Source organism: Medicago truncatula, chromosome 7 (assembly GCF_003473485.1).
Source record: "Medicago truncatula cultivar Jemalong A17 chromosome 7, MtrunA17r5.0-ANR, whole genome shotgun sequence".
In the NCBI taxonomy this organism is placed as follows: domain Eukaryota; kingdom Viridiplantae; phylum Streptophyta; class Magnoliopsida; order Fabales; family Fabaceae; genus Medicago; species Medicago truncatula.
In genome coordinates this window covers 13,499,600-13,643,778 of record NC_053048.1, presented here as the reverse complement: position 1 = coordinate 13,643,778, position 144,179 = coordinate 13,499,600, and the positions used below count along the sequence as shown (strand labels likewise).

At 34.4% G+C, this 144,179-nt stretch overlaps 6 protein-coding genes, 2 non-coding genes and 2 pseudogenes across 8 annotated transcripts; 5 read left to right on the top strand and 5 right to left on the bottom strand.

Annotated features, from left to right (window-relative positions):
• Positions 1-18,849: 18,849 nt before the first annotated feature.
• LOC25498039 (glutaredoxin-C6) lies at positions 18,850-21,526 on the top strand. The gene is made up of 4 exons (XM_013592776.3): positions 18,850-19,038; positions 19,159-19,247; positions 20,883-20,981; positions 21,270-21,526. The coding sequence occupies exons 1-4, from the start codon at positions 18,983-18,985 to the stop codon at positions 21,347-21,349; spliced, it is 324 nt and encodes a 107-aa protein (XP_013448230.1). The 5' UTR covers positions 18,850-18,982; the 3' UTR covers positions 21,350-21,526.
• A 6,809-nt stretch (positions 21,527-28,335) lies between these two features.
• On the bottom strand, positions 28,336-28,442 carry LOC112416918 (small nucleolar RNA R71). The gene has a single exon (XR_003007429.2). It is a non-coding gene; the product is annotated as a small nucleolar RNA R71 (small nucleolar RNA).
• Positions 28,443-31,851: 3,409 nt separating this feature from the next.
• LOC120577272 (small nucleolar RNA R71) lies at positions 31,852-31,958 on the bottom strand. Its single transcript, XR_005643342.1, has one exon. It is a non-coding gene; the product is annotated as a small nucleolar RNA R71 (small nucleolar RNA).
• A 24,108-nt stretch (positions 31,959-56,066) lies between these two features.
• On the bottom strand, positions 56,067-58,599 carry LOC25498036 (heat shock cognate 70 kDa protein-like; annotated as a pseudogene).
• A 1,266-nt stretch (positions 58,600-59,865) lies between these two features.
• On the top strand, positions 59,866-61,318 carry LOC112416588 (protein ANTAGONIST OF LIKE HETEROCHROMATIN PROTEIN 1-like). The gene is made up of 2 exons (XM_024770837.2): positions 59,866-60,785; positions 60,867-61,318. The coding sequence occupies exons 1-2, from the start codon at positions 60,032-60,034 to the stop codon at positions 61,316-61,318; spliced, it is 1,206 nt and encodes a 401-aa protein (XP_024626605.2). The 5' UTR covers positions 59,866-60,031.
• Positions 61,319-61,527: 209 nt separating this feature from the next.
• On the top strand, positions 61,528-62,608 carry LOC112416587 (uncharacterized). The gene is made up of 2 exons (XM_024770836.2): positions 61,528-61,878; positions 61,973-62,608. The coding sequence occupies exons 1-2, from the start codon at positions 61,528-61,530 to the stop codon at positions 62,606-62,608; spliced, it is 987 nt and encodes a 328-aa protein (XP_024626604.2).
• Positions 62,609-63,457: 849 nt separating this feature from the next.
• Positions 63,458-64,230, bottom strand: LOC120576969 (uncharacterized; annotated as a pseudogene).
• On the top strand, positions 64,215-64,965 carry LOC120577167 (GDSL esterase/lipase At5g33370). Its single transcript, XM_039828255.1, has 2 exons — positions 64,215-64,449; positions 64,574-64,965. The coding sequence occupies exons 1-2, from the start codon at positions 64,392-64,394 to the stop codon at positions 64,807-64,809; spliced, it is 294 nt and encodes a 97-aa protein (XP_039684189.1). The 5' UTR covers positions 64,215-64,391; the 3' UTR covers positions 64,810-64,965.
• Positions 64,966-78,746: 13,781 nt separating this feature from the next.
• LOC25498034 (uncharacterized) lies at positions 78,747-85,782 on the top strand. The gene is made up of 9 exons (XM_013592771.3): positions 78,747-78,807; positions 80,505-80,831; positions 81,353-81,386; positions 81,512-81,703; positions 82,327-82,416; positions 83,785-83,850; positions 83,933-84,024; positions 84,108-84,155; positions 84,686-85,782. The coding sequence occupies exons 2-9, from the start codon at positions 80,509-80,511 to the stop codon at positions 84,795-84,797; spliced, it is 957 nt and encodes a 318-aa protein (XP_013448225.1). The 5' UTR covers positions 78,747-78,807; positions 80,505-80,508; the 3' UTR covers positions 84,798-85,782.
• A 5,368-nt stretch (positions 85,783-91,150) lies between these two features.
• Positions 91,151-96,647, bottom strand: LOC25498033 (MYB-like transcription factor EOBII). Its single transcript, XM_013592770.3, has 3 exons — positions 96,450-96,647; positions 96,120-96,249; positions 91,151-91,702 (listed from the first exon to the last, which is right to left on the bottom strand). The coding sequence occupies exons 1-3, from the start codon at positions 96,586-96,588 to the stop codon at positions 91,345-91,347; spliced, it is 627 nt and encodes a 208-aa protein (XP_013448224.1). The 5' UTR covers positions 96,589-96,647; the 3' UTR covers positions 91,151-91,344.
• Positions 96,648-144,179: the final 47,532 nt, after the last annotated feature.

The following is a 144,179-nucleotide window of genomic DNA, read 5'->3' as shown; positions in this document are numbered from 1 at the left end:
ATATTATTTAATGTTTTTTCTTTTGAATCAAAAGGAGAGGGACAACAAAGACCTGCGCCCTCAAAAAAGTTGATTGAAGAAAAAGATATAAAATAAATAGGTTATGTTGGTAAAGAATAAATTAATATACTTGAAAATGTGCCATGAAAACACTCTTTATCATTTCTCTTAAAATAAAAGCTTGTTACCCTAATCATTGCACCCTGTCCAATCGGCATAACTATAAGCAGGGCTAGGTCCACTTTTCTCTAGGATTCCACGTGTCACTATCTATTTTCCTTTGTAAATTAGTGGTTGTCACAAAAATTGTCACTTAAATGGTTGTTCAAATAACACACCTCATTCAAATAAACTCCAAAATAAAAAAACTAGTGAATGAATGAAACACATCACACATAGCGGATATTTGTCAATGCATTTTGCTTCAATAGTCAAATAATATGCATCCTTAGAGGTACATCATACATGTACAAGGCTTTCAATGCTTGATTCGATCCGTTTGGATCAAGAGGTTAACCCAATCTTCAAGTTTTCTTTTTGGTTAGTTTTCTTCATGTTGGAGAAATAATTTGGTATTTTCTATGTCACTAGTTGGGCGACAAATAGGAAAATCACTCCATTAATATGTAGCAGTCTTGTTATATAGTCTATCCTTATCATAACTTTTTTTTTTTTTTCTTGTTAACCCTCTGATTTCTAGTGGAGGGGCCTTAATTAGTAATCCAGAGTTCAACTGGGAGGTAAGTAAATTCTGGCTAGGAATTTCTCTTTACCATATCTTCTGATAATTTATATAGTCCATGTTTAATGAAAATCTAGGTAGCAAACTGATTTTAAGAACGAGTTTAAGAAAACTAAATTGAAACCAAATAACATTCTATCTAGGGATATATATATTTTTTTAAACAAAAAATGAATTTATTAGAATAGCTCACTCGAAGTGAAAACAAGAGTTAATCGGGAAAGATACAACAACTCTGCATTACCAGATAACAACAAAACTGCCAAAAAAAGAAGCCAAAAGAAAACTAAAAGGAAACAAATCCAAACACAAAATAAATCTTCTTATTCCTAAACAAAGCTTTGTTGCCCTAATTTTAACCTAATATTTTAGCAACTTTTCCCTCCTTCAAAACCTAACCATATTTCCTAATTCCCCTCCTCCAAACCCTAACCATGATTTCCTAACTTCACTCCTCCTAAAACCTATCTAATTGATTTCCATAAACCATATCTCCTAACTCCCCTCCTCCAAACCCTCACCAATATATTTTAATCATTTCTCCTAAACTGAAATCTCTTTCTAAAACCATAACCATATCTTCATTCCACTCTGGTTTATACTAAATATATAGACTTTTGCTCTTATTCATCGATGTTGTAAAGTATAAATCATTCTTTCAATCCCTTTTAATCTTTTGTAGGTCTGTTGGTGAAAAACCATCTTTCCGATCTTGACAAAGCAATCAACAAGCTGAGACTGAAATACAGATCATATATCGCTGAATATGACATTGATGTTGTATGTGTTTTTTTCGAAATATACCTATTCTTAATTATTTGCATTCTATTTTATCAATGTTTGTGATGTTTTTGTTTGTTATTTTTTTAGGGTGCAGTATGCTTGCCAAACATGTTTGACGGTGATTTTGGAGATCAAATTGGGCGCTATGCAATATTGAATGATCCTAAGTCCAACAAGTTTGAAGTATTGGTCGACAGAGTAAACAGAGCATTTTTTCTCACAAAGGGATGGAAAGTGATTCGTGACTTTTACGGAATCGATCTTGGTGCCTGAATTACCTTGGTTTTTGTTGGTGACAGACAGTTTGATATATAGTTGACTGATAGGTTTCACAAGAGTATCCCTACCTGGTTTTTGATCCCCCTATGCATTTCCTTCTAGACAAGATGAATTTGCAAGCAACTTTCGATGACTATCTCCCCCCAATTACATCTCTTCTCGCTTATCGTCATAATATCACTGACATGGTTCTTGATTTCGAAAAAAAATTAACTGAGTATGATGTTACTAAAGGTTGCATAGTATGATACACTTTTCGTGTCCACCTTAACTTCTTTTATTCCTTTTCCGTTTAGTTGATATAAGTTACATGGATTTCTAATTTTGCAGATTCTACTTTACACCGGCAATGTTCCGCAGATGCTTGATACACTCAAGACAACTGTGAATATTATCGACGATTGCGGTAACTTATGGGTGTGTGAGCTAACTTTTGCAACTTTTCCTTATGAACACTTCAAGATTGGACGGCGTTGGAATAGGTTTATGGAAGCTCGCAGGCTCCGTGAAGGTGTGAAGATCAGAGGGGGTGCTCCGATGGTTGGGTCACATGATATCATCTACCTTGATGTTATTTACAATTAGTCCATGTTTAGATAAATTGTGCAACACCTTTCCACTTTGAATTTTAAGTTTTAGTTGCTTAGAGTTTTGGAAGCATCTATTTTTTTGTCTTTGAATTTAGCAAATGTCCCTTGAATTTCATAATTAATTTAGCCTTGCTTGCTTTGGTTTTTGATTTATATATTTGTGTTTGTGCTCCTCAAACTATATTTAGTAGCATTGCTGTGTTATTGAAGCATTTTAGTAGCATAGCTTTTAGTAACATTAGTAACAATTACTACCTTTTGGTGACACTTTTAGTAACATTATTACTAACAATTACTAATCCTAATCTCTAAAATATGTTTTGGGTGGAATCAAACTAAAATCCTAATCGTAATTTCTCTCATTCAAGTAACTAAGAAATTTTATCCACATCTCTAAAGTAACTTTTTGGTGGAAACAAACTAAAATCCTTATTTCTCTCATTCAAATAATTACGGGATTTCATCCACATCTCTAAAATATGTTTTGGGTGGAAACAAACTAAAAATCATAATTCCTCTCATTCAAGTAACTACTAAAGATTTCATCCACATCTCTAAAATATTTTTTAGGTGGAAAAAAACTTAAATCCTAATCCTAATTTCTCTCATTCAAGTAGCCAAGAGATTTCATCCACATCTCTAAAGTAACTTTTTGGTGGAAACAAACTAAAATCCTTATTTCTCTCATTCAAATAAGTACGAGATTTCATCCACATCTCTAAAATATGTTTTGGGTGGAAACAAACTAAAAATCCTAATTCCTCTCATTCAAGTAACTACTACATTTCACCCGAGTCAACTATCCTAATAATTTGTTCTGCGCCCCTAAACCCTATTTACAAGTCAATTCTTAAGTCAAACACACTGCCCCATCAAGAATATTAATTTCATATTATTTGTATTTATCTTTATTTTAAAATGTTGGGCATTTCCTAAATTTATTCCACTTCAAGTGCATCCATTTGTTCTGCGCCCTCCCTATTTACATGCCAATTCTTAAGTAAAAAAAAATATCTCATCAAAAATATTAATTTCATTTTATTCATATTAATCTTTATCCTAAAATGTTGGGCATTTCCTAATTTTGTTCCACTATTTTGTGCTTATCGTGATAAGTAATACTTTTTATTGCTCGACCATCATATCTTACTCACACGTATTGTTCGAGGGGTGGTTTAAAGATATTGATTAATGACGAGGACGGCGATTGTATCGATGTTGCATCAAATATGGTCTACAAAGAAGTTTTTCGTAATGTGTAGGACTTTTTTGTGTACTATTCATTTTCTTACTTATTGAAACTATTTGTATGTCAACGAACTTCAGTTTCCCTTTTAAAATTATATGTTATGTTAAAGTAACAGAAACTGCGTCTTAGAATTATGGAACAATAACAAAGTCTATCGTAATTGACATTATGCTTTGATTCACGACAATTTTTACATTCAAGCGAACTACATTGTTTTATTTTTACAGTGAATATTTACTTCTTAAAATGACTCGTGCGTTAGCATGGGTCAATGGTCTAGTGTTCATTAATTTAGGCTTGCTGAGATGAGAAATTTAGCACTGAACCCTAAACTGCAGCAGAGAAAAAAAACACAAAAAAACTAACAAACACCAACGCAAACTATATAAATAATTAGCAATAATTCTTGCTTCCCTAATCAACATGGATGTACTACTAGGTCTAAACAGAAGCAGAACAAGAATACTCAATATATATTAATTTGCAAAAATATCGTTATACTTCAATTCTTGATAAATAACCAAGCTCTAAATACGGTAATAGGATCACTCCTGCATACTATCAGCAACAAAATTTATATGTAAATGGAATTAATATAAGTTTGAAGAAATATGATATGTATTACTTTGCTCACTAAATAGTTAGTTCCCCGCTTTCAACTGCCATGTTAAGGACGATATTACGTTTAAGTTTTGTTTAAAATGTTGTCAAAAACCACCCCAATAAAGAGTATTCTAGATATAATGAATTTCTTTTTGCGAAAATTACCTAAGGAAAACTCATCTTCTAACTTATAACGAATACAAAAGCAAAACAAAACAGATTCAATAGTTGCTGGATTGTCAACCCGCTAACAATAACTAATACATAATCATTCAACAACACAATGTAATCAAAGTTATCATGAGTAAATTTCATGTTGAAGTGATGTTGTTGGTAATGTTCGTTGATGTGAGGGAGACGATGAAGTTTGGTTACAAGGAAGTGAAGGCGAACGGTTTTGCTAAGTTGAGAGAAGGAGAGAGAGTGATTAGGGGTTAGAGTGTGATGATTATGTTTAGTTGGGAGATGAGTGAGGTTTTGAAAAAAAAATTCCTGAATTAGCGTGCATCAATGAGAGGAGAGAAAAAAAAAGGTTCTTGCACGCCTATCATACATTAATTGCGGTAACCCCTCATTCTGAGAAATAACCAAATTGTCCCTTAACTTCTTAAGCTGCTTCATTTCTAAGATTTCTGTATTTTTGTTAGCCAAGAGATCTTCTGTAAACAAAATTTTCTCTTTAACAAGATCCCTCATAGAGTAATGTTGAACATTAATCTGATTATTTCTCAAGAAAGAGCATCTTCCAGAGACACTTCTCCGATGATTTATACCACCAGAATGTGGGAGTTCAAGAACATTAGAGATCCCCTGATGTTTCAACATTTTATGCAACATCCTAGATTGTTTTTCATTCTGACCTTCTTGTTGTGGAACCCATTTGTAACAATTATTTTTAGATCTAATTCCCTTCATTAACACTTCTCCTTTCTTATTAGTTACCGGATAATCAGATTTGTTGAAGTGTACTTCCATCCCTTGGTCACACAACTGACCTATGCTAATCAAATTTGAGACTAGCCCTTCAAAAAAAAAAAAAAAACATTTTGAAGCTTTGGTACCTCATCACTAGACCAAACAGCCAATACCCAGGATGTTTCCCTTAGCTCCATCGTAACACCCCGTTTTTCCAACAACATAAATATAAAAGTAAATCAGAGTTTAACACCTAACGGGCATGCTACACTGCTTTTCAAAAATCCATAAATAGAATAAAGTACTATTTATTAAAATCAACTTTGATAAAATATCAGTTCATTGCAGCGGAAAGTATTTTTCAACATTAAACAACTTCCAATAAAACCTTGGCACACGGCCTCAACAAAATATCTGTAAAGATTAAATTCAACATCAACAGTTTCTTAATGATGCATAAGGAATGAAAACACGACAACAATTTCCCATCCCGTTACGTATCAGAGCCCTAAGACATTTGAGCCACCACTTCTAATAAGCTTCAATACCTGCAAGTTACCCATACGAAGGGCAACAATTTCAAGCAGAAGGGGTGCGATTCACAAACAATAATAATAGTTATATAAAACATCAACTTAATTAAATAACATAATTAGCAGCATATATTCAACAATAATATTCATACTTCTTCATCTTTAAAAACACTTACTAAATCAACCAACGACGACAACAACAACTCAATCAACGACCACAACAATAACTCACTCAACGACAACAACAATTACAACAACGACAACAATACAATCAACGACAACGACGACAAATTCTCCATCAACAACGACGACAACAACAACATCGAGGTAACACCATTTCCATCGTGTTGAATGACTAAGCATTCCGGGGCATAAGCCCCCAACAATTTGAATGACAAGGCATTCCAGGGCATAAGCCCTCAACAATTGAATGACAAAGCATTCCAGGGCATAAGCCCTCCACGGTTGAATGACAAAGCATTCCGGGGCATAAGCCCCCAACATTTTGAATGACAAGGCATTCCAGGGCATGAGCCCTCAACAGTTTGAATGACAAAGCATTCCAGGGAATGAGCCCTCAACGGTTTCCTAATCATGAAAGGACTCAACTTGTGTATATCAACATACAACTCAACTACGACAACGACAACATAGGCAACGACAACGACTGTGCATAATAACTTATGACTCACTCCCCAACTTGGTCAACATCAACATCCTCTGACTCCGTTACTTAGAACAACAACTTGCAACCTTACAACCTGAACCAGCATCTTGTATAATCCAATTGAATGCATGTATGCATACACCAACAATCAGCAGCAAATCATATTCAATCAACAACAACATATAATAACAAGCAGCGAGACAACAATAATAATAACGATCATATAAAACAAGTAGGACTCATATCAACATCTTTCATATTATATAACTATCTCCTCATTTGTTCATCAACCTAAGTCGACGTCATTAAACATTATAAACATTCTCTCCGAATCTCTGTATAATCAAGAATAACTTCTCTTCTACCTCAAGGGTCTACTCATAACATGGGTTAAATACTCTTAGACACCTTAATTGAACTCATATTACTTCTAGTTTTGAGTCTTGGAATTATCCCATAAGTTTTGGATTAACTTAAAAAGGGTTATGCTGAATTTTCATAAGATTTTAGTAAGACCTCCTTGGTGTATTTTCATGATAACTCAAAAACCAAAAATCATTTTCACGTCAAACCAAAGTCATTGGAAAGCTAACAAAATTATCTACAACTTTCATGTTTACACCAAAACCCAGTTCAAAGCAGAAACACGTGAAACAGACGCAAGAACATAAAACAGGGAATGCTGTCACTGGGCAATTTCGCTAATGGCGAAAACTGAGCTAATAGCGAAATAGTTACAGGGAGTTTCGCTAATAGCGAACTCCTAGCGAGTTTTTCCCATGCTTTTACGATTTCTGCACAATTTTCATCTACCCAAACCCCAAATTTGATAGGAAACTTAACCTATGATTATTCTACCACCTGAACATCAATTCTTAACACAATTGCCATGGTTTCTACACTTTTCAATCCAATAATCATACTCCCAAAACCTAACCCCTAATTCCCAATTCACCAAATTTATTCATAACTTTTGCCAAACAGAATCAGAATTATATAACTAAAATCATTGCAAGTTAGCCTCACCCTTACCTTAGATAATCGAAGTCGCAGCCCTCTCTTGGTCTTCTCCCTTCTAAGGCTTTTTCTCCCTTTTCTCTGTTGTACGTGAAAAACTGTCTCCCTTCTATTTTCTATTTCTTAATAAATATAACCTCTCAATATTCCTTAACTCCTCTTAATTCTATTAAATTCTAATTTAATCCCCAAACTCCAAAATAAATCCTAATTCTCACTTATTCTATTAAATACTAAAAATAGCCATTTAATAAAATACACCACACCACAAATCAACATAAATGATTTAAAAATCATATAAAATACTTTAAATCAACTAAAAATAATTAAATAAAATAGGGGCGTTACATCCATCACCAAGGTAACATAGCTGTTATCACAGGATCTTACATCTTTAGATAACTATTCACTCCAGTCATGTGTCTGGAACAACCATTGTCAAGATATCAATCTTCACTATATGAGGTTCTGTGAGAGGTGTGGACCATTAGCCCTACATTGTTATATTTTGGTATCCACTCTTTCTTGACATTTCTCACTTCTGATTTAGATGACTTATTCTTAGATTGATTGGGATATCCATACAGTTTGAAGCAGAATGGTCTTATATGACCCTCTCTCCCACAATAATGACAAATCCAAGGTTGAGATATCTTCTTGTTCTTAGACTGATGTTCATTGGGTTGTTGCAACATTGATTTGTTCATAGTGAGATTTTGTTTTCCACCAACAACAACAAATTTTATATCTTGAACTACCTCTTTCTTCTTTACCTTACCAAAATCTTTCAAGGTAGAAATAAAATTCTTATTTTGTTTTTTCTCACTTTGACCTTTAGAATCAAAGCCTATACCATTTGGTTTTCCTTTGATTTGACTTTCTAAGATTTCTTCCAGTACATCAGTTCTCATGGTCATCATTTTTACTTGCTTCTTCAAATGCACAAGTTGAGAGTTCAGTTGAGTTACCTCATTATTGAGTTCAGATATTTTAATCAGATGATCACTTGTTTCAGTCTGCAATTGATTGATGACCTTCTTTTTCTTATCTAGTAACTTACAGACTTCTTCACTTTTACTATATAGGTCTTTGTATGAGAAAGCCAGCTCTTCATAAGTCAAACCTTCATCACACGATTCAGAATCATACATGTATCTTCCGGTCAAGGCAGTCATATCTTTAGCATATTCATTTTCCATTTCTCCTTTTGAATCTACATCAGACAATGAGACAGTCAAGCTTTGCTTCTGTTTCTTGAGATATGAAGCACACTCTGTTCTGATGTGTCCAAACCCTTCACCTTCATGGCACTGAACTCCCTTTGATTGAGTGTCCTTCTCATCAGTTCTTGTATTTTTCACATATCCATGTTGACTGTCAATGTTGTACCTGATGTTCTGAACATTCGTTCTAAGCCAATTCTCAACTTGTTTCAAGATCCTCATGAACTGTTCTGAACACAAATGGTGGCTAGGGTTTCACAACTTTTGTAAATTAGGTTAAGTGTTCACAAAAACTATGTAATGTTTCAGCACAAGGGTTCTATTTATAGAATCACTTGTGTGGTCAGCAAACCAAGCACTTAAGTACATCGTACCTTACGGTGCACCATATTTCACTTAAACACATTGTACCTTACGGTGGACCGCATTTCTCTATTTTTCGTAAATTAAATAATAAATTAATATTTAATTATTTAATTACTAATAAGTCTTACTTATATATTTCTCTCATCTATATGTCATTTGTGTGTGACCATATAGGTTCCCGTAACGTTGACAAAAATATTAAATCACATATTTAATATTATAAACAGTGAGTGGTATCTAGCAACACATCACTTCTACCCAAGTGACGAGAATGTCATGTGATCTGACGAAACCTTTTCTGTGATAATGTTTGTGTGTATAATTACCCTTTCGCCCTCATGTCTATATTGAACACAGGACATAACATGTCACCCTTGTCTAGTTCAATATTGGGCCCGTAGATATTTTTCATGTTATGTAGGAGGGGCAAATTCTATCTAGGTCACTCATGTCTCTCAGCATGATTCATGGAGTACCCATCAACCAATTTTATAGTCATCTTGTTACAAACAACGTTTGTATGGTGACAAAGCACCTGACTCCAACATCTATGGTACATAGTGATTTTAGGTCAAAGGGTGGAATACACCACTATCACTATGAGAATATCTTATGACACTTTTCATAAATTTTACTATGTAATATTCGCATGGTGGGTCAATCCAGTATAAATATTTCTCCTAATATTTATTCCTATGTGAAGACAGGATAACTCTTTATCTATGATCCGTGAGATGTGATCATCGATCTACCAATACAATAGTCTCTATGTTTTAATGTTATCCCTTTTCACAATAAAGTTTGACTATTGATACTTTAAGAATAATGTCCTTTCATTTAATGGGTCTCACGATTAAGTCACACTTAATGCTCCATTAAGCAGACTAATTGTTCTAGGAACTTTATTATTTTGAAACAAAACAAAGTCAACAAAGAAATGTCTTATTATTATATATATTCAAATATATATATATATATATATATATATATATATATATATATATCAATATGATGATACAAAGTCAAACACAATCAATATAGATTGGATATTAGGGCTTACTCCAACAATCACAAAAAAGTTAAAGACTATGTGCCAGTGAGATTTAAAATAGAATTGAGAAGTTCACAATGTAAATCTTCATACAATCAAATATTAATAATTCTTGACAATTTGCAAAACTAGACAATTTCCAATCGAAACCTATAAGAAATTATAACAAGCTATCAATCAAAAACACATTGTATATGCAATTGATGAATTGTAAAGGAATTGAAACTAATTGATCCAAGTACAATATAAAAAACCTAATTCAAATAATTAGATCAATTTTTATCAAAAATTACTTAGATCAATTATCAACTTTTTACACTATCAATTAACATATACAATTAACAGAAATTAAAGAGGATAAGTAAAAGAGAACGACACCGATATTTTTATAGTTGTTCACCCTTTCGTCCTCGCTTCCAGCTAGGGTTGGGAATAGGCCAGGCCGGCCTACAAGGGCCTATGGCCTGGCCTGGCCTGGACTGTTTAGTAGATAGGCCTAGGCTTAGGCTTTTTAGAAAGCCTATTTAGTTAAATAGGCCAAGCTTAGGCTTCAAAAAAAGACTGTTAAGCCTAATAGGCCGGCCTATTAATACTTATTTATTAAAAATATTTTTTATATTAAAATAATTTCATATATTAAAAATATAAACATCTTTTAATCTATCTATTAGTCCCTTAATAGGCTTTGTTGTTATAGGCATTTATGTAGGCTTTAATCTAGTTGAAATTTACTTGTAGTAAAATAGGCTTTCAAGTAGGCTTTAAGACATGTTTAACCTATTTAGTAGGCCAAATGAACTATTTGATGGCCTTAATGTGTAGTAGGCCTGTAAGTAGGCTTTCAGGCCAGTCTAGGCTTTTAAATAGGTCAGGCCATGCCTAGAAAAATAGCCTATGATAGGCCATAGGCCAGGCTCAGGCTTGTGATTTATTTTGTAGGCCAGGCTCAGGCCTATCAAAGCCTGGCCTGGCCTGGCCTATTCCCACCCTTACTTCCAGCTAGGTCAACTCTTCTTGGTGAAAAACGACTCCACCAAGGTCATCCACTAGTAGTAACAATGTTGAATACAAATGTGATTACAAGAGTTCCTTGGAACTATCCTAGTTCTTCAACCCCTATGTAAGCACTCCCCCAAACTTCAAATAAACTTTAAATTTGGTGCTTCTTGAAGTCCTCGAATCCTCAATATAACCATGCAACCCTTTGAACTCTTCACTCCAGCTCTTCGATGCTATATCCAGAAAATGGATCCCTTTGAACACAAGAACAATTAGAAAGAACCCCCAGGACCTTTGGAGGTTGAATCCGACTATTCACTTCACTTTATAATCTTGATTAAACCCAACCAATTTCCATGAAAGATTGATACCTAGAGAGAATAGATGCAAATGATTCAATATTTTGAGAGTTATGAGGAAGTGAGTATATATAGAAAGAAGTGGCAAGTGCAAAAATTTGGCCAAAAATAACGTAGTGAATCAATTCAAACAACAAAAATACAAGCCATAGGCCTATGATGATTGATAGGATTCAGTGTAAATTTGAATCAATTCAAGTGAGCCCAAGATGAAAAATGAAGCGATTCAGACTGTTATGAATCGATTCAGTGCAAGTCAGAAAATTTGTATGATACGACTGAAACAAAAAACGAATCGATTCAGGCATGATGCAATTCAAAAACTGGTGAATCGTTTCATTCGAAGTCATAAACTTCTGATGATACGACTCACATATTAATGAATCGATTTAGTGATCAAAAAGTTGAGATATGGCTAAGTTTCAAATATGAAAGCAATGCATGTAACAACCCGATTTTCTTTAGAATTATTTTTAATTATTTTTATTGTGTGTTTATTCATGCTTGTGTGTGATTATTCATCATTGGGTGCATGTTCATGGGTTTTCGTGCTAGGGGGTAAAATTAGTAATTTTGGTGAGAATTATTTTTAACGTTTAGTGAGAACCATTATTTTACTAAGTTACTAGGGTAGTAAGTAGTACTTTACCGTTAAGTGACCGTTGCTAGTGTTTTACCGTTAAGTGATCATTAATAGTATTTTACCGTTGTGTGTGTAGAAATATTGTAGAATTGAGTTGGAGTGGGTTAAGTCCACTAAGGTTTAGGGTTAAGCCCATTAAGAGAATAAACTATATAAGAATTATCTTAAGAGAAAATATCACACAATTTTCATTACATAAGATATTTTGAGAGAGGTAGAGAGAGAAAGTGAAGGAAAAGAGGAAAAAGGGTTAGAGAGAAGAAGAGCTTGAAGATTCAAGAATTGGAGAGATCCTAGGAGCTAAAGTGAAGCTTGGGCTAGGAATTGGTGATAATTAAGGTAAGGGGGTTAGGAATTGGTGAATTGGTGCAAATGTCATTTGTTTTCATGTTTGTGGTGTCATTATGAATCATTTTAGTTATATTGACCTATAAACAACCTCTGGAAACACATTTGGGCATTGGGAGAACAAAATTGGGAGTTTTGGGTGAAAGGAGTTGAAACCTGTAAAATTCTTCTGCAGAATTATGCCTGTAGCTTCTGGAACTTGTTCGCTTAAGCGAACGGACCCAGTTTCAGCCACTTTTGATTTTTGTTCCAGGCTTTAGGGGGGTCAATCCGAGCTTTGTAAAACGATTCTTTCAACTTGTTTAACATCTGTTTGAACCCCTAAACCTACTGGAACATGTTTAGCTTACTTAAACTTGGGATTTTTCATTTTGGGTTGAAACTTGCATATTTTTTTGGAATTCCGGATTTTGATGAATTGAACTTTTATGAAATGAATGAGATTACAAGTTAAACCTACAACTCATATAGACTTAGGTAAGGCTTGTAATGTTGGTCAAACATCTTAATCATGTTAAACGTGAATTTTGGGTGGGAATGTGAAAAATGTTAACTTGGGTTTTATCATACGAACTTAAGCTATTCTTTGAACTAACGCCTAATAGTTTGTAAGTGGATTAAGCTCTTAATTACATGATTGATTAAGATTGTTTGGTGAGTTTTCAAACTTTATATTGTTACCGTACTTGAGAGTTATCAATGTTGGCCGTTTGCCACTTGATACGGCTTATCGGAAATGATTCTTTTAAGTTATATATCTTATGACCTCTTGTGACTAGTTTCATATAACTACATGAAATGTGTGAATGAATTATTATATGAAGGATATGATATTTATCATGTGATGTTTAATGATGTTGATGATTATTGATGACTATGGTGATAACGTGATGATGGCTCTTATTTGATTTATGATTTGAATGTTGTGTGGACGTAATTACTTAATAATGTAATTGTTGAGGAGATGATCAATATATTTGGAATATGTCCTTTATATTGTTGTGAAAGTTTGGAGGTGATTTGCATTGTTGAGTCCTTACTTGTATGTCCATGCATCATAGTCATGTTGAGTCTTATAGTTGTAAAAGGGTTGAGCTCTTTTACTTCGGTGATTATGTAATACGGGTGTGAAATCTTACATACGATGTTTCTGTTGCATCGAAGGTGACGACCTTGAGGTGATTCGGTACCACATGCATTTATGTGTCATGTTTAGGGACATATCATTTTGTTGCATGAGTCCTAAATATGGAATAATTGGCATACTTGTGGTTGTGATATTTGGATTTATCATTATGAATTATTATTGAGATTAATTATTCACGTCAATTATTTGGAACTTGAATTGGTTTATTCATGTCTAACTGTTCATGTGGATTATGATTGATGTAATACTTACCCCCAGTGGTTTTTGACCGCCTACCTGTCTGTATGGATGGGTAGACGTTGTGCAGGATTAGTTGCTCCGGTGAGTTGATTGATGCTTAGTCGGATATCGGGAGCTATCTCCAGTATCGATTTAGTAGGGTCTAGGATAGGCTATGATCTAGGCATCTGTTGTTGGTCTAGATTTTGTTTGGATTATTTATTCATGTTGGAGATTTACCGTTTGTTGGGACTTGATGAACATTTATGTTGGTATTTTTGATATCATGTCATGTATGCTTCGAAGTATATGGTTTATATATCCGCTGCGAATGTTGAGATTTTTATGCATGCATGATGAATTTTGATTTTGTATGACGACGTAGCGTCTATTTCTTAAATAAATGTTTTATTCGCGTGTTTTATCAATTTAATAGAAATATAGGGCGTTACAATGCACATGACACAAATGAATCCTGGGACAATGACGCATAGATGTTGGGTGCTTTAACAACGCTATATGCTAGACAAACGAAGACCAATATGATCATCGAAGAGTAAACTAAAGAACATCATAAAAAACATTTAAAGTAAAACTATATAGGCTTCATATATAATGATGTGAAAATAACGTGTAATTTAAAGATGTGAATACTTGATTTACCCATGATGATGAATATTTGATTTTGATGAAATGAGTTAGCATAACATGAATGATTTAACTTGGAATGTTCTTGCATAAACTTGATGATTAAAATGGATATTGATTAACTTGTGATTTAATTATGAAGTAATGATGAATTGATTGAGTTATTTTAGAGATGAAATGAAATAGAACTTGAAATATGAAAATGGATTAGAATGAGATAGAGTTTTCCCAAATGAAATGGTATTGGTATGCTTAAACTATTGTGATGCTAGAAATAGAGATGACATGTAGGAATGATGAGTATGTATGTGAAAATGAAACTTGGCTTAGGTGAATATTAAAAATAGACGAACATAGGTGAATGGTGAAAATAGATTTAGTGAAATGATAATTATGGCATGTTAGCTTGCAATTGGTTATATTATGATGATGATGATGATAATATTACGAATAATGGTTGAATTTATTATTGATATGTGAATGAAACATGGATTAACTAAGTGTAAGTGTCAAATAGATGCAAATTGACTAAACGAAGAGATGTTGTATTGATGTGAATATTGTGATGATGTGAATATTATGACGATGTTGATGTGATAAACATGATAATGTGAATATTATGACGATGTTTATGTGATAAACACGATGATGTGAATATTAAGATGATGTTGATGTGATAAACATGACGATGATATATGATGATGATTATTTTGGTGATAATGAATTGTTGATGTATGAATGTATTGATTTGACGATGCAATCATGTGTTGATGTGGTGATATATTATACAATGGTGTGAACAAATCAGTTATATGGTGTTGTGCATTGTCGGCTCTATACTTGAAGTCTATGCACTCATAGTCTTCTAAGGGAATCATTCGGTAACATAACTTCGATCTATCCAAATAATCTTGCTGCTAAGGGATCACTCGGTAACATAACTCTGATATCCAAAACGGTACCACAAGCATATAAAGTCGTCTAGAGCATTGCATGCATATGAGTCTATGTGGGAGTCGTGTATTTTATTATGTGAAGATGTGTACATAGCTATATGTGTGTCCATGTGGTAAATATGTGATTGTGATGATGATGTGTAATATATATATATATATATATGTGGTATTGCTAGAGACCACCCACCCATAAATGAGAAGGTGGTCATTAGCATACCACACCTAGTTGTAAAAGACAAATTTACCATTTCTCTTTCTTCATTAGTGATTGAATGCATATGGCTCTAAAAAAGATTTCACCACATACACACATCCCTTTTCTCACTCTTGATGTCAACAGATCATTATTTTTCCTGTGTAAATAATGAAAAAAATTTCTTGTGGCTCTTTGACTTTTGTTTTGGTACAAATGGCTTTGACTTTTAAAATAAAATTTGTGTTCCTGTTGATCGTCACTAATGTAATACTTTTTTCTTTTTACGAACATCAGTTTTTTTATTTAACTCAATCTAATTTATTTTATTTTATTTTATTTGGAACCATTGTTTTTTGGCTTAAATATGTATTTAATACTTGCAATTAGGGGTCGTTTAAAAATTGGTCCCTATATTCGCTAATCCTTGCAAACTAGCCTTGCAATGTTTAATCATTTAAAATTTTATCCTTTGACCCAGTTAATCACTGCCATGTCACTAATCTGATGAGGTGGCACTACTAATTCATTCATATGCACATGAATGGACAAAATTATCTCTGAACTCATCAAATAAATGCGAAAAGACCAAAATACCCCCTGGCTTTATCTTCCTTATTCCCTCTCTTCTTCCCTATACAAGAAATTCTTCTTTTCTTTAACCAAAAATTCTCCCTTTCTTCTTCCTATCTTACAAGAACCTTTATTATACTTTAATCATTTCACCAATTCAATAACTCTTACAAAGAACCCAGATTCAATAACTCCTATCCGATCCAATACCTTCTCTGGTTCAATCCCTTCATCCATAACCACACTCAAATCACTCGAATCTCTTGATCTTTCACACAATTCACTATCATGGTCTCTCCCAAACTCTTTGAGTTCTTTGTCAAACCTTCACAGAATCGATTTGAGCTTCAAAAAACTCATCGGTTCGTTTTCTAGCGTACATGAAGAAGGTTGGCGACGGCAACAACGCTACCGTTCTCAATCGTTTTCGTTTCCGGGTTTGTTGGGTTTTCCAGACACAGCGTTTTTCTGGGTTCGTTCGTTTGATTTAGTGGTTAAGAGCATCACGACGGCGACGAAGCTGTTGTATTTGTTGACGGCGGCGAAGCTGTTGGATTTATTGATGGCGGATTTGAAACGAGCTCCGTTGGAAGAGGAAAAGAATCGTACACATGGAAGGATTTGTTATTGAAGATGAAGGTTTGGATTTTTTGCTTTTTTTACCCAAACTTTCCAGAGCTTTGAGGGTTAGGAGGTGTGAATCTTGTTTCCCACCTGTGTTACTTTTCGTAACACCACCGTTACCGTTTCGATAAATCATTTCATTTCTTTGTTATTAGTGTTGTTGTTCTTCTTTTGCTTTTAGGGTTTCATTCCCTAGTATTGTTCTTCGACATGTTGGGAATTTCAGGAGCAGTTATGATTATCATTACCAAACCCTAAAAGATAATGTTGATATGTTTTGAAGCTTGTTGAATTATGTTGAAGTTTGTTCAATTGCATATGGTAATTCAATTTTAGAGAATTTAATGTTAATGAGGATGTTTTCGCAAATGATTCAATTGAGCTTTTGAGACAAAGTGGAATTGATTTCAAGAAGAATAATCAAGATGGTATCGATGCTAGGCGTTTCGGTGAGCTTTTGATGTCATCTGGGATTGTTTTGAATGATAATGCTCATTGGATAACTTTTCATAGTGGATATGATTTTGGTTATTTTGGCGGATTAATGAGTTTTGGATTGAGAAGTTGAAGTTTACTACTTCGAAATTGAGAATTGTTTATTCTGGATTCTAGGTTCAGATCGTTCTGGGTTCATAGGAAGAAGAAGGATGATGAGGGTATTTTTGTCCATTCCCATGTCATTTTGTTAATTTGATGACATGGGAGTAATTAAGTGAGTGTAGGGACGAAATTTTAAATGATTAACGTTTGCAAGGGTAGTTTGCTAGGATTAGCGATTACAGGGACCAAATTTTAAGCGACCCTTAATTGCAGGGATGAAACACTTATTAAAGCCTTGTTTTTATTAAGAAGTATTTGGAAGCATTATTACTCATATATGATAGATGTTAGTACAAAATTAATTCCAACTTCTTCTTTTTTTGAAACAACAGATTGCAGTATAACATTGCTACATAAAGACTTTTGAGATTTTGACTTTATGATGTGTGAGATGTATTTTCCCTGTGACTATTTATGAAATTGACGACCTTTGCATGTTTTGGATTAATGGTGAGGTAACACCTTGAAGTTAATTGATTTATTGTCGAATTATTATTAAATATTATATGTGGGATTCAAGGGTGTTATAGTTGGTCCCACTACTAGTTGAGTCCCACCACTATTAATTATTTTCAAACTTCTTTGTATCTTTATCTCTCCAAATAAAAGAAATGAAAAGATTGATTATTTGAGTGCAGATCCTCTCAATTTCCTTAGAAAATTGAGATATCAAGTTTATTGCATATGAGCTTGACACGTGGCACATTAAAAAAATAATGGCTGAGATTTGCTTAAGAAAAAAAGTCAGAAAAATAGTGAATACAAAGAGAGAGAGAATGCACCCTCACCATCTCTCTCAAATTTATTTGTGTAGAACCCTCCGCCGTGTCGTCGTCGTGTATTTCAATATTCAAAATAGTCATTGTCTTTGACAAAATTTCTCAATTAAGTATATGGTCATGTCATAAAAACATAGAGATAAAGACCTAATTGAAAAACTTTTGATAAAGATAAAGACTATTTTGAAATCTATACTATATCTAAAGAAAGAAAACCCTTTCCGCTCTTTTGGGATGCTTTTTCTTTCCAAAAATACTTTTAATTTTCAATACAAATAACGCGTGTAACAAATAGATAAGAATAAATTTAAATTTTTTAAAAAAATGTAACAACCACGATATTAATCTATATATGTATGTTTTTTTTTCCTTTATTGTTTAAAAAAGTGTAAGAAATTAGATAAGTATATGTATATGTACTTTTTCATTATTCTAATTATACCTTACCCTTGCACAACTTTTTCAATAATAAAAATTATTAAGATTATATATATTTTTTTTGTTATATTATTGGTGTTATTAAAATAGATAATCATGAAAACAAAAAATATTTATATTTTTAGTTTTAATAAAATCAAAATTTCATAAAAAAAAAACATTGATCATAATTTTCAAATGTTAACAAAATAAAATAAAAAAATAGAAAAATTGACACGTAAGTGTCCGTTTTTTCGCTAGTACTACTAATCAATAATTAATTTGATAATCACTTGCATACAAAGATAAGACCAAATTGTTTGCTTACTCATTTTAATTTGGGGAGAGAGAGTATATATTCGCTCCACACGTGTTGAAGCGGTGCGTGGTTGAAGGGTTTTCATTTCAACAATTGTAATAAAAAAAGTAGAGAAGTTCGAGATTCGTTAGCATAGCAAAATGGCACTACCAAAGGCAAAGGAGATCGTGTCTTCCAATCCCGTCGTCGTTTTCAGGTAAATCCTTTTCTCTCATTCCTTCATTTTTTTTTTCTGTTGATTTATTGTTTGTAATAATAACAACGCTGATTTGTTTAATTCGGTGATTGATTGATTGATTGAATTTTTTTTCTTCAGCAAAAGCTATTGTCCCTTTTGCGTTCAAGTGAAGAAACTCTTCACTGATTTGGGTGTCACTTTCAAAGCCGTTGAACTCGATTCTGAATGTAAATGCTTTCACATAGTTTTATTTGTTTATTAATTTTTTTTTTTGTTTTTTTTTTTATTTTTTCCCCTTCTAGGAATACTTTATTATATTTTAGGGTTAATAAATTGTTTTACGGAATTATTTAAATCAATTGAACGTGATTCACTTTGTCAGAATCATGGCGAGTCACAGTAGCTTTTGAACAATATTGATGGTTCACTATGATTCTGACAAAACCATCATGATGTGTGATTAACCTCGGCGACAAACCCATGTGCATATTTGGTTTCAATCTTGGAAGAGATGAAATTGATTCTAGAAGTGTATAATTGATTTTGATAGGTTTGAGTGTTATCAGGTGGAATTCGTTTTGGCTTTAGAATTTTTGTCTATATAATTAAATTCAATTTAAAATTTATTGTTTAACTTTTACATAAACTGAGATCAATTTTCCAAAATCAATTTATGAAATCATTTTCACCCGATTCATTTTTCTATGTTCTTTTTCTAATGACTTGTCAAACATTTGTCCCCACCTTTAGTATGAGTTTGTGAATGTGAAATGGTCAAACAACATTTTACATGTGAGGTTTTAGCTGGCTTTGATTAGGTCAATGAATTTGGCCTCAATAAAATAAATAAAAACACTCATTTTTCTAATCAAAGTGGCCTCATCAGCATAATATAAAACAACTCCATGTTTGTTTGATTTTACGGTGACAAAAATTGATTTTGAAAAAATTGATTTTTGTTCAAAGTGAATAAGATGTGAAGTGGTTTATGTTTGTATAGTTTCACTTAGAAGTGAGTTGAACAAGAATTTTAAGGCAAATCAATTCCAATCGATATCACCCAAACATGTCAAAATCAATTGTGTCTGAAATTACTTTTAGCTTTCCCTACCATGAAACCAAACACACTTCATTTTGAATATTTTGTGAACATAGGTTTCACCGGTTACTGTTTTTAACCTGCAAGATCACTGCAAATCATTTGTTTTTTTAAGGATGTAGAAATAATTTGATATTAGTGTCACTCCTCTTGTAACTACTACTTATTGGTCTTGTATTGTGTTCATTTTCAGACGCTTTTTTGACATTAAATTCTGCTTTTGATTGACACCTAATCACTTTATTTGCACGATTTTGATGTGTGTTATGTTACTGGGAGGTTATAATTTTGCACTGTCTAGTCCTTCCTCTCGATACAGGGTTCATGTTTGTTTTATTGATGTGCTGGATAATGTCTAAACTGTGTTTTATTTATCAGCAATGAGTTTTCAGTAAAGTGTGTATGAAGGTTCCTTCAATTAATCTTTCTGTTTCATTTACTGGCAGAAGGTAAAAGTGAACTGAGGTATTGATTTCTATGCACACTTACTGAAGCTGGAAAGTATATCGAGCATTAGTAACCTATGTTGGATCAGGGATTGCTTTCCACAAAAATTATAGATCCATAGTTGTTTTATATATAATCAAATATCAAATAATATATAATTTTCACTCAGTCAGATGGGAATCTATGCATAAAATCTGTAGAATTCACTACTAATTGGATTTCCTTGTGTATATTTTTTGCTTTTGTTTATTCTTTCCATGATTTCTATGTGTTTTGTCTGTGAAAACCAAGTGAATTAGCTGAAGTGTTTATGCAGCTGATGGAAGTGAGATCCAAGGAGCATTAGCCCAGTGGACTGGTCAGAGGACTGTGCCAAATGTTTTTATTGGCGGCAACCACATTGGTGGCTGTGACTGTAAGATATAGATTTTTTTGAATACATTTATGCATTGTTGCCATTCGTGAATCATAGAAAAAAGCAGTTTGTTAAAATTTTGCTGCGCAACAATACTATAGCTCTACCACAGTTGCTGTTTGACAACATTTTGTACTAAATAGCGGATAGCAGAACAGTAGCAATTTGTTCAAATTCTACTATGCTATTGCGCTATAGTGCTGCTATTTAACATCTTTGCAAGTTTCCTAATAACTGGTTTCATTTCATTTATTGAATTGTTTTTTTGATCCTTCCGCTTGTATGCAGCAACAACTAACTTGCAAAACCAGGGTAAGCTGGTACCCCTGCTGACATCTGCTGGAGCTATTTCCGGTTCAACCTCATAAAGATGAGCTTGGTTTGTGGTTATGAAGTAACTATTGTAATAAAAATCCTTGAGTAACAGCAAATGTAACTCATTACTTTGAAACTGGTGTTTGTTCTTGCTTGTGATTTTCAATAAAGTTTAAACTAGAACTCCGTTAAATGTTTATTACTTTAAGAAGTTTTGGTGATTGACAATAGATATACTGTCCTCTAAATTCACCTCAAAATTCTCCAACTAGGAACTTATTTTGCTAGTAAGAATTTTTACTCGATCGGTACCAATAAGTGATTATAATGCTGGAGCTCTGGTAAGCAAGTTAATCAGAAGTGCAAGCCTAGAATACAATTTATGAATTTTTCATTTCTTATCAATCCAAACCGACTTTGCCAAAGTTGTGGGCATGGTTTTGTTTGGGAAAAGGCTGAACTAACAGTTTTGCAATTTGCGTTTTCAAGGTTAGGCGCGCTGTTGTCTTAATTTCTGAACTGAACTGAATTGGTCTATCATGCAAAACAGAACTTCTTCTATTAATTAACTTGTTTTTAAAACCAATTTTAAAACTTGTTCATGTTTCTGACCTGTTTTAAACAGTTCAAAAAGTGGTCTTGGTACAAAAACTTGTGTTTTAGTTCTGAATTAGTTTTAGACAGTTGAGAGACTGCTTTTCTGTGCCAAACTTGTTCAAAATGATTCAATTATTGTACATCTAAACTGTTCTGAATTAGTTCTAAATTGATTGTACAAACCATTAGCAGGTTAGGAAGAATATCAGAGCCAGAAGCAATGACAACTAGAGGGAAAATGCATTATAAAATGCATTTTTTATCTAGTTTTTTATTTATTCGCAATTTTAGTCTCAATTTCTAAATTTAAAAACATAAACCTATTATTCATTTCAAAAAAATTTCTTAATACAAATTGAATAATGATTTAACAATTTGTAAAGTGACGTGGCAATTTTTACTTGTATAAAATAATATTATATTTTCTGTATCATTACAGTATTGTTTAAGTAAATATACTAATAAAAATGTAAACACTAAACAAATCAAATTGCCAAAGCACATGCTTTTTTATATTAGCTAGGAAATTAACCAATTATTTGTACTACGTAATTTTAGTTTATTATAAAATTTAATTCTTGCAAAAATACTGATAACACATCAACCACTTAAGCTTGTGTGTTCATGATGTTTCCATCGTTGAAGGAAAGTAGTGAGAAAGGAGTTGGTGATTTGCCGGTAGTGCAAGAGTTTTCAGTAGTTTTTCCGGACAACATTACCGAATTACCGCCGGAGAGGGAAGTTGGTACCAGAAACGAGTCCTATTTCGATTGCGCCGTATCAGATGTCTGCATCAGAGTTGGGTGAATTGAAGAAGCAGTTGGAAGAGTTGCTTGAGAAGCAGTTTATCAGGCCGAGTGTTTCTCCGTGGGGTGCTCCAGTGTTGTTGGTTAAGAAGAAAGATGGAAGGATGAGGTTGTGTGTGGATTATCGGCAGTTGAACAAGGTGACAATTAAGAATCAGTATCCTCTTCCAAGGATTGATGATTTGATGGATCAGCTGGTTGGTGCAGAGGTGTTTAGTAAGATTGATTTGAGATCAGGATATCATCAGATCAGAGTGAAGGCGGAAGATATATCCAAAACCGCGTTCCGAACGAGGTATGGACACTGAGTATTCTGTGATGCCATTTGGAGTATCCAATGCGCCAGGTGTCTTCATGAAATATATGAATAGAATATTTCATCCTTATCTGGACCGGAAGTTGTGCAAGAGACTACGGAAAAGGTTAAGATGATCCAAGAGAAGATGAAAGCATCTCAGAGTAGACAGAAGCGTTATTATGATAAGAGGAGAAAGAAAATTGAGTTTCAGGTTGGTGATCATGTGTTTTTGAGAGTGAATCCTATAACTTGAGTTGGTCGTGCTTTGAATTGTCGGAAGTTGACTCCTTGTTTTGTTGGACCGTTTGATGTTGTTGAGACGGTTGGGGTTGTAGTGTATCGGATTTCGTTACCACCGTCTTTGTCGAATCTTCATGATGTGTTTCATGTGTCTCAATTGAGGAAGTATGTTTATGATGCGTCTCATGTGATTCAAGTGGATGAGTTGGAAGTAAGAGATAATTTGACCGTTGAGACTTGGCCCATGAGGATTGAGGACCATGAAGTGAAACGTCTGCGTGGCAAGGAGATTGTCTTGATCAAAAAGTGATTTGGGTTGGACCAACTAGTGAGAGTGCCACTTGGGAATCGGAGAGTAGGATGAAGGTTTCGTATCCAGAGTTGTTTCCTTCAGGTAATTTTCGAGGGTGAAAATTCTTTTTAGGGGGGGAGAGTTGTAACAGCCCGATTTTCGTTAGATTTATTTTAATTATTTTTATTGTGTGTTTATTTGTGCTTGTGTGTGATTAATCATCATTGGGTGCATTTTCATGGGTTTTCGTGCTAGAGGGGTAAATTAGTAATTTAGTGAGAATTATTTTTAGTGTTTAATGAGAACCATTATTTTACTAAGTTACTAGGGTAGTAATTAGTATTTTACCGTTAAGTGACCGTTAATAGTATGTTACCATTGTGTGTGTAGAAACATTTTGGAATTGAGTTGGAGTAGGTTAAGTCCACTAAGGTTTAGGGTTAAGCCCATTAAAGGAATAAACTATATAAGAATTGTCTTAAGAGAAAATATCACACAATTTTCATTACAAAAGATATTTTGAGAGAGGTAGAGAGAGAAAGTGAAGGAAAAGAGGAAAAAGGGTTAGAGAGAAGAGGAGCTTGAAGATTTAAGAATTGGAAGAGATCTTAGGAGCTAAAGTGAAGCTTGGGCTAGGAATTGGTGATAATTAAGGTAAGGGGGTTAGAATTCATCATAATCATTTTTAGTGTAAATTTTCAATTGTTGTATGAATAAGTGATTCATTGAGTAATCGATTAATTGTTCATAATTGTTAGAATTCGTGCTCCAATTATGATGTTATGTTTGAATGCATGAAGTTGTTGATAATTGAATTGTTGGTGAAATTTCATGTTCAAAGTATGAGAAAGTGATATATGTTGAATTATGCTCAAATTGATAAATTATGCTATGTTGTTGTTGAATTGTGATAAGATTCATGTTCAATTGATGTTGTTGTTGCTAAGTAATGTTGTTGATGATGATTCATGGCTTGGGTGTTCATAAATCATGATTTGATGATGAGAAATAAGTTGTTGTTGTTGGTTTGGTGAAAATGGGTTGATTTGTTGAATTATGTTCAAATGTCAATTGTTGTTATGTTTGATGTGTTCTTGAGAGCCATTTTGAGTACTATGACCTGTAAACAAACTTTGGAAACATATTTGGACATTGGGAGATCAAAATTGGGAATTTTGTGTGAAAAAGGGGAGGAACCCGAGAGTTTTTGTGCAGAGCTGATGACTGGACGCTTAAGCGTGCAGTCATAGTAGCTACTGGAACTTGCACGCTTAAGCGTGCAGGTGGACGCTTAAGCGTACATGCCCAGTTTCAGCACCTTTTAATTTTTGTTCCGGGATTTCGGGGACCAATCCGAGCCTTGTAAAACACTTCTTTCAACTTGTTTAACCACTATTTATACTCCTAAACCTACTGGAACATGTTTAGCTCACTTAAACTTGAGATTTTCCGTTTTGGGTTGAAACTTGTATGTTTTCGAAATTCCGGATTTTGTTAAATTGAACTTTTATGAAATGAATGAGATTACAAGTTAAACCTACAACTCATATAGACTTAGGTAAGACTTGTAACGTTGGTCAAACATCTTAATAATGTTAAACGTGAATTTCGGGTGGGAATGTGAAAAATGTTAACTTGGGTTTTATCATACGAACTGAAGCTATTCTTTGAACTAATGTTTAATGGTTTGTAAGTGGCTTAAGCTCTTGATTACATGATTGATTAAGATTGTTTGGTAAGTTTTCAAACTTTATATTGTTACCTTACTTGAGAGTTATCAAGGTTGACCGTTTGCCACTTGATACAGTTTTATCGAAAAAAAATTCTTTAAGTTAATTAATTTATGACCTTTGGTGACTAGTTTCATATAACTACATGAAGATGGATGAATGATTTGTTATATGGAGATATGATATTTATCATGTGATGTTGTATGTTCCCTTACTTGGAATATGAGAAATAATTGGAGTGGTGAAATTATATGATGTTGAATGATGTTGAAGATTATTGATGAATTGTGTGATGATGACTCTTATTTGAATTATGACTTGAATGTTGTGTGGACGTAATTTCTTGATAATGCAAATGTTGTGGAGATGATCAATATATTGGAAGTTATCATTTATATTGTTGTGAAAGTTGAGGTGATTGCATTGTTGAGTCCTTACTTGCATGTCCATGCATCATAGTCATATTTAGTCTTATGGTTGTAAAAGGGTTGAGCTCTTTTACTTCGGTGATTATGTAAGACGGTGTGAAATCTTACATATGATGTTTTTGTTGCATCGAAGGTGACGACCTTGAGGTGATTCGGTACCATATGCATTTATGTGTCATGTTTAGGGACATAACATTTTGTTGCATGAGTCCTAAATGTGGAATGGTTGACATACTTGCGGTTGTCAGGGATTAGTTGTGATATTTGGATTTATCATTATGTATTATTGTTGAGATTAATTATTCATGTCAATTATTTGGAACTTGAATTGTTTTATTCATGTCTAACTGTTATGTGGATTATGATGATGTATTACTTACCCTAGTGGTTTGACCGCCTACCTGTCTGTATGGATGGGTAGACGCTGTGCAGGATTAGTTGCTCCGGTGAGTTGATTGGTGCTTGGTGGATATCGAGAGCTATCTCCGGTATCAGTTTAGTAGAGTCTAGGATGGCTCTGATCTAGGCATCTGTTATGTTGGTCTAGATTATTTGTTTGGATTTATTCATGTTGGAGATTTACCCTTGTTAGGACTTGGTGATATTTATGTTGATGTTTTTTTGATATCATGTCATGTATGCTTCGAAGTAAATGGTTTATATATACGCTGCGACTGTATCTATTTTTTTGCATGCATGTTGAATTTGAATTTTGTATGATGACGTAGCGTCTTTGCTTGTATTTCTCATGTACAAAACTTAAGCATTACATAAAGCCTTTTGATGTTTATATCTATTCTCATTTTGATATAATTAAGCACATGTTTTCAAAACCAATTTTGCATAGCAGAGTTGGTAAATGGGCCTTAGTGATGGGTCATTTATTATCCATTTTTATATGTTATTTAGTTTAGTTTTAATTACATTTAAGTTTATTTTATATTAGTATTATTTCCTTTTTGAGATAGTTTACTACAAATTGCATTTTATTATATTTCAGGAACGAATATTGGATGGATTTAGTCTTGGAGCAAAAGAAAAGGACTTGGAGCTGATTCGGTACGAAAATACGAAGATTCGGAGACAAAAATATGTCTCCCCCAAAGTCAGAAGCTTGGCACGGCCCGTGCTAGCATTGGCACGACCGTGCCACCCTCCAAAGTCACTTTTGCTGCTTTTGCTTAGATTTTAAGCTACTCTATTTTAGCCCACAGTTTCTTGTGGAACATTCTAGTAATGTAATTGCTTAGATTTTAAGTCGAATGTATGCTATAAATAGAGTAGCTAGCCATCACAAATATTCATCTTTTCTTGGAATTCAATAAGTGACAATTGTCTTTCTAATAAAAGTTCTTTTCTTTTCCTTTACTTTCTTGTCATTTACTTTTATGCTTTCTCTCTTCTTCTCCATGTCTATGATGAACATGAGTGAGTAGACTTCTCTTTGTCTTGGGATTGTTGGGTAAGTCTAAATGACATAATCCAAATCAAGCCAATCTCTAAGCCTTAATCTTATGTAACCCTAATTTCATATCTAAATTCACCGCTTTAACATGGATCAACCATTATCAAACTGTGGAAACGAAAGTGGAGCTTTGATATTCGAACAAGTGAATTTAGACAAGGATTTCAAAGGCAGCGAAATAGTCTTTGCAATCTTTGAGACATATAGTTTCGATCTTCAAGGGAACTAATAATGATCAAGTCAGCGAAATAGGCTTGGTTGTTAGAGGAACCAAAATCTAATAGTAATCAAGTCAGCGAAATAGGCTTGGTTGCTAGAGGAACAAAAGAGAAACTGTCTTGAGAAATTAGGTCTAACATAAAGTTATAAGCTTATAGTTTGGTTTGTGAAGGACTTGTCATTTAGATGAACCAATGATCCCAAGGCTCCTTTTATTATATTATCTTTCAATCTTTTGCAAACCCCAATTTACAACTTGATTCTCCTCTAATCACCATCAAAGGTTAATTGAATTAAACTACTCCCTGTCGGAACGATACTCTTTTCATTACTATTTCGGTAAGACCGTGCACTTGCGGTTTTATCTCATCAAGTGTTTGGCGCCGCTGCCGGGGAGTAAACTAATTTATTTAACTCTTTCTTTGTGATTAGAACTCTTTCTTCTTCATCTTTTCTTCTACTTCTTTCTTTCTTTGTGTTACCATTAACTTCTTGGGTTCTCGATTTCTTATGCGAAGAAGTAAAAGTCTTGGATAATTGATTCCTAAGATTGAAAGATATTTGCATAAGAAAAAGAGAGAGGCACAAAATAATACTGCTATGGCTGAAAGCACTCTCAAAGAGTATGCTACTCCTTCAATGGAAGAGCCACAAACTCTTATCGTGTACCCGAAGGTTGAGGGTAACAACTTCGAGATCAAGCCTGCACTACTCAATTTGGTGCAGCAAAATCAGTTTTCTGGATCACCCACTGAGGATCCAAATCTCCATGTTTCTTCCTTCTTAAGACTTAGTGGCACCATAAAAGAGAACCAAGAAGCCGTAAAACTTCATCTCTTTCCCTTTTCCTTAAGGGATAGAGCTAGCGCTTGGTTCCATTCCATAGAAGTTGGTTCCATCACTTCATGGGATCAAATGAGGCGAGCATTCCTTGCCCGATTCTTTCCCCCCATCTAAAACCGCTAAACTAAGAGATCAAATTACGCGGTTCAACCAAAAAGTTGGGGAGTCTCTTTATGATGCATGGGAGCGTTTCAAGGAAATGCTTAAACTTTGTCCCCACCATGGTTTAGAAAAGTGGCTCATAGTCCACACTTTTTATAATGGCCTAACATATACCACCAAGATGTCTGTTGATGCAGCTGCAGGTGGAGCCTTGATGAACAAGAACTACACGGAGGCTTACGCATTGATTGAAGACATGGCTTAGAATCACTACGAATGGACCAACGAAAGAGCCATCATCGCCTCTACACCCTCCAAAAAGGAGGCAGGTATTTACGAGATCTCTGATTATGACCACCTTGCTGCTAAGGTTGATGCCTTAACTCAAAAATTTGAAAAACTTAATGTTAATGTTGTCACACCTTCTACTACATCTCCTCCTTGTGAAATCTATGGTATTTTTGGTCATATAGGTGTTGATTGTCAGCTAGGCAGTGCTTCCAATGGTATTGAACAAATGAACTACGCTCAATACAACCAAGGAACTAGACCCAACCAAAATTTTTATAAAAATCCTCAAGGTTCCTATGGGCAAGTAGCACCACCAGACTATACAAACAACCAGAGAGTGGCTCAGAAATCAAGTTTGGAAATTTTGTTAGAAAATTGCACGATGAATCAAAATAAACAACTTCAAGAGCTCAAAAACCAAACGGGATTTCTGAACGACTCTCTCTCCAAACTCACTACCAAGGTTGATTCTATCGCCACATACACCAAAATGCTTGAGACCCAAATCTCCCAAGTGGCCCAACAAGTGGCCACCTCTTCTCAAACATCGGGAGTCTTTCCCGGTCAAACCCCAAAGCTCATGTCAATGCTATTTCTTGTGGGGGTAGTAAGTTAGAAGAGACCGTTGCTAAAACCAAAAGTATTAAGGGAGAGAGTGTTAGGCTTTTAGGTAAGAAAGATGCGATAGAAAGTGAGAAATCGCTTGATAAGAACAAAGCCCCTTCCCCATTAAGGCTTACTAAGCTTAACTTGGAGGCTCAATTCGATAAGTTTGTCAACACCCTTAAGAAGATTTGCATTAAGATTCCTTTTGTGGAAGCTTTGTCTCGAATGCCTCTATATGCCAAGTTTATAAAATAAATTTTTTCAAAGATAGAAGGGATATACATCCCGACTGACTCTGTGGTTGTTGACATAGAAGAAGACCATGATTGCCCTATGATTCTAGGAAGACCCTTCCTCGCCACTTGATGAGATAAAACCGCAAGTGCACGGTCTTACCGAAGTAGTAAAAAGATGAGTATCGTTCCGACAGGGAGTTATGAATTCAATTAACTTTAAATAATGATTAGATTAGAGTTTGAGATTAAAGTTTGGATTTTTAATTTAAAGAAAATAAAAAGATAAAATAAAAGAGGTGCCTTGGGATTATTGGTTCATCTAATTGAAAAGTCCTTCACAAACCAAACTATTAAACTTATAACCTTATGTTAGACCTAACTTTTAAAGACAGTTTCTCTTTTGTTCCTCTAGCAACCAAGCCAATTTCGCTGACTTGATTACTGTTAGATTTTGGTCCTAAGTTGCAACCAAGCCTATTTCGCTGACTTGATCACAATTTAGAATCCTTGAAGTTCGAAACTATATGTCTCAAAGATTGTAAAGACTATTTCGCTGCCTTTACAATCTTTATCTAAATTCACTTGTTCGAATATCTGATGAGTCATTTATTGCTTACTTTTATATGCTTTTTAGTTTAGTTTTATTTAGATTTTATTTTATTTTATGTTAGTATTATTTCCTTTTTAGGATAGTTTACTTTAAATTGCATTTTATTTTATTTCAGGAATGAATATTGGATGGATTGAGTCTTGGAGCAAAAGAAAGGGACTTGGAGCTGATTGGATGCAAAAATATGAAGATTGAGAGACAAAAATATGTCTCCCCCATGCCAGAAGCTTGGCACGGCCCGTGCTAACCTTGGCACGGCCGTGCCACCCTCCAGTGTCACTTTTGCTGCTTTTGCTTAGATTTTAAGCTACTCTATTTTTAGCCTGAATGTAATGGCTTAGATTTTAAGTCGAACAAATGCTATAAATAGAGTAGCCATCCATCACAAATATTCATCCTTACTTGGAATTCAATAAGTGACAATTGCTTTTCTAATTAAAGTTCTTTTCTTTTCCTTTATTTTCTTGTCATTTACTTTTATGCTTTCTCTCTTCTCCCCCATGTCTACGATGAACATGAGTGAGTAGACTTCTCCTTGTCTTGGGATTGTTGGATAAGTCTAAATGACATAATCCTAATCAAACCAAGCTCTAAGCCTTAATCTTATGTAACCCTAATTTCTTATCTAAATTCACCGTTTTAACATGGATCAACCATTATCAAACTGTGGAAACGAAAGTGGAGGGTTTGATAATTGTTTATCCATTATTCCAAATATCAATTCATAAAACGAAAGTGGAGCTTTGATATTCGAACAAGTGAATTTAGACAAGGATTGCAAAGTCAGCGAAATAGGCTTTGCAATCTTTGAGACATATAGTTTCGATCTTTAAGGGAACTAATAACAATCAAGTCAGCGAAATAGGCTTGGTTGTTAGAGGAACCAAAATCTAATAGTAATCAAGTCAGCGAAATAGGCTTGGTTGCTAGAGGAACATAAGAGAAACTGTCTTGAGAAATTAGGTCTAACATAACATTATAAGCTTATAGTTTTGGTTTGAGAAGGACTTGTTATTTAGATGAAACCAACGATCCCAAGGCTCTTTTTATTATATTAATTTCAACCGTTTGAAAACCCCCAACTTACAATTCTCTTCTCTTCTAATCATCTCTAAAGGTTAATTGAATTAAACTACTCCCTGTCGGAACGATACTCTTTTAATACTACTTCGGTAAGACCGTGCACATGCGGTTTTATCTCATCAAGTTTTTGGCGCCGCTGCCGGGGAGTAAACTAATTTGATTAACTCTTTCTTTGTGATTAGAACTCTCTTCTCTTCCTTTTTTCTTCTACTTCTTTCTTTGTTTTACCACTAACTTCTTGGGTTCTCGATTTCTTATGCGAAGAAGTAAAAGTCTCGGAGAATTTATTCCTGAGATCGAAAGGTTTTTGCATAAGAAAAAGAGAGAAGCACAAAATAATACTGCTATGGCTGAACGCACGCTCAAAGAGTATGCTACTCCTTCAACGGAAGAGCCACAAGCTATTATCGTGTACCCAACGGTTGCGGGTAATAACTTCGAAATCAAGCCTGCACCACTCAATTTGGTGCAGCAAAATCAGTTTTCTGGATCACCCACCGAGGATCCAAATCTCCATATTTCTTCCTTCCTAAGACTCAGTGGCACCATAAAAGAGAACCAAGAAGCCGTAAGACTTCATCTCTTTCCCTTTTCCTTAAGGGATAGAGCTAGCGCTTGGTTCCATTCCCTAGAAGTCGGTTCCATTACTTCATGGGACGATATGAGGCGAGCATTCCTTGCCCGATTTTTCCCCCCATCTAAAACCGCTAAGCTTAGAGATCAAATCACGCGTTTCAATCAAAAAGATGGGGAGTCTCTCTATGAGGCATGGGAGCGTTTCAAGGAAATGCTTAGACTTTGTCCCCACCATGGCCTAGAGAAGTGGCTTATAGTCCACACATTTTATAATGGCTTGTCATATACCAGTAAGATGTCTGTTGATGCAGCTGCAGGTGGAGCTCTAATGAACAAAAACTATACGGAGGCTTATGCTTTGATTGAAGACATGGCTCAGAATCACTACCAATGGACCAACGAGAGAGCCGTCACCACTCCTACTCCCTCTAAGAAAGAGGCAGGTATATACGAAGTCTCTGAATATAACCACCTTGCTGCTAAGGTTGAGGCATTAACCCAAAGATTTGAAAAGCTTAATGTTAATGCTGTCACACCTTCTTCTGCATCCCCTCCTTGTGAAATCTGTGGTATATCCGGTCATATCGGTGTTGATTGTCAGTTAGGTAGTGCTGCCAATATTGAGCAACTGAATTACGCTCAATATAACCAAGGAATGAGGCCAAATAAAATTTTTTACAAAAATCCTCAAGGTTCTTATGGACAAGCAGCACCACCTGGCTATACAAACAACCAGAGAGCGGCTCAGAAATCAAGTTTGGAGATTTTGTTGGAAAATTGCATAGCTAATCAAAATAAAAATCTTCATGAACTGAAAAACCAAACAGGATTTCTGAACGACTCTCTCTCCAAACTCACTACCAAGGTTGATTCTATCGCCACACACACCAAAATGCTTGAGACCCAGATCTCCCAAGTGGCCCAACAAGTGGCCACCTCTTCTCAAACACCAGGAGTCTTTTATGGTCAACCTGAAACAAACCCTAAAGCTCATGTCAACGCTATTTTTCTTGGGGGTAGTAAGCTAGAAGAGACCATTACTAAAGCCAAAAGTGTCAAGAGGGAGAGTGTTAGGTGTCTAGGAAAGAAAGGCGTGATAAAAAGTGAGAAACTGCTTGATAAGAACAAAGCCCTTACACCATTAAGGCTTACTAAGCTCAACTTGGAGGCTCAATTCACTAAATTCTTAAACATACTTCAAAAGATTTGCATTAAGATTCCCTATGCTGAAGCTTTGTCTCGTATGCCTCTATACGCCAAGTTTTTAAAAGAATTTTTTTCAAAGAAAAAGGCTATAGATCATAATGAAACAATAGCTTTGAAAAGGGAAAATAGTGCAATCATCAAGAAGCCACCTACAAAGCTTAGAGATCCAGGAAGTTTTGCCATCCCTATTATGATAGGGAATGAAACCTTAAAACGAGCCTTATGCGATTTAGGAGCAAGTGTTAGTCTTTTGCCCTTACCCCTCTTTACAAGGCTAGGGTTGGGCAAGTTAAAGCCTACCGAAACAACATTGAAGTTAGCCGATCGTTCTGATATCCAACCTGTCGGATATGTCGAGGACATCCCCGTTAAAATAGAAGGGATAGACATCCCAACTGATTTCATGGTGCTTGACATAGATGAGGACAATGAGTGCCCTATAATCTTAGGACGACACTTTCTCGCCATTGCGGGTGCTATAATAGATGTTCAGAATGGTAGGATTGTTTTTCAAGTGAGTAATGAGTTGATAGGATTTGAGTTGGAGAATTATATGAAAGGTCCCGCCCTCTATTCTTGTAATGTGATTCAAGGTCATGATGTGAAAGAACGCTCATTAGCGCCATCTACACAATATGACCTCTTTGATCCCTTCTAAGGATACTTTCTTATAACGTCAAGCTAATGACTATAAAGAAGCGCTTCGTGGGAGGCAACCCACGCATTTAACTACTTTTGTTTTGTTGTTTTGTTTTTATTTTGTTTTTGTAGGCAACTGTCCAAGTATGATTCGAGAAAATGAAAATTTTTGAAGCTAATCCATCCAGAACCTTGGCAAGGCCCGTGCCCACACTAGCACGGCCGTGCCAGGCCTTGCTTCCCAAAAACTAACCCACAATCCAGAAAGTTGGCACGACCCGTGCTAAGGTTGGCACGGCCGTGCCCGATCCCAGGTTTAGTTTTATCTAACTTTTCATCTTCTTCATCCCCCATTCTCAACCACTCACATCCCCCATCCTCCCATTTTTCTCTAAAACCTCCATAACCATAGAAATTTCAAACCTCCATATCTCCCTCAAAACTTCACCAATTAATAAAATTTCTTCACCCAATCAACTACAATCCACATTTCAATCATAACCCTTCAATCAAAAACAACTTTCCTCCATCCCTACCAAAAATCATCAAATTCGTAGCCCCCATTCACCTGCCTAAAAACCCACAAATTCTTCACAAATTCATCCAACCCAACTCCTAACACTTACTCAAACACCAACCCCATCACCCAACCAACCTTTTCCACCAAAACCAATTCCCAAAACCCAACCTTCACCCAAAACACAAAAGGTCAACCAAGGTTAAGGATAATGGCATCTAGGAAAGGTGGAGCAAGCTCTTCCGGAGGACCACAATCAAAGAAGAAAACGCAAGCCAAGAATCATGGCATAGTCTTCAAGGACACAAAGCAAAGGGACAGGTATAAAATTCTTATCTCTAAACCTTTGCACCCTTGTCGAATCCTGATCTTTATACTTTGAGTGTGCTAGGACTAAGGGATAATGTGTTTAGCTTACTTGGGAATTTAGGATGGGTTGATATGCTTAGACCTATGAAAGGTTTTGAAAATTTCACTTATGAATTCTTAAGTTCTATTGAATTTACGAAGGATAAAGTGAACTTTGATAACCCCGACCATAGAGTCTCCTTCTGACTTTTGAATGTGGATTACGAGATGTCTCTTGAAAATTTTTGTTTAGAAATGGACTTCGCAAATGCGGGATTCATCCATGACTCTTGGAATCCACATCTAAAGTCGGAAGACTATGACCCCGCTCTCTTTTGGAAACGCATTACCGGGTTAAGGCAATATAATCCTCGCAACAATAAGGCAAGTAACATTCACAACCCAGTGCTTAGGTACCTCCAGAGAGTCATGGCTTGTACCATTAGGGTAGAAAAGAGGTAGGAACAACTAGGACGGATGAACTTTTTATGCTTTGGGCAATGCTTAATAACAATCCCGTTAATGCTTGCTTCTACCTACTTGATTACCTTTCCTCCATAGGTGCTCGACCTAATAATAGAGCTGAGATAGTAGTCGGTGGTATCATTACCTTCATCGCTAGGAAGTTTGGAGTGGGTGAGGAAGATGGGATAAATCCAATTGAGGGCAACAATAGGCTTAATATTGAAACCCTTGTTGCTATGAATTTCATTAAGATTCACCCACCCATGACTTATGCACTTCAACTTCGTATACCTCTTTTGTTTATACTTCCTAACCCATCTCGGACTAACCCCGAGGTGGAGGAAAATTTGTTGTATGTTGGTGATGGATTACAGGTACATGAAGAGCATAATCAAGGTGACGAAGAAGGTGCACACATGCACCATGAAGAGGAGCCCTATGACCATAACGCCGACAATGAAAGATGGGCATGGATGCAAACCGAGGTACAAAGGATAAGCACCGAGCAACAAAGGCAAGGTGTTGAATTATCCGGGCTAAGAAATAATGTCCTAAGGGGCAACCGCATATCCGAAGAAAATAACCAAATGCTTCGGAACATGATGCAACACTTCAACCTCCAAGGTCCTCCCTATGGACCTCAATAAAAATGTGAGCTTTCCTCTTCCTCTTTTTCACCTTATCTCTTCAATCTCGTTCTCGTTCTCCTCTTTCTTCTTTTTCTTCTATCTTGAATCATTGAGGACAATGCTTCTCCTAAGTATGGGGGGAGCCTAATAAAGTGTCTTTAGTCGTAGTGTTTCCAAACTCCCTTGAACTTTATTCTTTTGTTGTGTTTTATTGTAAAAGGCATAAATAAGCAGCTCGTTTTTATTGTTTTATTATGACATAATTTTTTTGTTGTCTCTTCAATGGTCGTTTCTTGTACATGAAAGTGATTTCTTGTGTTATAAGTATTCTTGCTATACCCACATCAAGTTTTATTGTGAAATTAATTCTCCAATGAGAAAAGCACCTAGTTGCAATCCTTGAGTAAGTGTATGAGTAGGTATTTTAAGGAACACGTTCTAGCTTTAATGGTAACCTGGACCCTTAAAAATCTTCAGAGTAAAAGTAGTATAAGTTTGTGTGGGAATAATTCTAAAGTGATGAAATGTGTAAACCGAAATGGGGCGGAAGGATATCACCATACGTGGAGGAAAGGATACCCTCTCACTAACTTCCTAAATGTGGTGATAACTTCTCAAACAAATTGTGCTTGAATTAAACCCTCTAAAAAGAGGAACTTCCTAAGTGAAGTAAACAAGTTGTAGCACTACTTAGGGTGATCATAGAAACTTGGAGGAAAGGATACCCCCTCACGGACTTCCACTGTGAAATGATAGCCCCTAGGCATCTACAAGCCCCCAAATCTATAAATTCATCAAGTCTATCTTAACTCTCCCACTTCTCTTATATGAAATGAAGAAAAGATTTTTCTCGGTCATTTTAGTGTTAAGGTTAGAACCTGTTCCTCATAATATCTATCTTATACAGGAGTAAGAAAAGGGTTGGACTACACACACATACACTCACTTAATATTTGTTGTTGGGTTGAATAAGTTTACAAAGAGTACTTGAAGTTGTGATTAGTGTACGTTAAAATGAAACCTCGAGGGAGACATAAGCTTTTATTTAAAGTGTCATATATTAATCCTTTTGTTGCTGCCATGTCTATGCGTTTTGCTTGAGGACAAGCAAAGATTCAAGTGTGGGGGAGTTTGATGAGTCATTTATTGCTTACTTTTATATGCTTTTTAGTTTAGTTTTATTTAGATTTTATTTTATTTTATGTTAGTATTATTTCCTTTTTAGGATAGTTTACTTTAAATTGCATTTTATTTTATTTCAGGAATGAATATTGGATGGATTGAGTCTTGGAGCAAAAGAAAGGGACTTGGAGCTGATTGGATGCAAAAATATGAAGATTATGAGACAAAAATATGTCTCCCCCATGCCAGAAGCTTGGCACGGCCCGTGCTAACCTTGGCACGGCCGTGCCACCCTCCAGTGTCACTTTTGCGGCTTTTGCTTAGATTTTAAGCTACTCTATTTTTAGCCTGAATGTAATGGCTTAGATTTTAAGTCGAACAAATGCTATAAATAGAGTAGCCATCCATCACAAATATTCATCCTTACTTGGAATTCAATAAGTGACAATTGCTTTTCTAATTAAAGTTCTTTTCTTTTCCTTTATTTTCTTGTCATTTACTTTTATGCTTTCTCTCTTCTCCCCCATGTCTACGATGAACATGAGTGAGTAGACTTCTCCTTGTCTTGGGATTGTTGGATAAGTCTAAATGACATAATCCTAATCAAACCAAGCTCTAAGCCTTAATCTTATGTAACCCTAATTTCTTATCTAAATTCACTGTTTTAACATAGATCAACCATTATCAAACTGTGGAAACAAAAGTGGAGGGTTTGATAATTGTTTATCCATTATTCCAAATATCAATTCATAAAACGAAAGTGGAGCTTTGATATTCGAACAAGTGAATTTAGACAATGATTGCAAAGTCAGCGAAATAGGCTTTGCAATCTTTGAGACATATAGTTTCGATCTTCAATGGAACTAATAACAATCAAGTCAGCGAAATAGGCTTGGTTGTTAGAGGAACCAAAATCTAATAGTAATCAAGTCAGCGAAATAGGCTTGGTTGCTAGAGGAACATAAGAGAAACTGTCTTGAGAAATTAGGTCTAACATAACATTATAAGCTTATAGTTTTGGTTTGAGAAGGACTTGTTATTTAGATGAAACGAACGATCCCAAGGCTCTTTTTATTATATTAATTTTCAACCGTTTGAAAACCCCCAACTTACAATTCTCTTCTCTTCTAATCATCTCTAAAGGTTAATTGAATTAAACTACTCCCTGTCGGAACGATACTCTTTTAATACTACTTCGGTAAGACCGTGCACTTGCGGTTTTATCTCATCAATATCAAAGCTCCACTTTCGTTTTATGAATTGATATTTGAGATGATGGATTAACAATTATCAAACCCTCCACTTTCGTTTCCACAGTTTGATAATGGTTAATTCATGTTAAAACGGTGAATTTAGATTATAGATTAGGGTTACATAAGATTAAGGTTTAAAGCTTGGTTTGATTAGGATTATGTCATTTAGAGTTTTCCAACAATCCCAAGACAAGAAGAAGTCTACTCACTAATGTTCATCGTAGACATGGAGAAGAAAAGAAAGTAAAGGTGAACTTTTATTCAAAGAAACAATTGTCACTTATTATTTCCGAGAAGAAAAGATAAATATTTGTGATGGCTAGCTACTCTATTTATAGTTTACATTCGACTTAAAATCTAAGCAATCATTAGAATGTTCCACAAGTAAATTAAAACAGAGTAGCTTAAAATCTAAGCAAAAGCAGCAAAAGTAGTTCTGGAGGGTGGCACGGCCGTGCCAAGCCTAGCACGGGTCGTGCCAAGTTTCTGACTTGAGGGAGATATATTTTTGTCTCAGAATCTTTGTATTTTCGTACCGAATCAACTCCAAAACCCCTTTCTTTTGCTCCAAGATTCAATCCATCAAATATTCGTTCCTGAAATATAATAATATGCAATTGTAGTAAAATAGCTCAAAAAGGAAATAATATTAAAATAAAATAAACTTAAATCTAAATAAAACGAAACTAAATAACATATAAAAATAGATAATAATTGACTCATCAAACTCCCCCATTCTTGAATCTTTTCTTGTCCTCAAGCAAAAGGCATAAACATGGTAGCATAAACAATATTATCATATGACAATTTAATTAAAACACATGTCTCCTCAAGGGTTTTAATTTCAAGCGTACACTAATCACAAACTAAAGCATTTCTTGTAAACCTTATTCAACCCAACAATCAAGTTTCAAGTGAGTGTGTGTGTGTAGTCCAACCCTATTCTTGCTCCTGTATAAGATAGATATTATGAGGAAACATATTCTAATACTAGTGCTAAACCAACCAAGAAAAATTCTTTCTTCATTTCATATAAGAGAGATGGGAGTATTTGTGATCTTTTGATTTTTGCCATTTACACATTTTTGGGTACTTTATTTAAGGAAACAACACCTTCACGTAGGAAGTCGGAGGGCCTACCCCCTTCCCCAATCTAGATTCAATGGTGCCCCTTAAAACATCATCTTCACGTAGGAAGTCGGAGGGCCTACCCCCTTCCCCAATCTAGATTCAATGATGCTTTTTAAAGTTTTTTAAGATGACATCACCTTCACGTAGGAAGTCGGAGGGCCTACCTCCTTCCCCAATCTAGATTCAATGATGCAACTTTGAAATCAATTTGGCTTTTTATAAACTCCCTTATACTGCTTTTACTTTGAGAATTTTTAAAGGTCAACGTACCACTAAAATTAGAACGCATTTTCTTAAAATACCTATTTATACACTTACTCAAGGGAAGCAACTTGTGTTTTTCTCATTGGAGAATTTATTCACTTTAAAAAAAGATGTGGGTATATCAAGAAAACTTAAAACACAAGTGTTTAATTTCATGTACAAGAAACAACCAATTTAGAGGAGACAACAAAAATTTATGTCATAATTTTTCAATAAAAACAAGCTACTTAATCATGCCTTTCACAATAAAACAAAACAAAAGAATAAAGTTCAAGGGAGTCTGGAAACACTACGACTCAAGACACTTTATTAGGCTCCCCTCCACACTTAGGAGAAGCATTGTCCTCAATGATTAAAAATAAGAAGAAGAAAAAGAAGAAGATGATGAAGAAAGAAGAGAAGTAGAGAAGAGTAGAGGAAGAGGAGAGCTCACAATTTTATTGAAGTCCATAAGGTAGACCTTGGAGGTGAAGGTGTTGCATCATGTATCGGAACATTTGATTGTTTTATTCATTTATTTAAGTGCCCCTTAGGACATCGTTTCTTAGCCCGATCATTTCAACACCTTGTCTTTGTTGCTCGGTGCATGTTCTTTGAACTTCGGTTTGTTGCATCCATTCCCACCGTTCATCATTATAGTTTCCACCGGCTACTTGTTAATGGTGCAAGTTTGCACCTACCTCGTCTTCATCACCACCATCATTGTGTCGTGGATCCGTCGAAGGTTGATGCAGTGTTGCAGTGGGAATCACCTAAGTCTGTTTTTGAGATCAGAAACTTTCTTGGATTAGCAGGTTATTATCGAAGGTTCATTGAGGGATTCACTAAGTTCACGTTGCCATTGACGCAGTTGACTCGGAAAGGATAAGCTTATGTTTGGGATGCTAAATGTAAGAAGAGTTTCCAAGAGTTGGAGAAGAGGTTGACTTCAGCTCCAGTGTTGATTTTGCCAAAGCCGAAGGAATGTTTTGTTGTGTATTGTGATGCTTCTAAGATGGGGCTTGGCGGTGTGCTTATACAGAATCGTCACGTTGTGGCTTATGCTTCAAGGCAATTGAAAGTGCAGGAGAAGAACTATCCGACTCATGATTTGGAATTGGTGGCAATTGTGTATGCATTGAAGATTTGGACGCTTTATCTGTATGATTCTAAGTTTGAAGTGTTCAGCGACAACAAGAGTTTGAAGTATTTGTTTGATCATAAATAGTTGAATATGAGGCAAAGAAGATGAATAGAGTATCTTAGGGATTTCGACTTTCAGTTGAGTTATCATCACGGGAAGGCTAATGTTGTTGCCGATGCCTTGAGTAGGAAGACGTGGCATATATCTACTTTGATGGTTAAGGAGTTGGAATTGATTGAACAATTTCGAGATTTGAGTTTGGTTAGTGAGCTGACGCCGGATGGTGTGAGGTTAGGGATATTGAAGCTGACAAGTAACATTTTGGGAGAGATTAAAAATGGTAAGAAGGACGATTTGGAACTTGTGGATCAAGTAGTGTTGGTTAATCAAGGTAAAGATGGGGATTTCAGATTAGATGAGAACGGTGTTTTGATGTTTCGTGATCGGGTCTGTGACCGGATGTGATTGAGCTTAAGAGATAGAATTTGGACGAAGGTCATAGAAGTAGTTTGAGTATTCATCCAGGAGCAACGAAGATGTATCAGGATTTGAAGAGATTGTTTTGGTGGACTGGAATGAAGAAGGAGATCGCAGAGTTTGTTTATGCTTGTTTGGTTTGTTAGAAGTCTAAGATTGAACATCAGAAATCATCAGGTTTGATGCAACCGTTGTTTGTTTCATAATGGAAATGGAACAGTATCTCTATCGAATTTGTTGGAGTGTTGCCGAAGACTGTGAAGGGTTTTGATTTGATTTCGGTGATTGTGGATCGGTTGACGAAGTCGGCACATTTTGTTCCTTTCAAGACCGGTATGTATGTGGCGAAGTTGGCTGAGATCTACATTGACCAGATTGTTAGGTTGCATGATATTCCTTCTAGTATGTGTCGGATCGGGATCCAAGGTTTACTTCTAAGTTTTAGGAAGATTTGCAAGGAACTTTGGGAACTAAGTTGAGGTTGAGTTCTGCTTGTCATCTCCAGACCGATGGTTAGATGGAGAGGATTATTCAGAGTTTAGAAGATTTGTTAAGAGCTTGTGTTTTGAAGCAAGGTGTCAGTTGGGTCGAATGTTTACCGTCGATTGAGTTTACTTATAATAAGAGTTTTCATTCTATTACCGATATGGCACCGTTTGAGGCTTTGTATGGTAGAAGGTGTAGGACGTCGTTGTGTTGGTATGAGTCAGGTGAAAGTGCTTTGTTAGGACCGGAGGTTGTGCAAGAGACTACGAAAAAGGTTAAGATGATTTAAGAGAAGACGAGAGCATCTCAGAGTACGCAGAAGAGTTATCATGATAAGAGGAGGAAGGACATTGAGTTCCAAATTGGTGATCTTGTGTTTCTGAGAGTGAATACTGTGACTGGTGTTGGACGTGCTTTGAAGTGTTGAAAGTTGACTCCTCGTTTTGTTGGACCATTTAAGCTTATTGAGAAGGTTGGGGTTGTAGTGTATCGGATTGCGTTACCACCGTCTTTGTTGAACTTACATGACGTGTTTCACGTGTCTCAGTTGAGGAAGTATGTGTATGATGCGTCCCATGTGATTCAAGTGGATGATTTGGATGTAAGAGATAATTTAACCGTTGAGACTTGACCAGTTGGGATTGAGGATCGCGAAGTGAAGCGTTTGCGTGGCAAAGAGATCATTTTGGTGAGGGTGATTTGGGTTGGACCGACTGGTGACAGTGCCACCTGGGAATAATAGAGTAGGATGAAGGTTTCGTATTTGGAGTTGTTTCCTTCAGGTAATTTTCGAGGGCGAAAATTCTTTTTAGGGGGTAGAGTTGTAACATCCCGATTTTTGCTAGATTTATTTTTAATTGTTTTAATATTTGTTTATATGTGCTTGTGCGTGATTATTTATCATTGGGTGCATTTTAATGGGTTTCAGTGCATAAAGGGTATTTTGGTCATTTTGTATGTAAGGGTAATTTAGTAGTTTCATGGTGAGAATTATATTTTTAGTGTTTGAAGTGAGAACCATTTTTTACTAAGTTACTAGTGTGGTAATTAGTTGTGAGCCGGTAAGTGACCGATATTATTATTTTACCATTAAGTGAGTAGTAACATTTCGTGAATGGTTTAGTAAATGGGTTAAGCCCATTAAGGAATTAAGGGTTAATCCCATTTGAGAGGAGCCTATATAAGTTCTAGTCTTTAGAGAGAAATAGGTTTTCATTCATTTCATAAGAATTTGAGATAGGTTGAGAGAGAAAGTTCAAGAGAAGGAGCAAAAGGGTTAGAAGGGAGAAAGCTTGAAGACCCAAGAGGTGATAGAGATTCTAGGAGCTAAATTGTAGCTTTTTCTAGGATTATTGCTTATTGAGGTAAGGGGGTTAGATTTCAAGCATAATCACTTAATTAGTTTCTTCTCTCTTTTTCTATGCATAAGTGTTTATTTGAATAAGTGATTATTGTGAACCCAACCCTTGAAATTCGTGCTCATGTTGTAGTGATATGTTTCAGTATGTTAATTTGATGATATTTGATTTGTTGATGGTGAAATTGCATGTTCATGATGTATATAAATGGGTAGTATTTTAATTATGCTCAATTGATGAATTATGACATGTTGTTGTTGAATTGGGATGGAATGCATGATTATAAGTTGTGGTTGTGGTAGATTGTTGATGATAATCTCGTTTCATTACTTGGGTATCAATTATGTTGAGTTGTTGTTGTTGAATTGTGTTGAATTGGAAGAAATGAATGGTTGTTGTTGTTGAAGACTTATTGTTTTGAGAAAATCATTTTAAACAATTTCACAACTTGTGAGAATATCGTGAGACGAGTGTATTCGATGTGTTAGAGCCTCGGGTTGTGCATTGGATCATTTTTGATGAATAGGGGACCTAACTATTCGATTTTGGAGCGAAAATGGCGAAAACCCGTGGCCGAAACATGCGAAAACACACCTTTTGCAGCACTGCGCTTGAGGTAGGGTGTTAGGCGCCTACTCACAGAGAGCCAGCGCTGGGCACTGCACTCCTGGCGCCAGGCACCCAGGACAGGGCAACATGCTTGTTGATCCGTGTTCGGGTGCTTGGGTGCAGTCGTGTAGGGGTCTGTTGCGACCGTTTGAAGGTGTAATTTTGCTGTTTTAACTTACTTTTCTTCTGGAAAATCATTGGCTTTGTCGAAAACTTTGATTTTCCAATTGGTTTGAAACTTGAATTTGTTTCGTTTCGGTTTTTCGGAAATTGTCGGAATTTGAAATTTTGTGAAGAAAAAGGGTTGCAAGCTTGGTCTACAGTTCATATGGGCTTAGGAAATGCTTGTGAAGTTGGTACAATTTCTTAATCATGTCAAATTTGATTTTCGGGTGGGATTCTGGAATGTGTAAACTTGTGGTTTTCTCATACGAACATAGGCTAATCTTTGAACTAATGATTGATAGTTCGTAAGTGGCCTATGCTCATACATATATGATTGATTAAGATAGAATTGTAGGTTTTAAAACTTGAATAAGTTACCTTGCTTTGAAAATTATCAATGTTGACCGTTTTGTCACTTGATACGGACTTTGTTGGAAATGATTCTTTAAAGCCGTTTAACTTATAAATCATTTGTGAATAGCTTTATATGATTAAAAGAATATATGTGAATGATTCTTAGGTATTGAATATGATGTTTACCATAAGGTGATGTATCATTAATGTGGAAGTTTTACGGTTTCCTAGGCAGTTTAACTTGTATAGTTAAGCAAAAGAAGCTTTTTAGCTTCTCATCATTACAGCTTCTTGAAACTTGTACCAAATATTGATTTTGTGATTTTAAAATAAAGTGGCAAACAAAAACATTTAAAATAAAGATGGAATGCCATTAAAAAGCGGTTATAATACCGTCATAAATTACAAAATAAAAAAAAAACAAAGTACTTTAATGAAAATTACAAAGACTTGTGTCTAGATCACAAATTCAAAAGTAAGCTTGTCAAGTTGATTTTTGAAATCACCAAGTTTTTCATCGAGAGCTTTGCCATTGTCAGTAAGTATAGTTATCTCTTGTTGAGAGAACTTTGATTCGTTGACCATTTGTATGGCCACTTGAGCTTCTCGATTCATGAGATCCTCTTTGGCCAAGAGTTTGGTTTTTTGAGTTTCGGAATTCTGGATTTCTGCCTTGTATTTGGCGTTGGTAGAATTGATATATGCCACCTTTTGTTAAGTATTTTGGGTATCTTGTCGAAAGGCATCTAGCTTTGCTTGGAAATTAGCAACCTCGTCCAAAAGTTGGTTGCAATGCAGAGTTTGTTCCTCAAGTTTGGCCTGACTAGTTTTCTTTTGATGAAAATCTTAGTTGATGCTTTCCAAGAGAGGTTCCAGCACTTGTGAAAACTCTTGGTTCCAGCACTTCGAGTATGACATTTTCATCCTGTCCTATGGACTCGAACAAATTGACTCCCAACACCTTACTTCAAAATTCAGCCAGAAGGTTTTCCTTCGAGGTTTCTGATGGATTATCAGTAGAAGGATCTGAAGACTTTCCAAGACTCTTAGAGAAAAGGATATCACTTTTCACTAGAAAGTCGAAAGCATCTATGGGATTAGTCTTCTCAAGTTGATCAGGTTCCTCTTTTCTGATCACTATGCCTGTTGGCTGAAGTGTCACCGTTTGTATGACATCTTTCGACGGGTGTTCGGCAGGCTTAGAGGGTTTGCCCAAATCAGCATTGTTATTTTTTGGAACAATGACATATTGATCTGCATGAGTCTCGTCGCTGTCTCCAGTTGACATCTCCTTATCCAAATCTTTACCAAGTGTTTCTGGAAGTTAGTTAGGAGAAGTTGGCTAGTTTCGACACCCTTGTCTTCTTCAGCAATAGAAGATGTCGTTGCTTGGTCAGTGGACAAAAGTTGTGCATGTTGAGACTTGTCAGCCTGACTATGTTCTATGCTCTGTGTAAAGAGAACATCCCTGTTAAGGCTATTCTCGAAATCAAGGGAGTAAAACTTGGTTTCAGCGAATTAGATTATTACCTTCGGAACATTGTCACCAACATAAGAGTGGGCGCTGTTAGGCTTCGAGTCTTTATGACTACGCTTCCTCCTTTTAGGACTTGATTTTTCTGGAGAACCTTCAGCAGGTGTAGTATTCAAATATTGATCGAGGAAAAGGGACTTACGGTTTCTTCGGTTACAAGATCTTCTACTTCTTTGAGGGATGCTTCAGGGGAAGGTTGGACCTTCTTTTTCTCTGACTTGGAGGAGTTCTTTATCTTGGATGATTTCTCTGATTTGGATTTTGAGGGTCCTTGTGTGCTTTCATCGTCATCATGTCCTCCCTCCCCTGACTTTAGAGGGATAGCTGCAAGCAAATGGATAAACAGATAAGTAGCATTTTTCTCTAAACATTCGTTTGTTTGTTCTATAAATCGAGAGATTTCATACCTACTTCTTATGGAGACATAATTCGAACGTAGGGTAGATTTAAATGAAGATGACCTCTAAATGTGTATAGATTGCATTTAGATGCAGTCACTCTATCCTCATCTTTCTTTATTAATTTTTGTTTCATTCCCAGTAAAGAATCACAAGGTAGCCATTTTGGATATGGTGGCCTAAAAGCCAAAGTTATCTTGCTAGTTGGCAAAACTGGAAATTTCATTTTGAAATGTAATTCAAAAAGATATTTACTGGGGGTAAAAGGTGGAAATCTCATCGTTGGAACTTTATCATAGGTTTTATCTCGTAAAGTTTGAGCGGCATAATGAACTGTACTTTTAGATGCAAAGGATCATATACAATCTGAAAGAATTTTTGAAAAGCTTGAATTTCTCGAATATGCGTACCTTTGTTCTTCTTCGATTTTTTCTGCACAGTATGAAAAGAAAGTATCAGTTGGGGAAGCAAAGTGTCAGGATCTACTCGATTGGATTGGATTCTATAATAGTCTCGCCACCATCGATAAAATGCTTCAATACATGCATAAGATAAGACAAAAGAGGTAGGCACAAACATGAGATTTTGTTTCTAAGCTTGGCGTAAAGTTGATCTCCATACATGTTCTATCATGGGCTGTCTCAGATCATCCACACATTTGTACAAAGAACTAGGTTTTTGTTGAATTAAACCAAATTGTCTGGCAACATGGTTTGGCTGATAACCATATACCCCATAAGGGCTACCAGATGTTATCTTGCTTGATAAGAATGTGGGAGTCAGATAAGCTTCCCATATGGAATTTATCTCTGCCTCATCTTCGATAAAGTTTGTTGGAAATTCTTTTCTAAACCAAGCTGGCTCTGGAGTCCTAGTTGTAAATGAGGCCATAGAAGGGGTGAACACATCACAACTTAGAAGAGCGTTTTAGGCAATAGAGAATAAATCCTGCGATCTCCTACTACCATATTGAAGCATGGCCAAACCTATCCCTTCGATGGATCTAGCTTCATATGTTTTTGAAAGATTGGGAGGAAGATTGATTGCCAGTTTCGTCCTAAACGTGGCCAGGAGCCACAATTGAAACAACCAAATAGGACCAGGTATGATTAGACTACAACCAGATTGGAACTCTTTTATGCCACCCACTTCTTGATTTAAGTTCTCATATAGAGATTCTAAGATGAGTTTGCCGAGGTAAATATCCTTCCCTTCATGCAATTGGATGGCCAGAGTTGTGAATTTTTTCGGAATTTGTATGGATCTCGAACAAAAAATGTACATAGGTAACCAATAGGTTAGGAAATCAATATGTTCTATATCAGACACTTCAACACTTCAGGTGACATGGTGGTCTATTATGAAATTTCCATATGCAGGTCTAGCAAAGTCAAAAGAAAATTCTGAAACATGGTTGTCTAGATCGAAAATTTGGCCAATGGGCTTTAAATCGGTGAGTCCATCAACATCTAACAAAGTGGGTGTAAGCATGCCACATTTCAAATGAAGGCTATTGGACGAAGGGTTCCATAAATGTAAGGCAGCAATTATCATTTCATTATGATATTTTGGCCCTTGCCTAGATAGCTGAATGAGATCGAAGATTCCCATTTCTTTCCAAAATTGGCCCTTTTTCTTCTCTATTTGTCTAACCAACATATATATTTCTCATTGTTATCAATTTTGGGCTCTGTCCTAAATTTGGATTTCAAGAAACTTAGGTCATAAGGACCTTTGGTAAAAATCAGAGGTGATTGTTTTTCAAACATTGAAAAAACGACGCTAAGTTTCTCTAGGTCTTCTTTGTCAACTGGAAGGGGTCCTAAAAATGCATGTGGTGAATTAGGGTATGAGATGATTACCTGGGATTTCCAGATTTTATCTTCAGCTTCCTTAATGTCAGGTTCTTCTATGAACTGAAGACTACCACTTGGACGTTCTTTAGAAAAATTGATGGGTTCGTCGCATTTTGAAGTTTTGGAAGATGATCCTTCTGCATTCGTCATGTTTAAAACGTTATGATGAAAACGGTAAAGAGAACGATAACCTTTTTTGAAAAAAGGTTTGAAATTTGTAAGGGTTTTGATGAAGTTTTTCTGCAATGAAGAAGAAGGAACAGTGAAAGTGTTTGAAGATAGAAAGTTCAAAGGTAAAAGGGTCAGAAACTTCTTCTTCTCCATATCGAAAAATGAGTCGAAAGTGACGTTTATGGGGGGCAATTTGTTAGCCAATATTTTTAAAGGCTATCATTTAATGCAGTCAAAATAGATTGACCTTGTCATCGAAGAAATTGTTTTCTCATTCTTATCGAAGTTGGACTTGCTGAAAATGCTCGAAAGCGCGTGTTTTAGTTTGACGGGCAAAAAAGTTATTGAAGGGCAGTTTTGTTGTGGTTCGGATAAAGTCAAGTAACAAATATTTCCAAGACACATTCGAAATTCAAATCGAATGGATAAGTATTGTTAGTTTCCTGCAGTTATAGTTTTAAATTCAAATCTAGATAGTTATTTCTATTTGTATAAATATATTTCAATTAAGTACCAAAATATATTAAGAATATATCTCAATTAAGTACCAAAATATATGTTGAGTAAAAAAATATATTATATTATATACTAAAATATATTTTAGATTGTGCACTAAAATATATTAGATTGCATACCAAAATATTTCAGATTGTGGTCCAAAATTATTCTAAATTGTGTTTCAAAATATTTTAGCAAATCTTGGAGACTAAGAAAGCACTTTCGTATTATAATAAAATTAAATATTTAATTTATCATTTCAAAATAATAAAATATATAAATATATATTTTCTTTAGTGCTTACTCCATTCACAAAATTACGTACCTCTTTAGATGTACACCCCAATTATATAACAATACTATTGTGTGTTCCATCCAACGCGGGATATCCATTTTTTTCAATTCACACAACACTAGTTCTACCAAACGTGAAAATTTATGTTTTGTCTTTTAATTCAATTTCCACACATGTTCCAATAATAATAATAATAATTAGCCATCCAAACATAAAGAATAATAGAGTTTCATGTGATTTATTGCATATGTGAACGTGTGTCAGGATATAGGCCTTATATAATTTGGAAAGCTTTCTAGACGATTTTTTTACTAAGAGATCGAAGAAGAGCTACTAGCATGTTTTCACATTTGTATTTTTTTTTTGCTGAAGGTAGATTTGTTGTGGTTCACAAAGGAATTATTCAAAGATGGCCAAGCTATTGCAATGAAACAATTAAAATATAGTTTCGCTCAAGCAGATCTTGATTTCTCTAGGAAAGTTCATGTTTTGAGTTGTGCACGTTACATAAACATTGTGTTTGCTGATAGGATTTTGTTCAACGAGTAATGTGAGTATCATCCTCTATACATTTGAGAATAAACAAAATGAAACAATTCACATTGCATATCAAGATCAAATATAAGATAAAAATTACATATGGCAAATGGCAATGCAAAGTTAACTAACGCTCATAATCAAATCACCATTTATGATAAACTTTTTTTTAATGACACCTTTTAGATTGATCACACTTGGTAGTGTTTATATAGTGGGAGTGTCCTTCTAAGGGGATACATAATTATGTGAATAAAGTAAATATTAACGAAAAATATATATTTTATTATTTGGAAATGTTTAATTAAATAATTAATTTAAACATTATTAAAAAGTGTTTTCTTACTCTCCGAGTTTTGCTAAAATATTTTGGTATGCAATCGAAAATATTTTGGTATGCAATCAATGTAGTTTTGTGCATGATATGAAATATATTTTGATACATAATAAAATATATTTTTTTCGCACTCAATATAATATATTTTGATACTCAATATAATATATTTCTTAATTTGATGTAATATGTGAATTACTTGTTCCCAAATTAATATAATTACTAGTTGTCAAAGTTTCTCACATATTAGTTGTAAATTTTCTCTATTTAGTTGTGAATTTTTTCCATTAATAGAACTCACATAGTACATTCTATACACCGAAAAGTATTTTGAAATTTCAAATCATTTTCTTTTCTCTCTCTCTCTCCCTCTCTCCTCCGACTTGTGTGTGTTGACCAGTCTTTCATCTCGAATTCTATTTTTTCTGTCCCTTCAGAATCAAGAGTTTTCGTAAGACCATAAACATTTCTAGATATAATGTTCATTCCGAATGGTCTGAAGAGCATAATCAATTTGATGATTTATGTCCCTTCGACATAAATAGTATTTTTAATATCGTAGTCTCTTTTGAGGTATAATGTCCCTTCGAAAATTAAGAATGATCTTAAGAATGTATTTTTCTTCAATTCTTGTAGAAGTTAGATGTTAGAATGGTGGTAACACTATATTTGAGTGATCACAATATCATTACAGAATGAGGTAGGTGTTTTTGAATCAAAGGGAAGAGATGGAGAACTTTCAACATATAGCAAATAGTTCAACCCACCAAGGACAATAGATAGATAAAAAGCTCCTAATATCACCAAAAAAGCAATAGAAATAAACAATATTATCAAACCATATTTATTGAAGTGTTTTTTCGATTAGGAAGCTAAAGAAGGAATTTTGGAGACCCAAGAAGTTTAGATTTAATATGTCCTCAAACATCTTCTTCATTCTAACCATTAATGGAGCTCGTCTAAACTTAGGATTTTAGACGAGCTGCAACTATGGTTAGAGTGGAGAAGATATTTGAGGACACGTTCAGTCTAAACTTCCTGGGGCTCATAAATTCCTCCTTTGTTAGCTTCCCGATCCGGAAAACTGTGTGTTTCCGATCAGGAAGCTAACAGAGAAGTAATTGAGGAACCCCATGAAGTTTAGACTGAACCTGTCCTCAAACATCTTATACACTCTAACCATTGGTAGGGCTCGTCTAAACTAATTATTTTAGGCGAGCTCCACCTATCGTTAGAGTGAAGATGTTTGAGGACATGTTCAATCTAAACTTTCTAAACTTCCTGGGGCTCCTAAATTCCTTCTCTATTAGCTTCCTGATCCGAAAAACTATGATATTTATGGTTGGTAAATTGATGGTATTGAGAATGACCAGTGTTTAATTAAATATTATGTCGAAGATAAACACGAAGGTATATAGTTACGATTCAGTATTAATGGTAAAAAGTTGTGTGGTTACATTATACAGAATAGAGACTAAGATCTTAAGAACACTCTTAATTTCAAAAGGATAGGAAAAAAAAGATGAGAAGAATAGCTCTTTAACACAAGCTGGAGGGAGAAGAGAGCTCTTAATTCCAAAGGGACAGAAAAAAGAGATGAGGCTCGTTAACACAGGCCGGAGGGAGAAGAGATCAGTAAGAATTCTCGACCACTCAATTGAACTCTTTGGTGTGTGGAATGCATTACCTGAGTTCACTATTTATAGAGAAAATTCACAACTAATAAGAGAGAAACTTTGGGAACAATTAATACATTACTTTGGGAATAAGTAATTCACATATTAGATCTAGTACAAAAATATCTCAATTAAGTACCAAAATATATTATGTTGAGTAAAAAAATCTATTATATTATATACCAAAATATATTTCAGATTGTACACTAAAATATATTAGATGCATACCAAAATATTTCAGATTGTGACCCAAAATTATTCTAAATTGTGTTTCAAAATATTTTAGCAAATCTTGGAGACTAAGAAAGCACTTTCGAATAATAATAAAATTAAATATTTAATTTATCATTTCAAAATAATAAAATATATAAATATATATTTTCTTTAGTGCTTACTATATTCACAAAATTACGCACCTCTTTAGATGTACACCCCAATTATATAAACAATATTAATGCGTGTGTTCCATCCGATGCGGGACATCCACTTTTTTCAATTCACACAACACTAGTTCTACCCAACGTGAAAATTTGTGTTTTGTCTTTTAATTCAATTTCCACACATGTTCCAACAATAATAATAATTAGCCATCCAAACATAAAGAAGTTTCACGTGATTTATTGCATATGTGAACGTGTGTCAGGATATAGCCCCTATATAATTTGGAAAGCTTTCTAGACGATTTTTTTACTAAGAGATCGAAGAAGAGCAACTAACATGTTTTCACATTTGTATTTTTTTTGCTGAAGCTAGATCTGTTGTGGTTCAGAAAGGAATTACTCAAAGATGGCCAAGCTATCACAATGAAACAATTAAAATATAGTTTCGCTCAAGCAGATCTTGATTTCTCTAGGGAAGATCATGTTTTGGAGTTGTGCACGTTACATAAAAATTGTGTTTGTTGATAGGATTTTGTTCAACGAGTAATGTGAGTATCATCCTCTATACATTTGAGAATAAACAAAATGAAACAATTCACATGGCTTATCAAGATCAAATATAAGATAAAAATTACATATGGCAAATGGCAATGCAAAGTTAACTAACGATCATAATCAAATCACCATTTATGATAAACTTTTTTTTAATGACACCATTTAGATTGATCACATTTAGTAGTGTTTATATAATGCGAGTGTCCCTCTAAGGGGATACATAATTATGTGAATAAAGTAGCGAAAAATATATATTTATATATTTTATTATTTCGAAATGTTTAATTAAATAATTAATTTAAACATTATTAAAAAGTGTTTTCTTACTCTCCGAGTTTTGCTAAAATATTTTGTTATGCAATCTAAAATATTTTGGCATGCAATCAATGTAGTTTTGTGCATGATATGAAATATATTTTGATACATAATATAATATATATTTTTCGCGCTCAATATAGTATATTTTGATACTCAATATAATATATTTCTTAATTTGATCTAATATGTGAATTACTTGTTCCCAAATTAATATAATTACTAGTTCTCAAAGTTTCTCACATATTAGTTGTAAATTTTCTCTATTTAGTTGTGAATTTTTTCTATTAATAGAACTCACATAGTACATTCTATACACTGAAAAGTATTTCGAAACTTCAAATCATTTTCTTCTCTCTGTCTCCCCTCCGACTTCTGTTGACGAGTTTTTCTATTCTATTTTATGATAATTTTTTTTTTAATGACACCATTTAGATTGATCACACTTAGTAGTGTTTATATAGTGGGAGTGTCCCTCTAAGGGGATACATAATTATGTGAATAAAGTAAATATTAGCGAAAAATATATATTTATATATTTTATTATTTGGAAATGTTTAATTAAATAACTAATTTAAAGATTATTAAAAAGTGTTTTCTTAATCTCCGAGTTTTGCTAAAATATTTCGGTATGCAATCTAAAATATTATGGCATGCAATCAATGTAGTTTTGTGCATGATATGAAATATATTTTGATACATAATATAATATAAATTTTTCGCACTCAATATAATATAATATATTTTGATACTCAATTTAAGATATTTCTTAATTTGATTTAATATGTGAATTACTTGTTCCCAAATTAATATAATTACTAGTTCTAAAAGTTTCTCACATATTAGTTGTAAATTTTCTCTATCTAGTTGTAAATTTTTTCTATTAATAGAGCTGACATAGTACATTCTATACACCGAAAAGTATTTCGAAACTTCAAATCATTTTCTTCTCTCTCTCTCTCCGACTTGTGTTGACGAGTCTTTCTTCTCGTATTCTTTATTTTTTGTCCCTTCAGAATTAGGAGTGTTCGTAAGACCATAAACATTTCCACATATAATGTTCATTCGGAATGGTCTTAAGAGCATAATCTATGTGATAATTTATGTCCTTTCGATATAAATAGAATTTTTAAGATCGTAGTCTCTTTTGAGGTATAATGTCCTTTCGAAAATTAAGAATGATCTTAAGAATGTATTCTTCTTCAATTCTTGTAGAAGTTAGATGTTAGAATGGTGGTATATTTGAGTGGTCACAATATCATTCTACAATGAGGGTAGGTGTATTTGAAAGAATGGGAAGAGATGGAGAAATTTCAACATCTAGCAAGGAGTTCAACCTACCTAGGAGAATAGACCGATAAAATATATAAAACATCCTTATATCAGCAAAAAAGCAATTGAAATAAACAATAGTATCAAAACATATTCATTCAAGTGTTTTTTCGATCAGAAAGCTAACATAGAAGGAATTTAGGAGTCCCAGATAGTTTAGACTGAATATGTCCTCAAACATCTTCTTCACTCTAACCATTGGTGGGGCTCGTCTAAACTAAATCTCATGTTTATTGTTTGTACTCTTTTCGGAATCCATACAGTCAAAATTAGCTACTCCCTCTTGTCACGTTTATAAGCCATTTTGCTTTTACAGACTCATTAAATAATTGATCACACGTTTATAAGCCACACTTTTGCTTTTTCAAATTCTTTAAATTAATAAATTTAAAAAAGCAAAAGTGACTTATAAACGTGACAAGAGGGAGTAGCTAATTTTATCGGACTTGTCACTAGCTGAACCATAGTCCCCACAATGCTAATACTATTGTTGAAAATTTGATCATCTCGGGTACTCCACAAACAATGTGTAAGCTATTTGTGAATTGGTCATCATTTCTATTTAGGAAGGAGGTCATGGCCACAGTTATATTTGGTCCTAATAATGTTTGCACACATAGTATTCGTTATATTACAAAGTTACCAACTATCCTTCATGAAAGGTATCTTTATTCAAAAATATCAAGCAGCACAGTATGCACAATATCCTCCTGCTTGCTTTTCAGTATATCCATTGAAACTGCTTTTTGGAATACTAAGGAAAGCAATGAACTTCCTTCTGAGATTAAAGAAGAAGCAGCTAAGATAGTACTAAGATCAGCTCATCTGCTAGAGAGAGCTGGTAATCGTCGTAGAGAGGGATTGTGGAAACCGGTTGTGGATGCAGTGAGGAATCGTCTGTCCAAATGGAATAATAGACGCTTATCTATTGGTGGTATAATTGTCCTCTTGAATTCTGTTTTGTATGCTTTACCTGTCTACCTTCTTTCTTTCTTCAAGGCTCCATCAGGTAGAGAGTCGTCAAGGGGTATTTCGCTGGTGCAGAAGTTTATCGGAAGTGGAAAATAGATTAGAGTCAAAGTTAAAAGATGAGGTGCAGCTGATACAGATTAATGAATATGAGAAAGACAAGTGGATTTGGTCGAGAGATGGATATTCGGTAAAAGAAGCGTATTCTACGATTATAGGAGAGTATGTAGCTGAAGATTCAAGGGATCTTGCTGCGGTGAGGAATGGTTTAATTCCATTGAAAGTTTCAGTTTTTGTGTGGAGGTTATTGCAAAATAGGATACCTTTGAGAGACAACTTAATTAAAAGAGGTGTCTTGAACGAATCTCAAAAGTTTTTTCCGTTTGTTTGTAGAATGGATGAAAATGTTTCTCACTTATTTTTTGAATGCAAATTAGCTTCAGAGGTTTGAATGTATCTGCTGTTTTACACAACACAGTGAAGCAGAACTTCATTCAATTCAAGGGGCTGATCGATAGCGGAAGGGTGTTGACAGAAAAGTTCAGCGTCATCTGGTTTGCTTGCATTTGGGTAATATGGAGAAAACATTTAGAGACAAAAATGGATCGGTGGAATCATGGCTAGAAGAAATAAAATTGCTATCTTGGAGATGGTTAAATAGCAGATTACATGGATTCATTTACACTTGCAATCAATGGTTATTAAATCCAATGGAATGCATGGGAGTTAGGATTGCACAGTGAAGCTTTTGATAGGTGGTTTGGCGTTTGACAGTATGGTTCATCAATAGAAAGCGGAGCGAAATCTCAATTTCATTTAGCTGTGATTTTTGGTTTCGGTGTTTACTATTTAGGATGCAAGGGTATAAATTCAGCGATCGAGCGGTGAGTGAAAACATTGATGGTGATAATGATGCAATGCATGTCAATGCTAAAAACAGATTTAGATTATCATAGTATTTGCAAGGGGACACTGCTTTATATAATCTTCATAGATATCTAAGGCAGCCCACAATTCTGAATCATATTTAAAGCAAGTGGGACAGTATACATTTTGTTTAAAGTGATTCAAAATCTGCACATGTCCAAACCAATGAAATAAACACCTAATCATGGATTACCGACTCATGTTGATGTGACCTTACTTTATGCAGATCCTAAAACAAGCTTTGAAGGAAACAGAAAACTAGAATAGAGTTAGCATGGTTTACAATACAGAAAACAGAACAAAAAAAAATTGAGTAAATGTTAAACAGAAACATTATCATAAACTTCAATGCTATTAGATAATGATAATAAAACTAAAAGTTTGCATTCAGCACTTTCAAAAGCAAGACATCACTTCAAATCTTATCACAGAAAAATAAAATTATTAGTCTTTGATATCAGGTGTTTCGACATGCTCTCCAGCTCCTCGAGATGACCCTCAAGAACATCTATTTCTTTCTCTTTATTATTCTTATCAAGCAAATTCATAGCAAAAGTAATTGCATTGCTGATCTTCTTAATTTCTTGAGGGGAGAGGATGAGATTAACGTCTTTCTTCTTTAAAGTGTTCTTCATATTGTAAACACAAGAATCTAATGCATTCATTACCTTGGCCTTCCTTAAGAATTTCTTATCTTCGACATGGTATTCCTTAGCTTCTTTAATCATTTTTTCAATTTCTAACATTGATAACCTTTCTTTGTCATTAGTAATGGTGATCGCGTTCATATTGCCTGTAGATATATCCTTAGCAGTAACCGTCAGGATGCCATTTTCATCAATGGAAAAGCATACCTCCAAGGGCTGACCACGCGGACCTGGAACATAATCAAGCAAAAATGAACCAAGTAGATTATTGTCACTAGCTCTTGCTCTCTCACCCTCATATACATCAATAGAGACACAACAATTATCTTCAGCTGTATAATATCCTCCTTTAGTCTTCTTGACAGGGATGGAAGTGTTCCTAGGAATCACAACATTCATGATATGTTCATATACTGAAATACCAAGTGATAATGGGATAACATCTCGTAGCACCAAGTTCGGGACAGTCTTAAAGCCTTCACTCAAAATAGCAGCCTGAACAGCTGCACCATAAGCAACAGCCTCATCTGGGTTGATACGCATAAATCACTCTTGTATATCTTTGAATCCCTGAGACAACTGTCAACAATATTCATACACTCGATGAAAAAGTCTATATTAATTTCCTCAAATTTGGCACGAGTGATTGATGAAGAAAAGTCGATTCCCATAAATAAAGCATCTACTTCAACAGTGGTGACAAAAGAAAAGGAGAGTATCCTTTTTTCCCTCTCACAGGCAGTTCTCAACCTCCTTAAGGATTTTGGGTTCCCACTGATATCGACGTTATTCTTCTTTTTGAACTCCTCAACAAAATAGTTCACCATTCTGTTATCGAAGTCTTCTCCCCCAAGGTGAGTGTTTCCTGCGGTGGCTTTTACTTCAAAGACATCACCCATAATTGTAAGGATAGACACATCAAAAGTACCACCACCCAGATCAAAGACAAAAATATTTCGCTTACCATCACAATCACGTCTCTTGTCAAGGCCATATGCAATAGCTGCAGCAGTAGGTTCATTGATTATTCGAATGATATTAAGGCCAGCAATAGCACCAGCATCTATGGTGGCCTTTCGCTGAGAATCATTGAAGTAAGCCGGCACAGTAACAACGGCATTCTTGACTGGTGACCCCATATATGCCTCTGCAACCTCTCGCATCTTTGTAAGGACCATAGATGATATTTCCTCGGCACAAAAGTGCTTCTCTTGACCCTTGCACTTAGCGGTAATCATAGGCTTGTCGTTGACACCAGAAGTAACCTTGAATGGCCACAACATTATATCATTTTGAACAACCGGATCACTAAACTTCCTACCAATTAACCTCTTAGCATCTGAAAAAAATAGTAAACTCACATCATTCATTTGTCCAAATAAAATAGCAATTGCATACTAATAAGGGTTTTAAAATAATGTTTTCAACTGTGACATCTTGGCGTCGTAAATTTGTAATCACATCGTATTGATGATTCCTACAGAACTGCATTTGAGTAGCTTCTTTAAAAATCATTTTCGATACATGATTTTCAATAGGGAAATGCCATTTCCCACGAAACTGAATCCACGGAAAATACGAATTACACTATACGATGGCTTGTATTCCACCAAATGCTACTTTTTTTGTTTTTTATTTTTATATTAAAATAATGTTTGTGAAAATCACTTTAGTACAATTTGTGGTTTTCGTTTATTTTAATTCGTGGTTAATAATAGCATTGCTTTTTTCAATATGATAAACAAAACTCATTTGGGGTTGGCCTAGTGGTTGGCTTGGGATCTTGGAGTTTGCTCCTCCTGAGGTCTCAGGTACGATTCCCTCTGGAGCCAATTTCGGTGGGCTAAGTCCATACAGAGCTTACTCTGGCTTTAAACAGGCCCCGCAAGTGGCCGGTCCACTCGGATTAGTCGATTCTTGGATCAGATACCGAGTTTTCAAAAAAAAAAAAAATCATGAACAAACACAAAAACTTCTTATAAAAAGAAATCTCTAAATTATTTAACTTTAAAATCAATTTTTTTCAAATCGTTAATAAAACAAACCCTAAATACATGAAGTAACAAAGAATAGAAACAGAAATTTACGTACCAAAGATAGTGTTTTCAGGGTTAGTGGCAGATTGATTCTTGGCAGCATCACCAATCAATCTTTGATCATTGTTGAAAGCAACAAAAGAAGGTGTAGTTCTATTTCCTTGATCATTGTGAATAATCTCAACTCTTTGGTGTTCATCAAGCCACACAGCAACACATGAGTAGGTTGTTCCAAGGTCGATTCCCACTGCACGTCCTTCGTATTCTTTTGTCATGATTTTTCTTTTTTTGATGGAATCCATGACACGAAAAGAAGAACTTTTTGTTTTGTTTATGAAAGTAATACTAGGGTGTGTTTGTTTCATGGAATGAAAATGTATTCCTAGGAATCTAAGGCTGGAATTGAATATTTCTTTATTTGGTAGATGGGAACCACACAAAAATGCCCAGGAATACATTTTTTTCAGGAAAGTAGTAAACTCACGTTCTCCCCCATTTTCCCCCCACGTTCAACCCTTTTTCCATCCATTCTATTCCCATGAAATAGCTTGGGAAAGTTTCATTCCCAGGAATTGAAACCCATGATCTTCAATAAAAAACCATTTTTGCCCTTGCCATTCCCGCTATTCTTTCTCTGATTCCCGCTAAACATTTTCACCCATGTTTTTCTATATAAAAGATAACCCATGATCTTTGTGTGTTCATCAACTGCTTGCTGATTGAGTTTTTGATTTCACTCTTCTCTTCAAGGTACCATCTAATTTTATCTCAATTCTTCCATTACTCAACATAGATTTGGTGATTGGATAAAATTTCTCTTCTTTTTTTCTGCTGTTGTTGCTTATTGCTTTTTCTCTAATTTCTCTAATTTTTTCTGCTGATTGAGCTTATTGCTTCTTCTGCTTATTGCTTAGATGCCTGAATAATTTTTAGCAAAAATGGTTTGTTTGACCTTGTTGATGATTTTGATCCTGTGGAAGAAATGTGGGTGTCATTATTATCATGGTTATTGTGTTTGTGATTTTCCTATATTTGTAGTTTTGTAATAATAATTCAACATTAAGTGCAATGATGATTAGGTTTTTTGGCTAAAGCTAAATCCAAAAGCATAATACATGACAAACAATTCTGTTTTTTTTTATTTTTTTTATTTCTTGGAATTGTCTTCAAATGCATCAATCTACTAGGTTATTGTTCTATGGTTTTTATATTTTAATGTTTGGTGTGTGTAATTGTGTATGAAATTGTAACTATGTATGAAACTGTGGATACTGTAGAGGCATGCTTTTCTAGTCTTGTGTGTTTTTTTAGCCCCTATTTTATTTTCTGAAGACTTTCATGAGTCATTTTTCCCTGGTTATACGATTTATGTGAGTAAGTAACGAGTACTGTTAAACAAAATATCTTTGGCCTATGAGTAGGATTTATAGATCTTTCCTGCAACCCTGCAATTTTTTTCCATTTAAAATAACAAATTGAAATAGAAGATAAGCATTTCCTATATCATACTATGTTAATTTGACATGTTAAATAGTTACAAAACCTTCTACCTTATCTAATCTTAGAACTGTCTTGTTCTTGTTTATGGAAAATGAGTTGTTTTTTTATATCTTTATATTTGAATCATCTTATATCATGACACATTTAATGGAAAATGAGTTGTTTTCTAATAAAGTATTATGACCTGCAGCAATTTTTCTTTTTATCATGACACATTTGATGGAAATGCGTGACAGGAAGAAAAAAATTATAGCAATGTTTATGATATATATGGAGATGTTGAATTACTTTATGTTGATGACAATTGTGTTATGCTACCTTGAGTTAAGTAAGCGTTTGAAAAAGCGAAAAAGGTCATGGAATTTTTATGAAAGAAGTTTAGTTAGAGAAGTCCATTTTCGTAGAATTATTTACATGAGTGATTTGGCTTGCCTTGAAAATACAAGGATGGATAGAGCTGCTTTCCACAAACTATGTGACATGTTGCAAGTTATTGGTGGTTTGCTTCCTACTCGACACATGTGTGTGGAGGAGTTGGTGGCTATGTTTTTACATATATTGGCACACCATGTTAAGAATAGAATGATTAGAAGACAATTTGTTAGGTCTGGTGAAACAATTAGTAGGCATTTCAGTAATGTATTATTGGCAGTTTTGAAGTGTCATAAAGAATTGTTAAAACAACCTAAACCAATTTTGGAGGGCAACACAGACGAACGATGGAAATACTTTAAAAATTGTTTAGGAGCTCTTGATGGCACCTACATCAAGGTCAATGTGCCTGAAGCTGACAAAAGTAGATATAGGACAAGGAAGGGTGAGATAGCTACAAATGTGTTAGGTGTATGCTCGCCAGATTTACAATTCATATATGTTTTGCCTGGTTGGGAGGGATCAGCTGCTGACTCTAGAGTCCTTAGAGATGCTATTTCTCGACCAAATGGTTTAAAGGTTCCTCAAGGTACAATAGCATAGATTAATATTAAAATAAAACATGTCTTGCATAGTTTATAGATTTTAACTATTGTTTTATTTATGATAGGGTATTATTATTTATGTGATGCTGGATACATGAATGGAGAAGGATTTCTTACTCCTTATAGAGGTCAAAGGTATCATCTTAGTGAGTGGAGGAATGGATTACAACCATCTACCCCTAAAGAATTTTTCAATATGAAACATTCTTCAGCTAGGAATGTAATAGAAAGATGTTTTGGACTTTTGAATGGACGTTGGGCTATATTTAGAGAGAAGTCATTTTATCCTGTAAAAACTCAAGGAAGAATAATAGCAGCTTGTTGTCTTTTACATAATCATATTCGCAAAGAAATGACATTGGATCCTTTGGAATTGAATTTAGGAGATGATGAGTTCTCTAATGAAGTCATGTCCGGTGACATGATAACTATTGTGGAGCCAAGTACGACATGGAGTCAATGGAGAGATAGTTTTTCATTAGATATATTTAATAGGTGGAGAGGTGAAAATCATTGAAAATTTTCATGTTTTTTTTATTTGACATTTCAATTTGATTGCAATTTTTATTTTCAGTGTACTGTTGACTTTGATTTAAAAGTTTTATTAATCAAATCTGTTTCTTTTTATGATCTTTTATTTGTAAAATATGTAATTGTAATATGGTTTTATTTATTGTTTCTTCTTATATATTTTGACATGCACGCACTTGTTAAGTTGTTGAATAGATGGAAGGGTCGGCTGAAAATCAAAATGTTAGAATCACAAAGCGACAATGGACCCCTGAAGAAGATGGAGTATTAGTGGAAGGTTTGTTGAAATTAGTGGACGAGGGTTGGAAGGCTGATGCAAACTCATTTAAACCTGGGTATACTAAAGCGTTGGAGAAATATATTCAAAACAAGTTCCCAGGTTGCACACTAAAAGCTACCCCGCATATTGAATCAAGAGTGAAACTGCTTAAAAGACAATATTCTGCAATCAAAGATATGTTGGGTCCAGGTGCAAGTGGTTTTGGGTGGAATGATGCTGAAAAGATGATTATAGTAGAGAAGGAGATTTATCGTCAATGGTGCAAGGTAATATAAGATATACTATTCCACAATTGATAAATTCATGATAATTTTTATTGCATTAAATTTATATTTCTAAACACTTTTTCCTTTAACGCAGTCTCACCCTACCGCAGTTGGCTTGTATAAAAAACCATTTCCACACTATGATAGCTTGGATACTGTATTTGGAAAAGATAAAGCAGATGGTAGTGTAACAGAAGATATCATTGATATGACCATTGAGATGGAGAAGGAAAATGTTCAATCAACACAAGAGGGCGGATCAAGAATTAATTTGAATGATGATGATGAGAATTTTGAGTCGCAGGTGCCAGAAACACCCGCAACTAACATTACTGCTCCGGGATCAAATCTAACAAACCAACCTCCACGTGATTCTACTAATCATAGGACCGGAAAGTGTGGGGGAAAAAGGGTGAAGTATAATGATGATGCTTCTGATAGCATGTCAAATTCATTGAACAAATTGGGTGAGATTTATGCTAATGGTGTTGAGAATATGAAACAAGTCTTTACTTCTTGTTTTGTGCACGAAAAACACACAGCTGATAGGAGGAACCAAATTGTCTCTATTTTAAAAGAAATTGAAGGATTGTCTGATGCAGAAGTGGTAATGGCTGGTATGTTTATCACCAAAGACAATAATCTTTGCGACTATTTTTTCACAATGGATACTCCTGGATTAAGGAAGCGGTTTGTGGACATTGTTTTGAGTAACAATGGTTCTAGGTAGAATTTAGAATGTTCTACGCTTTTTGAATTTGGTAAAAAAAAACTCAGTAGCCACTGTCTTTAATTCCTTTTATTATTTAGTTGTATTCGTATTATGGTCTTTAGTAGTTGTGTAATGACCTTAATTATCCTTTGAATTTATTTATAAGAAAGCGTAATTTCTTTAATTTATTTAAAGACATTGTCTTTAATTTCTTGTTTATGATTTTTGTTCTCACTTTTTGTCTTTAACATTGTTGTGTTGTGGTTTTTGTTGATGTTTGTTTGCTGCAGAGAGTTTTCTGATGTGCTAGTGTCTGTTGACGCCTTGTGTTATTCTGATGTTTGTTTGCTGCAAAGTGTTTTTTTTATTACGGCTTAAATGTCAGACTTTCGATGATTTTGCAGTGTGCAGGTGTCTTGGTTCACACTATCTAATTGATGCCATTTATATTTCTAGTATTTTTTACTTCTGGACAGTGGCAATTATTAGCAGCTTCTGCTGATAGAATTCGCTAGATTTTTGATATTATGTAGCTCAGATTTGTGGTCGATATTTTGGTGGTTTCTAAATTGAGGTGGAGGGCTTGTCTTGTTTGTTTTCGTTTCGCCTAGGAGTAATTCAAGTGCAGCAAGCCATTTGAGGATAAGTTCATTGTGTGCTATTTTTGTTGTATCTCAAAATCCTTATCTAATTGTCGCCAGACTTTTAGAAGATGTTTGATTTTGCTTTTTTCTAATCGTGGCCGGTTGCTCGTTAGTGACTTAGAGTGAGATCCTAAGATGCATATTGTCCTTCCTCAATATCCTTGGTAATCTCTGATATTTTTTCTGGTAACTGCTTTTTTTGTTAGATGCATATTGTCCTTCCTCAATATCTTAAGTATATTGGATTTCTAGTAGCTGCTTTTTCTGTTATCTGCTTTTTCAGTCTAACTGATTTCCTGTTACGAGCTGGAAGAAGCACAAATGCTCCTATAGTTGCAAAAAAAGTTGAATCATTCCTTTGAGACACTTCATTTAGATAACTCTGTCTCTTGATATTTCTCCTTTGTGAAGTTGTTAAGAACGTTGCACTCACTTTCTTTAAAGTTTTTACCTATGGGAAGGCTAAAATCATCATCCCTTTCTCCAACCAACTGTTCAAGCTGTTCCTGAATTCTAAATCGCTGAGAGCTGCCATCACTTTCATAACCTAGAAACCAGAAATGCTCCCATATCAGTCTGTGCGATATCATATCAGTAGTGACACATGAACATAGAGATCAGGGTATGGAAGAAATAGGAAATTAACTATTTGATACGAACGTGTCTATATTTCTCTTCATAGGCATTAATTTTGGGCTATAACACATGCCAGTTTCATGTGAAGGTAATGTAAAGTTTTGAAACCAGGGATTCATTCTCTGGTATATATATATTATCATACCATGTTTCTTATATCACTTAAATTTTCAATGATATGAATCACTTTGCATCACTTTGGAGATTTGCAAAACCATTGAACAATTTGTTTTTCTCTACTAAACATTTTCATTGATTCTGATTTAAAGATTGCATACCAGTGACTGATGAGCTTGTAGATGTAAATTGCTCCAAAAGATCGAGCTGTGCACGAGAAGAAGATAAAGATCCTAACAATAAAAGTCATAAAAAACAAGTTAGTCATTTCTCTTTTATTGACATGAACTAGAACATTGTATCAAGTTTTGCTAGCATAACTACAACGTGCAGCAGCTTTGTTCAATCCACAACTTATTCAAATAATTCAAGAACTCAACAATGAAATTGGTTCAAATGTATTCATGGGAGCCAACACAAGGCAAATGGCCCTTGACTTCGTCAATAATCCTCAAGCATATGGTAACTATACTAATCATATTCATATGATATAGAGTAATTTAATATACAATATAATGGTAGCATAACTATTAAATTTATGGTAATATTACCTTCTTATAAAAAAAAGTATTGGTTATATATGCAGGATTTGTTACATCACAGATAGCATGTTGTGGTCAAGGACCCTACAATGGACTTGGGCTATGCACACCACTGTCTAATTTATGCCCTAACCGTGACGAATATGCATTTTGGGATGCATTTCATCCATCTGAAAAGGCTAACAGCTTGATTGTTCAACAGATTTTATCAGGCACAATAGATTATATGTATCCAATGAATCTCAGCACTGTTTTAGCCTTGGATTCTAAAAACACATAGCAAGCTTTGATTTTAATATTGCTGCAAGTTTTTTCTATCTTTGAAAAAGTTGATCTGCTTGTTAATTTGTGATTTATATGTATAAGTTGGATTGGAGCTTTAAAAGTTACAACTCCCTAAATAGTACTCGATGTCTTAGTAGTGGATGGATGAGGGATGAACACTATCTTTATTGAGTCATTGCAAAAGTAATTGCATATATAATAATTGAGTCATTTTTGTTGTTTCCAATAGTTTTTTTTTCCTTACCACTCTTTTTTATTTTACTATGTATAAATAAGTTCCACTGGCATTGAACTTGAAGATCCAATATTTTTTTGTTTTGAAACCTCGATGTTCGGTCTAGGATGGACGACTAATATGAGATGTTCAATCCAACCATCCACTTGCGGGATTCTATTTAAGCAATTTCTAAACAACCTCAATCAATTTTACTTCAATGGTGATTAACAATAAGCAACTCTATACTTGATCCCACAAATTTGTATTTTCTTATCTTCACTTAATTTTGATTCAAATTCAAATTTTAATTTACTTACTTTTCTATTTAAAATTTTGAACATTTTTTGTGTCTACACATGAACAATAATCAATTTATTAAAAAATAATGGTTTAGAAGTGAAGGAGAGCATGGTACACACGTTGGATTTATGGTTTATATAATAAGGGCATTTGTGTAATTATAATGTTTATTCCCAGGTTTTCTACCTTGCAGCCAAACATATTTTTTCTATTCCTTGGAATTATTTTAAAAGAAGTTCCCAGGAATTAAACAATTAACCAAACACTTTTTTCTGTATTTTCCTAGGAATAAAAATTTCCCCTTTACATTCCTGGGTAAGTTAATTCCTGGGAATAAATTTTGTAACCCTCAAACAAACACCCCCTAGGGTTTGTTCTCAATGATAAAGCTGTGGCACGTGAGTAATTTACTTTTTTGCCCCCTCGGCACTTAACTATCGAGGAAAACCTCGGGAGTTAACTGCTGAGCAAAACAAATTATGCAGATAATGAGCTCTTCATAATTCTAAAACATTTCCAAGCCATTTTTCGGGCAGTTTTTACCTGTAATTAAAGCAGAGCATTTCGAAAGGTAAAATAATTCATACAACGTTGAAACTGAGACATTAACAAGAAAAATACAATATTTTTTACAATTTTCCATAATTAAATTAAACCGGCATTTCGTTCAAATTACACAAACGTTTGAAATTCATCATAACGGTTCAAATCACAAAAAAATTGGCGCAAATGCACAACTTAATTAAACCAACATTTTTATACATTAAACAAAGTAAAAAATCTCATGGAATTAGAAGTAATGTCATCAAAGTACAAAGATACGAATCAATGTCATGAAAACACCAAAACTAAAAAACAAGTCCTAAAAAACAAAATACTACTACTGGTCCTGGTCCTGGTCCTGGTGCCTCCTCCTCGGTCTCTATCCTCGCCTCCTGGTCATAATTGGCGCGATCTGCTCCCTCATATGGCTCATGGCCTGAAACCACTACTGAGGGGTCATGCTCATGACCTCCTCCTGGTCAACTGCGCATCAGCGTAGGTAACAGCGCCAAAAACCATGTCATAGGTGTCAAGTGAGCTTCTCGCCTCATACCGCTCCCACTGTTGTGCAATGATCTGCTCTTCATTTGCTGGCCTCGGAAGATCTCCTGGAAGAGGTGGCAATATCTGAGGGTGAGACACCATAGTGTACCATAGAACATCGCCATCCGCCATCCGCCATGTCTGCTCTCCTGCCTGCTCACCCCAATCGGCCCCCTTAAGCGTGTGAGTGCTAAAGTCGATGAACGCCTGCACAATGTGAGGTGGTGGCAGCTCTACAACATCTTTCGGATGTCTGGGGACGGTCTGGACGTATCCGTACTGCCTCAAAACCCTCTCGGGCAAGTGACGGTACACCTTACGAACACCACACATTATCCAGCCAGAATACCATAAAACCTCCTCAAAATCCTGGATCTCTCTATTCTCCTCGTATAGCCCCTATGATACGTCATCAAACTGTATACGATCAAGTAGTGACCAATACGTGACCCCATCTCCGTGACCCCTTTCTGAAGCTTCCACCTCGCTGCAACCGGATAGTTTTCCATGTAGTTAGTGTTGGGATCAACACTGTAAAAGCCAGGAAAATGCGCCAAAAACCATGCCTGCACAAACTAAACAAATCACATTTATAAATTATTACACACGAAAAAATATAACAAAAAAATAAAAGTTAAGTTTCACATTTATAAGTTTCTTACAGTGAGCAGTCTCACGCTCCCCCCAAGAGCTCTGTCTCCAGGCCTACACGCCTCAGCTAACTTGTCGTATAGGTATGTGTGTGTTATCCCTCCCGAGGAATAATTACGCATCCCTGCGTAGCCGTCCTCCATGGTCGTTGGATAGACCAACTCGATGCGTTTGTTGCTTCTATCGCCAAACAATAAGCATCCAACCAAGTAGAGAAGGTAACACCTCACACAATAAGTCCTAACCCTCTCCCGCTCCTCCAGCTCCTCTAGATCCTCCGTATCAGCCAATATGTTGGCCCTACCAAGGTACCTCGTATATAAGTCCCTCAGCCTCGGGTAGCTAATGTACCCACCGTACTCCTGCCCACAAATTTGTTTTGCCTCATGCTGCGACACACCCAAGTGCCTCATAAGTAGTGCCGCTCCCTCATGTCTCGGCATCTTCTTCCCATGGCTCAACATCTGCCCCTCAATCTGAAGATGCTTCAGACATGCGACATCATCCAAGGTCACAGTTGTAACAGCCCGATTTTTAGCTAGATTTATTTTAATTACTTTTATTATGTGTTTTATGTGTGTTTGTGTGTGATTATTCATCATTGGGTGCATTTTCTTGGGTTTCTGTGTTAGAAGGGTATTTTGGTCATTTTGTGAGAACGGGAAAAATTATAATTTTGGTGGGAATTACTTTTAGTGATTAGTGAGAATAGTTATTTCATTAAGTTGCTAAAGTAAATTGAGATTTTACCGTTAGTGACCGTTGGTGATGTTTTACCGTTATTTATGTTATACCATTGTATATGAAGAAACTTTGCAAGTTGAATAGAAATGGGTTAAGCCCACTAGAAACTAAGTTAAGCCCATTAAGGGAGATACCATATGAGTTGTATTGGAAAATATCATTCATTTCATTTCATAAGATATTTTTAGAGAGAGAAAGAGAGAGAAAGGGTGAAGAGAAGATAAGGGTTTGGAGAGAAGAGCTTGAAGAATCAAATTGGGGTAAGCTTAGGAGCTAAAGTGAAGCCTAGGTTTGGATTAATCATTATCTAAGGTAAGGGGGTTAGTCTTCATCATAATCATGTTCATTTATTGCAATTTCTCATTTGTTGTATGAATATGGGTTGAATTGAATAAGTGGATAATTGTTGCTAAATTCGTGCTCTAACTGTGATGTTATGTTTGTATGCATGAATTGATGATAATTGTATGATTGTTGGTGAAATTACATGTTTCAAAGTATGTATAAATGTCAAGTTATGAAATTGTGCTCAATTGGTGAATTTTGCTAAGTTGATTGTTGAATTGAGATATGATTCATGTTCAATTGATGTTATTGTTGTTAATTGATGTTGTTGTTGATGAATCATGACTTGGGTTTGCACATTCATGAATTGATGATGAGAATTTGGATTGTTGTTGGTGTTTTTGTGTAAATGGATAATTTGGTGAATTGGCTAAAAGTGAGATTGATTTTTATGTTCAATGTGTTTTTGAGTATCCTTGTGAGTTATATGACCTATCAACAATCTTTGGAAGCATGTTTGGGTATCGGGAAATCAAAATTGGGAGTTTTGGGTGAAAAAGGGGTAGAACCCGTAACATTTTGCTGTAGAATTTTGAATGGTCGCTTAAGCGACGCTGCAAAGTTGTTGTCTGATGACTGTTCGCTTAAGCAAACGGGTAAGCGAACGTGCCCAGTTTCAGCACCTTTTGACTTTTGTTCCGAACTTCCTAGGGCCAATCCGAACTTCTTAAAACACTTCTTTTAACTTGTATAATCATTAGTCTCATACTTAATCCTACTGGAACATCTCCTTCAATGAAATTTGGACTTGGTTTGTGAAATCAAAACTTAACTTTGAAAATTGCTCAAGAACGTTGACTTTTTCGGAAAATGGGATCTTCAAGGAAATGGAATGGGATTAAGATAGAATAGAGATTATATGATTACTGAAAATAATTGAGATTGGTTTCCTTGAGCTTTAATTGATTTTGGTTTCGAAAATGGAATATTCTTGTGAAATGTCAAAGAGAGACGAACATTGATGAAAATATCCTTTAAAGCCAATCACCTTATAAATCTTTCATAATTAGTTTTGTATGACTATATGGAAGTATTTGATTGATAGTCGAGTGTCGAATGTGATGTTTATCTTAAGGTGACGTATTTTTCTCTTTACTTGGAATGTGAGCAAATCATGTATTTGATATGAATTATGTGAATGAGATGATATTGGTGAGTCCATATACATTGTTTACTATGATATGGTATTAATTATGCATGAGGTGATGAATCATTGGTGTGATTGCATAAATGCAAATAAATATTGGTGATGATATGGTGAGTTGTTGTGTGGACATATGCATTATTATTGAGTCATATGTTCATGCATACATATTTTGGTGATGACGGATATTTTTATATATCCAATTGGTGATGATTTTGGTGATGATGGGTGACAGCCTAAATATTGGTGATGATCGGTACCACATGCATATATATGTTGTGTCTAGGATCATATCATGAGGTGACATGAGTCCTAGTTGTGAAATTACTTGATGTACTTGTGGTTGTAAGTGATTAATGGTGATATTTGTATTTGATGGATTGTCGTGTCATGTCATGATTAACTATGTGAATTGATAAACTCATGAAAGTGGTGGAATTGTGAATGATGATTATTGATGATGATGTGTTCGTTGAATATATGTCGGTGAGACTTGGATTGTGGTGATAATGTATGTATGGAATTTATCTATTTGATTCATTGCACGATATTGGATTATGCTATTCCTGCTTTTCTGTGTTATTGATTATGTTGATGTAATACTCACCCCCAGTGATTTTTAACCGCCTACTTGCATGTATGGGTGAGTAGACGTTGTGCAGGAGTAGTAGCTTGGTGAGTTCCTGATGTTGGTGGATAGTGGGAGTTTTCTCCACTATCGGGTCTTAGAATAGAGTCGGCTCTGATCTAGGGATTTTGTATGACAGCTCTAGATCTTGTTGGATTATTTTATATTTTGAGATTTTGTCCATGTGTCGGACTTGGAGAGTTTTATGCTTATGCATTTTTGAGATCACGTGACATGTATGCTCGTCGTATATGAATTTTGTATCCGCTGCGACTGATGAGATTATGTATGCATGCATGTTAGTTTCCGATCTTTGGTTCTGAATTTTGGTGAAAGTAGCGTCTATTTCTTGAATATATGAATTATTCGCATGTTTAATTGTTTTAATAGAAATAGGGCGTTACAACAGTCATCTCCCCCAAGGGCATGTGAAAGGTGCTGGTCTCGGGATGCCACCTCTCGCATAGAGTCATCAGTTGGGCATGAGGTGTAACGCCCTAGTCGTTGTTTTATTTATTTTTGATTTATTTAGAGTCTTTCATATGATTTTAAATAATATTTGTTGATTATGTGGTGTGTATTATTTTATTATATAGTTTATTTTAATATTAATTAGAATAATGTGAGAATTATTATTATTTTGGAGGTTGGGGAGTTAATTAGGAACTAATAGAATTAAGGGGAAGTTAAATGAAATAAAGGGGAGTTAAGTATAGGGGAGTTAGGAAAGAAATAGTCAGAACTGCTTTTACGTGCAAACAGACAAGTTTTGGGAGAAAAGGGAGAAGAGCCAAGTAGAGCCAAGAGAATCCAATTTCTGTGCATTTGTCCTTCTGAATTAAGGTAAGGGTGAAGTTTGCTTCAGTAGAATAGATATTGAATTCTGATTTTGATTTAACATGGTAGAAATTGGGGATTTTGGGTTTATGTTGGATTATTGGGTTTTTGAGTGAATTGAGTGTAGAGATTGTTGTTTTGATGTTAGAAATAGGTTCTGGTTGCATACAACACTTAGTTTTACATTTGTAAACTAATTTGGGGAGTGAAATTGAGAAAATTGGGATTTTGGGGAAAAACCTGCATTCTGTCCGTGCTGATGTTCATCGCTCGCCCCGACGAGTAGCTTGTCTCGCCTCGCAAGTGAGCAATCTTCATAGCCTGCCTCGCGAGCAGAACCACTCGCCATGGCGAGTTAGTGAGTGAGAATCATGATTTTCAAATTGTTGTTATAAGGTGTAAGATGGATAGTTTTGAGTGCCTAGATGATTTTAGAGAGGACTGGGACAATTTTTAGATTAAAATGATGAATAGGGAGCTTAAAAATGAAGTTTTAGTGAGAAAAATGTCAAAACTCCCGAGAGCACCCTTTTTCTCATTCGCCTTGAGTTTGCCACGGCGAGTAATCCAATCCTTGAGTTCGCCATAGCGAGTAGATGTACTCGTGAGGCGAGTTGCCTAGTTCAGAAGCTGATTGTTATATAATTGAATAGAAATGGGAGAACTTGAATGTATGCGCATAATTATGATTAATTGTGTAATTTCTGGATTGTTGGATTGATTATACCATCAAAGACGCAGTCTTTCTCACAAGAATGCATGGTACACAAGTCTCTTTTAAGTATGAGTCAACTCAATCTTATTCAATAGAAATCTGAAATTTAGATTCTTTCTTATTTTTATAACATGCAACAAGTTCAAACCTTAGCATTAGGATCAAGGGAAAATTGGTATTCTAAATTCTTGCATTTTAATATGCTGACTTGCGACTCTGTATACCCATTATGCCATAAAACCACCTAGACCATTTGTGTAAATAGTTGCATAAGTTTATGACAATTCTTGTTATTGCTTGAAAACTACATCTGTAACACCCCGTTTCCCAACATATAAATAATATAAAACAAATCAGAGTTCATCGTAAATAGGATGTCGCATTTCGTTCTTCAAAATATTATTTAACACAAATAGAGTTAAAATCCACTCTTTATTTAAATCATCTGTTTCCAATAATTTTCAACAACGTCGCAGCGGAAAATATTTATTCTTTCAACAAAATTGACACTAAGGCCTCAACATAAACAACGTCATTAAAATCCAACAAAATTGGTCCAACAATAAGTTCATAAGGAAAAATACGTAACAATGAAAATAAACATCAAAGTCCCCATCCCGTTACATATCAGAGCGACTCCTAAGATGACACGAAGAATCAACTCACATCAGCAGTTACTCCTGATTATCTGCACATTACCCACGTAGAGGCAACATTCAAACAGAAGGGGTGAGATTTCACATTCAATAATAATAAGCATATAATTCATTAAAAGAATTTAACCACATAAATCACCAACAGTACATCAACAACATTACTTCACATAACTTCAATAACAATTCATCAACAAAACTTCGCTCAACAACGCGACAACATTGACTTGACAATGCAACAACGACGACTCGACAATGCAACAACAACATTAACAACAATGCAACGACAACATTAACAGAGCATAAAGCTCCCTTCGCTAATGTCATAATTCGACATGTCAGGCTACAGCCCCCTTCGCTTAAAATGATCATGCATTGACACCACCAATGCTGCAACAACAACAACAACAACAGAAACAACAACAACAACTTCATAGTCTCACAATTCATTACTAGGAATAGCATCATATAGGCATCATATTAAACAACCACAATTCATCATACATCTTCGTAAAAACATATAAAATTATCCACAAAAGGTTTTCACATCAAACCAAGGCTACTAGAAAGATAACACAATTATCAACAACTTTCACGTTTACACCGAAGACCAACTCAAAACAGAAACGTGTGAAACAGACACAAGTACGCGAAACAGGGCAGGCTGCCAATGAACAACTCGCGAGGCGAGCCAATCTACTCGTTATGGCGAGGTCAACATATGGACTACTCGCTATGGCGACCAAGCAGTGACGGATCCAGAAATTTCAATAAGTGGGGTCAATATTGTTTATCTTAAATATTTATACAAAATATACAAATTTATAACTAATAAAATAATTTCTTTCTTTAGAAAAAAAAAACTAATAAAATAATGACATCATTATCATTAAGAAAAATTAGATATTACAAAAAATATTTCATCATATATTAGTCTATATAAATGTTACCATAAATCAGAGATTACCAGATATATCGATGTCTATGAATGTTACAAAACAATAATTCAAAATTTCATATCCATACAATTAGGCATTCGATTTTTTTTCACAAAATTCATAGCAAAGAAACTCCTTTCAACAATTCTCGTCGTCACATGCAATTGTAATGTTTGAGTATTTTTTGTGCTCGTTTTTAGTAATGCTAACTTCAAAAGTAAATACAATGTTGGATAAAAGATGTTTTATAGTTTCGAGAACCTTGCTTGAAAGATTAGTCCTTTCATCTAAATTAGAAAAGTGTTTAAAAAGATCAAATTTCCATGTTTTTCTCTAGTAATTTCTAGTATATTTCATCATAAGCAATTTAAAAATAAATTCAATTTTAGACTTTCATTTGTAAATTCAGTTTAAAAATAAATCCACGTGAAACCTGAATTTTCTTTTAACCTTTTGGGAGCATTTTCTTTTTGTTTTAATGAAAAATCCATTTTTGAAAGTTAAAACTTAAATGCCAATGTTTTCTCAATTCACTAATTCACTTTTTATAAATGCAGTAGAAAGTATGAGAGTTATACTACTATTTTAACAAATATAGTTTAAAATTAATTTACAAACATGACATTGCTTTACCTTCAATGTGTTAGTTTGGTTATGTGGGGTCAACATACAATTCAAAGTGGGGTTAAAATGCAAAATCGTGCTATAATTGGTTAAAATAGAAAGTAAGGAGTGGGGTCAAGTGACCCCAATGTGATACACGTGCATCCGTGCCTGCGACCAAGGTACTCGCCGTGGCGAGTTAAAACTGATAGCTCTCGGGAACTTGACATTTTTTTATCCAAAAATCCCATTTTTAACTTCCCTATGCCCAAATTTGATTCCAAAACTTGTCTAAACATTTCTAAACATGAAAAGGCACTCAAAACCATACAAAACATGACCCAAAACATTATTTTAGAAAATCATAATTTTTCACCACTGAACAACTCGCTATGGCGAGCAATCACTCGCCGTGGCGAGCGATGAACTGGGCTAATCGCCGTGGCGAATTGTGACAGACATCTCTACGAGAACAGACCAGTTTTCACTCCAAAAACCCCAATTTCATCAACCCAAATCCCAAATTTGATAGAAAACTCTACCTATGATTATTCTACAACCTGAACACCAATTATTTCCTTAATTCATTGGGTTACCTACTCTTTCAACAATCAATTTTAATTTCAAAACCTAATTTCTCAACAATCAAAATTAACAAAACAACATGTTAAACCCCTTTTCAGAATCATACAACCCATTATTAGAGAAAGATAGTCTCACCCTTACCTTAGATTAGATTATTTCAGACTCTACAAGCTTGCTCCTATTCTCTTTCTCTGACTTCTCATTTTCTCCCTTTTCTCCCAAAAAGACAGTTTTCACGTATTCTCAATTCTGCCCCTTTTCTCCCTTTTCTAACTCTAACCTTTTCTATTTCCTTAACCTACATATTTTCCCTTATTTTCAATTTTGCCCCTCAAACCTCATAATTCTATTTTAATTATATTCCTCCACTAAATAATAAAATAAGGGCTACTAATAAATATCATTACACAACAAAAATATCACTCATCAAAAGAAATTGATTAAATTATAAAAAGACTCTAAACTCAATAAAATAAATAAATAATAAAATAGGGCGTTACGACGTCATGAAAGAGACATTAATGTTTTATCAAAAAGAACATTATCTCTATCAATTCTTGTTACTGTTTGGTAAAAGACAAAACCAATTTATTTTCTTGTTACTATTTTGTAACAAGAGTACTTGACAGCTCACATTCCAAAATTCAAACGGATTTAGGGTATTTCAATTTTTTGTGTTGTTGCTTGAAACAACAATCACCTTATCGTTTCAGTTGAAAGATGTACGTTTATAGTTTGATTTATCCTTAATTGCTTAAGGACAATTTAACCTTAATAAGTAACTTATATGATAGACATAGCAGATTAAAACGTCTTAAAATTATTGTTTTTGGGTTTCCAAACTGTTGTATTTGGATTTCCAAATTCTACTATCTACCGTAGTTGTTACTAGGTTGAGTCACGACCAGATCGCTCTCTTTAAGACGTTTCGTGGTACTGCCCAAAATTGTGCAAGGTAGACTATCAGCCACGTCGCCTCCAGGATAAAACAAGCTCAGCTACAACTGTTCAATTAACTACTGCACTGTAGAAAACCGTTCGAGAATTACACCTCCAAATATGGTACTAAGACCACTCTTAATACTGAAACCACTTTAATATGGTATTGTTACCACTCTGTTATGGTGTTGAGACCACTCAAATATTGTGTTACCACTATTCTAACTTTAATTTCTCCAAAACATCAATATGGCACTACGACCACTCAAATATGGTGACACCACACCATTTCTCCTCAAATAGAAAAATATTAAAATAATTTTTTTATATACCGTTAAGATCATTCTTAATTTCGACGGGACATTGTTATTCCAAATAGGGTCTATGATCTTAAAAGTACTCTTTATTCCAAAGGGACATTAAACCAAAAAATGAATATGGTCTTAAGAACACTCTTAATTCCGAAGGGACAGAAAAAAGGAGATGAAGAGAAGAAAGACTCGTCAACACAAGTCAAGGGAGAAGAGAGAAAGAGTTCCCTACAACTCAATAAAACTCTTTGGTGTAATTTTTGAACTAGGTGAACTCTCATTTTATAGGAAGAGTTTGTAACTAATTTGGAGAAACTTAAGAATTAAGTAAACTTAAAAATTAAGCAACCCACGTATCAACTCAATTAACAAACTAATTAATCGGATAAGTTCAAAAAGAAACAAATTCACTAATGAAGGAAAGATATGAAATTCTGTTGGATTCTCGATCTTATCACAACCAACATAAACTAAAATTATGTGAAGTGATATCCATGAATAAAAAAAAAATAATTGTTATTATTTTCATCATTATCAAGTATTTAAAATTAAATACCACTATTTAAACACTACTAATGTGTGTGTTCTATTTTATGTGGGACATCCACACTCTATTTTTTCAATTCACACAATACTAAATCAAAGTTTAGTAACTTAATGTTTAATCTTCAAACCTTCCAGTTTCTTTCCATCTTCACATCAATGTTCCAATAGAACCTGTTTTTAAAACCAATTTTAAAACTTGTTCATGTTTCTGACCTGTTTTAAACAGTTCAAAATGTGGTCTTGATACAAAAACATGTGTTTTAGTTCTGAATTAGTTTGAGACAGGTGAGAAACTGCTTGTCTGATCTAAATTTGTTCAAAATGATCCAATTATTGTACATCTAAACTGTTTCAAAAAGGTTCAATTATTGTACAAACCTTTAGCAGGTTCAGGAAGAATATCAAAGCCAGAACCAATGATAACTAGAGGGAAAATGCATTTTTTATCTAGTTTTTTTTATTTACAATTTTAGTCTTAATTTCTAAATTTAAAAATAAAACCCACTATTCATAAAATTTCTATTTTTTTTCTCTTAATACAAATTGAATAAAGATTTAACAAGTTGTAAAGTGACGTGGCAATTTTTATGTGTATCAAATCTTGTTATATTTTCTGTATCATTACAGTATTGTTTAAATACTAATAAAAATGTAAACCCTAAACAAATCAAATTTCCAAAGAACATATGCTTTGTCTTATTGGCTAGGAAATTAACCAATTATTTGTACTACGTAATTTTAGTTATTATAAAATTTAATTCTTGCAAAAACATTGATAACACGTCATCCACTTAATAAATTGAGTCAACCATGTACATTTTGGACCTGAAATCTATGTGTTTGTGATAAGGCAACTTTTCCTACAATGTATGGATAGAAATTTCTTCAATTTTGCTTTCTCAACGCAAAGTATCCAAATATTACAAGTTAATGTAGAAAATGATGTGACACTAAATCACCACAAGACATAAGCACAATTGAAAAATGAATTATATTCTTTGTCTATGTTTGATATCACGGTAATATATTATAATTAAAGTAATCCATCGTAATTTATTTTTTTTGAAAAAAAGTACCGTAATTTTGACATAGTTTGTTAAAAAAAACATTTTTAATAAGTAATAATTTTTTTTCTTTGAAACAGCAAATTTTATTTAATAACTCGATCTCAGCTTAAGACGAACTGAGATCAATGATTCAGATAATACAAACTAAAGGCTTTGTATATAGGCGGAACACCCGAAAATAAACGCCAAAAAGACGCCCCTACACACAACACCTAGCCACCTTCAACACCCACCAAGAAAACCTCACCACCTAAAACAAACTCCATCAAGGAACGATCACTGAAAAAGGATATTTCATATCCATCCATCGCCACTACACACCCCAAAATAAACACCTCTAAATGAAACACTTCGTCCTCGTCACCTAAGCTGAGACACTATTCTAAATATCAATCAGCTCCCACCACCTCTCAACCTCTAGTCCATCGAAAGAACGCCAAAACAGCCCAACACCTAACTTGAACCAAAGAACTGACTCCCGATCTCGAATCAAAAGTGATCGGCCCACCAGACTACATGACCAAACCAGACGGGCACCCCTTATCCCCGGTCCACCAGAGAAACAACGAAGTCAGTCAAAATAAGAATGCAGTTAGACACCAACTCCCGATCTCGAAGGAAAAGTACTCGGCCCACCAGAATCCAGCACACAAAATGTAAGACAGACGAACTGATAAGCGGTGGTGCAAACATCAATCAAAAAGAAAAAATGATCAGCTCTAAGGACACACACCCTCAAAACACCTTGCACACGTAAGCAACCCAAAAACTCAAAGAGATAGCGACAAACATAAATGGCTCCGAAAAACAACTATAATTGATTGGCACAGAATAGGTTCTAAATTATTTACTCCAATTCCCCACTTCAATTCCAACTTAAACATGAAACAATATTAAAATCTAGGCTTTTATACATGTTTAGTCCTACAAATAGGGGTCATTTAAACAATGGTTCATGTATTCGTTAATCTTAACAATTTGCCCTTCCAAAATTTAATAATTTAAAATTTCGTCCCTCTCCCGACTTAATCACTGCCACATTAATTTGATGACGTGACAATCACTGCCACACATGAAATTCCAATTTTACCCATGAATTTCCAATTCTTTCTTCCATCTTCTTTCCCCTTCTTAAGGACAAAATTGAAATTTCATATGTGACAGTGATTGTAGGGAGGGTGACGAAATTTTAAATTATTAAATTTTGAAAGGGCAAAACAGGGACTAAGCCTAAAATCTAATAAAAAAATGTTCTTCATTTAATTCTCACAAAACTTAAAAATTAATCTATGTAAAAGGAATATTTACTCGCCCATGTTTGAAGTAATGGAGAGAAGGTATTGCATTGCATGCAGATAGAGTTTAATAAATTTCCACAGTCCACGTGCCACTACCATATTCCAACCAAGACATTACGTGTAAATTAACGAGGCAACCCGTCAACGTAAACTTCGATCAATCATTTTCGTTTTCATATCCGATCCTAATAAACAAAAAAAATAAATAAAAATGACCAATCGGTAACCGCCTCATTGAAAAAAAAGAAAAAAAAAACCACTATGTTCACTTGTTTTTTATTTTTCAATTTTGCAAAAGGAAATTCCTTCCTTCACCAATAGTCCAAGATCAGTGCAACACGGCTTTTCCAGTTTCTTCATCGCCTCACATTTCTCTTCTCTTTCGCGTATGTTTCCAATTTTTAATCATCTTTTCTGCTTTATTTTCCATTAACAAAGCACGAACACAGATATGGCAAACGCTGACGCATGTCGGACACTGAGACACCTCTTTTATCATAAGCGTGGGTGGTGCAAGCACCTCTTAGTTATTGAGAAAAACCCAAGTCCCACGTCAGATAGATGAGACTCTTGACGAGAGTTTATAAAGAGGAGACACTCCTCACTTCACAAACCGGTTTTGTAAGGATGAGTTAGGCCCCAAATTTCAACATGGTATCAGAGCTTGTCGAATTCAAGGGCCGCCTAAACCTGTTTACGCACCAAGCCCAAAGAGTACTGGGCGTGAGGGGGTGTATTGGTTAAAATGCAAGTCCCCATCGGATAGATAAGACTCTTGATAAGAGTTTATTATATAGAGGAGGCAATCCTCACCTCCAATTTCAACATTAGTAATACTTATTTATGCTTCTTTGCTGCATCAAAATGGCTATAACTTTAATTTTGCATACTCTTGACTTTTTCCAAACATTGCCACATTCAAATTTGCATTGTTATTTCGTTTTTTCCCCATGTTTCCTTGTGTTATAGTATTTTTTTCCTTCCTTTTAAATTATGTTTATTGTTGGTTTAAAAAAAAAACAGTTTAAAATTTAGGAAAACACTTGCACTTTTTTATTTCACCCGGTGATACTCTAGCTAGATTTGCCTTGTTTTGTGTCATATATAATCATGGGATGATTATGGTTTATTTGAAATTAAATCATCGAGTGTAGTTAATTTAGAATTTACATTTTGACGTGCACTATTAATTGTTATGATATGAGGCTCTGGGCAAGAGAAGTGGCAAAATGAGGGTATATTTTACTGAAATTTTCACGAGAGAAAGATGTATCCAACATGAATAAATAGAGGTGGGAGTCGGAATTTCTATACCTATAGTTGTTGTTGTACCGTGTAGCAGATGTAGGGACCGTTTAATTTAGAGAGAATTTTTTTCCTCTAGATCCAACGGTCCCTACGACCACTGCACGATACAGAAGGTTGTAGTGTAAGGTAGTTAAGATGTTTCAGACACTTCGGAGAGCGACTTGGGACGTTCAAGTTCAAACCCAGGAGTGAACAATGTTTGTCTTTGGTTCGTCTTATCAGAGAGGGAGAGGGGAGAATGTATAGAAAGAGAGAAATGAAGGATGAGATTAATTCTTTTATGCTGTCAACCAATCATGATCCATCATTAGTATGATTTTTAAGGTAGATGTGTTTAAATTCAAATATCTGTAATGATCAAATAGTTATGATTACTTGACATGTGAAAAATATTTACATTGTCGATGCATATCAACTTAATCCGTAAAAGATATGCACACGTCTTCTAGCATAATCATAGTAATTTTTTTATGGTAATATTATTTGCAACTACAGAAACTTCGGATAATTGCTGAAAATTGTGATTATGACATCTAAAAATCATCAGAAACCTCAAAAACCCTGCTAGTATCAACCCAAGAAAACTAAACATCATCCAAATTATGAATATTGAGTTGACATTTCTACATATTAGTAAATATGAACTATAAAGCCTACTGTGGTGGCCACTTTCTTAGTTGGAGTAAACGAAGAATTTCGAGAAAATTGCGTAATTTAGTAAAATTGGTTTTCTTTCATGATGTTTTTCATGTAGCAATGTTGTTTTCTTTATCAGGAGGATGCAACTGGACGATGCAACTGATTCAACCACCCTCAGTTATTGGTTAAATTGGAGGGTCTATATTTGCGTAGTTTCTGTTTTGCTGTCTATGATCCTTGCATGTCTAACAATATGGAAGCGTGAAAGTTCAAGGAATCTCACATTTGACAACGGAGAAAACCAGAGTACTTTGTGTGGCGATGAAGCGTGGAAGCCATGCCTTAAGGACATTCACCCTGTTTGTTTGCTAGTTTTTCGAGTTATCTCATTCTCTTCTCTTTTGGCATCACTAATTGCCAAAATCCATGTCAGTCATGGCACAACATTTTACTATTACACTCAGTGAGTATTTCTCTTTTGTTATCCTCATGTACTTGATTTATTTATGGGTCTTGTCATGCTTAGTGCGGTGCCATAGATTTGGTGAGCTAATCGTTATTTTTCTTAGTTGGTGATTTAAAGATTTACTAGTGAACCACCATTACCTTGGTCATAGTGGAACTGAATTTGGATCCCTTAAGCATAGTCTCGGGTTCAATTCTTGTAGATGGAAAATACATGGTTGGCAAGGGAGGCCTCACTAAAGGTGGCCAGTCTCGTTCTCTGACCGAGATTAGTAATCGGCGAAGCCGGTGGATACTTTAAACAGTGATATGGTTACCAACAAAAATAAATTCTTCTCCTTTAAGCATTATAATTGAATCCAAATCTATTTAGAATTTTTAAGCTGTCTTAGTTTTTCTCAGTTTCGTTTCAATGACTTCCATTTCTCTGACATTTGTTTCAAACTTTTGGTTTCAATTTTTTTGCCATTTGATTGATAAATTTTGATTGTGAACTCTCTTATTTTGGATTTCTTCTAGGTGGACCTTCACTCTGGTTACAATTTATTTTGGGGTATGGCTCTTAATTCTCCTTGGAAACCTTGCCTTGGATCGAACCAATGCTATTCATATATCTTCTTTTGTGACTTTGTGATGTTCTCGCATTTATGTCTCACAATTTGAACTTTCTTGTTGTAGTGTGCATCTGTGCTATCAGTGTATGGGTGTTACATGTATAGAAAATCCACATCCACCACCTTAAATGATAATATTGCTAGAATAGATGCAGAGCAAGGTCCAAATGTACCTCTCTTACACCAGGATGCCACAAACATACAGAAGAATCAAATTGCACCTGTTTGGAGTTACATTTTTCAAATTTTATTCCAGGTATTAACAACAATTCAATAGAAAAACACATTCCTGGGCTTATTGCATGTGGGGAAATTTGGTCCTTTGCTTTCCCTTATATTTGTTTGTTTCTTTCAAAGTTTGTGAGTGTTCTATCCGTCTTCTATCTTCTATTTTTCTTTTCTTCTTCAAATCATGGTTTTGTTGTGCTTTTTCACTTATGTTAATTCCATGTGCATAATTGCTACTCCTTCCGTCCCTAATCTTTAGTCTTTTAAGCTTTTTATTTCTGTCCCAATTTTTTTTTTATGAAACCAAGATACAATTGAATATATTTTTTTTGGTACTCTTAGAAAAATCATTATCATGCATTAAATGAATTAAAGGTAAATGAGTGTATATTTGTATAAATTTATTATTTCTTTAAGGATCAAAGAGCATATATGGAGGGAATAATTTGTTAAGCTGTGGTGCATGAAGACTGTGTTTTGGACCATTTGAATGAAAAATCGGATAATTTTGCATGTTAATGAAGTTCATCTGAATACTTGAACTTTACATCCTTTTTGGATAATTTCTAGAGTTTAACATCGGTCTGCACTGATTACAATATTTCATTACTGTTCCTTGAATTTAATATGTTTCACTATGTATTTAAACAGATTAGTGCAGGAGCAGTCATGCTTACGGATTGCATTTATTGGCTCATTATTTTTCCATTTCTTACCCTGAGAGATTATGATTTAAACTTTGTGAGTAGCAATTTTAAATATTTTCATACTTATACTCTCTTGCTACGTGCTGCATATTAAATGTTTCTTAAGTTTCTACCAGTAGCTAATCTAATGGGTGACATATACTTAGACTGTCATGAAGCCTTGAACTTGGGGCTAATGGTGAGACAATTGATGAATTTGGACTTGTTGCCATCACAAATTCCACGCATTCACGCATTCAGTACATCGGTGACCTTTGGATCAAGATCAGATGATCATGATTTCAAGCTTGGTATTATACAATGTAGAAGAGAAAAATCAAAATCTACTGCTGCTAGATATCGATCAATGGATGTGATGACTGCGTGAATTTGTGACTTTACCAAATTCATATCCTCTAGTCGATATGTCCAATAAAATTAGGTCAAGGTTAGTAAATTTTAAAGGAAGAACTTGTCGAAGTTCGCTTTTGTATTGAGAGTTAGTACGATAGTGGGTGTTGTGGTTGTAAGAATCCAAGAGTTCATGTTTAATTGGATTATGATTTAGGATACTGTGTATTTCATGTTTATTAACTAAAGCATTTTATTTGCGATGTACATTTATTATTGCACTCTAAGGGATATCTACTCTGCAACTGAAATCAATATGATCTGTTTTGACTGGAGGCATTAAAATGAGGTCTTTGGATCAATATACATGATCTGACATTGCATTAGAATCTTTACATATAGATAAAAAAAAATCTTCCATGAAGATCGATAATTTGAAAGGGAAGATTGCAGGTCATATATCTTAAAGTGTGGATGACCCTAACTCATTGAGCTAACTTTTGTCATCAAGTTAGGTACAGATTCAAATTCTAAGATGGTACCAGAGTCTCCTTGTTGGCTTCCCTCACCGTCCACGCTCTAGGCTCATTGGGTCTATGCGTGAGAAACTGTTGGAAAATTATCCTTCATGTGGCAACCCTGCCATCTGTTATTGAGATAGTTAATTTTCATTCATTCCCGTGGTACAACACCTTTAGTGTGCTGGCTGAATAGGTAGGTAAGGTTCAGTCCAATATCGCGTATAGATATGGTCTTTGAAGTGCTTAGAAGGCTTAGGCAGTTCTCACCTTCACCAATTTTTCATGGATGAGTTATGATGTGTGCCCGAATCATAAGAATAATCAATATTAGTATACTCGTAACATTTGATATCGGTGGCATATCACCTCAGGAATATTCGACGTGTTGCCCAACATGACCTTCTGTCTATGTATTCTAGATTTTAAATTTATCAACAACTTATAATATTTTGATTTCTATGACAGTCTCTTCTATATTTCCTCCTCATTTCTTCTATTACATGTCCTAATGATTTAGATTTAGTCTGATAATTTTTCTCTACCTTGTGTAGATGACAGTGAACATGCATACACTAAATTTAGTTTTGCTCTTCGGCGATGCAGCTTTAAATTGCTTGGTAAATATTTTGATGACCTAAAATCCTCATTCAGAATAATTGCAAAAACTGACGTTAAACTAGTTTAACCTACATGTTTCAGCGAATACCCTGGTCTGGGATGTCTTTCTTTGTGTTATGGACAGGTGTTTACGTCATTTTTCAGTGGATAATTCATGCATGCGTTTCGATTTGGTAATTTATGCTATATTTTTGCATGTCAAATTTTAGAGACACAATTGGTTAACTAACTACAGCCACTGTTCTCATTCTTACAGGTGGCCTTACCCATTTCTTGATTTGTCATCACCTTCTGCACCATTGTGGTACGGTATTTCATTCTTTAATACTAAATAATTTTTCAAATTAAATGGTGACGCGGAAATGATATTACTGAATCATCCTGGGTTCTCATTGCACGAGGCTCTACATTTTCCTTTTCATGTAAGGTTTTATTCTAGTGATTTTTAAGTAAAATACTGAAGTTAAGAATCATGAAACAGAATAAGAACATTGTTTAGAATCGATTTTGGGGGTATTACCTTAGCTAGCAAAACATGGGTTTTGTATTGAGGAATCTTGGATTATGGTCCTGTTTGCATAAAAAACTTAATTGAATGCTTATAACAGAAGCATTTATCATGTAAGTCTTATGTTTAAGTTGTCAAACTGTTTTCGTATAAACTATAAGCTTTTTTCATAGGCTTAAAACAGTCATAAGCTGTGTCCATAAGATATCTCAAAGTGCTTAACCTAGCAGGACAACTCAACATTCTAGTCTCCATTCTGTTCTCACTATTGAATATTCTGATTAATATAGGGTAAATCCAATTTTTCTTTTTGTGTTGAACTGTAGGTACTTGGTGATGGCATTAATGCATATTCCATGTTATGGCTTCTTTATGCTGATTCTAGAATTGAAACACTATTTCTTATCAAAGTGGTTCCCATCCTCTTGTCAGTGCTAAAGATCGAGTGGTATCGAAGTCAGATTTGATCTTTTTAGAGTCAAATGCAGGTTGGCCTGCGCAAAAACGATTCACTCTCGCAACTGTTTAATTGTCGAAATCTGGTCTGCTACCAGATAGCATAAGTGTGTACATGTTCGATGTCACTTGTGTCCATTGAGATAATATTTTTAACAAGAGATTTCATGGTTAAAATTACTCATGTACGGTGAAAAAAGAAATGAAAAAAAATAGTCTTTTAGAAAATAGTTTACTTAGAGAAAGTTGAGACATCTCTGTATCTCAATGACACTTGTCCACTGAGATAAAATGACGATGTGGGGAACATGTTCTCGATATTTGGTCAGCACAGAATGTTCCCGACGATCGAAATGGATGCTTCGTTGATGAGATCGCCTGAAGATATTATCAAGAGTTTGATTCGGCCAGATGAAGATGTTTAGGTAGTATTATGTTGTATCATTATTTTGTTGGATTTTAGTTCTTGTTAGAAGATGTTGGTATTGAAATGTCTTATACTTAGCGTAAAGGTTTGGTAGTCTCTTTGAAAAGTCAAAAGAATGAAGAAAAGATATTTTGTATTCTACCGTATCAACTATATAGGTTTTCCAATCAATTCATTCGAATAAGATGAGTGTGACGAACATGAATGCATAGTTTGATCATGCCCCTTTGTCAATTGAAACTTGTCAGCTAGTAGGGTAGTAGGATTAAGCTCAATATAGAATATATTGAAATGTGCTACTTTTTTGTCACTACTCATCTTATATGAGGGAATACATGTGATATGTTCTCTTTATTCTTTTGATTTTTAAAGAGACTATCAAATTTTTACGCTAAGTATAATACACTTCAATGCTGACATTTTCGGAAAACTTTCAAGAATATAATTTAAATCAAACATCATGAAGATACCACATATTTAGGGAAAATGTAATTTAATGTAACACAACGTTTCGTTTATTGCCCGATTTGAACGAAGATGAAATTAAAACTAAATAAATTTATCGTACTCTTTGTTTAGATTTCGTGTATAGCGCATTAGTGAATGAAATGTTCTTTTTAAGCTAAGACATGCTTTAAAAAAAAAAAAACTCTGTCAAAAATTAATGGTTTGTTAGTTTACCTAAAATCAACACAAATAAATCCATGTTGACTTCCAACACAAGTTAACTCACGTGGGTTAACTCACGTTGAAGTTATTTTAGATAGTTTGATGTGGGAATGAACAGAAGTGTATGGGAGAATAGCAATTTTCAAATCCATATGCATGGAACCCCTAATTAGGAGCCTCTAGTAGCCTAAGAAATCCATATGCAGAAGTGTAAGGCTAGTTATTTCGACAAAAAAAAAAATTCCAAAGAAACCTATGTTGGAACAAAATGTGTTTAACATTACCCTTTGAAAGTTTTGATGATAATAAGGTATTAAAATTGTCAATTGGATATGCTAATATTTGTTCAAGTGTACAAGACCATAGACAAAAATTTGAAATCATTATTAGGTTATGGAAGAACAAAAGAGAGCAAAGAAATCAACAAAAAAGAAGTTTAAAGCGTCTGAAGAGAAGTGCTCCTGAAGTGATGACGTCATTAGAAGCAACTTCATCAGAAGCATCTCATCAGAAGCTGAAGATCATCAGAAGCTGAAGATCACCTGAAGATCACCAGAAGCTGTAGTTCATTAGGAGATGCAAGACTTAAAGCTTCAAAGGTTGTTCAATGGATTTAATATCGTCTAAGCATTGTAGAAGACTAGAAGAGTGAAGCAACGACTATTTTGAAAGGATTTGAAGGCATTAGATGCTTGTTCTTTGAAGAGCGTTGACAAAGTACAATTGTACAAAGTGTACAACCACTATCACCACTACTCAGTTTGTGTCTCTGCTACAAGACAAGGATAACAGCTTTGCCTGCAACAATGTTCCTACATACTGGAATGGATTTGAAATTGATCCTTCATAGGACAATAACCATATCAGGCAAAAGATCATTGGTGATTGATCAAAGCTTCAAACGACTCTATTTTGATGTGCTGACAATTCACAACGTCTCTTTCAACAATTTGAAAGTGCCTAAACTCTGTCAAAATTGTTCTGCATCAAAAGTTCACTTATAATTTCTTAACAACTTTCATATCTTAGAAATTCTAGAGTCTTAAGAGTCTGTATCTGATTTGTATTGTGAACACCACTGATTGTATATCAAGTGTTCAACCTCAAACATTTTTCTTTGTAATTCTGTTTGAATTTAGAAGTCTCTTGCAGTTGTGCTTGAGCATTAGAAGTCTCTTGATTGTGTTCAGGAGCAAAGGAAGTCTCTTGCAGTTGTGCTTGAGCATTTGAAGCCTCTTGCTAGTTTTAGCAGTCAGCAGTTGTAATAAGATATTACATTTTAGTGAACTATCCTTGGAAGTGCAAGGGGGACATGACTACTTCCGGTTTGTGGAAGGAACCTGTATAATTGCTTTGTGTCTTTCTTCTTTCTCTCTTTATTTTATCCGCTGCTACTTAGTGCTAGAAATCACTTCAGAAGCAGAACTCTATTTGCTTCTGATAAGTGTTTTCAGCTTAGGAGAAAACGAAGAAAAAACTAACACAATTCAACCCCGCCCCCCCTTCTTGTGTTTTTCTCACCATCAACCTACCGTTTTTCTAAACGATTGTGTACAACAAAAGTTTTTATGTTTGTCAGCGTTGTATCCATAAAACGTGAACTTGATATATATATATATATATATATATATTTTGAAGAATGATATGGTCTTGGATAGATGACTGACCACTAGAAGAAGGTCCCTTGAACGGCCAGAATGTATTCGGCTCCGAGGAAGCGGTGTACCCACAAAAGACACTCTGATGCTCAAGTCAGTATATGATTGATGTTGATGGCTATGGTTAACATGAAGCATAACTTGTGAGGTGATGATGTGATCCTTACACAAACATAAGAATATTATGGGTCTGACACCTTATTGGAGTCTACGGTGAGTGGACTATGATCCATAGGATTGGACTTTAGGTGTAGTCTAAAACCAGAACAAAGAAATAGAGATAAAGTTTTTTACGCAATTCAATAAACTCATAACCAAATTTATAGGGTGTCACATTTTGTCAAGAAAAATTGTATAATCAAGGCGATGAAGAAAAATTGTATAATCAAGAAAAATTCAATAAACATCCAATTGCCAAGGCTTTTAGCATTTTGTCACGTCTTCTACCCTTAGCAAAATGCAACATTTCTTGTAGTGTAAAGTATTAGGTATATGGATTCCCCTTATATGTTGCTCAATATATATATATATATATATATATATATATATATATGAGATTTTTAACTCACATTTGATACATCATTCTCTCGCTCAAATGTGAGACTCTCATCATCCATGATGACCCTATGAATTTTTAGGCTCCTCAAAAGTTTCAATTTAGGTATCAGAGTTTGTTTTGTTTTGTTTTGGTGTGGGAGTAAGAGCGAATCCTGGTGTTGGGTATATCAAAGATGAAAAAGTTGATGTTGAGCAACATATAAATGAGATGTCTCATATATATAACGCCTTAATTAAGATTTTAATTGAAGATGCGGTGTTCAAATCAGTGTGTTCTTGCTCGCATAAAGTCTTGGCAGTACATTATTCATAGTTTATCTAAAACTTAGTATATTTTTATTTTCCTTTAAATTAGGCCTATATGAATGTATCATCTCAATGTATTTGTTTTATCTTCAGATTCATAACCAAACCAAGACATAAATGACTTATGAGTTTCAATAAAAGTTGAGATGATTGAAGTATCCAAGTTTGATCCTAGACAAAAACATCATTTGCATATTTTAGTCGGACTTTAGATTATCAGACCCACTTTTTTAGAATCATTTAGTAAAGACAAAAAACCAATACTTCCTCCAATCTTAAATATAAGATATAGTTTGATCCATAAAAGTTAACATATCTGATCCAAAACATAGATCAAATATATCACTTAATCCAACTTTCTTTTATATTTAGTACAAAGGGAGTATAGTATATCCCATCCGGTCCAAACATATATTATTTTCACATTATTGGACGTGTCATGTCGGTAGATATTACCTTGTTGAACAAGTACCAAAATGAAATAACCAGACATAGTTAAGAAGTTGATTAACCAGACATAGTTAGTTCAAGTATTTGTCTAAAACTATGAAGCACGGACACTCCTCGTGTTCGACACCGACATGACACCGAGACTGGTAATTACACTGAATTATATGATTTTTTCAAATTATTAGTTATGTCAGTATCCGTGTCGTGTTCGGTGTCCGTGTTCATATCCCTGCTTCATAGGTCTAGAATAAGGATTATATAGAAAGAATATGATATCTATATATCCCATGCAACTAGCTAGCCCCATATTGAAGCAGGTGAAAGTAATAAGTAACGTACTGGCATAGCATACAGAACAGAAGCTCCAGTATTCAATTAGATCATGTTTTCTTCAAGTATCCGACCAACCACGTGAACAATACTTATTCCAGTCACGTGTTAGATTTACTTTTCGCACATAAAAAACGTGAGTAAATAGAATGAACGGTTCACACAATTCACAAAGTTACTTTTATTTTAAGATGAGATATCAAAGTCCTTTGTTTCCTTAATAAGGTATAGCAGAATCCAAGGACAAGTCTATTGAGTCACCTTCTATACCCTTTGTTTGAATAAGTGTTAGAGATTTTTTAACTAAAGTTCAAGTTTGGTACACCATGAATGCTTTTGCTCTATACTGTGCTGTCATTGGCCTAACTTCATGTTCTCACTAACGACAAAGTTTATCAGTTGGAATCACAAACAAGTACCTTATTGTTTATGTAACTTCAACAATGCCATCATCAAAACTAATTTTGTTTAGGAACACTATCCGTGGCCGGCTGGCCGCAATTGTTATCGATCCTGACATAGAGTTTTTGATGTTTCCGCGACCACGTTGAGATTGCAAAATCTGTTAAATTTGACAGAAATTATGCATGATATATCAAGATTTGCAATGTGACCGCAACCCTGATTTTAAATTGTGGTTCTGGTTACGTTGCAAATCATAGGAAAATGGAATGGGACTGCTACAACTGAAGTTGTGGCCGTTACGCTGTTGCAGAGACTTCAAAATTCTTTATGTAACAGACACAATTGTGATTGCAGACTGCAATTTAAAACCATACGATAAAATAATCGGTATTTTAAACCCTCTAGAGCTAGCAATCAACTAAATAAACTTTGTAACAGAAAGGAATTTTGATACAAAAATGATGGGTGATGATATGGGTGGATTTATTTAAGAGGCACATGTGATGGCATAGTGTAAGATGGATCAATAGACAAAGAGTTAGGTTCTCGTCTGTTCTGGAAGTTGCATGGCAGTACGTGGATCACATTGGGCTAATGAGAAAGGTGGTTTCAATTGTTAACAAACATAGAAGTAATGAGAGGACACGTGTCAATTTCTTGTGGCTTTAGTTTGGCCATCTTTGTTGATTTTTGTAAATGCAATTAAGTTCAATATCCATGCATGTGCAATATATGAATATGAGTTTGACAATTGCAATAGCTAACTAAAAGAGAACAAAAGAAATTGAGAACTTTTTAATTAGGTTAAGCCTTTTTTAGATAGAAAGTTTAGCCTTTTTTTAAGAAACAAAATATTTGTATTTAGAAGTTAATAAAAGGAATATTTTAAATCAGATGCAAATAGATATAAAAAGAAAAATAGAAAACAAAAGTATTGTGCCAATTGCAAAAGATACACCAAGTGTCACTATTTTCTACCAGTACCCAAAATACCAAATTCTAAAGCAGTCAAAGTCAAAAACCACTTTTACCCTTACTCTGTATTACAATATACTAATAATTTATACAATGAATATTTTATATTCTAATACTCTGTGTTGCGAAAACACAAAACATAAGGTAAAGAAGAGAAAAATTATTAGGCATAACCAACACTGTTCCTAACCAATGAAAAGTACAATTTATGAAATCTTCTAAAACTCCTAAAACAAGAATCACATAACTCATTTTAATAGGTTCCTCAATCAAAATTTATATATATTAAAAAAAAAAGGTTGATATATAATGTAATTAATTTTTAACCTCTAAGATAAATAAGTAGTATTAATTTAAAATATATTTGAAAAAGAAAACAATAAATACATCCAGTAATTTAAAAGAGCGTTTATATTTAGAGACAATTTTTTCTCCTACTATGGAAATAAGTAATAAGTAAGCAAATATTTCAAGATCTAAGGTTTGTGGTTCTCAATCATATATCTTACATAAACCACAATAAGAGAGAGCATGGAGATATATATATATATATAAAGTGTTTAATTATGCTCCTATATTACAGAACATAACCTGTTCAAAGTACTTGTCACCAAACATGAAGCTACTTATATAAACAAGCTTAATATTATGTTTCAAGGCAGAGATATAAACTTCTGCTTCATGAAAATTAATTAAGCACTTAGGTTTATATATTATAATAAGAGGAAATAATATATATTTATTGGCTTAATTAATCACCATTTAGTAGTTGAAGTGACAAGAGATCTTCCATGCTCCAGTAGTTAGAACAACCTGATTGATCAGAGATTGTAGGGAACTGATGATGAGGTGGAAATGGTTCCAAAATTCCTTGGTAAGAGGGTGGTGATATAATATTTGTGTCCATAGGTTCAGCAATGTTGGAAATTTGGCTTGTGCTTCCTATAAGTTGATTATTATTATTATCATCATTTATTTGAATATCAGAACCTTGTTCTTGAGATTGAGAGTTCTCAGCTTGCTTGATATGCTTTTGGATCCTTGTCCTCCAGTAGTTCTTTATCTCATTATCGGTTCTTCCCGGTAGATGTTTCGCAATTTTCGACCACCTGCATTGGTGAATGATTAATTTGCAAAAGAATGTTGGAGATATATAATTGATTACTAGTTTTAATTGTCTGGTTTGGATGTATGTATTCCTTTTTTTTCGTATTAACCATCTGGTTTTTAAGCGGTAAATTTTGTTGAGAGATAAGTAAAAACTGATCAAGGGTTGTTTCATCCATATATCGGACAAGCATGCCTCAATCGATTCAATACTAACTAAAGAAGCTATAAATATGTTTAATTTGCAACATAAACTTCTATTCATAATGTATTAAATCAAAATCTTTGAAGTCTGTTCATGATAATTAAGAAGACAAATGATGAATTTGTATTATTAAATGAAATAATTTAATTATTATAAATATGGGTTATGCCAACTTGTACCGTTAGGGCATATGTAAAAGTTTCTACAAAAAGCTGGTAAAAAAAGTGAGGTAAAAGTTATGAATGTGGCAGGATTTGAGATGGAAGAAAATGCACACGTGTGTGCAGTGAGAAAAGTAAAGTAAAAGTTAAAAGACTTTTTTCTTATACTAGTTAAAACACTTTCAGAAAAAGTAAAAAAAGTTTTTATATGAAAAAAACTTGAATTTATTTCTAGCGATAAACCAACTTTTTGTAGTAGGTATTGATAAAAAAAAAAAAAAAAAAAAAAAATTGTAGGGGGTGGCATGGTTATAAATTGAGGTTAGGAAATGCAATGTAATTGAGATTTATTTAGTTTTCTACAATATCAAAGTAAAAATCTATGTAACCTTAGAAAAAGAAACTAATAGTGTAGTGTTATCAAAACCGGATTTGGTTCAACTATCTGGTTCAAGTTGAACCGGGAACCGGCAAGTGAATCGGTTGGTTTAATGACAATTGAACCAGATTGCAATAGGTTGGTTCAACTTAATAACTCTTTTTTACCAAAACTTAATCTATAACGTTTTTTTTAACCTTCCGATTCTTACGAAAAAAATCCTAGTAATCTGTTGTTCTACTGCAAGGGAAAACAAAGTATGTTTAAGAATATTCCCATAAATTCTCCCAAACGATTCGTTTTATAGGAAACAACTTATTAACCACTTGAAATCAATCACTTAGTTAGCTATAATACTATTTTTTTTTCATCCTGTCCAATCGTAATTTAACCGATTGAGCCAATTAAACTGATGTGGAGGTCGTATCGGTTCGATCTCGGTCCAATTTTTAAAACTTTGGTATAAGGTTGGAAACTCTAGTATTTAAAGCTGCCAATGGCAGTGTATTGATTGAGAGGTTTGAGGCCATGTTCAACGGCTAAGAATAAAAGCAAGGTTATATATTAGACTCACTCATATATAAATCCAATCTTTGTTGAAATATACACATAAGATGCTTGTTTTCCTTTGCTATATGGAGAGATAAAAAATGACTTTGCTTTGAAGAAGGACCTCTTCAAGTTCAAAAATATTCAGATTTCTCCATGCATATGCCTCAGGTAGAAAGTATTTGGTTCACTTCAAACATCTCCTATTCTCTCTTTTTTTGTTTTTTGGGTGAATATTCCTTATATCCCCTTTTTATTTTATTAAGCATCTATATCTAATAATTAATGTTGTCCTCTGAGAAAAATTAATTAATGTTGTATTTGACACAAACAAATACAAATAAAGCTCCGTTTTCTGTTTATTTAATTACGGAATTTGTAGAATATTTTTAACTCTATTTTATTTTTTAAATAAGAAAAGTTTTTATTATAAACAAACCTATACACAACGTGTACATAGTTGCAAAATAGAGGGTCGAATTACATAATTTTATTTTCAACTTTTTTATGATTTAAATTAATTTTGTTCTCTTGCAGAAAAAAAGAAAAAAAAACTTCATTTTGTTCTTTTTTCCATCTCTTTTACTCAAACATTGTTTTTAAAAGATCATAGTGTGCGTTATATAGGCACGTGCTACAAATACATAATTTATTTTTTTTGAGGGAACAAATACATAATTTTTTTTGAACAAATACATAACTTATTGGCCTTGTTCTATGTAAATACATAGTCATAAAAAATAGTTACTATTAATATGGTAAATATTATTTTTTTTGAACGGCAATATGGTAAATGATATTTGAGAAAGGTTGTCAGGGTGGAGCTAGCTGGCTATCTATAGGAAAGGAACAAGTACGTCCTATAAGGATCCTAAACCTATATAGCACCTCAGCTTGTCATTAACTCATTCGAAGTAGAAGATATATATAAAGAAATAAAGACTTACAAAATTTTAGTCTAAAATAGAGTTGATGAGGTTAGTGGTACATGCAGTCAATGATAATGATTGAATTTCTCCACGAGCTTAACTTATTTGGTAAGAGATAATGTATTATGTATGTAGGGGTCGGGGTTCGAACCTCGGATATCTCATTATTTCACCTTTAAGGTGAATTTCTCCAGCCGCTAGGCTACTTGACAAAAAAAAAATGGTTTGGATTCTAATTTTTTAATTTGTCAAAGTTAAGTTGGTTTGTTGGGTCATCCAATCTACATGAGACATCTTAGATCAAGACTTATAGACATATATCAAATTATAAACAAATAGGGTTAGGTAAAATTAAATGAATTATATATAAGTAAAAGAAAATATTGAGAAGCAACTTTTTTTATTATTTAGGAAAGGTAAATTTTGAAAATGCTTGATTTGGTTTTTCTATTTACAATTTATTTCAAAATAGTCGTCTATGTTTCACTTTTAACTTTTTTTTTTTTTTTTTTTTTTTTTTTTTATATTTTGAATGTACTTTTAGGAAACACGAGAAACAACTTTGATAAGGATAAAACAACTCCAAAAAGTAAAAACAAAATAACTCGTATTAAAAATTTTCAACAAAAACGTAGTATTATATGTTGTTTGGGGGTGGTGAGAACTCTAACGGTTTCTCTCTAAATCTATAAGTATCTATAATTGCAACACCATATTGCAGTTGTATATGTTCGATTTCTCTCCATCTTCTTTGTGAAGCCTTTTCTAGTTTTTTTATGTTGAAGATGTAAAAGTCATACAAAATGGTATTTTTTTTTAATTAAGAAGTCAAAACAACATGATTTTTTTTCCTTTCAAAATAAAGTGGTAAATATCCCTTTTTGCCCTAATTTTTCTCTTTCTTTACATGATCTTCCCTTTTGTTTATCCATTCTAACTAACACTTATTTTGTCTTGTTTTTTTAGAGGTAGGAAGGCAAGAGAGAAACCAAATACAAAAGTAAGGCAATTTAGACTTCTCCATCAATCTTCCTCTTCATTTTTCTCTATACTTCTCAATATATCATGTTTTTTCTCCTCCCAACCCTATATTTTGGCTTTAGAAGCGACATGAAGGAATGAATCCATTTTTAATAAAGTGGGTATGTAATAACGTCCAGTGATCCTCTACGCCAGATGCGTCGTGCGGTGGTTATAGATTTTTTTCCGTTCGATATGATCGGCAGTTTCATTCGCCTCGTGTAGATTCATATTTCATTGGAGTGATTTGTTTTCTTTTCAAATCAAAATCAAATAATGAATTACAGATTATTGTAACTTATTTTCAATTGTTTTTGGAGATAAGGTGTCCACCAAATATGGTTTTTTACTAGGCCAAATATGTTATTCATAGGGTGGGGGTGTTTTTAAATCTTCTCTAAAATTGGATTTGATTTTTCATCCATTATTTGTCCGGTATTTTGCCGTCTAAGAAAATAACTTATGATTCTTAAATTTCTTATTTTTATTGGCCCAACAAACCTCACAAACATTCATAAACTAGATCTAGGGTATGGTAAATCCTGAAACTTTTTCGCAAACAATTACCACCAATTTGAATGAAATATACGGTATTTAATTATTTCTCCAAAAATTCATACGATAAAATGTGTGAAAATTACCATTACTAATCTTATAACATTCATAATAATTTATAACTAGAAAGTAGAGGTAATTGTTTTTTTGATAAATAAAAGGAGAGGTTTGTATGTAACTCTAACTTTTAAAAGAGAAAACTACAGATCTAGTATCAAATTAGAAATGAAAAACAATTTTTTTTTAGATTCTAAAATCTTATAGATGATTTTGTACATGGAATTAATATTTGTACACATAAAAGAAAGAAAAAAAATCTACAAACCCCTTGTAAACATAATACAAACCCCGAAGTATTGCAACTATTCTCATGCATAGAATTCCCTCCCACTTTATAAACACTATTCCAAGAGTATACTACAAGCTCATATTTACCAAAAGTAAAAATAAAGCAAAGAACTTCATCTTTTGAAATATAGAAAAAAAATATAAAACTTTTCTTATTTCTTTATAAAAATAATTAGATCTTGATTTTGTAGAGTGCATGCAAAATATGCACTTTTTGAATACCTAAATAATTGACTTTGATATATATTAAAAATATATGTTTTATAGATTGACCTGTTTCCCCACTTAGCATGAAGTTCAATGATCAAGAGTTGTTCCTCAGGTGTAATATTCCCTCGTCTAACATCCGGTCGAAGATAGTTTAGCCACCGAAGCCTGCAACTCTTTCCGGTACGTTTAAGACCTAAAATGTTTGAAACCATATTATTATGATGATTTATGAATCATTGAATAAGATACCCTACCAAGCTAGGTCATTTTTTTTTTAACAATTATTATAAACTCATTAGATTTTAGGTATCATCATACAAAGCACTTATGCACGAGATCTTAAGCATGTTATTATTATATATCATAATATTATATGTGTGTTTAGTTAATTACCAGCAGATTTAGCCAAGGAGTTCCAAACACCTTCACCATGATTGGCAATATAGTTGATCAAGATCAAGTCTTCTTCCATTGTCCATGGTCCCTTTCGTACATCAGGATCTTGTGAAGAACTGCACTCTTTTTTGTCCATTATATTTTTTGAAGAGAGAGAAAAAGAGAGAGAGTGAGAGAAGTAGTGTACATGAAGGAAGACATATGCTCATGACATATCATAATAATGGGGGTTGGAGCGTTTAAATAGAGGGAACACTAACATCATTTGTTAATTGTAAATTCCACTTTTTTACGTACCTAACTATGTTTCTAATATCAACATGCATGCATGACTATGCATGTTAGAGGCTATATATATTTTATCTTTACGTTCTCTCAATATTGTTGTGCACATGCATTACGAATAATACTGGGATCGGTAACACATTTTCTTGCCTAGAAGAGAGAAAAAAAATTTAACAACACTCACTGGTACGCAATATTTATCCTAGTTTAAGCAATGAAATACAAATGATAAATATTAATGAAGTTGTGTTAAGTTAAAATCTATTGAGTATAAAGTTGTACATTAGATAAAAGAAGAATATTTAAAGTGCTTATAATAACGGTGGGGGTAAAGAAGAATTGATTTAGACCTTTTGGAACGTGTTGAAGTGGAACATCACAAGAAATATGTTTGAATTGTGACCCTTTTAAAAATTGATTGTTGATCTGTCTGGCGAGAACGGTCGAGTGACAACGGCGGCAGAGAATGCTCCGATGTGACGGTAACAGTTTCCGGCACGGCGGCGATGAGTCTTCGTGGTGGAAGGAAAGGTGTCTGCAGGTACGTTAGCACTCTAACGCTCAAGTCAGTAATGAAACTGAAAAAGAGTGTGTAAGAAGTGTTGTGAAAAGTGATGTGTACCTTGAGGGTGAAGCAAGTTCACCATTATATAGGCGCGCGTTGGCCATAACCGTCTCCGGGTTATGCGGCGTGTGGTTAGGGACGGAGCATGACACGTGTAGGGTGATCCTTGCGCGAAGGCGCGCTCCTGTGTGGCACGGTTCACGCAAGCTGGCGTGCTTCCTTAGATGCGGAGCCTTGAGGCGGTGCAAGTTCGGCCATGTGTTGGCGTGTGGTTGGCTTTTGACCGGTCCAGAACAATTGTGTTTTCATTAATCAATCTCATTAATCAAATATAGAACCGGAAAAAGTTAAAATAACAACATAAATTAGATATGAATTTTTTAAAAAAATTGATTGTGTTTTCATTAATCAATCTCATTAATCAAATATAGAACCGGAAAAAGTTAAAATAGACATAAATTAAATATGAATTTTTTTTTTGAAAAATTGACTGTGTTTTCATTAATCAAATATAGAACTGGAAATGTTAAAATAACGACATAAATTAGATATGAAAAAAATGTCACCAAATATTTCACCTTTAACACTTGGCCACAAAATTAGAGACGCATTATGTCCTTTTCCGTCTCAAATTGTCGAGTTAATTCAATTTTAGTGATGTTTGCTAGCTTCCATGTTGTGCAAGTAATTGTTTATTAGGGTTTAAAATTTCTGTTTTTCTATTATAACTCTCTTGAGGTTGTTTTGTTATGACTGTTAGCTTCTCATTGTGTGAGTGATCAAATCGTATATAAACACATGAAGTGAATAATAAACAGCAAGTATGTGATATTTTCATTAATCATGATGCCTTGGATACATTGTAGAAACTGTATGGTGGTGCAGAGAAGATAAAAAAGGTGGATTGCAAATCCTCAAAAGACATTATGAACTTCCACCAATGGAAGAGAAGTAGTATCATTGATTTCTCCGTTAGAATTGGAAAATTGGTGAATCAAATGAAAGCATGTGGAAAGAATGTGTCAACTCAATCTTTAGTTGAAAAGATTATTTGATCTTTGTCACCAAGACTTTGACATTGTGGTGATTTATTGAAGAATCAAAGGATCTTGCTTTAATCACAAAACAATAATTGAAAGGGTATTTGGAAGCTCATAAACACCATATGAAATGTTGCAGAGTGACTCAAAATTTGGATTCTGAAGGGTGAAAAATCGGGGCCCGATTTGGACAAAATGGTGGCCGATTTTTGCAGTCATTTTTAGCTTTTTCATACGACAATTTTTGGTGCCCGATTTGCTAAAATCGGGAGCAACAAATTAAACAGAAACATATTTTTGGGCTGAGATTTGTTCCAATTATTGGAGGGATGGTTTTACTATAAACATAAACCTTCTATCAAATGTAAACCTTGAGAGGGAGAGAGACAGAGAGTAGAAAAACAGGGGTTATAACAAACAACAAACTAGGGTTTGTAGAGTTTTCTCTTGGCAACAAACACTAGGCTTGGGAGTGATTCACCTTCGAGAAACACTATTAGAATTTAGTCTCTTGGTCACAGGAAGATATTAGAACTCTGGGTAGAATTAGGTTTGAAGAATAATTCTTGTAACCTTTTGATATCTCTTTGTAAAGTTACTCATCATTATAGCGGAACAGAGAGCTACACTCTCCCTCAGACTTGGTCAGTATTGGACCGAACTGGGTAAACAAATTTCGTGTGTTCTCTCTTTCCTTCTCTGGATGTTTTATTCTTTTGCTTATGTCTATAACTGTCACCCACGTTGTTTTGTTTACTCCACACATCAAGTATTTATTGGTGTGATTTTTAACGAAATCACAACAATTGGCTCCCACTGTGTGACAAGGAGATCAAACGATAATCAAATACCATGGGTTTGAAGTGGGATATTGAGAAGCTTAACGGATATAATGATTTTGGGTTATGGAAGGTAAAGATAGAAACGATATTAATACAACAAAAGTGTGAGAAAGATTTGAAGGGTGAAGGTGAGTTACCAGTCACCATGTCACAAGCGGAGAAGACCGAGATGGTGGACAAGGCCAGAAGTGTCATTGTCTTGTGCCTCAGGGATAAAGTTTTGAGAGATGTAGCAAAGGAACCAACCGGGACATTGATGTGGTCAAAGTTGGAGTCATTGTATATGACAAAGTCTTTGGCTCATCGGTAATTCCTAAAGCAACAACTCTACTCATTCAAGATGGTGGAGTTAAAGGCCATCATGGAGCAACTTATGGAGTTCAACAAATTCCTTGATGACTTGGAGAATATGGAGGTGCATCTTGACGATGAAGATAAAGCTATACTCTTGTTGTGTGCTATACCGAGATCTTTTTAATCTTTCATGGATACCATGTTCTATGGCAAAGAAGGCACTGTCACATTGGAAGAAGTTCAAACAACTTTGAGAACCAAGGAGTTGACCAAGTCCAAGGACTTGAGAGATGATGAAAACTTTGAAGGCCCATGTGTTTCAAGAGGGAATGGTGGAGAGGTAACCGGGGAAAGAGTGGTAACAAGTAAAAGTTTAAGTTCTTTAACTGTCACAAGATGTTCACTTCAAGAAGGATTGTCCGGAGAACAATGGTAACTCCGCGCAAATTGTCTTTGAGGGTTTTGAGGATGTGATGTACGGATTAGCGTAATTGCAAAATGACAAGTGTACCAGTCGTTTTCATCAAGTAATAAAGTTAGTAAGTATAATATTGTATCCACATGGATTGTCCTTTCCTCCGAACAATTCTAATTAATTATTTTTGTAAGTTTGACGGTATAAAAGAAAGTTGCAATTTTTTTCTGTTTGCAATAGTGCGAATTTACCTGTTTTTGGTTGCAGAAAATTAATAAGCGGTTAGAATTCTTCGAATCCCATCTGTATATTTATTGTTGGATAATACCTAATCTAAATGTCGTTTATCTCTTGGTGACTATAGAAGTGATAAGGTCGTTGGGAGTTTCCTAAATAGGTAGGGCACCACCTGACCAAATGGGTTTTAGCTACTGGATACCTAATTAGGCCTTTCACTCCGATGGTTAACTGCACATGTTGATCGCACGATGATCCTTACGTGCGGGGTCTTGCTAATTTAAAGGTAATTGAAACATAAACTTAAATTGGCTTTCCAGTGTTTCCCAAGGCAATGAAGTCCAAGGTTCCCTTAGGTCTACCATCTACAAATCTTAGGACACTCGTAGCACACTCTCTCTAAGCTTACTCGGTAGTTCTACAAACGGGCAACCTTAATCTACGTCTACCTTACTAAGGGTTTCAAGAGAATGGTCTTACCAGGTTATAGCTTTAAGTCGGACAGCTAGGTGCTTGTTTCCCTAATTACTAACGAGTTAATTCCTAGCTTCGGTAATGCACCAGACGACCCAATGGGTTCTAGCCACTGGGTACCTACGTCTAGGGTCAACAATTCATATGGTATCTTCAGTTAATTAATAATCACTTACTTCCTAGACATATAGTAATCAGTAATGGGATATAAATATCAAGATATAAGCATCCAGTTAGTGATATCAATGTTAGGTCCTGTCACAACCTAAGTACCTAATCTAAGGTTGCACCTCTCACATAAATAAAGACTATAATCTAATAAAAATCTATAGTGGACAAAAGCATAAATAAAATAAATAAATGAAAAATTAAATTAAATAAATATCCAACAAAAATATACAGAGGTTCATCGTAGAAGTCTAACCTAAAAGATTTAGTTTATATACATGGTAATTAAAAACAAATTACTAAAGATCAAAGCATACCCTAAAAAATCAAGGAGAAGATAAAAAAAAACTCTCATGAAGCTCCAAAGTTGCCTTCCTCTTGAACTGCTCCAGTTCTGAACGAGAAATTCTCAATGAGGAAGGTTGGTATTTATAGTGAGAGTTTCTACCTGGGTTTGGGATAAAAGTGCTGGCTTTACCCATTTTGGAAGCAGGAAAAGATAGTTGCACCCCGACTTTTTGCATGCACGGGGCGCATAGTGCAATTTCCTTGCATGCCCTAGGAGCATGGATTGGAAAATTATGCCCTAGGCACATTTCAAATGCCCTAGGCGCATTCTGTCTCTCTTCTGGGCCCAATCTCCGATTTTCTGTTTGTTTTAGGTCTTCGTCTTCAAATAACTTGCCTCGGTACTTTGGGAATAGAATTCCTCCCACTTGTAAGTCTTCTGAGGCCTCTTGAATCTTTATTCTTGTCTCTTGAATCTTTACAATTCTTCAGTTGTTCTTGATTTGCCGATTTGAATGACTTCTTCGTCAATTACTTAAAAAAACCCCTCAAATTGCTATGTTTCGGGAAAACTAGAATTACAAACTCAAATATAGAAAATATTACAAAAGTCCTGAAATCATAGGCAATCGTTCTAATACTCATCCTTTTTGATGTTATTTCCTACTAAAATAAACTGAAAAACATGTTAAGAATAACGTAAGATGACTTGTCATCACAACCCCAAACTTAGACTGTTTCTTGTCCTCAAGTAACGAAAGAAAAACATAATGTATTCTTTGCATTTTTTTAGGAAAAACATACCTTTCCGGGAGTTGTGCTTAAGAATCATTCATCACATTTATAGCAGAGCAGCAACTAAACTTACCACTATACATTCAAGAGGGCATGGGTTGGTGAAAGTAACCTATATTATCAATCTTACTCATTTCTATGATAAACGTATGTATCTCCTAAAACCAGTACGGCTGGTCACAACATTTTCCCACTTCAGTCGTCACATGAATGTACCTTGCTATAAATTTGAAACAATTATAAACATACAGTCAAGTTAAAGTTATTAACACTTGGAGGACTTTGAGGGTTATAACTTAACTTAGGTTAAGGGTGGATATAATTTGGGAAAGTAGGCTTACAAAAGAACTTGGAGTTAGTTCACTAACATTGGGATTCCTAATAAAACATAAATGCACTACCATCCTTCCTTCCTTGATTCAAACAAGATGGGTAAAATAGTATAACTATTTGTCTTTTTATTTGATAGAAACATACTTTTTTTTGAAGAGAACATTTTTGGCTCTTGATTTTTTTTGGCTTAATACATCCCCCGATCCCTTAGTTTATTTTAATTTCTCTATTTGATCCCTTAACTATTAAGTGTTTCAATTTGGTCCCTTATGTCTTATGCTGTTTACTATTTTGGTCCTCTTCGTTAGTTTTTAACCTTAAATGTCTAAGATGAAACAACATTAAAAGTATTCCACCATAGACATTATTATTTTTAGGGTTAATAGGTCTTTACCCCCTTGTAATATAGGTCATTTCTGGTTTTCCCCCCTGTAAAATTTTTATTTCGATTTAACCCCCTGTAAAATATTTTTGTTTTGATTTACCCCCCTAATAGGCTAAACAAAAACCAATTTTATTTTCTTTTTCAAGAAATTTTTGTTTTTGTTTGGCCTATTATGGGGGTAAATCAAAAGAAAAATATTTTACAGGGAGTAAATCAAATTAAAAATTTTACAGGGGGAAAACCGAAAATGACCTATATTACATGGGGGTAAAGACCTATTTATGAATTTTAACCATTTGATCTTTCTTTTAAAAAGATGTCCGTTAAATCATTCAAATATATTGTATGTTATATTTAACAACATATCATGGGTCTGAGTACATGTTAATAATATTATTGAGGCAAAATCCCTAATTTTAAAGATAACAAACCTTGATGATTAAGGAATTAATGAACTTTGATTAATTTCTTGGTATTTAACTTGTGCTCTTGAGTGGTTAACTAAGACAGGAACAAGTTTCAATTCATACCAAGATACAAAGAATCAAAGGACATAAAGACTTAAGAACTCAGTCAGAGGTCAGAAAGTTAAAAAAGTTCAGAAGGTTGGACAGAGTTCAGAAGGTTGTTCATGATGAACATCAAGAACCAAGCCCAGAAATTCATGAACAATTGAAGAACATGCAAGGTTCACGTGGCTTAAATAAAAGCCCAGAAAAGTACATGACTAAGATCAATCAAGGAATAAAGGCATTTATTTGATTAAAGTCAAAAGGGGCATCTTCAATGTTCATTCAATACTATGAACATTTGAAGTACAAAACATTAGGAATATTCCATTAAGAATATCATCCTAGATGTTTTCCATGCTGCACTTCATAAATGTTTCACTATTAGGATTTGATTACATCAAATAAGAGTCTTACAAATCATCCTAAGTGAAACAAAAGAAACATTCTGAAGTCCCCTGAGTTCAGAAAGTTTGATCCTGTTCCATACTTTTTTCTGACATGAACAAGACAATGGTTGGAAAGTAAAAGGCAAAGTCAAAAGAAAGATCTAATCTGATTCAACAAGATTTCGACACATAAGGGAGTTGGTACTGTACAAAGCAAACCAAATCCCCTAAAGCATGGAAGTGAAGTGACAACACCACTTTATGAGATCCTGCACGTGTTCCTAGACAGATTTCAAAGAAGATCTGATCTAATAACATTATGAAGTCGTACAAAGCAAATCTTCAAAGTACAACCCAGAAATTCATGTGACATTCATCTGCAAAAGCCCAGATGCATATCTGACCGTTCATCCACATGAACCCACATGAAGATCATGAAGAACACAACAACATTCTGAAGTATTCTCAAGAACACAACAACATTCTGAAGTATTCTCAAGAACACAACAACATTCTGAAGTATTTCAGTTTGCCCAGAATTTCAAGTGAAAGTTGGTGGGTCCCAGGACACGTGGCATAAGACCGGTGGTCACTCTTCAACGGCTACAAAGGCAAGAACTCTATAAATAGAGATCAAGACCTCAGCATAACACACACCTTTGCAAAGCATACAAGAAAACAACATAAGAGTGTTTGAAGCTTTAGCAAAAATATTGATCATCACAAAGATTCCAAGAAGTCTTCAAAAGTGTAAATCAATATCTCTCTTATCTTTTCAAAGATAAATCTCAACCTCCATTCTTCTCTTGTCTGATCTATATCATTCAAACTCCATACAAATGTAAACAAAGTCTTATCTAGCTTTAGGGGTACTAAAGTGTTACCTTGAGCATAAAGGTGTAAAGTCTAAGTGGGTAACTGATCAAGAAAGGTGTAAGCCTGCTGAGGCTAAGAGAATACAATTGTTGTAATTGTTCAGGTGAACAAGGTTGTAAGGTGCAGGATTTGAGAAGTTATCTCAAGCATCATAGTGGAAAATCTCACAAAACTGTGAGGAGTGGACTAACCCACATTGGGGGAACCACTATAAATTTCTGTGTGTTCTTCTTCTCTTCTCTTTACTATTTACTTACAGTAAATACAACACACACAAACACATTTAATTATTTAAATTGTTTTTATACTAAGACTTCAGAACGTTCTGAAGTCTATCTGTTACCTTAACCATTGCAAGTTATCAACTTGAGAATAACTTTTAAGTGACAGGTTTAATTTTTAAAGGGTCACAATTCAAACCCCCCTTCCTTGTGACTATTTTATCTACTTCAATTGGCATCAGAGCACGGCTCTAAGGGTTTGAACACTTAAACAAGTGTTAGAGAAAAGATTCATGAAGTATGTCTAAAGTCAAATACATAGCTGAAGGAGGATCATCAAACATGCCACCACTTTTTGATGGCTCAAACTACTACTTCTGGAAAGGCAAGATGGAACTCTTTCTCAGATCTCAAGACAATGACATGTGGACAGTAATCACAGATGGAGACATTGTTCCAAAGAAGGAACCATCAAAGAAAAGAGTGCATGTGTCAACAGATGAAAAATCTCAAGTATTGTTAAATTCTAAAGCTAGACTCTTTCTATGATGTGCACTAACCATGGAAGAAAGTGAAAGAGTTGATGAATGCAAGAATGCTAAAGAGGTATGGGATACTTTGAGAGTACATCATGAAGGTACATCTCATGTCAAAGAAACTAGAATTGACATTGGAGTCAAAAAGTTTGAATCTTTGAAATGAGTGAAAATGAAACCATTGATGAGATGTATGCCAGATTTACTGCAATAGTAAATGAAATGAGATCTCTTGGGAAGGCATACTCCACTCATGAGAGAATCAGAAAAATATTAAGATGCCTTCCAAGTATGTGGAGACCTATGGTCACTTCAATCACTCAGGCCAAAGATTTGAAGTCTATGAACCTGGAAGATCTCATTGGTTCACTAAGAGCTCATGAAGTTGTACTTCAAGGAGACAAACAAGTAAAGAAGGTAAAGTCACTTGCCTTGAAAGCCTCTCAGAAAACATCATCAGTAACTGACGATGATGTGCAAGAAACACAAGAAATAGAAGAAGTTCAAGAAGAAGAAGCTGAAGATGAACTAGCACTAATCTCCAAAAGAATACAAAGAATGATGATGAGAAGAAATCAAATCAGGAAGAACTTTCCCAACACAAGCAACAACACCAGAACTGAAGCTGACAAGAGTCAGGTCACTTGTTTTGGATGCAACAAAACTGGACAATAGAAAAGTGAATGTCCTGACATTAAAAAGGTGCAAAGAAAACCACCTTTCAAGAAGAAAGCTATGATCACTTGGGATGACATGGAAGAAACATAATCACAAGAAGATGAGGAAGCCAACTTAAGTTTTATGGCTCAAACAGATGATTAGGAAGAGGTAATTGTCTACAAAACTCATCCTTTATATAAAGATCTTGAAAGTAAACTTGATAGTCTTTTATATGATTCAAACTTCTTAACTAATAAATGTCAGTCATTAATAAAGGAACTTTCTGAACTAAAAATAGAAAAGGAAGAACTTCAAAACAAATATGATGAATCTAGAAAAACCATACAGACTTTGCAGGACTCTCATTTTAATATGTCTGAACAACAAAGAGAGTTAAACAAAAAGCAAAAGAACATTTATTCCAAACCTTCTGAGGTACAAAAGGAAAACATTCTTTTGAAAAAGGAAGTTAAGGAACTAAAAAATGATCTCACATGCTTCATAAAGTCTACAGAATTGTTCTCTAACCTTTGAAAAGATGGATGGAGGACTTGTGACATTTGAAAACAATGACAAAGGTAAAATCAGAGGTAAAGGTACTATAGGTAAATTTAACTCTGCTAAGATAGAAAATTTTCAGTATGTAGAAGGTTTAAAACAGAATCTACTTAGTATCATTAGTTGCTTCTTCTTTCTCACTTTCCACTTGTTCATTTGCACCTGCATTGTTACCCTCCAAATAATGAATCATCAGCTCAAGTTGAGCTTTCCTTTCATCCAAAAATGCACAGGTATCCTTGAGGGCAGCCACAATCTCCTATTTTGACATCATTCCTTTTGCAGGAGCAGTTCCAGATGTTCCAACAATGTTAGGAACATGATCAACACTAAACAATTTGGGATGCAAGGTGAGAAGGGACTCCCTTTTCTCTGGAATATTAACAACAATTATAAGAATGGGGTGTTATTCCAGCATAATCCTACATATCAGGGTGGGGAACACTATGGGACGCTTCACATCATCAGTTTTAGCATGCTTGACAGTCTGTTCAAAGACATACTATCCAAGGTTCATTTTAGTCTTAGTGCCGACTAGATAAACTTTCCCAAACCTGTAGCAATGTATGAGGAGTGTGTGGTTGGGACCCAGTTTACAACACCTATCCGGTTGAGACTAGCATATTTAACTGAGAGTTTTCCAGAAGAAATCTTACTCTTTTTGGGCCAACCTTTTACTTGGTTTGAAGTGATTTCCTTGCAGACCTGATCTTTAATTGCCTTTGGCTCTGCAACATCTGGTTCATTGATTCCTAGAAATTTGTTGATAATTTTGGGAGGAGAAGTCGAACATATACCTTCTGATAGTCCTGACTCATTTGGTTTTCAGCTGAGTTTGGGCTTGAAAACTAGGCTTTTTCACTTAAAAGTAGCAAAAAGCAGTTTTGGCCTGCTCCCAACATCTCGTAGGCGCATGGATGAGCACATAGGTGTAAAATTTCAAGCCCTTGGTGCATGGATCATGCCCAGGGAACATGTTGCATGTCGTAAGCGCATGGATCAGTCCCTCGGTGCATGGGTGTTGTTTTCGTATGTGTAAACTAATGTTTCTTCGTCTTATGGGTGTTTCCTTCCAGATAAGATGTCTTGGGACTTGGGAACAAAATTCCTCCCTTTGTAATATCTTTTGAGGCCTCTTGAATCTTCATTCATGGTTTTCCCAAGATCTTCACAAGTATTCAAGATGTTTTGCTTTGCTGATTTGCATGATATCTTCTTGAATTACGTGAGAACACCGTAGAATTGCTATGTTTATAGGAAACTAAAATTACATGAATCGAATAGTAAATATTAAAAGTTATCCCAAAAACCATAGACAATTGTTCTAATACTCCTCTATTTTGGATTAAAACTAAATGAAGTGACTAAAAAATATGCTAAGAGTAACATAAGATGAACTGTCATCACAACCCAAAACTTAAACTGTTGATTGTCCTCAAGTATTGAAAGATAATAACTTACAGGAAAAATATACCTTTTTGAAGAGGTTGCTTAGATCATCATCTCGTCCCATTTACAGGCTCGACTAAATTACACCTTCCATGCAAGTGGGACAATCTTAGAGAAGATAACTTATACTCTCAGTCACACTCTTTTCCAAGATAGACGTATGTATCACCTAAAGCTGGTAGGGTTAGTCAAAACATTTCCCCACTTCAGTCGTCACATGAATGCACTTTACTCTGAATTTGAGACAATTCTAAACAGACATTCAAGATCATACTATATACACATTTTTAAATCTTCTAGGGTTATAACGTGGCTTAAGTTAAGGTGGGATATATTTGAGAAAGTAGGCTAACAAAAAAACTAGTTAGATTTTCAACCTTCAGATTCCTAATAAACATTGAAATATTACCGACCTTCATTCCTTAAATCAGTTTATTATGGTTAATAGTGCTTTAACCCCCTAATATAGGCCATTTCCAGATTTACCCCCTGTAAAAAATTTATTTTGATTTTCGTACTTATAATTTTTTTTCCAATATATCCCCCTAATAGGCCATTTTCAGAATATATTTTTTCAAAAATTTTGGTTTTTAAATGGCCTATTAAGGGGGTATATTGAAAAAAAAAAATTTTAAAAGGACGAAAACAAAAACAAAAATTTAAGAGGGGGTAAACCCAGAAACTACCTATATTACAAGGTTGTAAAGCACTATAAACCCTATTTATTATTCCTTTTTCAAAATAGATACATTTTTTTGAAGAGACCAAAATTTTTGACGTTGTTGTCTCTAGATTCTTTTTTCCTTTTTCTATTTTTTTTTGTGTAAAATGATGACATGTCATCTTACGTTATTCTTAGCATGTTTTTCAATTAATTTCAGTAGGTTTTAGCAGCAAAAAGAACGAGTATTAGAATGATTGCCTATGATTTCGGGACTTTTGTAATGTTTTCTTTATTTGAGTCTGTAATTTAACGAAAAACTTCTTTTGATTTTAACGAAAGGGTTTGGGATGGTGGAAGGGTAGGGATTTGAACTCCCTTTAACATCACAATAAATTATAAATTGGTCAACAAAGAACTAAGTCCATTACTAACAACTACACGTCTCATTATAACTTAAGTAATTTTTTTAAGGCCCAATAAACCCCCTTATTTTTTCGCGCCGCCTCAAATACGATCCTGAATTGGAGAAAAATATGTAATTCAATTAGTGTTTGAGAGTGGAGATAATTATATATATTATGACAAATATGAATTTTGAATTTTTTTTGCAATATATAAAAAGTAAAACATATTAAATGGAGAAATGACCAAACAAAAATGCAGGTAGCTAGATTAAGATAATCAATTGTATTATTTCAACTTCAAAATGCAAGTATGGTATATAATTTTTAGTATGACTATTAGGACTTAAAGTATGTGAAATATTTTATTATATCAGTAGAAGCAACAATATCATGGTCCCCATGCAGCCTTTTTCTCGAAATTGAAATTGTTCAAACTCTTTAGAAGTCCATCTGTCCTTATCATCCAATAAACCCCACGACCTAATAATAAGTCAGTTTTGGGATCAAATGCAATGATATCAGCCTCTAAATGGTCATTCCATTCAGCATGGCATGACACACCCTGGTCAATGGAAACATCCAAGAAGTGAGTTTCTTGTGGCCGTAAAAAAAAGGATGCCGTTGTACAATTGAATTTTAACATTGGAGTGGTAGTAGGCATTAAACTTTTGAAGGAAATGGCAACAACATTTGTTGTTTGGTTTTCTAGATGATTGGCATCAGTTGAAGAATTAAAGAGAACAAATACAAGAGCAAGCAAAAAGGGAACATAGGGTGACATTTTGAAGTTTTCTAAAGTTGATTCAAATATACACTATGTGGAAAATGTACAAGCCATATTTATAATCCCAATGGAACAAGTTATAATCTTTTTTTATGTTTTTCTTTTCATTCAAAGTATCCGTATATACATGTATTTTGACTAGCATTATATTAAACAAATTAATAAGTTATTTCGTAATATGATATTTTGACTACAATTTTATTACAAAATTGATAAGAAATTTGACTAGAATCATATTAATTTTTTATTATAATAAGTAATTTTTTTTTACATATTGTCATATTTTATCTTCAAATATACACTATGTGGAAATTGTACAAGCCATATTTATAATCCAAATGAAACAAGTATATTTTTTTGGGTTAATAGGTCTTTACCCCCTGTAATATAGGTCATTTTCGGTTTTTCCCCCTGTAAAATTTTTATTTTAATTCACCCCCTGTAAAATATTTTTGTTTTGATTTACCGCCCTAATAGGCCAAACAAACACGAAAATTTCTTGAAGAAAAATAGAATTGGTTTTTGTTTGGCCTATTAAGGGGGTAAATCAAAACAAAAATATTTTACAGGGGGGTGAATCAAAATAAAAATTTTACAAGAGGGAAAACCAGAAATGACCTATATTATAAGGGGTAAAGACGTATTAACCCTATTTTTTTTTTTTTTTATGTTTTTGTTTTCATTAAACGTATCTGTATATATATACATAAATTTTGACTAAAATTATATTAAACAAATGAATAAGGTTTTTAGTAATATGATATTTTGACTGGAATTTTATTAAAAAATTGATAAGAAATTTGACTAGAATCATATTAATTTTTTATTATGATAAGTAAATTTTTTAAACATTGTCATTATATTTAACTTGATCTTTTGCCGTTTAAAAACTTTATATTTTATTCATTTCATGTTAAAAGATTTTTTTTTTTTATAAAAGAACTTTATTTTTATTAACAAATATAAAAGAACTTCTTATAATGTTCTAAATATATTTGTTAAAATTATTCAAAAATTCAGAATTTATTTTTGGTAGTGTTACAATGTAACGAGGTAAAAAGAAAAAGAAAAAGAAAAAAGAGAGGGAGACGAAATTAAGTTCCAAGGTTATCTCTCAGGATGAGAGATTCCATGACAGGCGGAGGGCGGTTCCAGTGAGCAGAGCACCTTGCATGTCATCCTTCCTTAGCCATAAAACCAAGAGGAAGGCGACATTGGAGCTTCGGGAGAGAATCTATATTCTCCTTGATTTTCTAGGGTATGTTTTTATCTTTAGTAATTTGTTTTTAGTTACCATGTGTAACTAAATCTTTTTAGGTTATAATTCAAAGATGAACCTCTGTATATTTTTGTTGGATTATTTAATATAATATGTCGTTTATTTTATTTTATTTATTCTTTTGTTTGCTATTAAGTTTTATTAGGATTTAGTGTTATTTCTATGAGAGGTGCAACCCTAGATTAGGTATTTAGATTGTGCAGGACCTAATATTGCTATCATTAACAGGATGCTTATATCTTGATATTTATATCCTTTTACTGATACTTATCTGTCTAGAAAGTAAGTGATTATTAATTAGCCAAAGATACCATAGAAATTGTTGACCCTAGACGTAGTTACCCAGTGGATGATGCACGTTGGGTAGTGTGGTGCCTTACTGAAGCTAGGAATTAACTGGTTAGTAATTAGGAAAACAGGCACCTAGTTGTCCGACTTAAAGATATATCCTAATAAGACCATTCTGTTGAAACCCTTAGTAAGGTAGACGTAGATTAGGGCTGCCCGTTTGTAGAACTACTAAGTAAGCGTAGAGAGAGTGTGCTATGAGTGTCCTAAGATTCAAAGATGGGAAACACTGGAAAGCCATTATAAAGTTTATGTCTCAATTACCTTTGAATTAGCAAGACCCCGCACGTAAGGATCACCGTGTGATCAGTAGGTGCAGTTAACCATCAAAGAGAAATGCCTAATTAGTTACCCAGTGGATGATGCCTATTGGGTCAGGTGGTGCCCTACCTATTTAGGAAACTCCCAACGATCTCACCACTTGTATAGTCTACCTAAGATAAATAAATGTGACATTTAAATTAATTATTATCCAACAACGTATATACAGAGGGGATTCAAAGAATCCTAATCGCTACTTACTTTTCTACAACCAAAACAGGTCAATTCGCTCTATAGCAAACAGATAAAAATTGCAACCTAACTTTTATACCGTTAAACTTACAAAAATAATTAACAAGAATTGTTCGGACGAAAGGACAATCCATGTGGATACGATACTCTATTTATCACTGTATTACTTGATGAAAACGACTGGTACACTTGCCATTTTGCAATTACGCTAATCGAAAGATTAATATCACACATCAAGGATATGTTACCAGACCGACATTGTTCATGGTGGTACCATCAAAAGATAACTTTAACTTGCTCTTGGGAAGAGAATGCATACATGGAATAGGGGCTGTTCCTTCATCTATGCACCAGAGAGTTGTAATTTGGAAATATGATGGCGAAGTTGAAATTATCAAGTCAGATCAAAGCTACTTTTTTGCTAAAGTTAATCACGTCACAAGGAAAACCTTTGAGAATATCCTAGAAAAGATAGCACCATGCTCTTTTGCTGAAGATGGTTGTAATGACCAAACAAATGTGAGTTCTGTAAGGCTCGACCCAACCCATGGCTTCATGTGGAAAAATGAGACGCCTAACACATAATCATTGAAAAAAGATTCAATTCCCGCATTTGGGAGGAATCATTTAAATGATCATCATGTCTGAGCAAGATGCTTGGAACAGGATTATGGCTTACTTGGCCGAAAATAAGATCAACAAGCCCTTAAAGGCTAAATTATAACAAAAGATGGTTATAGGAACTATTGAAAAAGATGCGATAGAAACAATTGGTGACGAACCAAAAGAAATAATTTACGAAGGCCAAAGGCTCGATTGTGTTTTTGATGATGAACCTTTAGGTTTTGAGAAAGACCCTTCTCTTGAAACCACAAAGATCCAAGCTCAAAATCCTTTAGAGGAAATTGATTTGGGGGATGGATCGATAAAATGGCCAACTTACATAAGTTCCAAAATTGGCCCAGGAGTTCAAGGTTCGAATAGTTGCACTTCTAAAGAAGTACACATACTTTTTTGCTTGGGATTACAACGAAATGTCTCGATTGAGCATAAACGTGGTAGAATTGAAGTTACCGATTCGACCAGAGACGAAACCAGTGAAAATTTGCAAGAAGGTTTGCACCTCACATCATGTCTAAGATTAAAGAGGAAATCGAAAGACTCATCAAAAGCAAATTCATCAGAACTGCAAGGTATGTTGAATTGTTAGCAAATATTGTTCCTGTAATTAAGAAAATTGGATCTCTTAGAGTTTGTATAGACTTTGGAGACTTAAACAATGCTACACCAACAGATAAACATCTCATGCCGGTAGAAGAGATGCTAGTTCGTTCTGCAACAGGATTTGAATACTTGAGTATGCTTGATGGCTATTCCGGTTATAATCAAATTTTCATTACTGAATAAGATGTGTCAAAAACAACATTTTGATGCCCAGGAGCTTTAGGTACTTATGAATGGGTAATAATGCCTTTTGGCCTAGAGAATGTTGGTGCTACATACCAAATAGCAATGAATTCAATGTTTAATGATTTCATTGGCAAATTTATGCAAATCTACATTGATGATATTGTGGTAAAATCTTCGTCGGAAGACGATCATTTGAAACACCTTCGATTATCATTCAAGAGGATGAGAAAGTATGGATTGAAAATGAATCCATTGAAATGTGCCTTTAGCGTGTGTGCAAGGACTTCTTAGGTTTTGTTGTGCACAAAAAAAGGTATTGAAATTAATCAAAATTAAACGAAGGCTACTTTGGAAACTAAGCCTCCTTCAACGAAGAAAGAACTTCATTCTTTGTTGGGAAAAATCACCTTCTTGAGAAGATTTATTTCTAACTTAAGTGGAAAAACACAAGCATTTTAACTGGGGCAAGAACATCAAAAAGCTTTTGATGCGATCAAGGATTACTTGGCAAAGCCTCCAATTTTATTGCATCCGATCTGGAATAAAAGAATGAAGTTATACATTTTAGCATCTGACTCAACAATAGGGAGTGTAACAGCTCGATTTTCGCTAGATTTATTTTTAATTGTTTATTTATGTGTTTATATGTGCTTGTGTGTGATCATTCATCATTGGGTGCATTTTCATGGGTTTCCGTGTTAGAAGGGTAATTTAGTCATTTTGGACTTAGGGGTATTTTGGTCATTTTGGGTATAAGAGTCAATTAGTAAATTTTGGTGAGAATTATTTTTAGTGTTTTAGTGAGAACCGTTATTTTTGCTAAGTTACTATTGTAGTGATTAATTATTAGAATTTGACCGTTAAGTGACCGTTGTAGTGTTTTACTGTTTAGAGTGTAGAAACATTTTAGAATTGAGTTGGAGTGGGTTAAGTCCACTACGCTTTAGGGTTAGGCCCAGTGAGGAGACATCCTATATAAACCTTGTCTTATAGGAAATTTCCACACACTTTCATTTACAAGATATTTTGAGAGAGTTAGAGAGAGAAAGTGGGAGAAAAGAGGAAAAGGGTTCGAGAGAAGAGGAACTTGAAGATTCAAGGATTGGAAGAGAGCTAGGAGCTAAAGTGAAACTTGAGCTAGGGAATTAATCTAACTAAGGTAAGGGGGTTAGAATTCATCATAATCATTTATTGCCATTTTTCAATTGTTGTATGAATAAGTGCTTAATTGAGTAATTGATTAATTGTTCATAATTGTTAGAATTCGTGCTCCAATTATGATGATATGTTTGAATGCAAGAAGTTGTTGGTAATTGAATTGTTGTTAGTAAAATTTCATGTTCAAAGTATGAGAAAGTGGTATATGCTCAATTGGTTGAATTATGCTATGTTGTTGTTGAATTGTGATAAGATTCATGATCAATTGATGTTGTTGTTGCTAAGTGATGTTGTTGATGATGATTCATGGCTTTGGTATGCATGATTCATGTTTTGTTGTTGAGAAATGAGATGTTGTTGGTAGTTTGGTAAAAATTGGTGAATTGGTCCAAATGTCAATTGTTTTCATGTTTGTTGAGTCTTTTTGAATCATTTTAGCTATATTGACCTATAAACAATCTCTGGAAACACATTTGGGCATTGAGGGATCAAAATTGGGGATTTTGGGTGAAAGGGGGTTGAAACCCGTAACATTTTCTACAGAACTATGAACGTTCGGTTAAGGAGTCGCTTAAGCGAATCGGTAAGCGAGCATTCATAGAGTGTTCTGGGTTCAGGTCGCTTAAGCACCCTGCAAGCGAACCGGTAAGCGTACTTTCTGGTAGCACTCGAACTCGTTCGCTTAAGCGAACCATCTAGTCGCTTAAGCGAATTGATGAGCGTCCTGCAAGCGACCAGCAAGCGTACACTTCGGGTGGCTACTGGAACTCAATCGCTTAAGCGAACTAGGTGGTCGCTTAAGCGAGCAAGCCCAGTTTCAGCCACTTTAATCTTTTGTTCCGGGTCTTAGGGGGGCCAATCCGATCTTTGTAAAATGATTCTTTCAACATGTTTAACTACTTTTTGAACCCCTAAACCTACTGGAACATGCTTAGCTTACCTAAACTTGAAATTTTCCGCTGAGTCATAACTTGGAAGTTTTTGGGAATTTTAGACTTTTGTCGAAACAAACTTTTGCAAACTAATGAAGCTTGCAAGTTGAACCTACAACTCATATAGACTTAGGTAAGGCTTGTGAGATTGGTCAAACATCTTAATCATGTTAAAAGTGATATTTCGGGTGGGAATGTGATAGATTGTGAAATTGGGTTTTTCATACGAACTTAAGCTATTCTTTAGACTAATGTCTAATAGTCCGTAAGTGACTTAAGTTCATGACTACATGATTGATTAAGATTGTTTGAGAGCTTTCAACTTGTCTATGTTATTTTACATTGGGAATTATCAATGTTGGCCGTTTGCCACTTGATACGGTATTGTCGAAAATGTTCCTTTGTGTCAATCTGCTTATGAATTATCGTGACTATTCTTATATGACTAAGTAAAGTTGTATGAATGAATGATTATATGTTGGATATGATGTTTATCATGGGATGTTGTATGTTCTCTTACTTAGAATGTAAGAAATGCTTGAAATGGTAAAACTATATGAGATAGTTGATGTTGAATAACATTGTTGATTATTGATGATCATGTTGCTGTTGTGATAATGAATCTTGTTTGAATTATGAATTGATTGTGTATGGACATGATTTCTTGATAATGCAATTGTTGTGGAGATGATCAATATATTTGGAAGTTGTCCTCTATATTGTGGTGAAAGTTGTGAAGTAATGTCGCATTATCGAGTCTTTGTTATATGTCCATGCATCATAGTCGTGTTGAAATATTATATAATGTTTTTGTTGCATCATTGGGCTTTGGCATAGCAGAGATCATTTAGTGATCTAGTTTTGTGGACTTCAGTCTTGCAGAGATCCATTAGTGATCTAGATTGTGGGCCTCGGCCTTGCAGAGACCTTTGGTAGTCTAGATATAGATGACGACCTTGAAGTGAAATGGTACCACATGCATATATGTGTCGAACTAGGTGCACATCATGACATGAGTCTTATTGGTGAAATGTGAATGATGATTGTGCATGGATAAATGTGATTTGATGATTGTTCCAGACACATGTGATTGGTGATTAATTGATGTAAGATATCGGGATTATGGTATGAATGTATATGTGGATATTATTATTTGATTAAGTACATGATATTTGAATTGAATTATTCTTGTCAACTGTTATGTGAATTATGATGATGTATTATTTGATTTTTATGACATGTATGCTTGAAGTATTCTGGTTTATATCCGCTGCGACTGTTAAGATTTATATGTATGCATGTTGAATTTGTATTTTGGATGACGACGTAGCATCTATTTCTTGAATAAATGTATTATTCACATGTTTTATTGCTTTAATAGAAATAGGGTGTTACAGGGAGCATGTTAGCCCAAGAGGATGAAAATGGTGTCGAAAGAGACATATATTACCTTAGTAGAGTTTTGAATGATGCTGAGACTAGATATAGTCATGCTGAAAAATTGTGTCTATGTCTATATTTTTCATGTTCTAAACTTAAGAAATATATATAGCATGTGGTTGTTTATGGTTATTCGCATTTCGATGTTATTAAACATATGCTGTCGTAGCCAACTTTACATAGTAGAGTTGAAAAACGGGCTTTAGCTTTATCTGAATATTCACTAACTTATCAGCCTTTGAAAGCTATCAAAGGGAAAATTGTTGCCGACTTCATAGTTTATCATTATTTGATCGAAGAAACACAAAGTTATGTGGAAAATCAGCCTTGGACTTTGTATTTTGATGGCTCTAGCAATAAAAATGGTACCAGAGTTGGTATTTTCATAATATCTGCTTTGAATGTACCAACTAAGTTCAAATATATAATTAATGGCACTTACTCCAACAATTTGGCAGAATATGAAGCCTTAAAAATGGGTTTAGAAATACTACTTGGATAAATGGAGATTCAAAATTGGTCGTAAAGTGGCTAACAAAGGAATACAAATGCATAAGTGAGAATTTATTTTCTTATTGTATCTGCTAATTCTTTGTTAAATAATTTTGAATTTTTCGATATGCAATATGTGCCAAGAATTGTGAATCAAGTTGCAAATGATTTAGCACAAGTAGCTTCAGGATATAAAATTTCTAAACATAAATTACATGAGTTGATAGAAATCAATGATAAATTGGTTCCCACTGAATGCCCTTCGACAAAATTGTCAATGCCAAAACCTGTGGGAGAAGAAGGTGAATCAGTCTTTAAATTTTCTTACCCTGAAATTTTTAAATTTTTGCCATTGACAATTTGTCAGATAACAATTGGAGAAAACCAATCGTAGAGTACCTTGAGAATCCATCAGGCACAGTTGGTCGAAAGACTAGATATAGAGTCTTAAGGTATGTGATCGTTAGTAATGAATTATTTAAGAAAACTGTTGAAGGCATATTACTTAAATGCATCAATGAAAATGAGGCTTATCTAGTTGTTTCTGGGGTACATGTAGGAGTTTGTGGTTCTCATCAAGCTGAAAAGAAGCATACTCATGCTCAACCGAAAAATTGGCTTAAAACTCTAAACCAAATACTTTGGGCTGGTCGAACATCCCCAAAAGAGTTAACAACTCTACACCATTTCGTTTGACTTTTGCTCACGACGCAGTTTTACCAGTTGAAATCTATGTACAATCAGCCAAAGTACAAGGACAATTGGAAATTCCAACAAATCAGCATTGGAACATGATGTTTGATGAATTGGTTGATTTAGATGAAGAGCGCGTTGCAAAAGCCTATAATAAAAAGGGAAAATCAAAATCTTTCAATATTGGAGATTTGGTTTGTAAAATACTTTTGCATATGGACAAAAGAGACAAAGTCTTAGGTAAGTGGTCGCCGAATTGGGAAGGACCATTTGAAGTTATAAAAGTATTTTCAAATGGTGCTTACGAAATCGAAGAATTGGCTTCCTATAAAAGAATATTCAGAATGAATGGTAAATACTTGCAAAAATACTGACCTATTTTGCAGGAAGTCAAAATAATACAAGAGTAGTTCCGACGAGAAACAGTAAACTTAGGATTATGATTAAATTACAATAAAATTCCAAGAGGCAAATCTAAAATCTTAGATATTTTCGAGTATTACAAGGAAAGCATGATGACTTAGCGTCTGAAATGGAAACTTGGCATTTTCATTAAATTAAAACCCAACTAATGGGCCAGAAAACAATATTGAAATATGGATACAACCATTGAAGACTGTCATATTCCAATTTTTGACCTAAGGCCCCACTGACACATGTCACTCGAGTCTGATCGATCTCTGATTTTTCAGTAAAAAAATTCGGCAGGGAGGTATTTTAAAATACCTCATTTTTTTGATTTCGAGTCGGACCCTCTTTTCTCTTTTTTATTTTCTTTCCATCTTTTATTAATTTTAATTTTAAGATAAGTTACTTTTTTTTATATTTAATAATTTTTATTTTCCATCTTTTAATTTTATTTTTCTTTACATAATTTAGTTTAATTTGTTTTTATTTTTATTTCGTATTAGATTTATTTTATTTTTATTTTATTTCTTTTTAATTAATTAGTGTCCAAAAAAACAAAGTGTCAATAGGTCCAAAAATAAAATGCCCAAGGTCTAAAAAAAAATTTCAAATCAAAGTGTCAACTTTAACATTCCTTTTTCAAAATTCACATAATTGTCCATCATTTCCATTAAACCAATTTTCCTTTTTTCATCAAACTCCTCACCTATAAATAGAGCCCTCATTCCACACAATTTCACACATCAAAAGTTCTCTTGAGTTGTCAAAGAACTTTTCTCTCTTCTCCCTCTTTAGCTTGTGTTGACGAGCTATTCTTTTCTTCTCCCTCTTTTTTCTGTCCCTTCGGAATAAGTCCCTTCGGTAATTTTTGTCCCTTCGGTTGTCAATTTCTTTTATTTTCTTGAATTTTATTTCTTTTTAGTATTTTTGCATTTTTTTTTATTTCTATTTAGCATTTTAATTATTGTTATTTTTTTTCCAGCAATTAGAATGTATTTAGGTCCAATGTAAATATAAATGAGAAAAGTGTGTGGTGTGTGTGTCCTTTTATTTCTTTACCGCCTTATATATATCCAAAAATGCAAAAAAAAAAAAAATTAGATTAGGGATTTTGTGGTGATCCAACGTCACTACAAAAATCCACGCGCTTTTATTTTTATTGCTCCGTTAGTTTAATTTTTATTTAATATTCCAAAAAAACAACAAAAAACATGCAAATAATCAAAATCACAAAAATATTTTCATAATAAACCTTGATCCAAATCAAGTGACCGCATTTTTATTTTCTTTTCTCAATCAAACTTCAATCAATTTAACTTTACTTTAAGTCTCTTTTTTCAATATTAAAAAACACAAACAAATACTCATTTGCCACTTGGCTTTTCATTTTAAAACCTTTTTCAAAACTAATAAAAAAAACTCAACAAATCAAACGTCAATTTCTACCCCGAACTACGAGGTTTTGATCCCTCACGGGTACGTAGGCAGAGGACCATGTCCTTCCAAATCAATAAAAATGTAGATAAATTAGGTCTCACTTTCTTCTTTTCTTTTAATCATCACATTAACTTTTTTTTTCAAAAGCAAGCAAGTTATAGCACATTAATTAAATAAAATCAAGAGGTTCTCGTAGAGTACTACGAATATTTAGGGTGCTGACACCTTCCCTAAATATAACCAACCCCCGAACCCAAAATCTTTTCAAAATGGGGTAGTTTGAACTTTTTTCCTCTTTTCTTAATAAAATTAAATGTTTAGTCGTGAAATAAATTAGTGAGTCAAAAGCTAATCAAATAGCCTTGATCTCCGAAAAATGACGCGACAGAAATGGCGACTTCACTGGGGACCCCCCTAAGAGGGTTGAGCCTAACTTGACTTTATTTAATTCTTTGTGCTATAACTTGCTAAAAAAAATAAAAAAATAAAAGATGGAAATACGTGTATATATGTTCTCTCTTCTTCTTTCTTCTTTCTTAAACGTGAGTGGTGAGATAAGTCCTACACCCGGACTTGAGAGAAATATAAGATAGGAGTGGTAGACTCATAGTGGCATACCGAGAGTATACTCGTGTCTTGTCACACGTGAGATAACCACACTTAGCGGAGGAGCTTGAAGTGATATATGTCGGCGTGTGTTTTCACGTTTAGACTTTATTACTCTTAAGTTTCCATTGAAGCTAAGGACCTTTAGTAACCCTTAACCCATCTTGGCTGTTAGGACGTAGTGCGGTGGCTAACCGTGTGTTTTCTTGGAATTAGTCGACACGCGATACTACACTCAAACGAGACTTTCCTACGAATGTTGTTGGACCGGGTGTTTTCTCGGTATCCAATAAAATTTGGATGTGGTCAAGGACTTTGGGAACTTGGTAGAACCCGTGATACAGGTACATTTGAAACCATAGTCCCTACCAAATGGCGTTGTTGTCCTTAAACATTATGGACTTAACCTCACCATGCATTCCATGTTCCTTAGCATAATCATGCATACAAGCATTCATTCATAAAAACTTTTTTTTTCTCACTAATATGGAAGGACTTAGATAAGTTCTTGTAAACATCAATGATATGGACCTTGTAAGAAGGAACACCTACAACTTCAAAAACCTTAACTAAGCTTTAGCTTTTGTTAAGAATTTTTTTCTTGGTTTCGTTCTTACTTTTGAAAAGGGAACCAATTGCAACATCTTCACAATTTTCAAATAAAACAATGTTCCTTATCAAGTTTACAATTACTTTGCCAAGTTCTTTAAAAAAAAAAAAAATGTGTCTATTTTTGCATAAGCATAGCATGCATACATAATTTCAAGTCTGAGTCTTACACTGTGTCTTTTCTACTAAAAGTCAATCCATCTCAAAGGTGTCCCAACTATCCTCGTCCAAAGTCAACTCGCACCTACAACACTCGGGCAAACAAAAAAAGAGAACGTATCAGTTTGAACAAGAAATCCACGAGCATTCGTGAAGAGGTAACAACACTATTGACGTTCCTTCCGCTACTTTTTGTTCAATTAATATTTGTTTGTTGATTTTCGCTTTTAAAAAAAAAACATCCTTTCGTCCCGCCCGAGATGAAATTGATCTTGTGTAGGGCTTTTTGCTTTAAGTATTGGTCATCTTTAATAAAAAGGTCGTTTTGATCCCGACTTTATTTTATTTTGTGCTTTTTCTGAAAAATGGTAATACAAAAAACCAAAAAGAATTTCTTTAATCATTCTCATATATCTGCATAATCATAGCTTGTACTTACTTGTCAAAATCAATAATCAAATCATGCATTAATAAACCCGTTGAACATAATAACCATGTACTCTCTCCCAACTTTGAGTTCTCTGTGACCGAAGATAAGGAAGAGGAGAATGAAGAGGCTCCCAGCAAGATCTCTCGCCCACTGAGGCATCTTAGCCGTCAAAGCTGCAAACAAAATATCAAAGAAGATTTTCCAAAAAATTGCTTTCATTTACAAAGACTGGCACGAGATGCTACCACTTGCACTTCATGAGTATTGTCTGGTAGTACACACTTCAACAGGGGCAACCCCCTCCTTCCCTCAAGTATATAACTTAAAGGTCGTGCTTCCTATGGAGGTCGAAGTCCCGACAATAGGAGTTTTGCCGAAGTCCAAGCTTGATTGAACTTAAAATGCATGACGACCTTGTACAACCATGTCAAAAGAGGTTGAAATAAAATTCCAACAAGAATGTTCGTCCCCGCAAAATTCAAGAAAGAGACTCTGGACGCCTAACTATGAAGGTTCATGTGCAATGACTTTTACAACTATGGATGGTGACAAATTTGCACTTCCTATGAATGCCGGTGCAGTCAAGAAATATTCTGTCAAAAAATAAAAGCTCGATAAGTCACAAACCTGAAAAAGCGGTCTAGGCAAAAAATTTGAGACATGAACAAAAATAATTATCCTGATAGATTGAAAACCCAAAAGGGCGATCTATGCAAAAGTTAAGGATCAAAAGACAAATTAACTGCATCCGGCCGGGCACAGTCCACTTGGGGCATCCGGTTGTCAAAAGACCTCCGATTCGAAGCATCTGCAGATCAAAGATTCGAAACAGGGGCATTCAAAGTTGTTAGGGAGAATAGCGGTTATTTGTGTTCAATGTACCCTTCCCATTACATTTACCATTTTTCCAAAAAATTTCAAAAAATCTGTGGGTCCATGCCCTTGGCAGGTCACCACTCAATTCATCAAAATTTGAGCCTCTGCCCATTTATTTGGAACTCTCATTTATTCTATTTGCATGATTCCTTCTATTTTTGATGGCAGTACTTAAAGCAAAAATTTTCAAAAATACAAAACTTGTTTTACATCTTTTGAAAAGTGTGCACAACAAACACACTCTCTTTGAACTCGTTAGTAGGTGAAGCGTACATCAACATTCGCCTCGAGAACGGTTGCACTCCGGAAGAGAAACATGGCTAGGCACTACCGAAAGGACCTCTACTTTGAGCAAGATGCTGTCACAGTCGAAAAATACAAAAAAAAAAGAAATGCAAAAAAATCAAAGCTCGCTAAGTTGAAAACCTGAAAAGGCGGCTTAAGCAATAGAGAGCGTCCCGGTGGACTGAAAAACCCGAAAGGGCGGTCCAGGCAAAAATTAGGGGCACAAAAAAGGAATATAATCCCGGTGGACTGAAAATCTGAAAGGACGGTCCAGGCAAAAGTTAGGGATTTTAAAAAAAAAAAAAAAAAAAAAAACGACTGCTGAAGCATACCAATGGAAGAATACTCTCTGCCGGTTTACAAATGGCGACTTTCTTCCAAACTTTTTATCAACAATGGGCTTACCCACAGGAGGCATCAATTGTTACCTTGTGCTAGTTTCTTACATCGTCAATGGCTCGATTTGTTCACAATAGTATCATCTCCAAGGAAGTTTGCCGAGTGTTTGTACTGCGATGTCAGTCCACCTCCCATCTTGCCTGTCTTGTCTCGTTTCATCGAGTCACCTGTCATATACAGTCTATACATTCATGCAGTTGCATATTTGTATATTCATACATTCACACATCCATACATTCATACAATCATGCATTCATCAATATTTTCACATATTCGTACGTTTATACGTACACATCATATGCACAACATCAATTCACACATAATTGCATCAGTCGTCTAGAATCTCGATTCGGTCGTGTCTCTCCAGTTCAGTCTTAACTTACCATTGTGTCAAGCCGCAAGTTTCTACAAATAAGCCTCTTCCATTTACCTTCTTATTGTCAAAGTGTCATCCCCGGTGTGAAGCCGTGCTAGTCATGACACTAATCAAACTTCAATTTCAACTCTCAATAGTGTCATCCCCAGTGTGACTGACCAAGTTGTCCTTTCATTCTTACCTTTGTTAAGCTATCTCATCGATAGTTAGGTAAAAGTATCATTTGTCTTTGTTAAGCTATTATTGCAACGATAGTTAGACGATGGTTTTTCTTTCATTCTTACCTTTGTTAAGCTATCTCATCGATAGTTAGGTAAAAGTATCATTTGTCTTTGTTAAGCTATCATTTCAACGGTAGTTAGACGGTGGTTTTTCTCTCATTCTTACCTTTGTTAAGCTATCTCATCGATGGTTAGGTAAAAGTATCATTTGTCTTTGTTAAGCTATCATTTCAACGGTAGTTAGACGATGGTTTTTCTTTCATTCTTACCTTTGTTAAGCTATCTCATCGATAGTTAGGTAAAAGTATCATTTGTCTTTGTTGAGCTATCATTTCAACGATAGTTAGACGATGGTTTTTCTCTCATTCTTACCTTTGTTAAGCTATCTCATCGATAGTTGAAGCATTAAAGAGAACAAGTACAAGAGCAACGAAAAAGGCAACATAGGTGACATTTTGAAGTTTTGTATAGTTGATTCAAATATACACTATATAATGTTAATCTACACGCACATATTTATAATCCATTGAAACAAGTACAATGTTTTTATTTTCATTAAAATGTATATAAATCAACTTTGACTGGAACCTTTAAAAGAAAGGTATTATGACTAAGATTATATCAAACAAAAATGTATTTTGACCAGAAGTTTATTAAACAAATTAATAAGGTTTCATTAATATCAACTTTTGACTAGAATTGAATTGTTTATTTTTTATTTAACAATTAAATTTGTTTTTTTTTGACAAAATAATTAAATTTGTTCATATATAAAATGCGTGTAAACACATACATATATGGGATAAATAAATTTTCCGTCCTTGTAATACAACAAAAATGTGTTGTGTTTGCATCCCCATAAATTTTCCAAATACACAAATTTTTTTAGGTGCAATACAAGGACTTTTTAGGAAGTCCCATTTTAATACTACTTTCGTCTAAATACGTTTAACTGAAGTCAAATATGCAGTTTTGATATTTGCTAAATTCAAGTTTATTTAATTATCCTTAAAATTTTAAATATTTGAATATTTTTTAATTTTAAAAATTTAATAGTTTAAGCATGATTAAATAAATTTGAAATTAATTAACAAGACTAAAACTTCGTATTGGAAAATTAACATGGAGGCAAACATGTGATGGACGAATTGACAAGTTCACTAATTCATAACAAGTAATCAAATAGTAAGTTATGGTCTTCAGAAGGATTGTCATTCAACTTAACAATAAACAGAATTTATTTGAGTAAAAGCACTAAAAGAAATTAATGGGTTTGCAAGTTTGTAATTGTCTTGCGTAATGCGAGATGGAATTATTTGATTTAAATTATTAACGGTGATTACGGTATCCTTAAAGGTATGCTTAAGTACCTAATTTAGGGTTGCACCTCTCACAGAAATAAAACTACATACTATAATTTAGGTTTACCCCCCTAATAATTTGAGAAAAATTTGGTTTACCCCCTGTTAATTTGAGCAAATTTAGATTTACCCCCTGACATATCTTCGATTTTGTACAGTCAAAATTCATGAAGGTCCAAAACCAAAAATCTTCAAATTACAAAGACGAAATCCAAAAAAAATAATTTACAGGGGTAAAACCGGAAATGACCTATATTACAGGGGGGTAAAACACTATTAACCCTAAATAAAATAATAAACAACATTAAAATAAATAAATATCCAACAAAAATATAAAGAGGTTCATCTTAGAACTCTAATCTAAAAAGATTTAGTTACACATGGTAACTAAAAACAAATTACTAAAGATAAAAACATACCCTTGAAAATCAAGGAGAAGATAGAAACTCTCCCGAAGCTCCAAAGTCACCTTCCTCTTGAACTGCTATAGTTCTAAACGAGATATTCTGAATGAGGAAGACTGATATTTATGGTGAAAGTTTCTACCTGGGTTTGGGCTAAAAGTGTGGGCTTTACCCAAAATGGAAGCAGGAAAAGATAGTTGCGCCCCGACTTTTTGCATGCACGGGGCGCATAGTTAGCACCCCAATGCATGCCCTAGGTGCATGGAAAATGCCCTAGGCGCATGAAATGTGAAGTCTTAGGAGTCTGAATTGTGTTGTATTTTGTAAACACCTCTGATTGTATATCAAGTGTTCATCTCAAACTTATTCTTTGTAATCTGTTTGATAGAAGTCTCTTGCTTTTGTGCTTGAGCATAGGAAGTCTCTTGCTAGTGTACTTGAGAATTTGAAGTCTTTTGCTTGTGTGCTTGAGCATTTGTAATCTTGAGTGATTATAATGAAAAATCTCTTGTAAGTAACAAGCGGACTAGACTACATCCGTATTATGGAAGGAACCAGGATAATTTGCTTGTGTCTTTCGCTTCTCTCACTCTTTACTTTCATATCTGATGCTTGTTAACTTAGAACGTTGTTTTAAAGTCTAAACTTTGGACTTAGTTAAAAAGAAGGAAAAACTAACACAATTGAACCATCCTTATTGTGTGTTTCTCACCTTCAGTTGGTATCAGAGCCTGGTTGTATTTCTTAACACTTACAGTGTCACAGAAAAGATCCTGAGGAAAACATGTTTGAATCTCCTGAAATGTCTGATGCCAGAAGTGGAGCTGCTGTTCAATATGACTATGGTATTGGTGGTAAGGATGATAAGAAATCCAATGCCTATAAACCTCCTATGTTTTCTGGAGAGGCTGAAAAGTTCTCTTGGTGGAAAAGTAAGATGTACAGTCATATCATGGGTATTGATGATGAACTTTGGGATATTTTAGAAGATGGTTTTGACATTCCTCTAGATGAAGAAGGAAGAGTTATTGATAGAATGAAACTTATTGATGCTCGGAAGAAGAATTATAGAAAACGTGACAAAGTGAGTAGCATGATTGTTGATGTTTTACCTCATGTTGAGTACCTGAAGTTGAGTGACAAAACAACTGCTAAAGCTATGTTCAATTATTTGTGCTCAACTTATTAAGGTAACAAGAAGGTTATAGATGCTAAAGCTAATCTTATGGTTCAACAATATGAGATGTTCAAAATGAAATAAGGTGAAAACATTGAGACTATGTTTTCAAGGTTTCAGACTCTGGTGTATGGACTCCAGATTAAGAAGAAAACTTACACTCATGTTGATCATATGAAGAAGATCTTGAGAAGCTTGCCTACTAAGTGGAGACCTAAGGTAACTTCTATAGAGGAAGCTAGCTATTTGAACACTCTCAGTGTTGAATATCTTGTAAGCTCTCTTAAGTGTCATGAGTTAGGGTGCAATGAAGATGAACCTGCTAAGAAATCGAAGTGTATTTCTCTGAAGTCTAAGGGAAAAATATTCTAAAGCTCTCAAAGCTGAAGAGTTAGATGAAGAGTATCCTGATGGGTGTTCTGAAGAAGACCCAAAAGATGAGGAGATGGCTATGATTTCCATGAGACTTTAGTATCTAACAAGAAAAAGCAAGAGGTTCTCAAACAGAAGCAGTGGTTTCAAGGAGTCGAGCTCAGAGAAAGAAGACCGGAAAGGTTGTTTCAACTGCAAGAAACCTGTTCGCTAGATCTGAACTTATTGATGCTGATAAAATTTAAAGTCTCAACCAGTGTGAACCTGGAGCTTCTAAATCTCAAACTCTGAACAAATCAGAATCAAAGATTCCTAAGTCCAAGGTTTTGAACATTACTGGACCTAAAACTTCAAAGATAAAGATTCTAAAAAGAATAGAACCAATGACTTCTAAGTCTCAGGTTCTAAAAAAAACATAATCTAAAGTCTTGAATGCTAAGGTTCAGAGGAAGTCAAGATTTGAAGCTAAGTGGATTTCAAGACAAACAATTTTAAACCTAAAGTCTTGAATGAACCTAAGCATTATACCTTCAGGCACAATAAATAAAAGAAGTCTAATATAAAGGTGAGAAAAACACAAGAAGGGGGGTTGAATTGTGTTTTCTTTTTCTTCGTTTTCTCCTAAGCTGAACACATTGATCAGAAGCAAATAGAGTTCTGCTTCTGAAGTGATGTTCCGGACTAAATGCAGCGGATAAAACACACACACACACAGAGAGAGAGAGAGAGAGAGAGAGAGAGAGAGAGAGAGAGAGAGAAGAAGAAGAAGAAGAAGAAGAAGGACATAAAGCAATTATACATGTTCCTTCCACAAACTGGAAGTAGTCCTGTCCCCCTTGCACTTCCAAGGAGAGTTCACTAAAATGTAATATCTGATTACAACTGCTTACTGTTAAACTTAGCAAGAGACTTCAAATTACTCAAGCACAACTGCAAGAGATTTCCTATGCTCCTGGACAGAATCAAAAGACTCTTAATGCTCAAGCACAACTGCAAGAGACTTCTAATTCAAACAAAATTACACAGAAAATTGTTTGCGGGTTGAACACTTGATATACAATCAGTGGTGTTCACAATACAAATCGAATACAGACTCTTAAGACTCTAGAATTTCTAAGATATGAACTTTGATAAGAAATTCTAAGTGAACTTTTTATGCAGAACAATTTCATCAGAGTTTTGGCGCTTTCAAATTGTTGTAGAGTCTTGCCATTCTCTAAGTCTTCACTCCTTTATATAGAGGTGTGAAAGAGACGTTGTGAATTGCCAGCACATCAAAATAGACGCATTTGAAGCTTTGATCACTCACCAATGATCTTTTTCCTGATATGGTTATTGTCCTATGAAGGATCAATTTCAAATCCATTCCAAGTATGAAGGAACATTGTTGCAGGCAGAGGCATTATTCTTGTCTTGTAGCAGAGACACAAACTGGGTAGTGGAGATAGTGGTTGTACACTTCGTACAATTGTACTATCTCAATGCTCTTCCAAGAACAAGCATCCAATGCTTTCATAAGAATAGTTGTTGCTTTACTCCTCTGGTCTTCCGCAATGCTTGGACGAGATTAAATCCATTAACAGTCTTTGGAGCTTTAAGTCTTGCATCTCCTGATGAACTTTAGCTTCTGGTGATCTTGCTTCTAATGAGATGCTTATGATGAACTTGCTTCTGATGACATCATCACTTCAGGAGCACTTTTGACTTCATGAGCACTTCTCTTTAAATGCTTCAAGCTTCCTTTATGTTAATTCCTTATCTCTCTTTTGTTCTTCAATAACCTAATAATGATATCAAATTTTTACCTATGGTCATGTACACTTGAAAAAATATTAGCATATCCAATTGATAATTTTTAATACCATGTTATCATCAAAACTCTCAAAGGGTAATGTTAAACATATTTTGTTCCAACAATCTCCCCCTTTTTGATGATGACAAACATTAGTATTTAAAATGTGCAATTGTTGTTAATCTAATTAACAAGTTGACTATAAGGGTATGAGGTTTGTAAGCTCCCCCTAAGTCGAATAGTACTTTAAGGTGAGGTTTTTAAGCTCCCCTTGAGTTCTATCCAAGTTAATTAAATTCATCATTTAAAAACGAAATAACACTCAGAATAATGTCACATTAACAAATTAAGAGATAAGAAGAAGGTCTTAATTTAACTTGTTTAGAATTAAATTACTGGGGCTCAGAGTCTATAAATACTATACATCTACTCCCCCTTTTGTCATCAACAAAAAGAATAAACACTTAAGTGAGCAAGATATTGCACTTTAAGAGTTTGTTGTGACTGGTATTAACAGAAGCAAGTTGCTTATATGATTTATAATTTTAGAAAGGAACAAGGGAGAAGGAATTGGTTTTAATTAATGAAGAATTAGGTAAACCCAAAATCATTCAACCACCTTGTTCTGACTATATTAAGAAAGGTTTAAATGCTTATTTTTGTGCCAAAAGCTGATAAAATTTAAAGTCTCAACCAATCTGAACTTGAAGCTTCTAAATCTCAAACTCTGAACAAATCAGAATCAAAGATTCCTAAGTCCAAGGTTTTGAACATTACTGGACCTAAAATTTCAAAGATAAAGATTCTAAAAAGACTAGAACCAATGACTTCTAAGTCTCAGGTTCTAAAAAAAACATAATCTAAAGTCTTGAATGCTAAGGTTCAGAGGAAGTCAAGATTTGAAGCTAAGTGGATTTCAAGACAAACGGTTTTAAACCTAAAGTCTTGAATGAACCTAAGCATTATACCTTCAGGCACAATGCATAAAAGAAGTCTAATATGAAGGTGAGAAAAATACAAGAATGGGGGGGGGGGGGGGGAGGGGGGGTTGAATTGTGTTTTCTTTTTCTTCGTTTTCTCCTAAGCTGACAACACTGATCAGAAATAAATAGAGTTCTGCTTCTAAAGTGATGTTCCGGACTAAATGCAGCGGATAAAACAGAGAGAGAGAGAGAGAGAGAGAGAGAGAGAGAGAGAGAGAGAGAGAGAGAGGAAGAAGGACATAAAGCAATTATACAGGTTCCTTCCACAAATCGGAAGTAGTCCTGTCCCCCTTGCACTTCCAAGGAGAGTTCACTAAAATGTAATATCTGATTACAACTGCTCACTGTTAAACTTAGCAAGAGACTTCAAATTACTCAAGCACAACTGATCTTTGCCAAAGAAGCAATGTATCGCTCTAGTACTATTGAACAAAATTATCCAATAGAGACAAAAAATTTCAAACGTAATCAAAGCTTCTCAAGGACGATTAGTGTGTTGGCAGCTATTTAAACTACGGCTCTATTATCATCTCATATTTAAGGACATGAGTGATTGAAGAACATAAGAGACTTCACATAATTTCACAAGTGCCAAAACTTTATCAAATTTAATGGTGTACACACACTTAGAAAAATTCTTACATGTTAGTTTACCACTCTCCGAGTATCAAAGTGTAAACACAATCAAATTTATTTGTAAACTTTGTAGAATTCTTCAAGTGTGAGGCAATGAAATCTTAAACTTGTGTGTCTAAATAATTATAATTTTATGGGATTATAGTGGAAAATCCCTTAGAAGTGCAAGGAGAGTGGACATATCTCGTATTGTGAGGTGAACCAGGGTAATTACTTGTGTTGTCTTCTCTCTTATTATCTTGTTTGTTCTATTTTGTTTAAACAGGAAGAATTTTTTTTTTTTGAAAAAGCCAACACAATTCAACCTCATCAAATTTTAAAAACTCATGACTAACTACTTTGAAAATATTAACGTAAATTTAATGAGTTAATTGCTCTTTTTTGAGATGCTCTAGTGACATAATTATAGTATTTTTACTCTACTAAACTCGTTTTTTTTTATTTCAATCAAATTATTTTTTAAATTATTGAGTTTTTTTGGGAGAAATCTACATTTTTTTATGACAAATATGAATGTTGAGTTTTTTTTTTTTTGCAATATATAAAAAGTAAAATATGTAGACTCTAAAAGATGAAATGGAGAAATGATCAAACAAAAATGTAGATTAAGAGAATCAATTGTATTATTCAAACTTGAAAATGCAATTATTGCATATATATCAATAGAAGCAACATCATGGTCCCCAAGAAGCCTTTTTCTCGAATTGGATATTGTTCAAACTCATGAAAAATCCATCTGGCTTTACGATCCAATAAAGTTTAGTATTCAATAAGTCAGTTTTGGGATTAAATGCAGTGAAATCGGCCTTTAAAGTTTCATTCCATACAGCATGACATGAAGCAACCTTCGCAACGTCAGAAGCTATATAAATAGTTTGTTGTGGCGGTAATGTAAAGGCTTCCGGTGTACAATAGAATTTTAAAATTGGAGTGGTAGTAGGCATTGAACTTTTGAAGTAAATTATCATTTTATAAGGCAAGCGTTCTTCGGCAGTTGAAGCATTAAAGAGAACAAATACAAGAGCAAGGAAAAAGGCAACATAGGGTGACATTTTCAAGTTTTGTAAAGTTGATTCAAATATACACTATATAATGTTAATTTTTTTTTTTTTGAGAGAACTATAGAATGGTAATGTACACTCACATATTTATAATCCAATGAAACAAGTACAATGTTTTTATTTTCATTAAAAGTATATGTATATAAATCAACTTTGACTAGAACCTTTAAAAAAAATGTAGTTTTTTATTTAAAAAAAGAAAGGTATTATGACTAAGATTATATCAAACAAAAATGTATTTTGACCAGAAGTTTATTAAACAAATTAATAAGGTTTCATTAATATCAACTTTTGACTAGAATTATATGGAAAAATTGATTAGAAATTTGACTAGAATTGTTTTTTTTTTGACAATAATTAAATTTGTTCATATATAAAATGCGTGTAAACACATACATATATGAGATAAATAAATTTTCTGTCCTTATAATACAACAAAAATGTGTTGTGTTTGCATCCCCATATATTTTCCAAATACACAAATTTTTTAAGGTGCAATACAAGGACTTTTTAGGAAGTCCCATTCTCGAACTACTTTCGTCTAAATACGTTTAACTGAAGACAAATATGCAGTTTTGATATTTTCTAAATTCAAGTTTATTTAATTATCCTTAAAATTTTAAATATTTGAATATTTTATAATTTTAAAATTTAATAGTTTAAGTGTAACGCCCTAATTTTTATTTAATTATTTTAGTTGATTTAAAGTCTTTTATATGATTTATGTTGATTTTGTGGTGTGGTGTATTTTATTATTGGCTATTTTCATTATTTAATAGAATAAGCGGAGAAATAGAATTATTTTGGAGTTTGTGGATTTAAATTAGAATTAAGAGGAGTTAAGAATATTTGAGAGGTTACAATAGGTTGGAAAAATAGAAACTAAGAGTCAGAACCAGTTTCACGTACAAACAGAGGTTTTGGGAGAAAACCAAGAGAAAGCTAGGAGAAGAGCCAAGTGGGGAGAATCAGATTTTTGGTAGAGTTTTATTCATCAATCTAAGGTAAGGGTGAGGCTAACTCTCAATGATTATAGTTTGTGTGATTCTGATTTTGATTTAGCAAAGGGTTGTAGTTAAATTTGGGAATTGGGATTAGGTTTTGATTATTAATTTTTGAATTGAAAAGTGTAGAAATCATCGAAATTGTGTTAAGAATTGATGTTCAAGTTGTAGGATAATCATAGGATAAGTTTCCTATCAAATTTGGGATTTGGGTTGATGAAAATTGGGATTTTCGCTTGAAAACTCGGTGTCTAAACGTTTTGCAAATAAGTGATTATGTGAGGTTCTGGAAATCGATTTTTTGGTGGTTGAAACTTGAATTTTTCTGTAGATTATGATAGAGCTAAGTGTCAGGAGCGTGTAGGCGAAAACAACATCGAAAACGGGTTAACGGTTTAGATTTTACGCGCGAAAACGTGAAAATTAGAAAATCTGATGTTGTCTGTCGAGCAGAAATCGGGCTACGATTTTGACCAAGTTTTGGGGTGTTTCAGCACGAAAAAAAATCGTACTACGATGGGGAAAAATCGGGCTACGATTTTTCCTGACCAGAAACTTTTTAAAATGCATTTTTCTTCACTCCAATTGCTTCCAAACTTCTTCCTAAGTGTAAGGACTTTATCCTAACTGTCTAGAGATGTTTTTAGGAAAGAAATAACCTTGTATAAAGGGACTAATGAGTTATTGAGTTGGTTCTTGGGGTAAGAATGGAAGTTGTTTATAAAGGTATAGCCTTTCAGTGAATCTAAGCTAATTAATATAATTGATGTTGTTGAGTTGTATGTAGATATACACAAAGTTGAGTCCATTGCATACTTATCAATTGTTGAGTGCTTATGCCCTGGAATGCTTTGTCATTCAACTGTTGAGGGCTTATGCCCTGGAATGTTTATCATTCAATTGTTGAGGGCTTATGCCCTGGAATGCTTTGGCATTCAACTGTTGAGGGCTTATGCCCTGGAATGTTTATCATTCAATTGGTGAGGGCTCATGCCCGGGAACGCCTTGTCGTTCAAAGCGGTGAGGGCTCATGACCTGGAACGCCTTGTCGTTCAATTGGTGAGGGCTTATGCCCTGTGAATGCTTTAACCATTCAAATCCGGGAGGGCTCATGCCCTGGAATGCTTTGTCATTCAACTGTTGAAGGCTTATGCCCTGGAATGTTTATCTTTCAAATTGTTGAGGGCTTATGCCCCGGAATGCTTAGTCATTCAACACGTTGAAAATGGTGTCACATGCATATTGTAGTTGTCGTTGTTCTTGAGAGAGTTGTTGTCGTTGTTGTTGATTAAGTTGTTGTTGTTGTTTTGGATTGAGTTGTTGTTGTTGATTAAGTTGTTGTCGTTGTTGTTGAATCTTGTTGTTGTCGTCGTTGTTGGTTGAATTAGTAAGTGTTACTAAAGTTAAAGAAGTAAGAACATTATTGTTGAATATATGTTGTTGTTTATATTATTATGAGATGATGATATGTTTGTGTTTATATTATTATAAGATGATGATTATGTTGTTGTTTATATTATTATGAGATGATGATTTGTTGCTGTTTACATTATTATAAGATGATGAATATGATGTTGTTTATATGATTATAAGATGATGATTATGTTGTGTTGTCTATGTTATTATGAGGTGATGATTATGTTGTGTTGTCTATGTTATTATGAGGTGATGATTATGTGGTGTTGTTTATATTATTATGAGAAGATGTTTATGATATGATGAATTATGTTGTTATATGATGATGTTTATGATGTGATGATTATGTTGTTATATGATGAGTGTATATGATGTGATGAATATGATATTCATGATGACTATAAGTTGATTGATGATTTAATGAAGTACTATACGAAGAATTATTATTATAAATTGATGAAGTTTAAGTTGTTAAATGTAATTGATGAATTATATGCTTAATATTATTGTTTGTGAAATCTCACCCCTTCTGCTTGGAAATATTGCTCTTCGTATGAGTAACTTGCAGGTCATCGAGTTTAAGTTGCTGTTAGATTGCTGTCGTGAGTGGACTATCTCTCACGTGTGTCTTTAGGTGCTCTGATACAAAACGGGATGGGGATCTTTATTGTTTTCCATATGTTACGTGATTTATTATGACTTTTATGTTGAAGACTGTTTAGACTGGATTTTTATTAAGTTGTTTAAGTTGAGGCCGTCGTGCCAACATGATGTTTTATTAAGATATTTTCCGCTGCATTGAGATTTAATTTTAATATTATGAAATGATTGAAATAATAGTAATTTTGCTATATTTACGTTTGAAGAAGTGTAGCATTCCGTTTAAGGTGTTTTACTCTGATTTATGCTAAAAAATTTCAAGTTGGGAAAACGGGGTGTTACATTAAGCATGATTAAATAAATTTACCCAAGAGCGCTTAGATGAGATGGAACGGGTCTCTTCTAGCTTAACCAAGGTCCTGAGTTCGAATCCAGCCTTAGGCATGCAGCAGCGTTGAAACTCTTAGGGAGAGCCTGCCGCCCATTTAGGTCCCACAATGCTCGAGGGATTACACCAAAAAAAAAAAATTGAAATTAATTAACAACACTAAAACTTCGTATTGGAAAATTTATATGGAGGTAAACATTTGATGGACGAATTGACAAGTGCACTAATTTAAAACAAGTAATAAAGTAGTAAGTTATCGTCTTCAGAAGAATTGTCATTCAACTTAACAATAAACAGAATTTATTTGAGTAAAAGCACAAAAAGAAATTAATGGATTTGCAAGTTTTTAATTGTCCTGCGCAATGCGAGATGGAATTATTTGATTTAAATTATTAACGGTGATTAGGTTATCCTTAAAGGTATTCTTAAGTACCTAATTTAGGGTTGCACCTCTCACAGAAATAAAACTAAATACTAATAAAACTTAATAGTGAACGAAAGAAATAAATAAAAGGTTCAATAATGATTTACCCCTTGTAATATAGGTCATTTCTAGTTTTCCCCCCTGTAAAATAATTTTTTTTTTGAATTTCATCCTTATAAATTGAAGATTTTTTGGTTTTGGACGTTCGTGGAAAATTTCACTCTCTGTAATTTGAGCAAATTTAGGTTTACCTCCCTTATAATTTGAGCAAATTTTGGTTTACCCCCCTGTTAATTTGAGCAAATTTTGATTTACCCCCTGACATATCTTCGATTTTGTACAGTCAAAATTCATAATTTACAGGGGTAAAACACTATCAACCCTAAATAAAATAATAAACAACATATTAAAATAAATAAATATCCAACAAAAATATATAGAGGTTCATCTTATTACTCTAGATAAAAACATACCCTAGAAAATCAAGGAGAAGATAGAAACTCTCCCGAAGCTCCAAAGTCACCTTCCTCTTGAATTGCTATAGTTCTAAACGAGGAATTCAGAATGAGGAATGCTGATATTTATAGTGAATGTTTCTACCTGGGTTTGAGCTAAAAGTGTGGGCTTTACCCAAAATGGAAGCAGGAAAAGATAGTTGCGCCCCGACTTTTTACATGCACGGAGCGCATAGTTAGCACCCCAATGCATGCCCTAGGTGCATGGGAAATGCCCTAGGTGCATGAAATGTGAATTTCATGCCCTAGGCGCATGGTGTCTTTCTTCCGGGCCCAATCTCCGATTTTCCATCGTTTTTAGGTCTTCGTCTTCAAATAACTTGCCTCGGTACTTTGGGAACAAACTTCCTCCCATTTGTAAGTCTTCTAAGGCCTCTTGAATCTTCATTCTTGTTTCTTGAATCTTCATAATTCTTCGGATGTTCTTGATTTGTCGATTTGCATGATTTCTTCGTGAATTACTTCAAAACCCCCCTAAAATTGTTATGTTTTGGGAAAACTAGAATTACAGACTCAAAAATAGAAAACATTACAAAAGTTCTACTAATATAAACTGAAAAACATGCTAAGAATAACGTAAGATGACCTGCCATCACAACCCCAAACTTAGACAGTTGCTTTTCCTCAAATAACGAAAGAAAAACATAATTTATTCTTTGCATTTTTTTGAGTAAAAACATAGCTTTCCGAGAGTTGTGCTTAACAATCATTCCTCACCTTTATAGCAGAGCAACAACTAACTTACCACTATACATTCAAGCGGGTCTGGCTTGGTGATAGTAACTTATATTATCAGCCATACTCTTTTCTATTATATAGTTATGTATCTCCTAAAGTCAGTAAGGCTGGTCACGACATATTTTCCACTCCAATCGTCACATGAATGTACCTTGCTATAAATTTGAAACAATTCTAAACAGACAATCAAGTTAAAGTTATTCACACATTTGGAGGACTTTGAGGGTTATAACTTGGCATAGGTTAAGGCTGGATATATTTTTGAATGTAGGCTACCAAAAGAACTTGGAGTTAGTTCACTAACCTAGGGTTTCCTAAAAAACATTAATGCACTGCCATCTTTCCCTCCTTGGTTCAAACAAGATTGGTAAAACAGTAGAACTATTTGTCTTTTTCTTTTGACAGAAATATACTTTTTTTTTAAGAGACCATTTTTTGCTCTTGATATTTTTCTTTTCTTTTTCTATAATTTTGTGTAGATCCATGGTCATCTACAATTTTTCATTTTTTCTTTTTCAAGGCAAGTGCAGTCATAAAAAATATACCTATCTAACTCCAAGTGAAATCAAATAGGGTTCATGTACGTGCAGGACTGTGACATGATACATCACTAATAAAGAAAAGAAAATTTCGTCTGGAGGCTCAAGTGGTTTCACAAAGGATAATAAGAATATAATAAAGGGTGGATTAAAAGGCTCAAGGTGCCAAAGAAAAATTGTCTCGTGTGTAATATAACCTAATCAATCGTCCGTAAAGAACGACCGCAAATTCAAGCAAAAATAGCATTCATATGGAACACTCATAATATAAATTGGAAATATTTAAGTATCTAACAACCTATAATGAATATGGAAATATTTGGCTCTAAATCTCACAGGTTATGCTATTCGAAAAAGAGTAGGTGATTCTATAAGTAGCTTCACTAGCAAGCCCTAGAAATTTACCTTTTGCCGCAGACAAAGGAAATTATTCTTTTTTAATGTATGGATAAACTATCCTCTGCCTTAAATGGTTTGAATGAATACCTAAGACTAAAACAAATTTAAGCATAAGAGGAAAACTTGTAAATGTAATGCAAGAGAAATAAATCTTTATTAGATAAACTTGAAAGAAAAGCAACAGGAAAAGAAAAGAAATTGATAAGTCAGGTCATCTCAGCTTAGCAAAAATAAATGTAGAAAAATAAAAATAATGGGTTTCCTCCCATTCAGCGCTTGTTTAATGTTTGAGTTATGACGCTCAATAGGTTGCCTACGATTCAGCACTTCTTTTGAGTCATTAGCTTGACTTACAATGGGTTGCCTCCCATGCAGCGCTTCATTTAACGTCTATTAGCTCGACACCTCGATCCTATTACGGTGGCTTATATGAAATAAAGAACACATCATCCTTCCTCTTTCTCTTGTTTGGAAGGAACTCCATGAATTTTGCAAGGAGAATTAAGTGTTATTGTGCTCCAATCTCTGCTTTACGGAAATATGTGCTCGTCCTCTTCAAGTGACATTGAGACTCTTGCAGCAAGTGAATCTTGTTTTGAATCGGTATCACAAAGTTTGTTGAAGGCTTTTCTTTTTGCACCACTACGTCGTTCACCACTTCATATGAATTTTTGATTGATCCTTCTAGAAGAGTTAGATTGAAAGTTGATAGTTGTGCCAGAATACTTTCGATCTTTCCTATGAGCCATGTTGGAGTCAAGTTTTTGCCTTCACCCAGACCACAGGGAGCTTCTTTCACGAATAGCTTTCCAATAGAATTGAAACTTCCAGGGTCCTTCTTCTTTAGGGGTAATTGTCCTTGAAATATTGCTTTACAACTCCCGGCAAATGCAATCGGATCTTTTCTCTTCAACTTGTGGGGATACAACAACTTGATAAACTCAGGGATTCTGCAGGGGTTCTCACTTTCATCAAGAATTTGATGTTTACTTGTTCTTAAAATAGAATCTTTGTCGACAAAAGGCCCGAACATTGGGGAATTCTGCTCCTCTTTGAACTGGGATTGTAGTGTTGTTTGCACTCCTAGCGCTTATTCCATCTTAAGATGAGTTTCTGACAAGTGGTCACTGTAACGCTCCTATTTCTATTAAAGCAATTAAACATGCGAATAATACATTTATTCAAGAAATAGAGATTATGTCTTATTCAAAATTCAAAAACCGATAGACATGTATGTAAACCTCAACAGTTATAGCGGAATACAAATCAAAGTGATCAAATATATACATGCCATGAGCAAATAAATCATATCCCAAAGATAAATCTCAAAACCCAAACATACGGGTAGTCATCAACAAAATAATAATTCAAAGGAAAAATATAACAACCTAATCTAGACCGACACGACAAGCCTAGATCAGAGCCGACACAACACCGATATCGGAGGAAGCTCCCGATATCCCACACAAAGACTCACCGAGACTACTCCTGCACAACGTCTACTCACCCATACAGGCAAGTAGGCGGTTAAAACCACTTGGGGTAAGCATTACATTATCATAATCCAGATAATAATCAAATCAAATAATATCATGTACTTGAATAATATTAGTCATGCATAAATACTTATACCACAACTTGATAGTTCGTATCCACATATATCAATCACATGAATAATTATCCAATCATAAATATTCGTTCACAACATCAATCATAGACAATCATTATCAACATTCATTCATCTCAAATCATCACCAATCACACAATTCACATAGGACTCATGCTATGATATGCACTTATGGACACATAAATGCATGCGGTACCAAATCTCAACAAGGTCGTCACCTTTCGATGCCACTTGCACATCGAATGTAAGGGCTCACACCTGCCTTACAATAATCTCGAAGTAAAAGAGTTCAACTCTTTTACAGCAACAACTACTATGATGCATGGACATGTATAAGGACTCGATAATGCGACAACAATTCACAATCTCAACTCAATATATAGGACAACACCCAATTATATTGATTATCTCCACAACATTGCATTATCAAGAAAACATGCCCACACAAATAAATCATAGTATTCATCGTCACACATCAACATATTTATCAATAATCAACAATGTCATCCAACATCAATTACATGATTTCCAGTAATCAACAAAGATCACTTATCACGTATGATTTTACCAATTCAAGAATTCTCATATTCCAAGCAATTAGCATACGTTTCTCACGATAATCATCATACTTCAAACATATACATGCATACTCAATTATTCACTCTAAGTACCTCATTAAACCCAAATTCAAGTTTGGAAAAGTTCCACGGCTCAAAGAAAAAGTTATGATAAGTTTTCACAAAAATTCACATGACCCATATGTAGTAATTTGATCATAACTCAAGTTCTAAAAATCATTTGGACGTCAAACCAGAGCCATTAGAAAGCTAACATAATTATCTAAAACTTTCATGTTTACACCAAAGGCCAATTCGAAACATAAATAGGTGAAAAAGATGCAAGAACGTGAAACAGGGGATGCTGGAACTGGCAATTTCGCTTCTTGAGAAGCTTCTGGCATGCTTCTGAAGTGTGCTTCTGAAGTGTGCTTCTGAAGTATGCTTCTGGCCTGTTCGCTTACAGCTTTTCCAAAAAGTGCGTTTTTCACCATTTCGCGCGTAAAATGCAAACCGTTAATCGGATTTTGATGCCGTTTTCACCTACACGATCCTGACACTTGCCTCTAACATAATCTATAAAAATTTCATGTTTCAACCATCCCAAAAGTCATTTTCCAAAACCTCACATAATCACTTATTGGCGAAAACGCTTAAACATCGACATTTCCCACGAAAAACCCGTTTTCTCCCAAACGACTCAACTAACATAACCACAACATGAAAACAGAAATTCTCATAGGTTCAATTCATCCAACAATAACAAAATTTCAGTCAACAACCATATATATATCAAAAAGTTCATTTTGGTCCTTCACATGAACACTTAACTCAACTTCACCAATTTCACAAAACCACCAACAACAATTTATTTCTCATCATCAATCCACAATTAAGTATACCCAAATCATAATTCACTTACAATAGCATCAGTTAACAATAACCACATTAATGGAATATGAATCACATCTCTTTTCAATCAAAACATATCAAATTTCATCAGTTAAGCATAATTTCATAACTTAACATTTATATATACTTTGAAACATGTAATTTCACCCATAAACATACCATAATCATCAATTCAAGCACAAGAAAATAGCATCACAGCAAGAGCACGAATTTAACAACAATTGTTCACCAACCCATTTTCATACACCATGAGAAAATGCAAAGATTGTACATGATTATGATAATAACTAACCCCCTTACCTTTGAAGTTGATTATCTCTAACCCTTGCTTCAATTCAGCTCCTAGGTCACCCAAATTGATTCCCCAAGCTTTCCCTTCAACACTCTTGTCCTTCTCTTCACTTCTTTCTCTCTCTACCTCCCTCTCTCTCTAGGAAAATGTTTTGTGAAGTGAATGAAAGATATTTTCCTATGACAACCCTAATGTTATCTCCCTTAATGGGCTCAATTCCAAATTCTAATGGGCCTAACTCATTCTAACATAATTCCAAAAAGTTTCTATACACTCAACGGTAATTACTAACAACGGTAAAATATAACGAACGGTCACTAACGGTAAAAACTAATCACTACACTAGTAACTTAGTAAAATAAGGGTTCTCACTAAATATTAAAATGATTCTCACCAAAATTACCATTTTACCCTTACCCGTCAAATGACTAAAATACCCTTCTAATACGGTAATCCACGTAAATGCACCCGACGACAATTAAATACACACAAGCACAATTAATCACACACAAACACAATTAAAAGTAATTAAAATAAATCTAGCTACAAATCGGGCTGTTACAACTCTCCCCCCCTAAAAGAATTTTCGCCCTCGAAAATTTACCTGAAGGAAACAACTCCGGATACGACACCCTCATCCTACTCTCCGGCTCCCAAGTGGCACTCTCACCAGTTGGTCCAACCCAAATCACTTTGACTAAAACAATCTCTTTGCCACGCAAACGCTTCGACTCACGATCCTCAATCCTAACCGGCAAAGTCTCAACCGTCAAATTATCTCTTACTTCCAACTCATCCACTTGAATCACATGAGACGCATCATGCACATACTTCCTCAACTGAGACACATGAAACACATTATGAAGATTCGACAAAGACGGTGGTAACGTAATCCGATACGCTACAACCCCAACCTTCTCAATGACATCAAACGGCCCAACAAAACGAGGAGTCAACTTCCTACACTTCAAAGCACGACCAACTCCGGTCATAGGATTCACCCTTAAAAACACGTGATCACCAACTTGAAACTCAATATCCTTTCTCCTCTTATCATGATAACTCTTTTGTCTACTCTGAGACGCCTTCATCTTCTCCTAAATCATCTTAACCTTTTCCGTAGTTTCTTGCACAACTTCCGGTCCTAACAAAGCATTCTCTCCGGACTCAAACCAACACAACGGTGTCCTACACCTCCGACCATACAAAGCCTCAAACGGTGCCATTCCGATACTAGCATGAAAACTGTTGTTGTAAGTAAACTCAATCAACGGTAAACATTCGTCCCAACTGACACCTTGCTCCAAAACACAAGCTCTCAACAAATCCTCCAAACTCTGAATAGTCCTCTCTGTCTGCCCATCGGTCTGAGGATGGTAAGCAGAACTCAATCTCAACTTAGTTCCCAAAGCAGCTTGCAAACCTTCCCAAAACTTAGAAGTAAACCTCGGATCCCGATCCGACACAATACTAGAAGGAATACCATGCAATCTAACAATCTGCTCAATGTAGATCTCAGCCAACTTCGCTACCGACATACCAGTCTTGATAGGAACAAAATGCGCTGACTTTGTCAACCGATCAACAATCACCCAAATCGAATCGAAACCCTTACTAGTCTTAGGCAACGCTCCAACGAAATCCATAGAAATGCTATCCCACTTCCACTCTGGCACAAACAAGGTTGCGTCAAACCCGACGGTCTCTGATGTTCAATCTTTGATTTCTGACAAACCAAACAAGCATAAACAAACTCAGCAATCTCCTTCTTCATTCTAGGCCACCAAAACAACCTTTTCAAATCCTGATACATCTTAGTTGCTCCTGGATAAATACTCAAACTACTTATATGACCTTCATCCAAAATTTGCCTCTTGAGCTCAAACACATTCGGCACACAAACCCGATCACGAAACATCAAAACGCCATTCTCATCCAATCTAAAGTCTCCACCTTTACCTTGATTAACCAACGTCACTCGGTCCACAAGTTCCAAATCCTCCTTCTGACCATTCTTGATCTCTTCCAAAATATTGCTTGTCAACTTCAACATACCCAACCTCACACCATCAGGTGTCAACTCACTAACCAAACTCAAATCTCGAAACTGCTCAATCAATTCCAACTCTTTAACCATCAAAGCAGACATATGCAAAGTCTTTCTACTCAAAGCATCCGCAACAACATTAGCCTTTCCGGGATGATAACTCAACTGAAAATCAAAATCCTTAAGATATTCCAACCATCTTCTCTGCCTCATATTCAACTCTTTCTGATCAAACAAATACTTCAAACTCTTGTGGTCACTGAACACCTCAAATTTAGAACCATATAGATAGTGCCTCCAAATCTTCAATGTATGCACAACAGCCGCCAATTCCAAATCATGAGTCGGATAATTCTTCTCATGCACTTTCAATTGCCTCAAAGCATAAGCTACAACCTGACGATTCTGCATAAGCACACCACCAAGACCCATCTTAGAAGCATCACAATACACCACAAACGATTCCTTCGGATTCGGCAAAATCAACACCGGAGTTGAAGTCAACCTCTTCTTCAACTCTTGGAAAATCTTCTCGCACTTGGCATCCCAAACATAAGCTTGTCCTTTCCGAGTCAACTGCGTCAATGGCAACGCCAACTTAGAGAATCCCTCAATGAACCTCCGATAATAACCGGCCAAACCAAGAAAGCTTCTAATCTCAAAAACAGACTTAGGAGACTCCCACTGCAACACTGCATCAACCTTGGAAGGATCCACAGAAATACCACCCTTAGAAATCACATGACCAAGGAAACTCACTTCCTTCAACCAAAACTCACACTTAGACAACTTGGCACACAACTGGTTCTCTTTCAAGACTTGCAACACAATCCTCAAATGCTCAGCATGCTCTTCCTCAGACTTTGAATACACCAAAATATCATCTATGAACACCACCAAAAAACGGTCCAGATAAGGATGAAATATTCCATTCATGTATTCCATAAAGACACCTGGCGCATTAGATACTCCAAATGGCATCACAGAATACTCATAGTGTCCATACCTCGTTCGGAACGCAGTCTTGGATATATCTTCTGCCTTTACTCTAATCTGATGATATCCTGATCTCAAATCAATCTTACTAAACACCTCTGCACCCACTAGCTGATCCATCAAATCATCAATCCTTGGAAGTGGATACCGATTCTTAATCGTCACCTTGTTCAACTACCGATAATCCACACACAACCTCATGCTTCCATCTTTCTTCTTAACCAGCAACACTGGAGCACCCCACG

Excerpts from the sequence above, each read along its gene's own strand:
- LOC25498039 (XM_013592776.3), top strand. The coding sequence starts at position 18,983 with ATGGCACTACCAAAGGCAAAGGAGATCGTGTCTTCCAATCCCGTCGTC. Across the intron at positions 19,248-20,882 it reads CGTTGAACTCGATTCTGAAT|CTGATGGAAGTGAGATCCAA; the intron begins GTAAATGCTTTC and ends GTGTTTATGCAG. Across the intron at positions 20,982-21,269 it reads CCACATTGGTGGCTGTGACT|CAACAACTAACTTGCAAAAC; the intron begins GTAAGATATAGA and ends GCTTGTATGCAG.
- LOC112416588 (XM_024770837.2), top strand. The coding sequence starts at position 60,032 with ATGACACATTTGATGGAAATGCGTGACAGGAAGAAAAAAATTATAGCA. Across the intron at positions 60,786-60,866 it reads TGGTTTAAAGGTTCCTCAAG|GGTATTATTATTTATGTGAT; the intron begins GTACAATAGCAT and ends TATTTATGATAG.
- LOC112416587 (XM_024770836.2), top strand. The coding sequence starts at position 61,528 with ATGGAAGGGTCGGCTGAAAATCAAAATGTTAGAATCACAAAGCGACAA. Across the intron at positions 61,879-61,972 it reads TTTATCGTCAATGGTGCAAG|TCTCACCCTACCGCAGTTGG; the intron begins GTAATATAAGAT and ends CCTTTAACGCAG.
- LOC120577167 (XM_039828255.1), top strand. The coding sequence starts at position 64,392 with ATGGGAGCCAACACAAGGCAAATGGCCCTTGACTTCGTCAATAATCCT. Across the intron at positions 64,450-64,573 it reads CAATAATCCTCAAGCATATG|GATTTGTTACATCACAGATA; the intron begins GTAACTATACTA and ends TTATATATGCAG.
- LOC25498034 (XM_013592771.3), top strand. The coding sequence starts at position 80,509 with ATGCAACTGGACGATGCAACTGATTCAACCACCCTCAGTTATTGGTTA. Across the intron at positions 83,851-83,932 it reads ATGCAGCTTTAAATTGCTTG|CGAATACCCTGGTCTGGGAT; the intron begins GTAAATATTTTG and ends TACATGTTTCAG. Across the intron at positions 84,156-84,685 it reads TCACCTTCTGCACCATTGTG|GTACTTGGTGATGGCATTAA; the intron begins GTACGGTATTTC and ends GTTGAACTGTAG.
- LOC25498033 (XM_013592770.3), bottom strand. The coding sequence starts at position 96,588 with ATGGACAAAAAAGAGTGCAGTTCTTCACAAGATCCTGATGTACGAAAG. Across the intron at positions 96,250-96,449 it reads CTCCTTGGCTAAATCTGCTG|GTCTTAAACGTACCGGAAAG; the intron begins GTAATTAACTAA and ends CAAACATTTTAG. Across the intron at positions 91,703-96,119 it reads CATGCTAAGTGGGGAAACAG|GTGGTCGAAAATTGCGAAAC; the intron begins GTCAATCTATAA and ends TCACCAATGCAG.